We start from the raw sequence: 144,179 nt of genomic DNA, 5'->3' as shown, positions 1-144,179 counted from the left end.
CGGGGGGTGTAACAAACAATACATCAATGATAACAATAGAAAACGCTGGAAAAACTCAGCAGGTCAGGGCAGCATCCGTGGAGAGAGAAATAGAGTCAACGTTTCAGGTCGAAACCCTTCGTCAGAACTGGAAAAAAAGCAGGAAAAGGGATCGATTTTAAAGCAAGTGGGGGCTGGGAAAAGGGGGAGGGGATGAAAGAACAAAAGGGGAGGTCAGCGACAGGATAGAAAGCAGGAGAGATTGAGAGAGATTGAGAGATATTCAAGGAACAAAGGATGGCTCTAGATGGAGTGTGAATGGCGCTGGCAGAATGAAGGACAGCTGTCCTGTGGGAGGGAAGACAAAAGCCCAGGCGAAAGTGATGATGACGGACAAAAAAAACTAACCGGGTACGAGAACAACAACTATGTACACTCACACCCCTGTGTGGAGTCCGGCCTGGGTCCAGACCCACTGTTTGGGGCACTGGAGGTTACATCTTGGACACCGTCAACTTTGGAGAATCTTCTCAAGGCCCCCTGATCCCTTGGAATGGCGGCGGCTTCCTGTCCAGGGTAACCTGAGGTGATTAACCGCTGTTGGTTGCATTCAAATCATCAATACTCTCGCCTGGTCGCGATCTTAATTGGCAGAGTCTTGTTCCGTCAGCCCTGTAGGAGCGAGTCTGACATGAGGTTTTATACTGAGGCCTCTTCTCAGTTTGGTCCCCTGGAGGGTATCAAAAGCATGGTGTGTTTTTAGGTCTTCAGTCCCCTCCTATATTGATGGCCCCTAGTTCTGGTCTCCCCCACAAGTGGAAACATCTACGCTACGTCTACCCTATCGAACCCTTGCAGAATCCTAAAGCCTTTCTCAGCTCACCCCTTAGTCTTCTCGTTTTTTATATTGAGAAAAGCGCCCCAGTCAGTTCAATCTAAATGTTGGGCACTGAGGGTGTAAACCTGCACCCCTTCACCGTGATGCAATGCACTGGATGCTTTAGCTTTCAAATGACTACCCTTTCTCATCTCTCATTTTTCTCTCTTCTCCTCTCCTACCGCTCACCTGGGTGAAGTTAGCATGCTAAGTCATGGGGGGAGGGGAGGAATGTCCAACCTGCAAACCTCTCCGTCAGCGCTACAAGAAGGAGGAACACACACCCTGACCAGTTTTTCTCACATGTACCCAGTTTTTCTCTCACATGCACCCCCTAATGTCTCTTCTTTCACCCCCTCCCCCATTTCCCAGCCCCCAGACTGCCTTTTGTTTCATTTCCTGCCTTTTTTCCTCAGTTCTGACGAAGGGTTTCGACCCGAAACGTTGACTCTAATTTCTCTCCACAGATGTTGCCGGGCCTGCTGAGTTTTTCCAGTGTTTTATATTGTTATTACCCTTTTTTTTTACTCATTCAGCACCTCTGTTCTGTTGTCCAACTCTGTGGGACAGTCCTTGCTTGGTTCCACCCTTAACCTGTCCAAGAGTAGCCAGAGCATCTCTAACATTGACTTCTCGTTCCATCTCCAGAGTCCCCCAATGACCTAATGGTGGCTCCCCTCCTGATCTACATGATCAGCCATGGACATGGCATCAGATTCAACTGTATGCCGATGAGACCCAACCTTACCTCAGTCTCCACCACCTCTCTCGATCCCTCAGAGCAGGGGGAGCGGGACGAATCGGATCGCTCATTCAAAGAATGGCCTCCTTCTGTGTGGTATGATTCTATGAAGTCTCAAATACTTTCTGTAAGTTGCGGTTGGAGGTACTACAACTTCAAATTTATCTGGTCTGGTCTCCGTGGCTATTCTTACTGTGCCATGTGGTGATATTGTCTATCTTTGTTGTGGAGAAAGAGAGAGGGCTAGCAATTCATTCTAGCCCAGGAAGGGGAGGTATCATTAGAAAAGTTTGAGAATTAGCGCCAGGCGCTAATGCTTTAGACTGCACGCAAAATTCATTCTCACTGTTCAAAGAAATGATTGGAGCGCCAATTCAAGTCTTAAAGGCCTAGCTCACTGGCGTTACACTTGAAGGGCTTGAATGTCCAAGCCCCGTGGATGCGGGTTTGGAGGCAGGAGTGGTGGGAAAATTGCAGAATCGGGGGGGGGGGCAGGAACCCATCCCGCCCCCCAACCTGCCTCCGTGCCAATGTCCCAGGAGGCAGGTATCCGACCTGTGCTGGGAGCCGCCTCCCCGAGGCGGGAAGGGGATTAGTGACAGGCAGTTAACAGCCAGTTTTTTGCCTAATCCCTATTTTTAGCCCTGAAGTGTGGGCTTCCCGACGGCTCCGAACCATGCCAAGTTAGCGAGGCGGACCATCGGGCTGAAGGGGTCGGAGGGGTTGAGATGTCCGTTGTGCAGGTGAGTGATGGGTGCATGTGTGCAGAGGTAAGTGTAAAGTGTTTTAATAAGTTTTACTTACCTTTACTTTCTCCTGCAGGCTTCCTCCCTTCAGTTCTCGGGAGTCCCTCAGTTCACCGGCACAGAAAGCAGAATGGCCGCTGAAATGTCAAAAGCTGCAGCATTCTGCTTTCTGGCCTGGCGAGATCTCTAACTGAGTCTGAGTAGAAGGACTCAAGTTAGAAGACAGATTGTCAGTGTTTGACAGCTTCACAGAGCTGTCAAATGCTGATTTTTCATCTGTCAGAAGCTCTTGACAGATGAAATGTCAATCGCTGACATCACCAGTAACCAGGTGTCCCTTAATTGGCCTGCTGAGCCCGTTGGGCGGGCTTAATCAATTAAGGGAAGGTAGCGTGGGTTGGCCACAAGTCGATGGAGGCGGGACTACAACCCAAAAAGTGGGAGTGCCGCCTCCATCACGTCCCCATTGACAAAATCGAGCCCAAATAATGGACCAATATTGGGTGCAGCCTAATCGCAAGTCATCATTGCCACAGGCTTTTCCCAGTACTTAAAGGGGAGGTTCATTGATACTGCAGCACCTCATTCTCAGCAAGGAGAAGGAGCCGGGAGGACTGAAGCAGGTGTGCTCATGGCAGATCCACTTCCGTCGGGTGATTGAAAGCTTCAACAAATGCTACATACCACCATCTGTACCACAAGCTTCACACACTGCCCAAAGCACCAGACCCCCAGCGCTCACCCACCCACAATCTCTACCTACCAACACTCACACCCACATCTCACGCCTTGCACACAATGACAGCTATTCATCTATGGGAGGCACAAGGGTCATTAGTTATTAGAATGAATGTGATGTTTATGCATACATTTATTAATGGAGTTTGCAATATTTTGTGGTCTCTCTCATTTCACCTTTGTGCCCAGGAGGACGCTGTGATATGGCATGAGAAAGGGATGGTATGATGGGCATGTGGTGAGCAAAAGGGATCTGGGGTTTAAGTCATCCTGGTGTGAGGCTGGAGGTCTGTTTGGAGGAGGTGGCAGAGTTCTGTGACCACCAGCTTGGTGATACAGAGCCATCTAATACACTGCTCCTCGCTTAATTGAAGGTAGGAGAGGTGCTGTCGGAATACCCTCGGAGGGTAAGGCCTCTTGGTGAGAGCCCTGATGCCCCTCCTCATTCCTCTGCACACGTGTTCCCGTATTTCTCGCTCCCTCCACTGTAGATCCTGGAGGGCGAGGTGGTGTGTTAGTACAGCCCCCATTAATGTTGCCAGGTGTAGCAGTTTGAATCTTTGAACAATAAATGTAGCCACTTTGCACTTGCCAGAAGACTGCTGATACAAAGGAAGCTTGAAATTACTCATAGGAACTGTTCCACTGGCTAAAACTGACAACAAACCATTGAAAATAACCCACACTGACAGCTGGGAGTGATTAATGCTGATGCCTTTAAATAACGTCGGTGGAGCCAGCTTCCTGGAGCTGCAGGCCAGCTCTCCCTGTCACTGTCTGGTCGAGGCGGCAATGAATTTTCCAGATCGGGCGGCCAGTGAGCGCTGCACGCACTGACGTCACGATCTGCCTGGCGTTGAAGTCCCCGGCGGTACCTCGTAGCGGCGGCGCAACGAGGGGGGGGGGAGGGGGGTTCGGATTTGCCGTGCATCGCTGGATTCACCTCGTCCCGGCGTTACGGCATCAACGCCCCGTTACTGCCATCTGCTGGCGCCAAACGGGAGGCGCTAAGGTGCCAAATTTTTCCCCCAGCGTCGTTAGTGAGGCCTCAGAATTAAATCTTTTTTTTGACGGCAGCATAAAGCTTAATCTGGGGATCTGCCGCTGCAATTAACCGTAAAATGTCTTAATTGGGTAACCTGTGACGTAAGAAAACTCACTAAGCACTTGGTTGAGTATAAAACAAGGCTTTAATCAACTGTTTCATAACCATGAGATTCTAGTTACATCACTAGTTCCTGGTTACAAAAACGTCCTGGGCAAGCTGGTCCCACGCCCGAGTATTTATACTCCTTGGACGGCGCCACCAGCTGGCCGCCCAGTGTTATTTCATGAGTGATTTCTTCTTGAAAGATAAGATTCATGACAACCTGTAGAAGATTTTTTTTTTAATGTATAATGACCAAAGCACTGCACTAAACTCGCCTATGAACGTGCAGTTTCCTGGCATGGGGGTGAAGGGTTGTTAGGCGTTGCTATGTGATTTAAAGGCCTTTACAGCTAAATATGGCTGTGCTCAAAAAGGAAAAATCTCGAGCTTTAGTTTGGAAACTTCCATTTTTGAAGTGTTCCGAAAGATGTGATACAAGCAGACTGTATCGAAAGCCCATGTAAGGCGAGGGGACCGCACGTGGTTAATAGTGTCAGCTATTGAAATGGATCCAAAGATTAAAAGTCTACCATGTGTTGTTAACATTGCAAGATGGGAGATTGTCAGCCGTACAGAAAATGGCTGCCAAATGTTTTAATTTGGCATTGTTCAGTGATGGCCATGTGTGCATTAACCCGATGTTTTGCCATTAGATTTGCAATATAATCACTCGAGTTAAGCTTATCAATATCGGCCGATCCTTCATCATCGCTGGGTCAAAATCCTGGAACTCCCTCCCTAACAGCACTGTGGGAGCACCTTCACCACACGGACTGCAGCGGTTCAAGAAGGCGGCTCACCACCACCTTCTCAAGGGCAACTAGGGGATGGCTAATAAATGCCGGCCTTGCCAGCGACGCCCACATCCCATATAAGAATTTTTTAAAAGTCATGTTAAAGAAAAGGACGAAACACATGCATTTATATAGTGCGACCACCGCATGACCCAAAGCGCTTTACAGCCAATGAAGTACTTTTTTTTTTAAGTGTAGTCACTGTTGTAATGTAGGGAAACACGGCAGCCAATTTGCGCACAGCAAGCTCCCACAAACAGCAATATGATAATGACCAGATAATCTGTTTTTTAGTGATATTGATTGAGGGATAAATATTGGTCAGGACACCAGGGAGAACTCCCCTGCTCTTCTTCGAAATAGTGCCTTGGGATCTTTTACATCCACCTTGAGAGAGCAGACAGGGCCTCGGTTTAACATCTCATCCAAAAGACGGCACCTCTGACAGTGCAGCACTCCCTCAGTACTGTACTGGGTGTGTCAGCCTAGATTCTTGTGCTTAAGCCTCTGGAGTGGGACTATGAACCCACAACCTTCTGAGTCAGAGGCGAGGGTGCTACCCACTGAGCCACGGATGACACACAGGCAAGGTGTATTTTCTGAAATTTGGGGTTTTCCACACCATGCTTCATAAACCTGTTCATTGATTTTTTTTTGTTGTAAAAAAGAGGGGGAGGATTTCACTGAAGGAGACTTGAGTCATACGTTAAGCAGCGGAACCTAGTGCTGGAGCTCTGGGTTATGAAGAAAGACTGGAGAAACAATCTCTTCAGCCTTGAAAAGAGATGCCTGAGATCTGGTTGTGGCATGTGAGGTAGTAAATGATATGGAACAGGTTAATCCAGAAAAATACTTTAAATTAAATTGCAAGAGCAGGTCGAGGGGACAGAGATCCAAACTAGCAAAAGGCAAATTAAGGACTGATATTAGGTCTGATCAACACATGGAATGGATTCATGCATAGAGCAGTGCAAGTCAAGGCCCTGGAATCGTTTTAGAAATAATTGGTTGGTGACATGAATCAGTCATTCATGAAAGAAAGACTTAGGAATTAATACTGAGCGGCCTGCGGGTGGCGCTGTCCAGGGAGAGTATAAATACTCGGGCATGGGCCCAGCTTGCGCAGGACATTCTTAACAGGAACTAGTGAAGGACACAACTAGACCTCCATGTTGTAAAACAGTTGATTAAAGCTTAGACCAAGTGCCTAGTAGTTTTCTTACGTCAGTTGGCACAATGGGGGGGGGGCTGAAAGCGCCTTTTTGGTTGGATGAGTTAAAGGGGCTGAATTGGCTTCCTTATCCGTAACGATCTTATCCATGCAAACCGAAAGACTTACAGCGGAAGGTGGCAGTATTTCATTTTGGCATTTTTAGGGCGCAGTTATAGTGGCCCGTAATTCCCGATCGGAGGCTTCCTGTGCGTGTGGAGGCCTCCTATCGGGGTAAAAATCTACGCCCTTACCTGAGGGCTCCCGAGGTGTGGCCATTTCCGATCCTGGGCCTCTCCACGATGAAATGCGCAGAGGGCCCACGTATCCCAGGGGGCGCAGGAGGATCGCAAGCGTCCCTGGGATCACGTGGGCCATGGTCAGCCAATAGGAGAAGGGAATCCCCCTTCATACTTTTGACAGATAGACCCGTCAAAAGTATGAATGGGGATCACTGAAAAAAGACACTAAAACATTAAATAAATTTTTAAAAAACCATCAGGTTTTTAAAATGAGTTAAAATTACATTGAATTAAATATTTTAAACAAAAATTTAATTTTTTGAAAAAGGTAATTAAAGTTTTTTACGGAGCTAAAAATTAACTTACCTTTTTTTAAAAGTATTTTTAAATTATAAATGAGTGGAAAAAAAATTTCTTTTACTTTTTTAAACTCATGCAGGCCTTACGCCTGCTTTTACCAGGCGTAAGATTTCTAAGGGTTTTCTGCGGGCGGAGGTTCTGCAGAAAGCGGAACTCTCCGCCCGCAGAGGCCCTTCTCCAGGGCAGGCGTATGATCTGTCGAGAGGATTCTTGACATGCGCTGTGCATGCCTGAAACCAGCATTTCCGATGTCCCTACGGGTGGGTACACAGCACGTACACAACCCGTAGGGATCGGAAAATCTGGGCCAAGGTGTTTTTGCACCTCTGCTGGTGCTGACTCTGGATTAGGTCTCGGTCAGAATGAGGCATTGTGAAACCACAACCCACGCCGAGCCCCGTGGAGGCCGTGGGTTTTTTTCTGTACCTGAATTCTAAGTCACAGATTTGCTTACCTAAGGCATTTTCTTAAACGCTGTACCTTTCATGAAAATATCTCCCCAAATTGTGCAACCTGGTTCCTGAAACTCTATTTATATCTAGTTCTTCGATGCGATGCTGAGGGAGCGCTGCGCTGCCGGAGGTGCCGTCTTTTGGATGAGATGTTAAACCGGCAGGTGGACGTAAAAGATCCCATGGCCACTATGTCGAAGAAGAGCAAGGGGGGGGAGTTATCCTGGTTTAATTTAATGCCCAACCAACGTCACTAAAACAGATTATTTGGCCATGTATCTCGTTGCTGTTTGTGGGAGCTTGCTGTGCGCAAATTGGCTGCTGCATTTCCTACATTACAACAGCGACTACACTTCAAAAAGTGCTTCATTGGTTGCAAAACACTTCAGGACGTCCCGAGGCCATGAAAGGCGCTATAGAAATGCAAGTCGCTTTGCTTCTTTACCTGACAAGTTGAATATATTTTATGAGGGTGCTTTATGGAAATTTCAGATTGATGTCACGAAACTGTGAAGAGGATAGACAATTTAATGCTACTTTGGAACGAGCTGCTTGGGTCTGTTATACTTTGCCTATCTGTTTTTTTCATAAGCCACTTAATCTTCTTCTTAGGCAGTCCCTCGGAACCGAGGATGACTCGCTTCCACGTTAAAAATGAACTCGCAGGTGACTGATTAGTCCAATGTGGGACCTACAGTCTCTGTCACAGGTGGGGCAGATGGTGGTTGAAAGGGTGGGTGGGTGGGTTGCTTGGGTTGACGTGCGCTCCTTGCGCTGCCTGCGCTTGGCTTCCGCTTGCTCCCGGCGAAGAGACTCGAGGTGTTCGGCGCCTTCCCGGATGCTTCTCCTCCACTTTGTGCGGTCTTGGGCCAGGGATTCCCAGGTGTCGGTGGGGATGTTACACTTTTTCAAAGAGACTTTGAGGGTGTCCTTGAAGCGTTTCCTCTGCCCACCTGGGGCTCTCTTGCCGTGCCGGAGCTCCGAGTAGAGCTTGTTTTGGGAGTCTCGTATCAGGCATGCGGACAATGTGACCCGTCCATCGGAGCTGATTGAGCGTGGTCAGAGCTTCGATGCTGGGGATGTTGGCCTGAGCAAGAACACTGACGTTGGTGTGCCTATCCTGCCAGTGGATTTGCAGGATCTTGCGGAGGCAGCGTTGGTGGTACCTTTCCAGTGCTTTGAGGTGCCTGCTGTACATGGTCCATGTCTCTGAGGCATACAGCAGGGCGGGTATCACTGCTGCCCTGTAGACCATGAGATTAGTGCCGGGTTTGAGGTCCTGGTCTTCAAACACTCTCTTCCTCAGGCGACCGAAGGCTGCACTGGCACACTGAAGGTGGTGTTGGACTTCGTCGTCGACGTCTGCCCTTGTTGACAGTCGGCTCCCGAGGTATGGAAAGTGGTCCACGTTGCCCAAGGCCTCATCGTGGATTTTGATAATCGGGGGGGCAGCACTGTGTGGCGGGGGCAGGTTGGTAGAGGACCTTTGTCTTACGGATGTTTAGTGTAAGGCCCATGCTCTTGTATGCTTCGGTGAAGGTGTTTACGATGGTTTGGAGTTCGACCGTATACTGTGTGAATGACCACATATGTCTGAGTGCACTCCCGTCTTCGCCTGTTCTTCCTCAGGAGACTGAAGAAATTTGGAATGGCCCCCCAGATTCTCACCAACTTCTACCGGTGCACCATCGAGAGTATCCTGTCCGGCTGCATCACTACCTGGTATGGCAACTGCACCGCCATAGACCGCAAGGCTCTACAGATGGTGTTGAAAGCTGCACAACATACTATAGGGATTAAACTACCTGCTGTGCAGGATATCTACCCCGAGAGGTGCCAGGGGAAGGCCCTGAGAATCATCAAAGACGCGAGCCACCCCAGCCACAACCTCTTCGCCCTGCTCCCATCCGGTAAGAGATACCGAAGCATACGGTCTCGTACCATCAGGTTTCAAAACAGCTTCTACCCCCAGGCCATAAGACTCATGAACGAATAATTTATTATTATTTATTACTGTTGTTTTATTTATTATTACTGTATTTCTATTAGTATTTTTATCATTGCTATGCCATATTTATTCCAATGTTGGGAGGACTTGTAAAAATCAACATTTCATTGTGCAGTACACACGTCTGCTGCATACATGACAAATAAAATTGAATTTAATTGAACAGAGGAACAGGAGGAGGCCATTTACCTCATCAAGCCTGTTCCGACATACTGTTAGATCATGGCTGATCTGCACCTCAACTCCAACTCCCGGCCTCTGCGCTGTACCCCAACCTTACCCAACAAAAAAAATCTATCTACTTCAGGCTTGAAAATTTCAACTGACCCAGACAGCCACAGCCATTTGGGGGACAGAGTTCCAGATTTCCACTGCCCTTTGTGTGTCGAAGTGCTTCCTGATTTTGCACCTAAATGGATTAGCTCTAATTTTAAGATTATGCTCCCCTGTTCTGAATTCCCTCATCAGGGGAAATCATTTCTCTGTATCTATCCTATCGAATCCCTTCATCATTTTAAGTATCTCGATTGGATCGCCCCTCAACCTTCTAACCTCGAGGGAGCACAAACCAAGTCCATGCAACCGGTCCTCATAATTTAACCCTTTATGAGGACATTTAAGCCCCGGGGTATCATTCTGGTGAATCTGCGCTGCACCCACTCCAAGGCCAATATATCCTTCCTGAGGTGCGGGGCCCCGAGCCTAGTACAGGAAACTTTTTTTTATCCGGAACCAACGTGGTGCCGGTTCATCAAAAATTCCGGATAACCGAGCGCTATAGTAAGATACGGAGCTGAGAGCTCCATATAAAGCAACAAACCCTGTTGCTTAGCAACAAGTGCAGAACAATGGCCACAAGTTCCAAGCGTCTCTGTAGCTTAGCAACAGCTGCAGCCACACCCTTGCACAGCAACAGATGGAGGAAGGCAAGTAGAATATGAAGTAAAACTTACCTGAACCTACTCCTGAATTTTGCCGGTTAACCGAGATTTCCGGTTATTTCGGTGCCGGTAAATCGAAAGTTTCCTGTACTCCAGATGGGGGTCTGACCAAGGCACTGTGCAACTGAATCATCACTTCCCCCCCTTTGTAATTCAGCCCCCTTGAGAGAAAGGCCAACATTCCAATAGCCTTTTTGATTACCGCTGCTACACTCACTGTAGTGGTAAGGGGTTTTAGATGTCTGGACTGCTAAAGCTGTGGGTATTTCCTTGTCATCTGTTGTCAATTGCCGACTGTTAGAATGTCTATTTTTGATCTACTTGGACTCTGCACATACTGGGAAAATAACCCATGTTGTGCAGATCCCAAGCACTCCCTTGTGCTTGGTTCCATCATGCAATAGCTTCAGCTGTGGCGCAGTGGGTAGCGCACCCGCCTTTCAGTCAGAAGGTCGTGGGTTCAAGTCCCACTCCAGGGACTTGAGCACACAAAGCTAGGCCGACACTCCCAGCGCAGTGCTGAGGGAGCGCCGCACTGTCGGAGGTGCCGTCTTTCGGCTGAGACGTTAAACCGAGGCTCCGTCTGCCCTCTCGGGTGGACGTAAAAGATCCCACGGCACTATTTTGAAGAAGAGCAGGGGGAGTTGTCCCTGGTGTCCTGGTCAATATTTATCCCTCAATCAACATAACAAAAACAGATTTTCTGGCCATTTTCACATTGCCGTTTGTGGGAGCTTGCTGTGTGCAAATTGGCTGCTGCGTTTTCCACCATTACACCAGTGGCTACACTTCAAAAAGTACTTCATTGGCTGTAAAGCGCTTTGAGATATCCGGTGGTCGTGAAAGGCGCTATAGAAATGCAAGTCTTTCTTTTCTTTTCAATATACAAGTTGGTGAACTTTGGTCCATGTGACTTGCCTAATTATGGGTGCTGCATGTATATATACGCAAGGTAAGCTTTAGATCAAAATTTTCTTATGCCTTGGGACATAGAAAAATAGGAGCAGGAGTAGGCCATTCGGCCCTTCGAGCCTGCTCCGCCATTCAATATGATCATGGCTGATCCTCTATCTCAATACCATATTCCCGCTCTCTCCCCATACCCCTTGATGCCTTTTGTGTCTAGAAATCTATCTATCTCCTTCTTAAATATATTCAGTGACTTGGCTTCCACAGCCTTCTGTGGTAGAGAATTCCACAGGTTCACCACCCTCTGAGTGAAGAAATTTCTCCTCATCTCAGTCCTAAATGTCCTACCCCGTATCCTGAGACTGTGACCCCCTCGTTCTACACCCCACCCCCAGCCAGGGGAAACATCCTCCCTGCATCCAGTCTGTCGAGCCCGGTCAGAATTTTATACGTTTCAATGAGATCCCCTCTCATTCTTCTAAACTCTAGTGAATACAGGCCGAGTCGACCCAATCTCTCCTCATACGACAGTCCTGCCATCCCAGGTATCAGTCTGGTGAACCTTTGCTGCACTCCCTCTATGGCAAGTTTCTTTCTATATTAAAGGTGCTATGTGTATGTGATGTGCCTTCAATAACCACAAAACTAGAAGTTATAAACTTTAACAAGTTGGCTTTTAATCACTAAGATCAGAGCTAACATCTCAACACACTGACTGGCTCGCAGGAATGAGTCATAAAGATCCTGGGATCTTTATGTAAGAGAAGTCAGGGGTGGAGCCAAGAGCCAAGACCTGGAACATTCCAGGTTAGTCAGGAAAGAGGAAGTGAAACTATACACCGTGTGGAGGAGGGTAATATACATGAGTGCAAAATGAATACAGGCAAGCCAAACACATTTCATCACAGTATGTAACTTGTTCTTGGCACTGTATGAAGTATAATTCTGATGAGTGTCAAATGCGCTCTGGTGGTCCTTTGGGACTCTTCTGGGCACTTGTGAAGTGAAGCTTTGAGAATGCCCACACTCCTAAAACATAGGAAAGTGGGCCCTTCGAGCCTGTTCTGCCATTCAATGAGATCATGGCTGATCAGTGACCTAACTCCATATACCCACCTTTGCCCCAGAGACATGGACCATGTACAGCAGGCACCTCAAAGCACTGGAGAGGTACCACCAATCACTCATTCATGAAAGAAAGACTTATGAAATAATACTGAGCGGCCTACGGGTGGCGCTGTCCAGGGAGAGTATAAATACTCGGGCACGGGCCCAGCTTGCGCAGGACATTCTTAACAGGAACTAGTGAAGGACACAACTAGACCTCCATGTTGTAAAACAGTTGATTAAAGCTTTGTTTAACGCTTAGACCAAGTGCCTAGTAGTTTTCTTACGTCACTACCTCTCCGACTGAGCTTTTGGTCACCTGTCCTAACAGCTCCTTATGTGGCTTGGTGTCAAATTCTGTCTGATTAACACTCCTGTGAAGCGCCTTGGGAGGTTTTACTGCCTTAACGGCGCTATAGAAATGCAAGTTTGTTGTACAGGTAAACCACACACGTTAGCAGTGGTGTTATTGCAATCGATAGCCACTGGAAAGAGCTCCACATCAGCCTAAACCCAGGACTTTCTGACCCAGAGACAAGAGTCCTACCAATGAGCCAAGGCTGACACCCTTGGTTGGAAGCAAATTCACTCTGCCCACTCTGCCAGATCCTCAACAGTGTTGTGGGGAAAAAATTAAGAAAGACTTGCATTTATATAACGTCTTACAGCCAATGAAGTACTTTTTGAACTGTAGTCACTGTTGTAATGTAGGAAACGCGGCAGCCAATTTGCGCACAGCAAGCTCCCACAAACAGCAATGTGACAATGACCAGATAATCTATTTTTTTTTAGTGATGTTGATTGAGGGATAAATATTGGCCCAGGACACCGGGGATAACTCGCCCTGCTCTTCTTCGAAATAGTGGCTGTGGGATCTTTTACACCCACCTGAGAGGGCAGACGGGGCCTCGGTTTAACGTCTCATCCGAAAGACGGCACCTCCGACAGTGCAGCGCTCCCTCAGTACCGCACTGGGAGTGTCAGCCTAGATTTTTGTACTCAAGTCTCTGGAGTGGGACTTGAGCCCACAACCTGATGACTCAGAGGCGAGAGGCAGAAGGGGAGTCTAGTCAACAGTTATCTCCTCTAAGGGGAGAGGAAGAAGTGGACTGGAGTATCCAGTAGAAGAAAAGCTTGCATTTATATCATGCCTTTCCCATCCTCAGTAAATCCTAAATTGCTTCACAGCCAATGAATTACTTTTGGAATGCAGACACAGTTTTTTTTTTGTAGATAGCCAAGTGCGCATAGGAAAGCCCCACAAAAACAGCAACGAGATGAATAATCAGTTAATCTCTTTTGTTGGTGGTATTGGTGGAATGAATGTTGCCGGGGGAACTTCCTGCTATTCTTTGTGAAAAATACCATGGAATCTTTTACATCCACTTGCACAGGCAGGCGGGGCCTCGGTTGAATGTTTCAGCTGAGAAACAGCACCTCAGACAATGTTGCATTCCTTCGATACTGCAGAAGAGCCAGCCTAGATTTACGTGTTCAAGACCTGGACTGGGACTTGAATTTGTGACCTCAGTGTCAGCTGTGGCTTAGTGGGCAGCACTCTCTTTGCCTCTGAGTCAGAAGGTTGTGGGTTCACGTCCCACTCCAGGAACTTGAGCACATAAAGCTAGGCTGACACTCCAGTGAATTGCCGCACTGTCGGAGGTGCCGCCTTTCAGATGAGACGTTAAACCAAGGCCCCGTCTGCCCTCTCAGGTGGACGTAAAAGATCCCATGGCCACTATTTCGAAGAAGAGCAGGGGGAGTTATCCCCGGTGTCCTGGCCAATATTTATCCCTCAATCAACATCACTAAAACAGATGATCTGGTCATTATCACATTGCTGTTTGTGGGAGCTTGCTGTGCGCAAATTGGCTGCCGCGTTTCCCACATTACAACAGTGGTAATACTTCATTGGCTGTAAAGCGCTTTGAGACGTCCGGTGGTCGTGAAAGACGCTATAGAAATGCAAGTCTTTCTTACTTCTGACTCAGAGGTGACCACTGAGCTAAGCCGACACTTCTGAAACACTGGGGATGAATTTTCTCTGAGGCAGTAGCGCCAAGGAGGATGTCGGGAAAATCCAGTACGATTTGGACAGGTTGGGTGATTGGGCAGAAACATGGCAAATGCACTATAATGTGGATAAATGTGAGGTTATCCACTTTGGTGGCAAAAACAGGAAGGCAGATTATTATTTGAGTGGCAATAGATTGGGAGAAGGGAAAGTGCAAAGAGACCTGGGTGTCCTTGTGCACCAGTCGCTGAAGGTAAGCATGCAGGTGCAGCAGGCGGTTAAGAAGGCAAATGGTATGTTGGCCTTCGTAGCAAGAGGGTTCGAGTACAGGAACAAGGATGTCTTGCTACAGTTGTACAGGGCCTTGGTGAGACCGCACCTTGAGTATTGTGTGCAGTTTTGGTCACCATACCTGAGGAAGGACGTTCTTGCCATGGAGGGAGTGCAGCGAAGATTCACCAGGCTGATACCTGGGATGGCAGGAATGACGTATGAGGAGAGATTGTGTCGATTGGGCTTATACTCACTGGAGTTTAGAAGATTGAGAGGGGATCTCATCGAGACCTATAAAATTCTGTCAGGTCTGGACAGACTAGATGCAGGAAGGATGTTTCTGATGGCGGGGGAGTCCAGAACCAGGGGTCATAGTCTAAGGATAAGGGGTAAGCCATTTAGGACTGAAATGAGGAGGAATTTCTTCACCCAGAGAGTGGTGAACCTGTGGAATTCTCTGCCACAGAGGGCGGTGGAGGCCAGTTCATTAAATATATTCAAGAAAGAGTTGGATATGTTTCTTGAGGCTGAAGGGATCAAGGGATATGGGGAAAAGACGGGGACAGGGTACTGAGTTTGGATGATCAGCCATGATCACATTGAATGGCGGAGCAGGCTCGAAGGGCCGAATGGCCTACTCCTGCTCCTATCTTCTATGTTTCTATGTTTCTAAGACGGGTGATAGCGAATTGGCGCCCTGTGTTACACTCTATCCGATTACCCTTTCCATCGAAATCAATGACAAAGTAAAGTGGGTGGTTGATTCACTATTGCCCGTTTTGCGCTACCCCCACCCCCCGAGGAATGTCACCCCCACTTTTGTGAACCTCCAATTTGTGTCCAAGTGTCGTAATGCCTGAGGCCCAAGCAGTAGACAGCCCACCTTCTTTAACACAGGAGGTACAGTACACTGCCCGGGATGGTGGGAGAGCCTGGGCGGTGGGGAAGCTGAAGGCATTTATTAAAAAATAAATGGGGGCAGAAAAAGGTACTTCAGTGAACAGAGGAAAAGTGTGGCATTTTGCACCTGGATGTTATAAATCCTCATTGTGTCAGCCCGTGGCTCAGTGGGTAGCACACTTGCCTCTTGAGTCAGAAGGCTGTGGGTTCAAGTCCCACTCCAGGTATTTGAGCATAAAAATCTAGGCTGACACGCCCAGTGCAGTGCTGAGGGAGTGCAGCACAGTCAGAGGTGCCGTCTTTCTGATGAGACGTTAAACCGAGGCCCCGTCTGCTCTCTCGGGTGGATGTAAAAGATCCCGCGGCACTATTTCGAAGAAGAGCAGGGGCGTTCTCCCCGGTGTCCCGGGGCCAATATTTATCCCTCAGTCAACATAAAAGATTATCTGGTGATCATCAAATTGCTGTTTGTGGGAGCTTGCTGTGCGCAAATTGGCTGCCGCGTTTCCTACATTACAACAGTGACTACACTTCAAAAGTACTTCATTGGCTGGAAAGTACTTTGGGAGGTCCTGAGGTTGTGAAAGGCGCTATAGAAATGCAAGTCTTTCTGTTTTTTATCCTGGGACCTGGTGCCATAATCTGGGGTGCAACACTTGAATTGCACCGGCAGATTGAGTAGAGCCTCATTGTTTTTAATGCTGCTAGGAGCTTTACTAAATACTTTGGCATTTCAGAATTGCGGGGGCATGTATATGTGCAGACTTTTCATTTTTCCACCCACCTGTTTTCTTCCCCCATCTCTGCAGAGGACATGGGTTGGGACGGAGAGCCGGAGAAGGTTCTGACTCTCGTTGGGGTACAGCGTCACATTCAGTGGTGCCCTGTCGGTGCCTCATCCCATCGCCCATTTGTCCGGATAGTGAGAGGCGGGCAGCTATTCGCCAACGTAGGGCATCGCCGTTGAGCTCGATTTGTTCTTGTTTGGCCTTTTTGTCTTCCCTCCCACATGACAGCTGTCCTTCATTCTGCCAGCACAATTCACACTTCATCTAGAGCCATCCTTTGGCCCTTAACCTGTCCCATTACCATCTCGTCTCGCCTTGAATATCTCTTAATGTCTCTAATCTCTCCCGCTTTCTATCCTATCTCTGACCTTCCCTTTTGTTCTTTCATCCCCTCCCCCTTTTCCCAGCCCCTAAACTTGCTTTAAAATCTGCTCCATTTCCAGCTTTTTTCCAGTTCTGATGAAAGGTCTTCGACCCGAAACGTTAACTCTGTTTCTCTCTCCACGGATGTTGCCCTGGCCTGCTGAGTTTTGCCAGCGTTTTCTGTTGTTATTTCGGATTTCCAGCATCCGCAGTATTTTGCTATTGTAAAAACAGGAAATGCTGGACACATGCATTAACTCGGTTTCTCTGTCCACAGGTTCTGCCTGACCTGCTGAGTTTCCCAGCATTTCTGTCCTTATTTCAGGTTTCCAGCCGTTGCAGTATTTTGCTGTTGTTTTATTGTTCTCCCACTGTCCTAGCTAGCATTCCTCGCTCAACCAACACTAAAAAAAAACAGATTAACTGATCATTCATCTAATTTGCTGTTTGCGGGATCCTGCAGTGCACAAGTTGGCTGCCGTGTTTGCCTGTGCAGTGACTGCGCTTCGGGTGTAATTCATTGCTTGTGAAGCATACCGAGCATGCTATAAGGTGCTATACAAATGCAAATTCTTTCTCCTTTTCTCATCCGGAGCGTGCGCACGAACTTTCCAGCAGGGATTGCTGGATAGTAGGGACTTAGTGTGGTTTTCCCCTCGGTAGTCTTTCACCTCTCTGATCCTTTACGTCATCAGAAGAGAAATAATTAAAAAAACTGCTTTCCAAAACAAGAGCATCTGGATTAGTCACAAGTCAGGACACTCCAGCTCTCACACTGACTAGTGCTATATACATATAATAAAAAAAGTGTAGGTGATTGCTCAGGCTGACCACTGGGCGATGCTGTTCTGGGAAGCCAGGTGCGAGCAATTCACCTGCACTCAGCAAGAGAGCTGAGGTCAGGTGAGTGACAGAATTGCTGCTCCATCCAAGACCATCTAACTCAGGAGCCCAGAAACTGGGACCCTCTGGCCTTTTTGACTTTGTTTCATCACACGACACATTTATCCAGCGAGGCATTTGGGAGCTCAGTGCACTGACGCCTGGAATGACCCATGATGTGAAGGATCCCACGAGTCGTGGTGATTGGATGGAGTGACCTTTATGCAATGGCTGGGGGGGAAGCAGAAAAATGCTTTAGAATCTGATAACGCAGGGAGTCCCAGGAGAAATGGTAACATTTTAGAATTCCCCCTTCGGGCCGAATGGCCTTTCACAGTTGCCGCAGAATGACTGCCCTGGAGTAAAACATAGATCGTGGGTTTATATTACAACATTTCACTTTGGCAAATGAGTACTGTAAGTTGCAAAAATGTTTTATGCTTCCATTCATTTTCCTTTTGTTATATTTTAATTAAAAGTGTCTGACTTTTGCGGCACTAATGCTAGACCCACCACCTAAGGCAGGTTTAGTTTGCATTATTACCAGTGGTACAGATAATCTGTGGTGACACAATGAATGGTTGGACTTCAGGATAATTTTTTTAAAATGTTTTCCAATTTTGTCCCTTTTTCTCTCAACAACAACTTGCATTCATATAGTACCTTTTAATGTTTAAAAAAAAAATGTCCTAATAGGCGAAAGGAAAATGCACGCCATGCCAGGAAGGGATCGATTTGGAAGATTTCAGGACATCCCAAAGTGCTTTACAGCCAATAAAGTACTTTTGAAGTCTAGTCACTGATGTAATGTAGGAAACGCGGCCTAGGACACCGGGGAGAACTTCCCTGCTCTTCTTCGAAATAGTGGCCGTGCGATTTTTACAGCCACCTGAGAGAACCGACGGGGCCTCAGTTTAACTGTAATGATCAGTAACATGTCATTCTAGAATGGTACACTAGGTGGAGCTGTATGTTTAGTAGGGGGCTACCCAGAAGGCAGTAGTCAAGATGGATGTCTGTACACTAGTCCACATGGCTGAATAAATGACTAGCTCAAGCTAGCTGTTCATAATGAAAACGTCTATTTATTTATGAACATAACATAACGTCTCATTCGAAAGATGGCGCCTTCGACAGTGCAGCACTCCCTCAGCACCGCACTGGGAGTGTCAGCCTAGATTTTTGTGCTCAAGTGTCTGGAGTGGGACTTGAACTTTCTGACTGGGAGACGAGTGTGCTACCCACTGAGCCACGGCTGACACTTGACCAAAGAGGTGAGTACCGAGGAGGTTATTAAAGGGGAGAGAGAGGGAGAGGATTAGGGAGTGAGTTCCAAAGTGTAGGACCGAAGTGGCTGGAAGCGGGGAAGGCAGCAGTCCGGAGTGGAGCATTCTGGAGGGGACAGCAACAACTTACATGGAGCACTTCACGTAAGGAATGTCCCTAGGTGTGTAAGAGATTGGAGGACAATGAGCAGGAAGAGCCATGGAAAGCTAAGGAAGTTGGCCAAAAGCGCTGTTGAAGAGATAGACTTTAAGAAGGTGGCTGAATATAGTTAGCAATGGTTTATGAGGAGAGATTGGGTCGATTGGGCTTGTACTCGCTGGAGTTTAGAAGAATGAGAGGGGATCTCATTGAAACTTATAAAATTCTAGCAGGACTGGACAGACTAGATGCAGGAAGGATGTTCCCGATGGCGGGGGAGTCCAGAACCAGGGCTCACAGTCTAAGGATAAGGGGTAAGCCATTTAGGACAGAGATGAGGAGGAATTTCTTCACCCAGAGAGTGGTGAACCTGTGGAATTCTCTACCACAGAAGGCAGTAGAGGCCAATTCATTAAATATATTCAAGAAGGAGTTAGATATATTTCTTAAGGCTAAAGGGATCAAGGGGTATGGGGAGAAAGCAGGGACAGGGTACTGAATTTGGATGATCAGCCATGATCGCATTGAATGGTGGAGCAGGCTCGAGGGGCCGAATGGCCTACTCCTGCTCCTATCTTCTATGTTTCTATGTTTGGGAAGAGAGTTCCAGAGTGTAGAGGTGTTGGGACGAAGGGTCTGTTGCCAATGGTGGAGCAGAAAAGATGGGAGGGAGCTGCGTAGTAGACCAGAGGACACGGGCTGGGATGGAGAGCTGGAGGTGGTTGCAGAGGTAGAGTCAGGATAGGCTATGGGCGGGTGGGGAGAAAGGTTGGAAAGGAGAATGAGGATTTTAAAGTCACTGTGATGAGGAGACAATGGAAAATGAGAGATGTGTGGGATTTAATATGAGGCAGAATACAAATGACAGAAATCTGCAAGGGAGAGAGATTCTGTCGGATGGGGTTTGAGGGGCCGGCACGGGGGGAGTTGAGGAAATCAAGCCTTGAAGCGACAAAGGCATGTGTGAGAATTTCAAGGTGGAATAGGGCGGAGATCTTACAGAAGTGAGAGTGGGCACCAAAACTAGGGGCCATAAATATAAGACCGTCACTAATAAATCCAATAGGGAATTCAGGAGAAACCCCTTTACCCAGAGAGTGGTGAGAATGTGGAACTCGCTACCACAGGGAGTCGTTGAGGCGAATAGCATAGAAAACAGAAGATAGGAGCAGGAGTAGGCCATTCGGCCCCTCGAGCCTGCTCCGCCATTCAATGAGATCATGGCTGATCATCCAAATTCAGTACCCTGTCCCTGCCTTCTCCCCATATCCCTTGATCCCTTTAGCCTCAAGAAATATATCCAACTCCTTCTTGAATATATTTAATGAATTGGCCTCTACTGCCTTGTGTGGTAGAGAATTCCACATGTTCACCACTCTCTGGGTGAAGAAATTCCTCCTCATCTCAGTCCTAAATGGCTTACCCCTTATCCTTAGACTGTGACCCCTGGTTCTGGACTCCCCCGCCATCAGGAACATCCTTCCTGCATCTAGTCTGTCTAGTCCTGTTAGAATTTTCTAAGTTTCAATGAGATCCCCTCTCATTCTTCTAAGCTCTAACGAATATAAGCCCAATCGACCCAGTCTCTCTTCATACGTCATTCCTGCCATCCCAGGTATCAGTCTGGTGAATCTTCGCTGCACTCCCTCCATGGCAAGAACATCCTTCCTCAGATAAGGCAACCAAAACTGCACACAATACTCAAGGTGTGGTCTCACCAAGGCCCTGTACAACTGCAGCAAGACATCCTTGCTCCTGTACTCGAATCCTCTCGCTATGAAGGCCAACATACCATTTGCCTTCTTAACCACCTGCTGCACCTGCATGCTTACCTTCAGCGACTGGTGCACAAGGACACCCAGGTCTCATTGCACGTCCCCTTTTCCCAATCTATTGCCGTTCAGATAATAATCTGCCTTCCTGTTTTTACCACCAAAGTGGATAACCTCGCATTTATCCACATTATACTGCATTTGCCATGCATCTGCCCAATCGCCCAACCTGTCCAAATCATACTGGAGTTTCTCTGCATCCTCCTCACAGCACACACGCCCACCCAGCAGAGATGCATTTAAGGAATAGAAGGTTATGCTGATAGGTTGCGAGGAGGCTCGTGTGGAGCATAAACACCGGCGTGGTGCAGATGGGCCGAACGGCCTGTCTCAGTGCTGTACAGTCTATGAGAGTGGTGAACCTGTGGAATTCTCCACCACAGAAGGCAGTGGAGGCCAATTCATTAAATATATTCAAGAAGGAGTTGGATATATTTCTTAAGGCTAAAGGAATCAAGGGATATGGGGAGAAGGCAGGGACAAGGTACTGAATTTGGATGATCAGCCATGATTGCATTGAATGGCGGAGCAGGCTCGAGGGGCCGAATGGCCTACTCCTGCTCCTATCTTCTTCTATGACGGTGGACCAGATCCGGAGCGAGAAACTCGGCTCAGGATTGATGAGGGCATCAGGGTTGTCTGAGTGAGCTGCCTCATTCGGGGGGGGGGGGGGGGGCGGGGGCGGCGGTGGGGGGTGCAGGGCGGGGCAGGGGGAATTGACAACTGAAGCACAAAGTGAGGACAAAATGGGGCTCGGGTCCGATGCTGCTGCCCTCACAGTTGAAGGGACACGTGGGTCTGTTTCAAAAATATCATGTTCGTTCTTTCAACTCTGTGAGGAGGGGGGGAAGCGAGGGGTTAATTATTATATAAGAAAGACAAACACAGTCGTCTGACGTGATAGTGTTGTTAAATAGCTTCCATTGCTGAAAGAAAAATATTGTTTCTGTTGAAACAAATTCAAACTTGTAGGTTGGCACAAAATGCCTTGAGGATGAAAATTAGCCTATTTTTATGTTTGTGGTGCTATTTTACTCCTTTGTACAATCAATAAATCGTTACATCTGTTTGGCATTCTATCAATAAAGAACACATGTAGCAGATGGAGCCCAGCAGAGAGACTGTACCAGAAAATATTTATAAAATTCCGTCAAATAACAGACAGAAAGCAAACATCAAACATTTACATCCCATCAGTTAGAACATAATACTGTGAGCCAGTTGGTTTCAGTGCCTCTGACCTAAGGAGGGCAAATTCCCACCCCTGCCTGTTACCCTGTGGCCTATGCTGAGGACTGCATGTCTCAGCTGTGGCTCAGTGGGCAGCACCCTTGCTCTCTGAGTCAGAAGGTCGCGGGTTCAAGTCCTGTTCCAGGGACTCGAGCACAAAAATCCAGGCTGACACTCCCAGTGCCGTGCTGAGGGAGCGCTGCACTGTCGGGGGTGCCGTCTTTCGGATGAGACGTTAAACCGAGGCCCCGTCTGCTCTCTCGGGTGGACGTAAAAGATCCCACGGCATTATTTCGAAGAAGAGCAGGAGGGAGTATCCCTGGTGTCCTGGACCAATATTTATCCCTCAACCAACATAATAAAAAAACAGATTATCTGGTCATTATCACATTGCTGTTTGTGGGAGCTTGCTGTGCGCAAATTGGCTGCTGCGTTTCCCACATTACAACAGTGACTATACTTGGCGCCTTGGGACGTCCGGTGCTCGTGAAAGGCGCCATAGAAATGCAAGTCTTTTTTTTCTTTTTATGGGCAGTTGGGTTCAGACAGGATTGGGGTTGGCTGTGTTGCCCGCTGGCCGACTGCCCAACAACCTGCCGCCAGTCACTGCTAACGGATGGACAGCGGTCATTTTGGGACATGGCAGCGGAAAGCGCCGGGGTGCCCGTTGGAACGCTGAGAATGTAAGGACTGAAAAGCATAGCAAATTGGCAATTACAAAAAAACAAGACAGTGCAGCGTGTTTCAGTGAATGTGGTGTGCAGGTGAATGGGTGCGACACATTGTGCAGGGAGGCCCTGTCTTGGGTGATCTTCTTCTTAGGCAGTCCCTCGGAACCGAGGATGACTTGCTTCCGCACTAAAAATGAGTTCCCAGGTGACTGATGAGTCCGATGCGGGACCTACAGTCTCTGTCACAGGTGGGGCAGACGGTGGTCGAAGGGGCAGGTGGGTGGGGTGCTTGGGTTGATGTGTGCTCCTTCCGCTGTTTGCGCTTGGCTTCCGCTTGTTCCCGGCGAAGAGACTCGAGGTGTTCGGCGCCTTCCCGGATGCTTCTCCTCCACTTTGTGCGGTCTTGGGCCAGGGATTCCCAGGTGTCGGTGGGGATGTTACACTTTTTCAAGGAGGCTTTGAGGGTGTCCTTGAAGCGTTTCTTCTGCCCACCTGGGGCTCTCTTGCCGTGTCGGCATACTCTGAGGCCGAACTCCAAACCATCGTCGTGGGTGATAGGCTTGTGACCAATGTTCCCTTTAAGCTACGCGGCTGTGCGGCGGTCTGGAGCTCCTGCGCAGGCCGCCCGCCGGCTTTTCAATTACAATAACCGCGCACGCGCGCGAACATTTGAATAAGCCGCACACTTAAAGGGGCCGTGCACCTAAAAAAAAAAGACAGGGAACATTGCTTGTGACCGGTTGGAAAATCGCACTGATGGGAAAGTATGGAGCAGATTGGGGACCATTTGCATTTGTTGGGATACGGCCCTGAATTCCTTGTATTAGGATCGCGCGGGCGGCGGTTTTGATCGTGTTTCATTGGCGGCATGGGTGTCAGTGAGTAGCACTCTTGCCTCTTGAGTCAGAAGGTCGTGGGGCGGTAGTAGGGGGGAGATGTCGAAGGTTTAATCTGGGCCAGCTCCCAGTCTGAGCTGGGCTGGATCGTGAGGCGCTGGAACAGAGGCTGAGACGTCCCCCAGAAGGGGAAAGGAATAATTGCAGAGGGAAGTCGCGCCTGGGCAATGTCTGGAAGCTGGCGGCACGCTGGGAGCATTGGCAGCAGCTTAGGAGCAGGCTGCGCGCCTACCCCCTTGACTGTAGTTATCCAGGCCAAGAGCAACCACTGTTGCTCACCCCTTCAACCCTTGCAGCGAGACCGACCTACAGCACCTTTAAAATAGAAAGCCTGCAGGCTAGGGAAAGGGAGGAAACTGGAAGGGACATTGAGCAGCTCATCAAAGTGTTGTATTTCATATTCCTGATTCCAAGTCTTTGGAGATTTGCCCAAATATTTAACTGTTCCGTTTTTTTGTAATTCTCTCACATTATTTTCATGTTTATTTCCTTTTTGTCCGTCCCTGTCCTCCCTTCCTTTTTTTTTCCCATTGCAAATCATTACAGCACCCAGTAAAAGCAAACGCTCGAAGCCTTGGGCCTCCAGGCCTCATCTGGTTTACTTCTCATTTCTCTGACGGATATTCAGGGACAGTACTTGTGTATTGCATTTATCCATATGGAAATTCACTATGATTCAAATTACCTCCCGCGAGAGAGAGAGAAAAAAAATCCTGTCGAAAAGCATGAATGCGATTGTGTCTCTTCAAAGGTAGCTTCCTGATTTTAGTTCACACGTTGTTCTGGGAGGTGTGAGGGATCTCCTTCAGTGTACTGTACCTTTCTCATCAGCTCTGCGCTTGAACCCTCTCTCTTGGTAGCTTGTTCACACCTCATTCTTGGTTTCCTCAGTGCATTAAAATTCTGCTCATAGTTCCTGTGACGGCCTGGTGAGTTAAACCACGGCCTGGTGTGTTAGAAAAGGCACCTTTACACTACACAATGTGCAGCTGCGCAAATTGCCCTCTCCCCTCCCTATCTCTGTAAGCTCCCCCAGCCCGACAACTCTCCGAGATCTCTGTGTTCCTCCAACTCTCCCAGATCTCTGTGTTCCTCCAACCCTGGCCTCTTGCGCATCCCACACTCCCTTCGCCCCACCATTCAGCTAGTGAGGCCCTAAGCTCCGGAATTCCCCTTCCTAAACCTCTACGCCTCTCTACTCTCTTCCTTTCAAAGGAGCTCCTTAAAACCTACCTCTTTGCCCAAGCTCTTGGTCACCTGTCCTAACGTCTCCTGTAGCTCAGGGTCAAACTTTGATAACTCTCCTGTGAAGCGCCTTGGGATGTTTTACTACCTTAAAGGGGCTCTGCAAATGCAAGTTGTTGTTGTTAGCGACACCCCATAATAATAGAGAGGAGGAAAAAGCCCGGGTTCGAGGAACTAATAGACCCTGAAAACGCGGGTCTGTTAATCCGCTGACACGATAAGGAGCCGGTCTGAATTGTGTAAATGAGAGGAGCTAGTCCCATGGATTTGTTTTCTGTTCGTCACCGAAGTACAGGTGGAGCCCAGTGCAAGCACCGGGACCAGCTCCTGGCTCCAAGGGTAAGAGCGGAAGAACAGCACACGTTGCCCACTGTCAGGAAATATAACATCAGTGGGGACAGCTGTCGGATGCTACACTCTGCAGGTTTGCCCGTATTCAGGAGTCTAAAAAACACCGGCTTGCTTCCTTCCAGTGTCCCATCATTTGTCAGAATAAATGGATCCTCGCGTGCCGGACGTCAAACGGCAACGTCGCAGTCACCTCTAGGCCACTTATTGCATTCAAAGCCCGTGTAGAGGAGCCTGTTTGGAAATGGGAATTGGAACAGAGCTGCTTCCAAACAGGCCAAATTCGTGTGATGACCTCCGTGGCTTTAAGTTCTCTTTTTTTTTCTCTCCAGGAGTGGAGGTCACTGCCATCTCTTTAGGCAGTCCCTCGGAACCGAGGATGACTTGCTTCCACATTAGAAACGAGTTCGCAGGTGGCTGATGAGTCCAATGCGGGACCTACAGTCTCTGTCACAGGTGGGGCAGATGGTGGTTGAAGGGGCGGGTGTGTGTGGGGTGCTTGGGTTGACGTGCGCTCCTTGCGCTTGGCTTCCGCTTGCTCCCGGCGAAGAGACTGCCATAATGAATAAGGGAGTACCTATGGATCCTGTCTATATGGACTTCCAAAACGCATTTTATAAGGTTCCGCACAAGCGATTAATAGTAAAACTAAGAGTGCACGGAATTGGCGGTAACCTTGTGACATAATTGGGTGGGAGGTTGGAGACAGAGGGGGAAAAATTCAGTTGGTAGCGCCACCCGTTAACGCCTTAAGAGGGCGCTAAGTGGGGCGCAAACCAACTAGAGCCCGGGCGCGGCGATATCTGTGCCTCTCGCGAAATTGACCAGACATTTTGCGGCGGCGCTAAACACTACCGCCACGATCTCCTGCGCCCGCAGATCGTGACGTCAGTCGAGTGCGCAACGCCCCCGTAGTGCCCCGGACTGGAAATTGAGTGGCGCCCCCTGCCTTACCGCCTGCCGCTAGCAACGACAGGTTGAGGGGAGTGTTTTGCAGTCAGGAAGGGACTGGGGGAGCGCTATTTAACGGCGACCGCCTCGTGCCTTTTTTTGTTGGTGACATTTTTGCACCACGCATTCTGAGAGAGAGAGAGAGAGAGAGAGAGACTTCTGGAGAGATTCAACGCTGTGTGAAGGAGTTTTGGGTACTGAGCAGCACTTTGCAGGTTCATTTTGATTTGCCCTTCCTTGTGTCGATTTAGAAGAGACTGTGGGGGCTGCACTCTGAGCTCTTTCCCTGGGTCTCTCCATTGTTCTTTCCAGCAGATTTAATGTACAGGTCTCTCCAGGCCGAGACTCAAGGCTGCAATCAGCAGGATGTGGATGGAGACCAGGATAAACCCTCCCCTTTAAGATAAAAACAGAAAATACTGGAGAAACTCAGCAGGTCAGGCAGCATCTGTGAAGAGAGAAACAGAGTTAGCGTTTCAGGTCGATGACCATTCATCAGAACTCCCCTTTAAGAATTGGCCGGTGCCAGTGTGTCTGTGTTCCATTGCTGACTGACATCACATGAGCTTCGCCAGCACTGTGAGTTAGCGCCTCGCTCCTTGGCCTTTGCGCCTTAAGACAGATGTGAAGCGCCTGATTTAGCGCTCCAATCACCTCCAGGGACGATAAAAGCCAAGTTTGCAGTCGGAGGCGATAATTAGCGCCAGGCGCTAATCTTTGCGCCCGGCCGATAATTGCGCCCCAAATGGGGCGATACCGAATTACTCCCCCAGAGAGTAGGGATAAAGGGTCTGTTCTCTGCTGGGTGGGATGTGACAAGTGGCGTTCCCCAGAGCTATGTACTGTGGCCACCGCTTTACACCATATACATCAATAACTTCGTGAAGCAATAGAACCCATTGTATATCCCGGTTTGCAGCTGATACTAAGTTGGGAGGCACATTAAGTTGTGTGGATGTGAGGAGGAAGTTACAAAGGGACATGGACAGACTAAGTGAGTGGGCAGATGTGAGGAAGTGTGAGGTCACCACTTCGGATCTGCGAAAAAAAAGTTGGAATATGTTCTGAATGATAAGAGACGAGGTGGATTTCGATGTCCCTGGACACAAATCATTAACAGCTGTGCTCGCTGACCTACATTGGCTCCCGGTTAAGCATTGCCCCTTGTGTTCAAATCCCTCTGTGGCCTCGCCCCCCCCCCTCCCTATCTCTGTAATCTCCTCCAGCCCCACAACCCCCGAGTTATCGGCGCTCCTCCAATTCTGCCCTCTTGAGCATCGCTGACTATAATCGCTCCACCATTGGCGGCCGTGCCTACAGCCGCCGAGGCCTTAAACTCTGGAATTCCCTCCCGAAACCTCTCCGCCTCTCCACCTCTCTTTCCTCCTTTAAGACACTCCTTAAAACCTACCTCTGTGACCCAGCTTTTGGCCATCTGCCCTAATTTTTCCTTATGTGGCTCGGTGTCAAATTTTTTGTCATTTAACACTCCTGTGCAGCGCCTTGGGACATTTTACTACGTTAAAGGCGCTATATAAATACAAGTTGTTGTTGGTGGTGTACAGGTACAAAAAATGGAATGTTGGGCCTTTTTCTCAATGGGGTTTGAATACAAAAATTAGGAAATGATGCTTCAGTGTATAGGGCCGTGGTCAGATCCCATCTGGAGGTTTGGGCAGGAAGGAGATAATGGCCATGGAAGGGACACGATGCAGATTCACCAGAATGATACTGGGGCTTAATGGGTTAAATTATGAGGACGGGGTGCATAAACTTGGCTTATATTTCCTTGAGTTGAGAAGATTGAAGGGTGATCTCCATCAAGTATTTAAATGATTAAGAGATTCAACAGGGTAGATACAGTGAAGCTATTTCCTCTGGTGGGGGAATCCAGAGCAAGGGGGCATAATAAAATCAGAGCTAGGTCATTTTGGAGTGAAATCAGGAAGCAATTTTTCACACAAAGGGTAGTAGAAATCTGGAACTCTCTCCCCTTAAAGGTTGTGGATGCTGGCTCAATCTCAATTGAAATTTTCAAGACTGAGATTGCGAGATTTTTGTCGCAAAGATAATCAAAGAATATGGAGCAAAGGTGGGAAGAATGGAGTTGAGGCAACGATCAGCTACGACCTAATTGAATGATGGAACCGGCTCGAGGGGCTGAATGGCCTCCTCCTGGTTCCTATGCCTCTAAAGCTGGAAGTGTGCAGGCAAGGGCTGTTATTTTTGCAATGTGTGCTTAACCCAGTAAACCTAACAGAATGCAAATTTTTTCTCCTCTTAAACTAGTTTTTTTTTAAATTTCATGCAAATTATCGCCCTTATCAAAGAAGGTTGTTACTACTGGGGAACAGAACGCTTTGCAGTTCAGGCACCCAGAATCCGCTTCAAACAGACTGCGTTCAGTTATTGTACAACTAGATACAGAATAATGATCCCTCTACTAAGCTCCAACCTCTGAACAGCAGCTCATGCATCACAAGTACATTATCTTTTTTTTACTTTCCATACCAGCCAGGATGTGACCTCTGCTGTGCGAGATTGCCAGTTAGAAGTTTGTGCTCGAGCCAATGCTGCCTAGGATCTGGATTTAGACTAGTATTTAATAATGCATTGCATCGCAAATGCTCCAAAAAGCCTGTTCTGCTTTAACAAGAGAATACCTCTGATGACAAAAATTAGCAATCGGTGTATAGAAACATAGAAGATAGGAGCAGGACTATGGCCATTCGGCCCCTCGAGCCTGCTCCGCCATTGAATGCGATCATGACTGATCATCCAAACTCAGTACCCTGTCCCTGCTTTCTCCCCATATCCCTTGATCCCTTTAGCCTTAAGAAATATATCTAACTCCTTCTTGAATATATTTAATGAATTGGCCTCAACTGTCTTCTGTGGTAGAGAATTCCACAGGTTCACCACTCTCTGGGTGAAGAAATTCCTCCTCATCTCTGTCCTAAATGGCTTACCCCTTATCTTTAGACTGTGACCCCTGGTTCTGGACTCCCCCGTCATCGGGAACATCCTTCCTGCATCTAGTCTGTCTAGTCCTGTTAGAATTTTATAAGTTTCAATGAGATCCCCTCTCATTCTTCTAAACTCTAGCAAATATAAGCCTAATCGACCCAATCTCTCTTCATACGTCATTCCTGCCATTCCAGGTATCAGTCTGGTGAATCTTCGCTGCACTCCCTCCATGGCAAGAACATCCTTCCTCAGATAAGGCAACCAAAATTGCACACAATACTCAAGGTGTGGTCTCACCAAGGCCCTGTACAACTGCAGCAAGACATCCCTGCTCCTGTACTTGAATCCTCTCGCTATGAAGGCCAGCATACCATTTGCCTTCTTAACTGCCTGCTGCACCTGCATGCTTACCTTCAGCGACTGGTGCACAAGGACACCCAGGTCTCGTTGCACTTCCCCTTTTTCCCAATCTATTGCCACCAAAGTGGATAATCTCGCATTTTATCCACATTATACTGCATCTGCCATGCATCTGCCCAATCTCCCAATCTGTCCAAATCGCACTGGAGTTTCTCTGCATCCTCCTCACAGCACACACGCCCACCCAGCTTTGTGTCGAAAAAAATGAGCAATCGGCGTACTGGTCAAATAAATTGAACTGCATCTAGTGTCGGCACATGATTTGATAAACGTGTAGGCTGAGATCTTAGAAACTCAGTTTAAAGAATATTATTGATTGAATAACAACAGGATTTACCATATAACTTATCATATGGTCGATGCCCCACACTTTTGTAGTGTATGTACCCGTCTACCTTTAAGAGAACTATTGTATGTAACCGTCCACCTTTAAGAGAACTACTTTAGGTGTTGCACTACTTTGTTGGCTTCTGTATACTGTAATACCGACGGTGACCACACCGGTATATAAGTGCTGTGTCAGGATTTATTGGGCAGATTCGCCCTGACCTTCGAATAGTAAAGTCCTGTTTTAAGTTACTCTGGTAGTCTGTGTATTAATTAACTAAACAACCCACAGACTTTACAACTTTCAGTTCTCATTTGATGATCCAGGTGGATTAGACTGTCCCGGGGATTAGCTCGTGCATTCTGTTTCTCGTCAATCTTCTCCCCTCCAAATCCTAAAGGCTTTGACTTCTTGCTAGGGTAAGATTGCATGGACACGGGCTTGCCTCCAGCATCCTGCCTATTATGCGTGAGCCTTGACAGCCTTTGTTAGTAGGCAATTTGACCAGAGGCCAGGAGGCTAGCCCCAAAGCTGAGCCCAATCCTTCCCTCATGGGACATCCACTTTCTAGCAGAGGATCCCTGTGAGTTGATCACAATTGGAAACCGTGTCTGATTTTTGCTTTTGCCCTCTCTTGCCGAGGGGAGGTAAGGCCAATTGTAGCATCCACAATTTCTCCCCGCCAACCCCATAACCCATCTCAACCCTATTCCTGCTCCTATTTCTTATGTTCTTAACTCAGACCCTGAATTGGATCTGGCCGCGAATATGCAGTCTCCAGAGAATACAACCGCTACACCAGCAAAGACATGCCGATCCAGGCCGACTTGAACAACCTACCTCCAACCCGTCTCAAATCTAGAAGGCCATTTTGGACTGTCACTGAAGCCCTTCAGCGATCTTCCCTCCGCCTTGCTGACCGACGGCGAAATGCTTGGAAGAACTGCGACGTACAGAATGGATTCCTTACAGAGGACCCCCTACAGTGCAACCTGCAGGATCAAACCTTCCTCGCAAACAGTGGACAACCGTCAACCGCCTCAGAACCGGTCATGGTGGATGCCGCCCGCCTTCTCCATAGATGGAAGATTAAAGCATCCCCATCATACAACTGTGAAGCTCCTAATCAGACCCTGGAGCACATCATTGAGCACTGCCCTCAGAGGAAATTCACAGGCGGCCTTCATAGAAACATAGAAGATAGGAGCATGAGTAGGCCATTCGGCCCTTCGAGCCTGCCCCGCCATTCATTGAGATCATGGCTGATCATCCAAATTCAGTACCCTGTCCCTGCCTTCTCCCCATATCCCTTGATCCCTTTAGCCTTAAGAAATATATCTAACTCCTTCTTGAATATATTTAATGAATTGGCCTCAACTGCCTTCTGTGGTAGAGAATTCCACAGGTTCACCACTCTCTGGGTGAAGAAATTCCTCCTCATCTCTGTCCTAAATGGCTTACCCCTTATCCTTAGACTGTGACCCCTGGTTCTGGACTCCCCGGCCATTGGGAACATCCTTCCTGCATCTAGTCTGTCTAGTCCTGTTAGACTTTTATAAGTTTCAATGAGATCCCCTCTCATTCTTCTAAACTCCAGCGAATATAAGCCTAATCGACCCAATCTCTCCTCAAATGTCATTCCTGCCATCCCAGGTATCAGTCTGGTGAATCTTCGCTGCACTCCCTCCGTGGCAAGAACATCCTTCCTCAGATAAGGCGACCAAAACTGCACACAATACTCAAGGTGGCCAACAGTGGACAACCATCAACCGCCTCAGAGCCGGTCATGGTGGATGCTGTCCATCTTCTCCATAGATGGAAGATTAAAGCGTCCCCATCGTACGACTGTGGAGCTCCTAATCAGACCCTGGAGCACATCATTGAGCACTGCCCTCAGAGGAAATTCACAGGCCGCCTACAAGATGTCCACACTGTTACACCGGAAGCTTTGGCCTGGATATCTGACATTAGATATTTGTGAGAAGTCACACAACACCAGGTTATAGTCCAACAGCTTTATTTGAAATCACAAGCTTTCGGAGCGCAGCTGCTTCGTCAGGTGAAGACTTCCGAAAGCTTGTGATCTCAAATAAAGCTGTTGGACTATAACCTGGTGTTGTGTGACTTCTCACATTTGTCCACCCCAGTCCAACACCGGCATCTCCACATCATGACTTAGATATTGATATTTGATTTGCTTTGCTACAACCATACGAAAGAAGAATAATCTGGGACCTTTAGTTATGTAGTTCATAAGATAACTTTTTTTGGGGGGGGGGGGGGGGGGGGGAAATGTTCCACATTTACATTTCTTGTCTGGTAATGATTTACAATATCTAAGACTAGACTGCCCCAGACATAAGCATGACTGGCTCAGCCTGCAATAATAGACATTATTCATTCTCCTGCAGCTGGATGGGCGGGGACAGGAGGATGATGGACATCTCAGTCCGCCAATGGGAGAAGGGAAGGGCGGGCTGGAGGCTGATTGACGGGGCGGGTCGGAAGCGGATTGATTGACGGGGACGGCCGAGCAATCAGGAGCCGGCAGGGCATGGAGGGACAGCCAATGAGAGCGGGAGGGAGGCGGGAGCGCAGCAGCGGCTTGATTGACAGGGACCGCCGAGCAATCAGGAGCCGGCGGGGCGTGGAGGGGGAGAGCCAATGAGAGCGGGAGAGAGGCGGGATCGCGGTAGCGCGTTGATTGACAGGGCCTGCCAAGCAATCAGGAGCCGGCGGGGCGTGGAGGGACAGCCAATGAGAGCGGGAGAGAGGCGGGATCGCGGTAGCGCGTTGATTGACAGGGGCCGCCGAGCAATCAGGAGCCGGCGGGCGGCCGGGGCCGACCAATAGGGGGCTTGGAGGGAGGCGGGAGCGCGGCGCGTGGGGGGGCGGGGTATAAAAAGGGGCCGCTGAGTGCCGGCGTGCGGTCAGTTGTGAGCGAGTCGGCGGCGATGGCGGACGTGCGAGCGGAGCTGCCGCCGGCGGCCAAGCGGCTGTGTCTCGGCAACTGCGGGGCGACGACAGCGGCGGCGGCGGCCGTGGCGAGAGCGGCCCAGACAAAGCCGGGCCACGGCAGGTTCCACAAGCCCGACACCCTGCTGGACATCAGCGCCAAGAAGGTGGCGGAGAAATGGCCGTTCGAGCAGGTGAGAGGAAAAAAAAATAGAAATTAAAAAAATTGCCCCAGTAAACAAGGCTGAAAACAATAGGCAATAAAGCCCGAGCTGTCACTCTCTCCAGCAGCTCAGAAATCCATAACAAACACCCCCAGCTTTAACTTTTACATCAAAAATACTTCATTTTTTTGCTTTTTAATAGAGATTTTCCAATTTACAACAGTGCAGATCTGTCTCCAATTGTCTTTTTTTAACATATTTAGTCAAATTAAAGTCTTAATTGTTGTTATAATTGTTGTACAATCTTCCAACAAACACCCCAGCTTTAACTTTTTATCAATTGTTGGTTTCAATCATATTTTTTGCCTCATCTAATTTTTTTTTTTTTAATTTCCAATTTATAAGATGGTGCAAATCTTTCTCTAATTGTCATTTTAATTCAAATTAAAAGCCTTATTTGCTATTTAAATTGTTGTACAATCTTCCAACAAACACCTCTGCTTTAACTTTTTTATTAAATATTTCAGCTTTAACTTTTTATTAATTGTTGGCTTTGATCATATTTTTTGCCTCATCTAATTTCTTTTTTAATTTCCAATTTATAAGATAGTGCAGATCTTTCTCCAATTGTCATTTTTATTCAAATTAAAGCCTTATTTGCTGTTAAAATTGTTGTACAATCTTCCAACAAACACCTCAGCTTTAACTTTTTTATTAAATATTTTAGTTTCAATCATATTTTGCCTCTTTTCCCCACCCCCCAAATTTATAACTGGGTGCAGATGCTCTTTCTCCAGTTGTCTTTTTATTAATCAAATTGAAGGCTTTTATTTAGTAATGAAATTGTTTTTTGTGTAAAATGATTGATTTTTTATTATATATGATTTTATTTAAAAGGAAACCTGCTGTTGTCGAGGTACTTTCTCCCCCCACCTCCCCAACACGCAGCAAAGCTAAGATCCATTTTTAACTAAAAAAAAAATGAGGGAGAAGGGGATAAAGTGAAGGTTATAAACAGCAGAGGGAATTAGAAAGTCGCTCTCAATTGAAAGTTTGGGAATTAACTTGAATCCAGTGGGAGAGTGGAAGCTATTCCTGTGGAAAGGTTAAAAATCAGACTCGTAACTGGGACGAGGACGAACATTGCAGAATGGGGAAAGAAATTGAGTAAATTCAGGGAGGGGGGGGTTGAGTTTAAAGGGAACCCATATAGGGCTTGTTAAAGACTGTCTTGAAGCACAAGATGGTTAAAAACTGACTAACTGAATAACTTCTCCAGTTTATAAAAAAAAAATCAAGAATTAGGTTTTTTCCTACTTGTTTTGAACTTCATGTCAAAGAATGACACCCGCAATTGATTCTTGCAGTAGATGTCACTGCATTTTCTTGGTGTAATACCCCTTGTGTCTGCAGTTAATTTTAGCATCAATACTAGTGAGCGACTTTGTCATTTTCTTCCAGATTACATTCTTGGTTTTGTGGTTCAGCAGATAATGCAGTAATAGCTGCTTTTGTTTAAGTTATTTTGCAGTAAGTTAGTGCGGAAGAGTTCTGCTAACTGCTCCTAATTGGCGTAGGTTTTTTTTGACGCAAAGTTGACTTCATTTACACAATGCTCTTTCCAAACAATGGACGGTGTAACTTAAGAGAAAGGGAAGGGCTCTCTTCTGTACATGGGTATGGCTGTCATGAAACAGATAAAATATTCTAATTATTTGACACAGAATTGATCTTGTGCTTGCCAGTCTTGTACAAGGTTTTTTTACGAGAGTTGAGCATGTAACCAGTGAACCTTCCTTGAGTACATGTCTGTGTGTGTGTGTCTGTGTGTGTGTGTCTGTGTGTGTGTGTCTGTGTGTGTGTGTCTGTGTGTGTGTGTCTGTGTGTGTGTGTCTGTGTGTGTGTGTCTGTGTGTGTGTGTGTGTCTGTGTGTGTCTGTGTGTGTCTGTGTGTGTCTGTGTGTGTCTGTGTGTGTCTGTGTGTGTGTGTCTGTGTCTGTGTGTGTCTGTGTGTGTGTCTGTGTGTGTCTGTGTGTGTCTGTGTGTGTGTGTGTCTGTGTCTGTGTGTGTGTGTGTCTGTGTCTGTGTCTGTGTGTGTCTGTGTCTGTGTCTGTGTCTGTGTCTGTGTGTGTCTGTGTCTGTGTCTGTGTCTGTGTGTGTCTGTGTCTGTGTGTGTGTCTCTGTGTGTGTGTGTGTGTCTCTGTGTTCCCTGGGGAATAGTCACTCTGGAGAGAGAGTCCGAGTGCGCAAGTTGGTCAAGATAGTCATGATTCAGACTTGAGTTTGCCGCTTTAACCTCCTCGCCAGAGCCACTCGCAGAAGTTTGAGACCGTCTGTGCGATTAACATTTTTAAAAAAACTTGTGGGAAGAGAGAAAATAGAAATTGAGACCACGCGAATTGTTTTTTTATACCGAAACATAGTTCAGAGTCTTTCATTGTTGGTCGGGACCCAGGAATTGGCCAGCATCAGATCTGGTTTAAAATGGCTTGTTTGCACAATATATGGGTCATGAATGACCTCGGATTCCTGGTTGGGATGTCATCGTACACTTAATAAAACTCTAATTAAATTCACAATTCTGCCGTACCCAATTGTAATCGTAAAACCTTTAATCAGTCCAACTGGATTATATTGTGTACGCATTGCGATTTTAATTTGGCAGCTGACCTTCCAATCCAAGAAGGTTGATCTGTACAGCTTCTCGTCGGAAACTGATTTGTCTCGTGGGCTTGTAAGTTACTGGCTACTTCCATCCTTTTGTACTGTGCTAACAATTTTTTGCCCTGCTTTTTGTGTTACTTTTTTGGCCTCTGGTTTTTACATTTTGTGAAAAGTTCCGAACAGTCAATTCAATCAAGAGTTTGTGTTGATTTGTGCAGCCTGGTTATCCGAGTGGGTGTGGAAATTAAAAAATACCATCAGACATTCCCCTCCTCCTCTTCACCCCCCTCCCTCCCCGGACGTACCAATCCCACAGCCATGGACTGACGTAATTTTGTCTCAAGGCGATTGAAGCTGTAGCAACTAACAGAAAACCATAACAAAGCCTTTCCACTTCAAAGCAGAAATTTCCAATAAAAACAGCATGGTTTGTGGTTTCTTGTAGCGTTGCTATCGATATGCTATATGTAGAATAACGGATGCCAAGGAGGGAGTTTAAAAGCTGACTGTCGAAGGGTTCCTATAAATTCATAAGTAGCGCTTAAGTGATTGTCTGAACCCACCTATAGTCCCGAACCCCCCTTTTACTGTCTGTTATTTTACACGTTTAAAGATCACGATGAAAGACTTGACACTTGGATTTTGGTTAAGTGTAAGTGGCGTGAACTTTAAAAGTCCAGCGGTGATGTACAGTTGTTTTATTCATTAGGATCTTGGTAAGGCGTAAGGGTAGATCCGGGGAAAAGAAATGGGTACAACGTTCATTTGAACTGGAGGGATAAAAGACCAGCACAATTGGACTTCATCCTTCCAAATGGGTAGAATTTTGAGCTCCAATGCTGGGACCTAGTACTGATGGTAGTCAGGGTGGGGAGGCAATTTGAGGTGACAAATTGAGAATATTGCATGAGTGCACTGGCTTAAGTATAATGTTTCTTAGTGTATCATAGCATCGTAGAAAGTTACAGCACAGAAGGAGGCCATTCGGCCCACCGTGTCTGTGCTGGCCAGCAAAGAGCTATCCAGCCTAATCCTGCTTTCCAGCTCAGTCCGTAGCCCTGTAGGTTACGGCACTTCAGGGGCATATCCAAGTACTTTTTAAATGTGATGAGGATTTCTGCCTCTATCACCCTTTTGGGCAGTGAGTTCCAGACCCCCACCACCCTCTGGGTGAAAAAAGTTCTCCTCAACTCCCCTCTAACCCTTCTACCAATTACTTTAAATCTATGCCCCCCTGGTTATTGACCTACTAAGGGAAATAGGTCCTCCTTATCCACGCTTTCTCGGCCCCTCATAATTTTATACGCCTCAATCAAGTCTCCCCTCAGCCTCCCCTGTTCCAAAGAAAACAACCAAAATAGCTAGATATCTCCAGTCCTGGCAAGATCCTCGTAAATCTCCTCTGCGCCCTCTCTAGCGCAATCATATCTTTCCTGTAATGTGGTGACCAGAACTGTACGCAGTATTCTATTGGCATCACTCCACTACAAAAAGTCTGTCGCTGATGTTGTACAACCGCCCAATGCACTTGTATCAAATTCCTGAACTGAGGCCTTAATTTGCTTAGAATAAATGGGCTGACACTCCTTTTAAAGTGGTGGGGAGAGAAACTTCAATGAGTGCGCTAAGTGTTCGTAGGTTAACATCGACCTGATTTCCAGGTGCTAATGTTGGCGTTGGCAGATCTCGTTTTCCGATGGCTAATTTGAATTGTGGTGGAAATTCAGTTCTTTCACTATCCTGTGCTTTCTGGCAGCTATTTTAGATAGTAACCTAGTCGGCAGGTGACGTCCTCACTTCAGAGGGCATGTCGTTTAAAGAAATCTGTTTAAATACCTGAGGTTGCGTTTTATGCAGTGGAGGCTGTGCTTAAAAACTTGGGTATGAACTGCCAGCAAGTAATGAAGGGAGAAAGCTGCCGCTTCTACTGATGGTTTGGGTGGAGTCCACGATGGGATCAATTATACATCTGTGGAAAGGATGGACTCGATGGGCCAAATGGTATTTTCTAAATTACTTTGAATTAGTTGTTCTGTCGTGAGCGAGTTAGGACGGTGGTTTATACGAGCAAACAGTACAAGACCGACTACTGTGTTTGGTTGGGGGGGGGGGGGGGGGGATTGGATTGGGGAGGGGGTAGAGCGGCTGATAGTTAAAGACTAGTCGCTCTGTCTTTTTTTGAAGGGATTCCTGCAAAACTCTGCCCTGCTGCTGACACAGCCTGTACAAAATGAACAATCCGTTAGTGGCTTTCTATCATGACCCTAAAGGAAATCTTTACGGGATTTGTTGTCCTGTATATTGTGAGACTTTCATTGAAAGTTGGAAAATGGAAATTGCTTATTTCAACTTTGGAGACGTTCAGCTGCTTACTTCTGAAGGCCAGGCTACATTTTGTTCCCACGTTATTGTTTTAAGTTATGCCTCTTGAAACCGTTATTGTATTCTCTACCGACATGGTACTGTCGTGTTCAATTTTCCTTTTACTGTGCTTATTTTTAGGTCGAGGAGCGATTTTCTCGCATTCCAGAGCCAGTTCAGAGGAGGATTATCTTCTGGTCCTTTCCCAGAAACGAGCGGGAGATCTGCATGTACTCGTCACTCAGCTATCAGTGTCAGGAAGGGGAGAAGGATGGTGAAGTTCCCTTCAACAAAGGGCTAAGATTATTGGAAACTGGAGCCATAGATCGGGTACTGCAAGTAGGTGAGTACCTTCAGTAATCTGGAGGCGGTGATTGCCGAATGTGGATAATCTGAGGCCCATTAATACAGTTTCGATCAGTGTACATAGCATGCCATCATGTCGCATCTGATGAGGCGTCTGTTTGGTTAAGACCTTATCACTGAGATGGTCAGACACAATTTTCTTGCTTGCGCACCAGAAGTGCAGGATGGTAGAGGTGCCCTACAGGATGTTTGGATAAAGTGTTCTTTCCTCATGCAGTCTGCTTGTAGGAGGAATGATTTGGGTCTACTGAGACCTGTATCAGTAAAAAGCCACTTGATGGTATGTAACAAGAGGGTGGGGGAAAAAAATCTTTGCTTGAAATCACTGTGCCTATTGAAACTTTTTGTATTGCTGTTGGGTCGTGTCTGCTGTTCCTGAACTTGAGTTTGAAAAGCAGGCATCATTTGTAAGGGAGCAGTTAACAAGATCTAGACTGCTAACTTGGCAAGGAGTGAGTAGCCGTTAGCAGCATCTCTTGTTATGTAGTGGACTTCCTTTTACGATGCTAGTGTGGTCCCAAGACGGTGGAAATGCAGCTTTTTCCCACAATAGTGAAGTCATAATAAACTAATTTCAGATGGCTTGGGACATAACCTTCGATTTAAGAAAAAAACTTGAATGGGGCTTCATGTGATGAGTTAAGCTAAACACGCAGTACTGAGAGAATAGAATCCGAGATGTTTACGGCACAGAAGGAGGCCATTCGGCCCATCGTGTCCGTGCCGGCTGAAAAAGAGCTCTCCAGCCTAATCCCACTTTCCAGCTCAGTCCGTAGCCCTGTAGGTTACGGCACTTCAAGAGCATATCCAAGTACTTTTTAAATGTGATGAGGGTTTCTGCCTCTCCCACCCTTTCAGGCAGTGAGTTCCAGACCCCCACCACCCTCTGGGTGGAAAAAGTTCTCCTCAACTCCCCTCTAATCCTTTTACAATTACAGGAAACTTTGGTTTATCTGGAAGTTATATGTCTGGAATACTCGATCTAATGGCAAAAATCAGAGCCGTTTTCTATTTTTTTTTAGTTCTCGTTGCTTTTTCCCCCCCCCAGTCAAGCACTGCAAGGTCTGTAGCTAAAGCAACAGCTTCAGCTACAGATGCTTGCAGCTGACTGTTTTGAAGCTGTTGCTAAGCAAGTGTTTGTTGATTCACACGGAGCTTCTCAGTTCCGTATGTTTAAACATTAACTCTGGTATGTCCGGCACTTTTGATACGGCACCAGCTCGGTCCCGTCAGTGCCGGATATCAAAGTTTCCTGTACTTTAAATCTATGCCCCTGGTTATTGACCTCTGCTAGGTGAAATAGGTCCTTCCTATCCACTCTATCTAGGCCCCTCATCATTTTATTCACCTCCATTAAATCTCCCCTCTGCCTTGGTATACACCGATTTTAAGGTTTCAAGTTGGATTCTTTATTTCCCCCCCCCCCCCCCCCCCCCAATCCCCATCCCTGTTTTCTTGGTCATTAGCTGGGGCGTCAGTAGGGGCTGCAGCTTGCCTGTACTGTGTCAGCTGTGTCTCAGTGGGGAGCACTCTCTCTCTCTCTTGCCTCTGAGCCAGAAAGTTGTGGGTTCAAGTCCCACTCCAGAGACTTGAGCACAAAAGTTTAGGCTGACTCTCCCAGTGCAGTGCTGAGGGAGTGCTGCATTGTCAGAGGTGCCGCCTTTGGGATGAGACGTTAAACCGAGGTCTCGTCTGCTTTCTCAAGTGGACGTAAAAGATCCCATGGCACTATTTCTAAGAGCAGGGGCGTTATCCCCGGTGTCCTGGCCAATATTTATCCCTCAACCAAGAACTCTCTTTATAAAAATAAATAAATAAAAATAAAAATGATCCAGTCATTATCCCACTGCTGTTTGGGAGCTTGCTGTGTGCAAATTGGCTGTCGTATTTCCTACATTACAACAGTGACTACACTTCAAAAAGTAATTCACTGGTTGTAAAGTGCCTTGGGACGTCCGGTGGTCATGAACAGCGCTATAGAAGTGCAGGTCTGTCTGTCTGTCTTTCTTTCTGTCCCTTGCCTCAGGAGCTGGGGGGGGGGGGGGGGGTGGGCAGGGCAGTGGAAATCCGCCAGGGTTCCTGCTCCTGATTGCCGCTGTGACCCTGGGAGGTGCAGGGGTGGATGGGATGTTGAGCCTGGTTACAATTGCCTCCAAGGTCAAATAGTCTGAAAGCATTCCCCCGTTGGCACTCGATCAGGATGTGCCGATGCCTGCGGATCCATATCCCAGTTGAATTGGTGCCTTAAAGTGAGGAGAAGAATTCATCAAAGATTGCATGTGTTCCATCCCCCTCCATACTTTGTCCTTCTGCTTGAGTATTATAATGTCTGAGCTACATCTAGGAATTTGTGTAGCTCTTTATTGAGCTTTAGTTCCTCGTCTGACTTGTACGAAAATCACACTTTTATAGTGCTTGCATAATAGGCTAACCCTTTGCACAGTTCTGAAAGCTGATTAGACGATGAGTCAGTAATCCAGTTTCCCTTTGTGTGGTAACACTGCACCAATGACTTCTGTCTCTGTGTTGCGTTGTTGGCCTCTAGGCTTCCCTAAACTGATTTGTTTGGGGTGTGTAATTATGTATAATTCATATCAGAGGTCCCTGAGAAACCACTGGCAGGTGTCTGCTTCTCGATTTGTTTAACAGGCTTATTTTTTTGCACTTGCAAGGTCATTCTACTGAGTCAATCCAGCAACGCGCAAGAGAAAAAAATTTTTGTGGAAAAAAACGAACCAATGTTGCGTTTTGCAATAAAGGGGTGGGATGTACCCAAGGGCTTCAGCTAACGACCTTAAATCATATAAAAGTAGAATTTGAGCAGTTTGCAAAGCCTTCTGAGCACTAGTGACTGTTACAACCTTGCTGTGCAAGTCAGCTGTTTTTGTGAATTAATTTTGCCGTGTGTGTAGTTTGGCTTTGACTTTAAGGTGTCTGGATTCCCTTAAAAGAATGATGCGCTGTCGACTGCTCGTACCCTGCTCCTTGCTTGCTGGCCGAGTGGTCTCTCGCCTTTTTAACCCTTTTGTCTGAAGAAATGTATCGTGCAGTTCAGTTCCATTTTGGCTCCTTGGCCAAGCCACCATGCGTTGAGATGTTGGCTGGCTGCTTCTCAAAAAAAAAAAAAAAAAAAAACCAGCGACCACCTCGAGTTCGGTGTAGGAAGAGCTGCGTCTGATTATTCATTTTGTGACAGCCGCTCTCTGGCAGCGGTGCTTGGGTTTAAGAAGGAAAAGAAACTACAAATGCTGGAAATTGGAAATAAAATCAGAAATGGTTGGCAATGCTCTACAGGCTAGTCAGCATCTGAGAAGAGACAGGTTCATGTTTCAGATGTAGATCCTTCTGATCTTTACAGACCTGCAGTGATTTCTGACATTTTCTGAACACTGCTGATCAGTTCTATTTGTTCTCTTCAGTGGCTAGAAAATGAACATTGCAGCTGATTTCAGAATGGGCTGAGTTTTGTTTTTTTGCATTCATTCCCTCTAAAGCAATCTGTGGCTTTGGTGCTACTTCTGACTCCCAAACCCTGGCAGTCCAGCCTTTGGCAGACCCAGTCCTACTCCACGCACTTGCTTGCTGCTTTGTCCTGTGTGAATGCCGTGGGCCTGGAGGTTTTTGAAGGGCTGTTTCTGACCGCGATCACCTCGCTGGTGGATAAATCCAGTTGCGATTGGTTGGTATCGGAAAATACACATTAACGGGCACATGGATTTAAATGCTTTGGCCCCCAGAGGCTCCGTGCAGACAAGAGCATGGGCGCCCTGCTTGAAACCGGCTTCACTGGTGAATGAAGAGGAGGTTTGTTCTCTGGTATAACAACCTGTTAATTACTGTAACATTTGATACTGAACAATTTAAATCCAGCATTGCAGGTGTGCAGAGGTTTGCCAATTGTGGACAGGTCTAATTAATGTAGTTCAGGTGTTATTCCTGGAATTAATACAGGGTAACTGATATCTGCCAGTATGTTGTAACTGGATGAGTGGGAGAAAGCTTGTGAATGTTGTCTGTTATTTTTTCCCCCATAATCATTGAATTTTTCAGCACAGAAGGAGGCCATCGTGCTTCTGCTGGCTCTGTTATCCACAACGTCCCATTCCCCGATACCTCTAGGCTGACGCTCCCAGTGCAGTGCTCAGGGAGTGCTGCACTGTCAGAGGTGCCGTCTTTCAGATGAGACGTTAAACCGTGGCCCCGTCTGCTCTCAGGTGGACGTCAAAGATCCCACGGCCACTATTTTGAAGAAGAGCAGGGGAGTTCTCCCCGGTGTCCTGGGCCAAGGTTTATCCCTCAACCAACATCACTAAAACAGATTGTTTGGTCATTATCAGATTGTGGTTTGTGGGAGCTTGCTGTGCGCAAATTGGCTGCCGCATTTCCTATATTACAACAGTGACTACACTTCAAAAAGTATATCATTGGCTGTAAAGTGCTTTAGGACGTCCTGAGGTTGTGAAAGGCGCTATAGAAATGCAAGTTTTTTTCTCTTGGCTCTGATCGACTGGCAATGAGAAAGTGTGTGCCAGAAATGTACAGGTTGGCCAACCTCTCCAGGCCAATTGGCTCTCTTGGGAGCAGCTTGCTGATACACACGTGGTACGAGGGAGTTCCTGGGAAGGGAATGAATTGGAGGAGATGGTACCGAGGGCCTTGATTTCAACAGGGAGGAGGAATTGCATGTAGGATGATGTATCGGTGCATTGTGTGGGAGGGAACAGAATATCTCGATGCTGAGGTAATGGATGAAAAGGAACCATGTATTTTTGAAGCTTCAGTTTTCTTTTGTGCCAGAGAAACACAATACTGTGTCAAAAGCAAAATACCGCTGGAAATCTGCAAAATAAACTAACCATGCTGGAAACACTCAGGGTAGGGATAGAGATAGATTCAGGTCGATGACCTTTTCATCAGATTACTCTATGTATTGTAAAGCAAATGTTTCCCTTTTTGGGATTAGCTTCGTACGAGTGCTGATGAATTGTATTCAAGGTTTTGAGGGTTTGCTTCTTCACTACAATAACTTTTACAAAAAGATTTGGTGCAGAGGTACTAGCTCATTTTATTTATGATTAATTGTGTATCTCCTAGTTTCAGTAAAATAGCTGCTTGGCACCTTCAAGGCAGGATAGATGCCAGACAATTGCTTTAATGGTGTCTCTTCAGATGTCCAGTGAAGATCTGTGCATAATACTGCTTCATAGGCTATGTTCATGCAAGTGTGGGTGAAAGACAGGCCAGTTTGAAGGGATTGGTGCGTGAATTGTGTACTAACGAACAGAAATTGGCTGCGAACAGCTCATAGTGCTGCTGCAGCTGTTTTCAGTTCAGGCAGTGGGCCAAGCCAGAGAGGTAACTCTGCTTAACCCCACCTGGAGGTGCTGACTCGAGCCTGGACATTGTTTCACAGGTGCTGGCTGCCCTTCAGCGTTTTGTCTGAGTGATTGCTCTTGTGTGAGGCTGGAAAGCAAGTGATGGTATGTTAGTCGAGTCTGGAAGCTGGAGCCAGGTCCGGTCCTGTACTCTGTGCTCACATGCACATGTTTCAACAGGTCACTGGACAGAAAACTAGAACCGAGATCTTGGCTGACTGCGACAATCACCCCCCCCCCCCCACCCAACTCGCTTCCATGGCTCGGGCATGAATTGCAGCATCTAACACTAGCCTGACAGTGACTAGTTAACTTAGTGCACACTAGGAGTCTAACTGGGGTTCTTACTGGTCTGTGGCCTGAGGTGTTATGCATTGCCAATTTCCCCCTGTTCCTGCCTTGAGTGACCTCTGCACTGTGCTCCACTTTAGCTTTTAGTTAGGTGCCAGTCACATTGAGCCCTGCAGTGTAATTCAGAGACCCAGGTTGCTGAAGTGTCTCTGTGGGAACATGTGTACGCAGACCAGCTTGGGCTCCCCATTCTGGAGAGGTTGTAAAGTCATACGTAGTATGTACACATATACATTCACCAGGGTGATGCCAGGAATGGGGGCGGGGAGACATGGGTGATCCTGGAACTGTTAGCACTGGAGTAGAGGAGGCCAGAATAACATCGAGGGGTTTTAACAGTGAATAGGGATAAACCTTTTCCTTGCATCAGTGACGTTAGGAGAAAATTATTTCTGCTGAGTTATTGGAACACGGACTGCTTTGTCGGTGGTTGAAGCAGAGGGCTTTGCATCTTTTGAGGGGAAAAGTGAATAAATATTTGAAGCAGAGGAGAATGCTGGGCTATGGGAACAGGAGCATGGTGTTGGGGATTGCTACAGTAAAGAGCTGGAACAGACGACCTTTGTGGTTCTGCAGTTGACAGCACATTGGTCGACCTATATTTCTATGGTTCTGTGATGTGTGTTTCCATGAAAATCAGTACACTTATACTATGCAGTGCACGTTCTGTCTCGCTGTTTCTGATTGCTGGAGTCCACAGTACTTGAATTGACTTATCCTGGCAGTACAATTGTAGCCCACGCAAAATTGGATCTTCAAGTCTGCGGTCAGTATAAAGGAGCCGGATATAGCCATGCCAGCTGGATCTAGCAATGTGCATGCTAGCTAGCTAACGGGTGCTGGTTTTCCAGAATCTGAATTAAAACGAGACCAGCGTAAAAGCCTTGTGCACACCGAACCATCGGGGAAAAACTTACTGTTTATTATCCAGTAAGTTAAAGTAATCTTCACTCCTAACACAAACCAAACCTCTTGTATGGTTTAGGACCAGGAGTAGAGCATTCAGCTTGTTCCGCCATTCAGTTAGACCATGGCTGATCTGTACTGCAACGCCATTTGTCCACCTTGTATCCCTTGAAACCCTTGCCCAACAAAAATATGCTGATTTCAGTCTTAAGTTTCAGTTGACCCACAGCCTTTTAGGTGAGTGAGTTCCAGATTTCCACCACCCTTTCCTGATTTCACTCCTAAATGGCCCAGCTCTAATTTTAAAATGATGCCCTGTCCTGAATTACTCCACCAGAGGAACTAGTTTCTCTGTATCTACCCTATTGATCCTGTTATAATTTTAAACACCTCAATTTAGATCACTCCTCGACCTTCTAAACTCAAGGGAATACAGGTCAAGTTTATGCAATGCTTGTTCCCTAATTTAAGCCTTTAAGCCCTGGTATCATTCCAGCGAATCTGCCTTGTTACCCCCCCCCCCCCCCACCCCCAACCAAGGCCGAGATCTGTTGAGGTGCAGTGCACCAAAACTGAACACAGTACTCCGATGGGATCCGAACAAGACTCTGTACAATAACATCCTCCCCTTTGTATTCCAGCCCCCCCTTTGTGGGGTGGAAGTGAAGGAGTTTTAGTTCTTGTAGATCCATTTTTCTTCTGTGTAAGCTCAAGAGCTTATATTTAAATAGCACATCCTCAGGATATGCCAAAGTGTTCCACAGCCAATGAATGACTTGAATTGTGCAGTCACTTATGTAGGCAAACGTAGCAGCTAATTTACATGGTATTTATAGCACAGAAACCGGCCCAAAGGGTCCGTGCTGGTGTTTGCGCTCCGCACCAACCTCCCACCCCTCTTCATCTCACCCCATCAGCATATCCCTCTATTCCCTTCTCCCTCATGTGCTTATCTAGCTTCCCCTTAAATACATCTATACTATTTGCCTCAACCACTCCCTGTGGTAGCGAGTTCCACATTCTCACCACTCTCTGGGTAAAGAAGTTTCTTCGGAATTCCCTATTGGATTTATTAGTGACTATCTTTTATTTATAGCCTCTAGTTCTGGTCTCCCCACAAGTGGAAACCTCTTTGTCTTCACTATCAAACCTTTTCATAATCTTAAAGACCTCTATCGGGTCACCCCTCAGTCTCTTTTCTAGAGCAAAGAGCCCCAGCCTGTTCTCTATTTCCTGATGGGTATAATCCCTCAGTTTCTTGTATCGTCATTGTAAATCCCTTTTGCACCTTCTCCAGTGTCTCTATCCTTTTTATAATACGGGGACCAGAACTGTGCCCAGTGTGTAGTCTAACCAAGGTTCTATACAAGTTTAACATGACGTCTCTGCTTTTCAATTCTATCCCTCTAGAAATGAACCTCCGTGCTTTGTTTTCTATTTTTATGACTTTATTCACCTGTGCCGCTACTTTTAGTGATTTGTCTACCTATACTGCCAGGATCCCAGACCCGGAGGTGATGGGAACACTGAGCTTCAGTCACTCGCCTTCAGCTGTTAATTTCCCACCGCCAGGTAGATGTAATCTCTCTGCTCCTCATTGGATGCTACGGGATACAACTCTTGCAAAATCTGCGAGTGAACAGCAATTTAGATGAATGTTTTGGTGGTGGTTGAGGGATGGGGTCTTTTACGGGTGCCCGAGATGGCAGCTGAGTCCTTTAGTTTATGGTACCTCTGACAGTGCAGTGTTCCCTCAGCACTGCAGTGCCAGCCTAGATCTTGTGCTCGAGTACCCGAGTGGAGCTTGAACCATTGCGAACTAGACCAAGCTGATATTGAAGTTGTAAATGCTCACCCAGTCCTGCAGAGTACCTGGCACTTAATTGGTCTGATGCCTGTGAGGAGCAGAAATAGTGCGTTTGTGTTTGAAACTTGACAACTGTTGATATCAGTCTGCAATTAGGACTTTAGATGTAACTTTACATTAAAAAAAAAAAGCATCAATCCCCTTTTTTATTACAAGTTGCACAATTTTTTCAAGCAGTTTTAGCTGTCAGGCAGTTCCTTTTTAGCTGGGGTTTATTGCCACAATTTTAATTACGATTGTTCATTGAATAAAACAACTTGCATTTATATAGCCCCTTTAACGTAGAAAGATATCCCCTCTAATTTCTTTTGGTGCCGCACAGGCCATTCAAAATACCGTGCATGATACCTGGGATGGCAGGGATGACTTATGAGGAGAGATTGGGTCGATTGTGCTTATACTTGCTGGAGTTTAGAAGAATGAGGGGATCTCATTGAAACTTATAAAATTCTAACAGGACTGGACAGACTAGATGCAGGAAGGATGTTCCTGATGGCGGGGGAGTCCAGCACCAGGGGTCACAGCCTAAGGATAAGGGGTAAGCCATTTAGGACCGAGATGAGGAGGAATTTCTTCACCCAGAGAGTGGTGAACCTGTGGAATTCTCTACCACAGACAGTTGAGGCCAATTCATTAAATATATTCAGGAAGGAGTTAGATATATTTCTTAGGGCTCAAGGGATATGGGGAGAAGGCAGGGACAGGGTACTGAATTTGGAAGATCAGCCATGATATTGAATGGCGGAGCAGGCTCGAGGGGCCGAATGGCCGACTCCTGCTCCTATCTTCTGTTTCTATGTGCAGTTTTTACATTGAAAATCCTGCTGCGTGGGATCCCTGGAGTGCTGTGCGGCCACGTGGCTTAAAGGGAGCGTTGGTCCCAATGCACTTTAGCGGTGTAATTCCAAGCCAAAGAAGGGGATATTGGGAGTGGTGACCGAAAAGCTTGGTCGAAGAGGTGGGTTTTAAAGGAGATGAGGGAAGTGGAGAGGTTTACCGAACGTATTTATGGAGTGTAGGCCTTCTCATGAGGGGTCTGGATAGAGAGAGAGTTCCCATTGGCAGAAGGGTCGAGAACCAGAGGAGACAGATTGGCAAGAGAACCAAAGGCGCCATGAGGAAAAACTTTTTTATGCAGCGAGTGGTTAGGATCTGGAATGCACTGCCTGAAAGGGAGGTGGAGGCAGACTCCATTGTGGCTTTCAAAAGGGAATTGGATAAACCTGAAGGGGAAAAAAATGTGCAGGGCTACGGGGAAAGGGCGGGGGTGTGGGACTGGCTGAAGTGCTCTTGCAGAGAGCCGGCACGGGCTCGACGGGCCGAATGGCCTCCTTCTGTGCTGTAATCATTCTATGATTCGATGACGACTGGAGGCACGGTCGTCAGTGGGAAGTGGTGTGGGGGTGGTGCAGTGTGTGCTTCAGAGGCCAAAGTCAGGAAAGCACAGTTCTGGGAAGGAGGGAGTTGTAGCGCAGGAAGAGGTTGAGCTCGAGAGAAAGATTTGTCCAGGAAACAGCGCAATTACTCATGGCTCCTGCAGTTCCTGTTTGCTAAAAATGGAATGTCCAATCAGCAATTGGCACAGGAAAAGTGCAATCACACTAGTAAATGTTTTATTTTTATACATATAAAGAAACCATGGGTGGGAAATGGGACGTTTCCAAGATGCTAAATGCTGCATTTCACTGGTTTAAATTGTTTTAATTGCCTTCATTCTTTAGGCTGCTGTGTATTGGCTAAATAACATGCTTTGTCCTAGGATTGCGAGCAGCTTTTTTTTTCTCACGAAAGGTTTTGGATCTGTTTTCCACTACAACTTCAAAGCTATTTCCCCCCCCCCTTTCTAAAGAGCTAAAGGAAGTGACCATTGGGCTTGGGGACAGCACAGTCGGGGATGTTAATGCAGCCTTGAACCAAAGCTGTGTTTGAACGAACATTTTAAGCTTTTGTTCCAAGTGTCTTGCCGTAATCCCTGGCTGTGATTGATCACTTCACTCTTCGAGACTGATAATTTCACATGTCTTGTAGATCAAAAAGTAGTGGTTTGCACATGTGAAGTTTAAGACAATGGTCTCCTGTGGGATTCAGCCAAAGGATGTGTTTGGGCTCCAGTGGGAGCTGGATTCCTGGAGGGAGGGGGAAATCGGAATCTAGAACCAATAGAAGTGAAGTCCAGGTGTGTTTTGCTCCCAAGTTAGGAACTATCATAACTCGCTCCTGCCTTTCGTGCTCAGAGTAATAATTCTTTCACACCTGTGAAGGTGCTGTTATTCATTGCCATGCAATCTTAACAACTTGTGTTTATATAGTGCCTTTAATGTAGTAAAACGTCCCAAGGTGCTGCACAGGAGTATTTTAAGACAAAAAAATTTGACACCGATCCACAAGGATAAATTAGGGCAGGTGACCAAAGGTTTGGTCAGAGGTAGGTTTTAAGGAACGTCTTCTAAAGGAGGAAAGAGGTAGCGAGGCCGAGGTTTAGGCAGGGAATTCCAGAGCTTAGGGCCGAGGCAACAGAAGGCACGGCCACCAATGGTTGAGCGATTATTATCAGGGATGCTCAAGAGGGCAGAATTAGAGGAGCGCAGATATCTCAGGGGGGTTTGTGGGGCTGGAGGAGGTTAGAGATAGGGAGGGGGCGAGGCCATGGAGGGATTTGAAAACGAGGATGAGAATTTTGAAATCGAGGCGCTGCTTAACCGGGAGCCATTGTAGGTCAGTGAGCACAGGGTGTGATTGGGCGAACGGGACTTGGTGCGAGTTAGGTCACGGGCAGCCGAGTTTTGGATGACCTCGAGTTTACGTAGGGTGGAATGTGGGACGCCAGCCAGGAGTGCGTTGGAATAATAAAGTCTAGAGGCAACAAAGGCATGGAGCACAAGCTATACCTCACTACTATGTTATTTGCTGCGTTCTTCTGTAACTTTCCAGTTTTGTCCCCTCGCTCTTGTACCTGCTCGTGAAGGTGGCGACCAGCGCAGGGTACAGTTCCACTGGTGCTTGAACCCGACATCTCTCGCTTTGGTACTCTGTTGCTGCCAATGTTGGAGATTCTTGAGAAATTCCGCCTTGTTTTAAATACCTCTGGCAGAAGAGCAGTAAAACAAATGTAGTAATGTGACGACTAATGTAATGACCTTGCAGATCTCCTGGGCTCACTGAGCAAATCCCAGCTTGAAAAAAAAAATGGACGCGTGCTCCCAAGCCATAACCGGAAGTGTGTACGCATGCATCAGTCCGAGCAGAATTTGTTGCAGAAATCCAGTGATCAAAAGGGGGCACAACCAATATTCCCTCTACTTTAGTGCTACTTTGACTCTGCTCTTTCGGCGCTCCATTGGAACTTCTTACCCAATGCTGGGTACCTCTCTTTTTGAGCGAGCCTAGACTGCAAGCATTGTCGTGCTAGTAAAGGTGTTGATCAGCATTTTTTATTAAGTACTGTTTTACGTTGTGTTTAGCATCATTCTGTTCTTGTGAGCCCCGGAGACTGGTTGCTGTAGTGCAGGGGTCCTTTTATGGTTGGGGAGCCTTGCATGGTTGAAAAATCTAATGGCGTCAGTTGTGGTGGGACCTTCGCGGAGGTTTGGACCCTTCCAAACGACAGTCGAACTCCCCACTATTAATGCATCTCCAAAGGAAAGCCTCTACATGGAGGGGTCTATGTACTCCACTCTGTTTAATGTAGTTTTCATGGACCAATTTGCTGCAATATCAACAGGGGGCGGGGGGGGTGCTTTCACCTTTCAGGCACAACAAGCCTCCCAGATTTAAGTGAGATGGTGTCTTGTTAAACTGAGTCTGAGAGCTGAGGAAAGTTGCTGGGAGTCCTATTGTGCTGCAGGCTAGTTTTAACTTTCTGATGACTGGCTGTTTGTGGCCTATACCTGCCCTGTTACGAAGCAAGATGACGACTTAAGGCGAGCCCCTCAGTACTTTAAAAAAAAAAAGGCTGTTCCAAATTTAGACCGAGATCAATCTTGTATTTCCTGTTGTATCGTGGGACACGCAACGGAGGAGGAACAGACCCTAGAAAATCTAACTCTGCCAGATGTGGAGTGACCTTCAGACGTTTGGACTCTGCCAAACTGTACAGTCAAACTCCCTACTATTAATGTACTCTCAAAAGGAACGCCTGTCCCTATGCTTTGGGCGTGATTTGTTTTCTTTCTGAATGACTTTCGCTCCTTATTTCGGCTGCATTTGTTCTGCCTTTTTGACTTCCTCCTTTTTAAGATGCTCCTTAAAACCTTTGACCAAGCTTTTGGTCATCTGCCCTACCTTCGTACGTGGCTAGGTGTGAAATTTTGTTTGGTAACACTCCTGTGAAGCGCCTTGGGACGTCTTACTATGTTCAAGGCGCTGTATGAATAAGTTATTTTCCGTCTGTCACACGTGGAAAAGACTTGGCGCAGAAAGCCGGATGGTTGTGTACAACGTTCCCGCTAAGCTGCACGGTCTGGAGGTCCAGCGCTGGCGGCTCACAGGAGGAAACCACGCATGCACGAAAATTTGAATAGCCCGCGCAGCCCGTTAAAGGGGCTGTGCACAGGGGAGACTTAGAGGGAACATTGGTCGTGTGCCCCCTTTTGATCACCGGATTTCTGCAGCAAATTCTGCTCGGACTGATGCATGCGTACGCACTTCCGGTTATGGCTTGGGAGCAAGCGTCCATTTTTTTTTCCTAGCTGGGATTTGCTCGGTGAGCCCAGGAGATCTGCAAGTCATTACATTTGTCGTCACATTAGTACATTTGTTTTACTGGGATGTTGATCCTATTACATAGCTAGAAAGATGCAGATAGGTGCTTTCGCTTAGGTAGCTAACGCTGCCCTTTTATAAGTTAATAGACATATACCCATGGACCCTTTTCTTATCTTCAGGGGTCTCTCCCTCCCTCCCCTTCTCGCCCCTCCACTCTTTCTCTCTTTTCCCCCCCCCTCTCTTTCCCTCCCTCCCTCCCCCCTCTTTCCCCCCCCCCCCCACAAAAACCCCTCCGGTTTGGAAAAGTGCTACGCTGCACTGATAGCTGTGATTTATACCCTTGCCCAACAAAACTCATTCATCTTGGTCTTAAAAATTTCAATTGTCCCAGCACCCTCAGCCTATCCAGCAGCCTTTTGGAGGAGGGGGATCCTGATTTCCATCGCCTTTTGTGTGAAAAGTGCTTCCTGATTTCATTCCCGAGTGGCCTAGCTCTAATTTTATGATTACGCCCTCCTGCTCTGGGTTTCTTCACCAGAGCCAATAGTTTCTCTGTCTACCCTATCATTTTAAGACCTCGATCAGATCACGTTCAGTCTTCTAAACTGAAGGGAATACAAACCAAGTTTATGCTATCTGTCCTTGTAATTTAACTCTTGAAGCCCTGGTATCATTCTGACAGATCTGTGCTATAAACCTTCTCAGCCAGTCTATCTTTTCTGTGGTTTGATGCATCAAAACTGAATGCAGTACTCTCGATGCGGTCTGACCAAGGCTCTACAGCTGAAGAGTCACTTCCTCACTTTTGAGTTCCAACCCCCTGGAGATGAAGGCCAACGTTCCGTTAGCCTTTTTGATTGCTTTTTGTACCCATGCACCAGCTTTGAGGTTTGTGTATGTGGAAACTTAAACCCTTTTGCTTTTCCACAGCTTCTAGTTTCTCCCCATAATGAAAATAGTCTGGTTTGTTTGCTTGTCCGATCCAAAATGCTTACACTGCCCTACATTGGACTCCATCTGCCCATTCATTTAATCTGTCTATGTCCCTTTGCAACCTCCTGCTTCCATCTACACAACTTGCTGTACTTCCTAACAGTGTTACTTGCAGGCTTGGATATCCAACTCTCTCTTCCTTCATCCAAGCCAGCAGTATATATGGTGAAAAGCTGAGGGCCCAGTATAGCTCCCAGGGGCAAAACCATTGTCGTGGCCCGCCACTCAGAACAAACCCTTTATCCTTACCCTGTCTCCTACCCATGTCACAAGATTACCTCCAATTCCATGTGCTCTCACCTTTGCTCATAATCTCTTGTGTAGAAACCAGATCCTTACTGAAAGTCCATATAGATAACATCCACAGACACTCCCTTACCCACCATGCCAGTAACCACCCCCAAAAAACAATTTGATGAGCTCTCCTTGCTGACTCTCATCAGCTAATACTTGTCCAAGTTCTCGGTCACTGTCTTACGGATTCCTGTAACTTCCTCACAATGTCTAAACTGCAGGATAAGTTATGTGGTTCCTCCCTCCTTTATAATGGAGTGACATTTGCAGTTTTCTTATACTTGCTCCCATGGTCCCTGTGGGCTTTTAGCAAAGGTCATTTAAGGTTGGGAGCAGGAACCTTTCTCTCTCTTTCTCCCCGCCCCCCCCCCCGGTCCTCAGCTCTGTTGTAGAACTGTAATACCCACCCCACTGATCATCTGAGGTCGACTAACTTGGCATTGACCAGGCATTGAACTAGTCTCCTGTGTGATTCAGTGCATTGGGATGTACCTCTACCTTTGGAAGCCAAAACCTGATCTCTTTAACTTCTGAACAATCTGTTCTTTGCAGTAACTTTAATTTCACTGTATTTAATGGGTAAGCAATGCTTCAATTTTAAAATTCTCATCCCAACCAATGCCTTGCCCCTCCCTATCTCTCTAACCTCCTCCAGCCCTACAACCCCCCCGAGATATCTGCGCTCTTCCCAATCCTGGCCTCTTGAGCATCCCCAATATTAATCGCTCCACCGTTGACGGCCGTGCCTTCAGCTAATGAGGCCCCAGGCTCTGGAATTCCCTCCCTAAAACTCTCCGTCTCTCTACCTCTCCTACTTCAAGACACTTCTTAAAACCTACCTCTTTGACCCCTGCCCTATTATGTGACTTGGTGTCAAGTTTTATGTGAAGCGCCTTGGGATGTTTTAATATGTTAAAGGCGCTGTATAAATGCAAGATGTTGTTTTATATCTTATTCATGGAGGAAGAATTGGTTAAATATCATGCACTGGACAGTTTCCCACTCTTTGATGCCATAGCAACTTGAACATACTCACGACTGACTTGTTTGATCAGTATTTCTCAACCTATAAGCTTGTTCTGAGTGGGTTTAATGATGGTGGCTTATTTTACTAAATTTTACCCCAGGGAATATTTTGCAGCTGGGGCATGAATAGTTCAGGAAGTTTCGGTCTTTTTGCAGGTTTCTGTGACCCCTCCCCTCTGACTCACCCCTTCACTAGTGAGTTACTGGTGAGCTATGCGACTGGGGAAATAGCAATGAGTTAGATTAGAGCCTGCCATTGTTCCACTGGCTTTGAACTAAGCAAATCACACAGCTGCAGATCCTCTGGCAAGGAACTGAATTTCATGTCATGTACACTACTGAGTAACCTACACGGTTTCCTCTTGCCGTTTAGATATATGCCTTCCCTCCTGTGCTTCTTCCACTTGCCCCCTCCCCTAACTAATTTACTGTCTCTTTAGAGGAACAGAATCAGGGGAGTATGTTTATAATCAATAGTGTTGTACAGTGTCAGCTGTGGCTCAGTGGGTCGCGCCCACGCCTCAGAAGGTTGTGGGTTCAAGTCCCACTCCAGAGACTTGAGCACACAAATCTAGGCTGACCCTCCCAGTGCAGTGCTGAGGGAGTGCCGCACTGTTGGAGGTGCTGTCTTTCGGATGAGACGTTAAACTGAGGCCCTGTCAGCGCTCTCTGGTGGATGTAAAAGATCCTATGAAAACTATTTTGAAGAGCAGGGTGTCACCAGATTCCTGGGCCAATATTTATCCCTCCATCAACATCACTAAAACAGATTATCTGGTCATTATCACATTGCTGTTTGTGGGAGCTTGCTGTGCGTGTTTCCTACATTACAACAGCGACTCCACTTCAAAAAGTACTTCATTGGCTGTAAAGTGCTTTTGGATGTCCAGTGGCTGTGAAAGGTGCTATAGAAATGCAAGTCTCTTCTTCCCCCCCCCCCCCCCCCCCCCCCCCAGTACAGAACCTATTTGGAGCAGAGTGCCTGGTATAAAATCTACTTGGACTAGAGGAAATGATGTTTAAATGTCACTATCAGACTAGTGAGTTGTGAATTTCATACCGCACCGTTCTGATCGATTTAAGTGGGGCAGACTGAGATTGGAGTTAACTTTTGATATTCTGACAACTGACCAGCGATTTCCCCCGCCTCCACTAATGTGTCTGAATAAGGCGGGCTGTTACTATGACACGCTGACGTCTGGAGAACGGGATTTCAAATGCCCTGTTATCTTATGTGCCACACAATGCTAAACCTGTAATGTAATTTTTTTCTGAAATCAGTAACTTGGTTTCTGTTGTGCGATGCTTTAAATGAGATGATGGTGTCTAAAATCATGAAGGGTTTAGGATAGAGTAAATAAAGAGAAACTGTTTCCAATGGCCGAAGGGTCGATAACTAGAGGGCACAGATTTAAGGTGATTGGCAAACATGAAACTTTTTTATGCAACGAGTGGCTCGGATTTGGAACGCGCTGCCTGATCGGGCGGTGGATACAGATTCAATAGTCGCCTTCAAAAGGGAATTAGATAAATACTTGAAGGAGAAACCATTGCAGGGATGTGGGGAAGAGCGGAGGAGTGGGACTAACTGGATTGCTCTTCGAAAGAGCTGGTGCAGACTCGATGGGCCGAATGGCCTCCTGCTGTGCTGTACTGTTCTATATGCCCTGCTTTAGAACTGCAAGTACAACTGCTGCTGGTTTAGTGCTGATGTTAAATTTGATGTGCGAAGTGTGAACTATACTGGTCAGGCTGGGGAAGGCCATTACTGAAGCAGTTGGGTTTTTACAATGGTCTGGCAGCTTGCAAGTCACTATTTCCTCCTAAGTTGCTATCCCACAAATGACCAGATTACCACATTTCTTGAATTCTGTTTCACATCTTCCTGTGTTGGGAGTTTGTACTCGTGACTTCTGAATTGCTAGTTCTGTGGCATAACCACTAAAGGCTGCAGACTGGTACAGGTACTTGTATTTTTTTTTTTAATGAGGTGCACCTCAGTTTGTAAATGCCCCGGTCAAGAGGGATTGCATAATATCAACATGCTTGCTGCAGTGGTCGTTTGCATTATACTGCATGTAGTCTTGCATGCTGTAAATGTTTAGGACCTTGCATTAAAAAAAAAGCCAGACTTTGTACCAAAGGAATTGGCTATTCTAGCGGCAGGTAAGCTAACTGTACTGAGGGGTCTGCTAGTGAACCAAACTCTGAAGGCCCCAGGGCTCAGTCTGGGAACTGTGCGACGTAACCAACTCTCTGGGGTGTCATTGGGGCATGGCAGTTGGCCTGACTCTTGGGGAAGGGGACACCAGTATTGTGCCCTGCTCCTGAGGATTAACATCTGTTGATTCATGTTGGTGGTGAGCCTAGGATCAGACTGGGCTCTGAAGCTCCTACTGACTGACCAACCCATTGACGTTGTCTGGTCTCGTGAGTCATTAGTTCTGGGGCCCACAAAGGCCATTCCTATTTGCGCATACCTGTTGGTTTGTCCTGTTTTACTTGAGAACCTGGAGGTTTGCAAAGGGCTGTTCTTGGTGTTGCCTCGTTGGTAAATAAATCAAGCTCTGTTTGACTGAGCAGCTTAAGGCGCGTGCGAATTTATAGGGGCATTGATTTACATTTTATGTGCCTGATGTGGCTCTCATGGTATGCACCTGAATTGCTCGTGAAGACAGAAATGCTTGGGCACTCCTGGTCTCTGGGTGGAGTGCTGACAGCTTCCATCGTGTTTTGGCTATATTGTCGCATGGATCACTGCCTTCAGGAGAACAGGGGTAAGGGGGAGAACAGTGAGGAGGATAGGTTTGATCTGTGTATTTTGCAGTCGAGTACCAAATCATGTACAGCATCTGAATCCTTGGCTGTAACTGCAGACTTCAAAAAATGTCAAACAAAAGAAAACTCTCTCGTGCAAATGACTCTCGTATAAATTGGATATCTTGTCATTGGGTTCTGAGCTTTGTGAAACGAGAGTGTTGTGTAGCAGGAATGGTTGCATTCTTGTAACTTACTGTAGTAGAGGACAGGATTCTGGAGCAAATATTTGGCATTGGGTATTGAAAAGGAGAGCTTGATGTCCTTGTTGAAAATCAAGTAACAAACCTGCATTTTGAAAGACCATAAATACATTTGAATTGGATTCTCTGCTTTCTTGAGTTCTAACAATTGCAAATGTTAAATATGGTTTTTAACAAAAGTAATTAAAAAGGATCCTAAATGCAGAGTTTTCAGTTGGTTGGTTCCAACAATGACCTCTTGCACATATGCTGCTGCCCCCCAAAACCTCCCTTCGTCCCCTTCATTGACAGCCTTGCCTTCAATTGCTCAGGCTCTAAGCTCTGGCATTCCCTGCCTAGACCTCTCTACCTTTCTCCTCAAAACCTACCTCTTATCTTTCAATTACCTCCTAATATCTCCATTTTTGCCTTGAGTATTCTCCTGGTGACGCACCTTTTTTCTATGATAAAGGTACTAGATAAATGCATGTTGTTGCCATTATAAAGCTGCTTTGGTAAATGTGCTCAAAAAGGAGATTACAACATTAATTAAAATTAGCAATTTATTATACAAGAGAATTGATTGAGGAATACCTAAGGCTATAATGCAGTTTTGGAGTTTGGATGAAATTCATCCTCCTCTCCTCAGCTCAGCCATGGGCCTGTGCATGATGATTACTACTTTTCTGCGATGCCTTTGGTATCGTTCAAATTGCAAATCGGAGTTGTAAGAACTGCCTTCAGGATAGGGGAGAAAATCGCAAGAGATGGCATTAACCCTTTCATCTGTGTAGTCTTGTACAGCACTGAACAGAATGCTTTGAGAGTACGGTATAAAGTCGTGCATTGTAATTGGTATCGCATTGCATTATCCCTTTGTGCAGCTGGGCATTTCGTGTGCGTGGAATTCTAGGAACGAGGAACACAGTAGAGTTGTGATGAATAGTAACTTATTGAAATAGCCTGAGCACCTTGCTTTGGTGCAATAGTTGATCTATTAACAAGCTAAATATCCTACTCCCAGAATGAATTCTCTAAGGTTAGGGTTCTTGTGACCAAGGTTCCCTCAATTTTTTTTGGGGTGCACAGCCCCTTTAAGGGGCTGTGGCCCATTCACAGTTTCATGTGCGAAATGTAACATTGGAAAAGCCGGTCCCGGGCTGCATAGGACTGGCAGAGAGCTGCTGCATGGCTGCGCAGCTTAGAGGGAACTACTTATGTGCTTGTGTTGCATTGGAGTGCTGAGATGCAACAATATTGGGAGAATTCAGCAAAGCATGGTGATTGGTTGGCATGTTTCCCCGCTATGTTTATCTGAATTGGGGGGAGGGGGGGGGTAAAAATCCCCAGCTGTACTATCCAGATTTTTAACTTGGGTTATGTTTGCTAAGAGCATGTAGAACTGGTGGTTACAAGTTGGTTATTGCTGTCGGTATCGCATGGAGAGCATCATATAACAATCATGCAGCAACATTAAAGCGTGTTGGCTCACTGCATTTTTTTTCTCGCACACCGCCACGGACAGGGGAGAGGTGTTTCTGTGCCGGGCGAGGCATTTGGCAAGGTCAGCTGTCGCCAACTGCTCGCGCGCTCTCTCTCTCCGTATTAAGCATCTCATCACAGAGGAGGTTCCAGAGATTAATTTCAGTGAAACTATTGGACCGAACCCCATGCTGTCCTCCAGTGTACAATAGGAGTCAACCCTTCAGGGGTTGAAGAGAAATTTGAACAAGTTCCGATGTTTAAAGTGGCTGGTTATGTGCTTTACGGACAATTTTGTTTCTCTTCTGCAGTGAAATGGCTGAATTTTCCTGATTAGGGAATGGAAAGCTGTAATACACGGTTGTGCACTTGGTGAATCATTTCAAGGAACAATTTGAGGTTTCGGATATTTATATTGGCCCAGAAATTAGGTTCGGGGGCTTGCCGCGTGTGCAAGCCCCCGATGTGCACTCACCCGGCGCGCCGACAGCTGAAGCCTGGGCCTGTTTGGAATTCCTGTCACTGGCCCGGTTCAGCTGTCGGCGCGCTGTGCTTACCTGATCCAGCGGCGTAGTTAGTTCGATGTGCCGGCTGGGATCAGGTGAGCACTGGGCAGCCAATCAGGGGAGGGAAAAGTTCATTCATGAGTTTGATAGTAAGAACTGTCAAACTCATGAAAACTACGGGCACCCAAAACACAAACTTTAAATAAAATTTTAAAAAACATCCCACTAATTAAATGAACTATAAATAACTTTAATAAACTATTTTAAACAATTAATCAAATTTTTTAAGAAATCGGTTTAAAAATACACTTACCTTACTGTAAAGTCCTTAAACAATAAAGCTGTGGAAAAAATGTTAATTTTAAATAATAGACCACTTACCTTAAAGAATCAAGTCCTTACGTCTCCTTTTTACATTTCTAAAAAGTTCAGGCCCTTACACACGGGCAAACTGTCAAAAAGAAGGAAGTTCAACGCGTGTGAGCAGAGTCCTGCGTGCACGCGTTGGACCTCTGAACCCGTTGGAGGAAATGCCGGTTTCCCGTGCATGCTGAAATCCGGCACTTCCAACGGGCCCACGTGTTGGGACCGGAATTACTGGGCCATTGAATAGCACCCCATCCCCCCCAATTTTTTTTTTACAATTGACATGCTTCAACCCACTTTCCTGATGAATTATGCCCTAACAGTGACTCATCATGTAGTGTGGCTGCCTGTGCTTTGAATTCACTTGTTCTATACTTCAAGATTGCTTGAGGTTGGTGACGGTTGTGAACAGACACGTGCAAGATTGCGCCACTCCAAATTGCAATTTTCCTCATTGCATTTGACTGCACACCTTATCCGCTGTCATGAAGCCATTAACTGGCCAGCGATGCCAAAGGACCACTGTTGGTCCACATAGGTGGTCAGGTCCGCCCACCCTCTGGCACAAGAAAATGGCAGCCCCCCCCCCCCCCCCCCTTTGCGAGTGAAGTAGCAGTGGTGCAAGTGTAAGGTCCTCCTACTATTGGGCTTGATTTTTGTTTAATATTCCGGTTACAATGACGCAAGTTTGGTGACGGTCCAGTTCCTCGTCGCTTCCTCAACTCCTCTCCCCATAAATGTTCTCACTCTGTAGTGGAGACTGCTGCTTGCAGCCCAAGGTTGCGTGGAACCCGGAGCCGTGTTCATTTAGCACCCCCGTGTAAACTGAGCAGTGGGATTTGGCTGTTTGTTTAGCTGGGTTTGCTGTGGATGAAGGTTTTAATTGTTTATCGAGAGCTGTGTGGGGCTGGTGGTCCAGTTTGTTCTATAATTGCCTGACTGCTTTGACGGCAAATGTTTGGAATTGGCCCAGATAAGCTTTATTTACTGTGAAACTGTTCGCAACCTTTTTTTTTTGAAAGTCGCAGCTCCTTAGTCATTTTTGTAAATTGGATTAGTTTATTTTTAAAGTTGGTGAATTAAATAACATAATCTCATCTCCCTGCTTCCCTCAAAGTAAAATTTATGAACTCCCGTCTTCTTTTGGCACACTGCATGTAGATGTAAACTAGCTGCTGCTGTCTCCGATGTGTAGGTGGCACTTGTGAAGCTTGTTTGGGTGGTCCAAACTTGTCGGGAGCCCAGGGATTTCGAGCAAGACATAAAATCCGCCGTGGATTGCACCTTCGTGCCTGCTATCCAAATATAGGCCGGGGAGGAGAGAGATGTGAAGTACGCTGGTGGATTGTTAAAATCCAATTTTCTGGTACTACTTAACGAGGCAGGGCAAGTTGCCTGAATGGATCTTGCTTCCGACTGACATCTTTTTTTTAACCAAGTGGGAGAGGGAAGAGGAGGTGTGACCTTCAGGAGAGGAATGAAATGCTGATAGTTGCTACTAAGGATAGCATGGGACAGATTGAGCCAGAGCTGAAAACCGAATTTGAAAGAGAGAACTGAAGCTTTTCATGGCCCTGACTGGGTTTAAACATCCACTATTGTCAAACTGAACTTGCCCTGACACCCGTCCCTAATTTTCCCTGAGCTGCTTCCGCAGTCCAGAGCCAATGACTGACTGATGCAAAGCCTGGAGGCCCTCTAATCCTCCATCTCAAATACTGATTAAGTATTGTTCAAATATTGCTTTGTCTTTACCCGGATCCTGCTCTCTCTCTCTCTCTCTCTCTCTCTCTCTCTCTCTCTCTCTCTCCCCCTCCCTCTCTCTCTCTCTCTCTCTCTCTCTCTCCACAAAGCAGCGGCTTTGAAGCTTCTAATGCTCGTTTTCTGAGATGAAAAATGAACACCCAGGGGCTTGTTTGCAATCCTTAACGCAAGGGAATATCGGCAGCTTGAGGAGCTAGTTGTTCTAATCTGGTAATTTTTTAACGACAAGTTTTACAGCTTGCTAAAATAAAGAGGTGCAATTTCGTGTTTCTGTATCGGAGATGCAGGGAGCCGAACACCTTCCCCCTTCTCGCCTTCCATTCCCAACCCCTTGCCCTCAAATATCACACTCTGGTGGGCAGCTGTATTTGGCACAAGATTGATTTGTTAGAAATGTCTGTTTCTCACCATTTAATCTGAAGGCACTGATTTCATTTGGGTGAATTGAGCTCCTTCTGCATTTTGCCCAAGCAGCCTTTGTGTGTGAACTTACAGGCACTTTTCGCATTGTCTGTACATAATGCCGGCAGGAACTGACTGCGACCAATACAAACTGAGGCACGCTCCATGCCTCCCACTGTTTAGATCAGAATTTTCCTGGGTCCCAGGCAATGTTCCCTGTAATTAATTATTTTTTGTGCCGCGCGGCCCATTCAACTTTCCGCGCGTGCGTGTTTTTCCTGCTCAAACGCGGGCGAGCCGGCTGCGCGGAGCGTAACGGGGTCATTGGGCCTCGACTGGCGCGTGAACAATGCTGATGCTGCTTCCTCCAGGCTCTCCAAGTGGAGTCCAACCAGCCCCAACATAACTGGTTAGTGAGTGTGGTGCTTGGGTTCAGGGGTCCCTGGACATTGCAGTCATGGTGCCCAAGCAGCAATTGCCTTTAGCCTATTCCATAGGAAGCATCACAGCTAAGCTTGATACCCACACGTGGACACTTTCCAGTCCGAGTTCCTGGATAGAAATCGAGATACTTGGTTGACTTTTTATTATCTTTCTTTCCCTCCCCCTGACCTCCACTACCTTAGGTGAGATTGGGGATTAAACCTGGTACCTTTTGTATTATGTATGGGTGCAGTACTGTTTTGGTGCATGATCAAAGGTGCTCACGTGGCTTTGGTGGGCTTGTGTAGTCTTGACCATAAGTTATGTACATGATTAATGGATCCCTCAATCATTACTATAGGATTTAGTGCATTTTAGAGCTGCCTGTAGGTAGGATTTAGTAATGAAAGCTCCGCGAACCTCCACTTGTGCAGTAAATTCCTACTATACCACGAGTGCAAACCAGAGGCCCAAGATCAAGGGTTGCTTGTGCATTGAGACTTGGGGCCCTTGTACATTTGATGGGCCTATTATTTTGAGTGCTCATTCTAGCTTCAGAACTCTCCCAGTGTACAATGGCAAGTGTTTGATATTCAAAGCCCTATGAAATCTGGTCCCTTGGGTTCATGCAAGCTCTATGCCTGTTGGCCCAGCTATGTTTTGCCAGTCGGAGAGTTCCAAGTCTGACTTCCACAGTGATGCGGCAAAGCTGTAGCCTCAATTTCCCCCCCCCCCCCCCCCCCCCCAAACATGGGCCCTTTTAAATTTGCTGTGCCGTATCTCTTCCAGTGGAACTGCCCGTGAGCGACTTGCGCGGGGCCTCGCGATCGGTGCGCAGCTTAGGGGGAACATTGGCGGTCGTGTTTTCTGAACGAAGCTGAATTAAGTAGTGGCTTATCACCTTTGGCTGTTCCAAAGCACCTCGGAAGCCAATAAGTTACTTTCTTAAATTGCAGTCGCTGTTCTGAGCGAGCATTGACAGCAGATGAATGTTTGACGGGTAATCTTGGTTTTTGGTGATGTTGGTTGAAGGAAGAATGTTGGCCGGGTCAATAGGAGAACTCTCTGTTCCTCTTGAATAGTGTCCTGGAATCTTTATGTCCACTAGAACTGGCACACAGGACCTCTGTTTAGCGTCTCCTCTGATAAACAGCGACTCTTGCGACCTCTTAATGTTGCATTCTATAAATGCTGGCCATGGCAATATCGGCGTGGTTTTTGGCAGTACCTCAACCATGTTTAAATCATTCACCTTGTCCTGTTCTAATTCATTGTTTCCTTGGAGTCAAAATTATGGCACTACTTTTCTGAAAGCGCCACATTCTCCTGCAATCGATACACTTCTAAAACCCGAGCATTGTCTTATTTACCTCTCTTTTGCCTCCTGATCGGTTAACCTTTTGTCCTGAATTATGGGCCCTGATCAATGTTCCTTTTTAAGCTTCGCAACGATCCGCAGGTCCCATGCAGCCGGCTTAACGGTGTTCCAAGGACAAACACCGTGCATGCGCGGTAATCTGAGTGGGCCCCGCGTCCCCTTAAAGGGGTCGCGCACCCAAAAACAATTTGCGTGAACATTGGCCCTGACCCTTGTTTCTCAATTTTAAAAAGGGGATTTGCGATTGCGCTGTCCTAGATGTTTAAAGCGCGCTTTGCTTTCTGAGGTACAGCATGTCTGCTTTCCCGCAGAACCGTTCCGGAGTTTGCCGTCATTCAGTCATATCCGTACAACTGAATTTCCTGCAAGGTTTGAAGGCAAGAATGGAATTAAACTATAGCAGTGTCTTTCTTGCAAAAAAAAAAAAAAAACCCCTGCCTGTCTAAATGCCACAAAGCAAGTTTAATGATGTGTAATGTAAAAGGAGATTTGCAATCGCTTCACTGTTTTTGGGCCTTGGTACATCAAATTGTTGGAACTGCAGCGCATTCCTGAATTACATAGCTGTTTTTAGTCAATTTTCAGGGCCTTTATTCTCCCTATTATATTGAACATAATTCTACGATTCATCAATCTCTCCTTTCCTGCATGAGAGCACCCAGTGTCTCTTCACCCCTGCGGAATCCATGGGAGAGTCACTGGTCTCGAACAATTACCGCAATATCGTGGTAAGATCCATTTTTACCAAGTTCCTTAAACACGGTGCAATGCTTCGTCCAGCTATGGAAATACATCTTTAGGAGCAACTCTGATACTATCTGGGACTTGGGGCTATGTAAAAAAATAAATGGAAAGTGTGAAATTCAGACCTTTCTTCCTCCCTAACCCCTCAAAGTCTAGGTATGGACTCTGTCTGCTGTCTTTCCTCTTTAACACAGGATTGCAGACATCAAACAGTAACTTGTAGTGTTTTTAATGAAAAAACATCGCAGTATTTTTTATCAACGGTCCCTCTCCCATCCAGTAGAATGTGCCATGTCGCTTGAGTTTGCCATTAAAATTTTTCCTTTCTCTCTCTTCCCTCCGCCCCCCCGCCAAACACACAATCCATTGTTCAGATCTTGAAGTGTCTTAACAACTAATTAAAACTGTTAATGAAATGCAGTATTCAAATCGCATTCAAGTGGCAAGTACATTTGATAGTGAAATTTTTCATTTGGAAGTGAAAATACTATCCTGTCAGTCTGTCAGCGAAAGTGTTATCAGTTTTAACATTCTGGCGCACTGCGGAACCCAACCTGCTCTTTTGCAATGTGTCACTGCAACAATATGAATGTGATCAATTATAATGCTGAATTCAGTTTATTTAAAAAAAAAAAAAAAAAAAAAATTATTAATGAAAATGTAAACAGGCAATCTTGTCCCACCGAGCAGTGTTGTCATTTTTAAAAGTGCACATCTAATTAAAGCCAGGTCTTGGGCGAGTGTCCCGAGTGCGCACCTCGTCTGCATTTACACCTTGTGTGCAGGCAGTATTGCAGCCAGTTTTACTGTAAAGCAGTTGCGACGCGAGTCTCTGCATCCTGTTCACGTGCAGATTGGTTGTGGCCTTTTGGCCAGTGCATATGCATGAGAGCACATTACGATGCGACCACAGGTAACCGCTGCTCTTGGCCTTGAAGACTAGCACCATGCCAGTATTTATATATAAAAACTCTGTTTAGCTTTTGCCGCTGGCTACACGAGACTTGCACGTTGGCAGTTGGAGTAGGATCAACTCAAAAACCAGCTCTGTCTCCTTTTCAATAGACGAAGTGTGTTTTGATTCAATACCTTCAGTTCCTACATCCTCCCCCAAATTATTTTTATGCACGTGCGAAGCGTGACCCGATATCCTCTTCCATCCGTTAAATACGAATCTTTAACCCTCTTCTGCAAAAATGTCAGGAGTTCTAATTTTGAACGACCTTGGAGTCAGTGTTGGGGATTTATTCAGTGAGTGGCTGAGCAATAAACCCAAGTAAATGCCATTTTCCATTTCCAGGTGGTACTGAGCCGGCTGATGTCAGATGATCGGGATATGATACCTGGTTGCCGGGGTTCCGGGTTTGAGACTATCTGATGGATATCCAACAATTCCTGTTTAGCATTTTATACAGCGTCTTTCATGACCTCAGGTTGTTCCAAAGCGCTTTACAGCCAATGAAGTACTTTTGAAGTGTAGTCACTGTTGTAATGTAGGAAATGCAGCAGCCAATTTGCACACAGCAAGGTCCCACAAACTGCAATGTGATAATGACCAGATAATCTGCTTTAGATGTTGGTTGAAGGGTATATATTGGCCAGGACTACCCTGCTCTTCTAAATAGTGCCCTCGGATCTTTTAAGTCCGCCTGAGAGGGGCAGACAAGACCTCGGTTTAATGTCTCTGAAAGATGGCACCTCCGACAGTGCCGCACTCCCTCAGCATTAGATTTTGCTCATGTCTCGAATGGGATTTGAACCCACAACCTTCTGACTCCAAGGCACTGAGTAAGGGCAGACCACCCAAAGGTGGAAGGAAAGCTTGAAGAGATGAAGAAAAGGGGCAAAAACTGCAGTTGCTGGATATACACAGCAGGCTAGTTAATACGTGACAGACCGGTTAATGCTTCAGGTGGGATTTGTCTAGTTTATAAGCTAAGCTATACTTTATATTGGTCTGGTGCTGCCTGCTCCTTGTGTTGTGCAGCCCAGAGTTATAGAAAGATATACTGCATTTACCTGAGGCTAGTTTAAAAAAAACAAAACTGGGTCTTCCCAGCTGGCTGAGCGATCTGTGCGTAGGGACCAACACCACTAGTCATTTAAGAGACTTGAGTTACTTCCTTTTTGAAAAAAGGAAGAGAATTATACACAACTGCTGCATTGATGAGTGGTAGATGTTAACTCCCGAGGTTTTTTTTTCTGTCTCCATTTCCCCACCACCATTACGGCCCAACCTGAGCTGCATTTCGGGCTGCTCCTCCTGCACTATTGGAGGGGAAACTGGTTTTCCAAACCTAGCGATTGGCTCTTTACTGCAGCATCTGCATTGTGTAGGGATGAGCTCCAGTTCACACTCGTGTCTGTTGCGCTGCTTGTAATTATAGAGCAAAGTGCCCCAGTTTTTGATTTCAAATAAAACTGAATTACCCTGAGAATGTTGCCTCGATCTGAAAGAAAGACTGACTTGCATTTCTATAGCGCCCTTCACGACCACTGGATGCCCCAAAGCCCTTTTACGGCCAATGAAGTACTTTTTGAAGTGTAGTCACTGTTATGTCTGAAATGCGGCAGCCAATTTGCGCACAGCAAGCTCCCACACAGATCAAATGACCAGATAATCTGTTTGTGATGATTGAGTGATCAATATTGGCCCAGGACACTGGGGAAGAAATCCCCTGCCCTTTGAAATAATGCCACGGGATCTTTGACATCCACCTGAGGGTAGACGACCCCTCCAACAGTGCAGCACTCCCTCCGTACTGGCGCTGGGCATGTCGGCCTAGATTTGTGTGCTCTTCTCTGGAGTGGGACTTGAACCCACAACCTAATCTGAATTCGGTTCAATCTGACTTGAAGGATCTAGAAAATAAACCAAAAATGGTTATGTGGTGGATTAAAACTGAGTGTAAATAGACAAGGTTTTTACATTGGGTTTCCAGTTCCTATACAGTTTTGAATGTCTCCATCAGCTGTACCTATAGTTTGGGCTGCTAACTGTTGAATTATACCTCGTACCTGTACTTGAGAGCAGCAAGGCTGCATTGAGTGCTTGTTTTCAATTTTATTTTTACAACTTTACTTCAGTTTCTGAAGTTTTTCTTTAACACTTTCCCACCCCACTCCCCTCAAATACACTTCAATACTTGGTTAAAATTTACTGTTCTTCCCGGACATTTTTGTTAACCTTGGGGTGAACTGTTATTTTTAACACGTGAATGTGTTGCTTGGAGCTTTAATTTCTGAGAACACAGCTACTATAGTGAGTGTTACAGAACGTGTGCTGCAGCAGTGAATATTTAGAGACTGGTAACAAACCAGATAGCCCAGAATAGTGCAGTAACTGCTTCAGCACAGCATCGGGCCTTGGAGCATTCGTGCGGCAGGAGCTGGTTTGATGGCTGTCACGCTTGAGCTATTGCACACCAATACGCACTTGAGGCCCAGAAGAATGGGATTAAGCCAGCTACTACAATGGAGAATGCACTTGGCTCTTTTTAAAGATGGGGCTATCAAAGGAGACTGATTGCACTTCACGCAGCTTTGTCGGGCGCTGTGGAGTCTTTGCCCTGGCTTTGCATATGTGCAGCTCGGGTTGGGTGTTTTTGTGGCAGACAATGGGAGCACAGTACCGTCGCATGCTCGTGTGAAGGATAATGTTTCGCAGCATGTGTTCATTTTTAGCTGGAGGTGCGATTCAGATGGAGATGCGCGCGCGGATGAGGTTTCAATTTGAGGCCCCCGTGTTCTTCTCCACTGTTGTGATAACTGTATTAATGCGTAGCCATATGGAGAGCCAAATTAGCATTTTGGAAGGTCATCAGCTGATACCTCGGTTTCCTGTTCTGAACAGGCAGCAGATGAGCTGCTGTAGCCAATTGAAAAGGAGGAAATTAAAGCCAGCCAGATGGAGAGATGGGAGCTTTCTCTATCTCTCCAACCCCCCCCCCCCCCCCCCAACACACACGCGCAAACACCCCCCACCCCTGAGCAAAACCAGGCTGTATTTGAGAAAATCTACTAACTTTGCTGACCAGTTGTGGCTGAAGGTGTTTTTTTTTTGTAAGAGACAATCGCAGCATTATTGATCTAGATGTGCATGATTTAAATGTCATAGCCCGAGCAGCAAAACAGTGATAACATCCCAGGCTGCTTACATCTCCAAGTCCAAGGGCTATTTATATATATTTTTTAAATGGACTTCCCAGTGTTACTGTTTGTAATTGATGTTCTGTCAGTGCGGAGAGCATTCAGAGTGAATTTTGAAGGTCAGTGTTGTGCTTGACCATCGAGTGTGGATGTTCGTACCTGCTGAATTCCCACAATAGCAAAGGAAATGAGGCATCTCTCCCTCCTCCCTATGTAGTTTAGGATTGGCAGAGGTTCTGAGCTAGCTGCAGCCTTCCCTTGCGGGGAAGGAATGGGGTTCGTGGATCTGAAGGAGGACAATGGATTTTTTTAGACAACGAGGTGGGAGTATCTTTCATTTACTTTAACAACTGCACTGTGCTACTGAGTCAAAGACTAGAAGGGGCCCAAGTGCAGTTTAGCTTTTCTGTGCTGCATGTGCCCATTTTCAACAGGAGCAATAGTGATGGTGCTGAAAGAGGCCTCATTGCTCCTGTGCTACAGCAAATCCACCCTTGTTCTGACTCCCGGTCGCTATCCAGTAGCTCCTGCTGAAAGGCTTGTGCGCGCGCGCAGTTATCTGGTGAGGGCAGAATTCGCGGTGACCGTGATGGCCCCCTCGGTTGAACAGACCGCCTTCCTATCCGGCTTAAATGTGAGTGAATGGCCCGTTGGTGAGTTAGTGACCGCCACTCATGGAGCCTGACATGAACATGAGTTGACGCCTTCTGGGGGAGGGATGCTCTTAAAAACAGGCTTGGAAATGTGCTTTGTGGCTTTCAAGAAAATTGTATTGCTTCTACCTTCAGTGATCCACTGCCAACCCTTTGAGATGGCAAGTGAGTGAGTGTGTAACTGAAGGTAACGAAAGAAGTGTTCTCTTGGTGTTTGCTTTTTGTATTCCAATAACAGTATGTTGGGAAAGTTTCTCCAGCTCTGGTTGAGCATTTGTTCTTTTACTGCCTTGGCATCGAGCAGATTATGAAAGAGCTGCAGATCTTTTTAAGTTGGAAAAATAAAAACAGTTTCAAAAGAAGTGGCGTGCTGTATTAATTTGCGCTTGGGAGCGAAGGAAACCAGTCCTGGAGCTGGAGGCAGACGTCCTAATTTTATAGGACGTGCTCAAGAGCCATTTCACAGCTGACTGAACCTCGGATAATGCAGGTGATCAGAGCAGCCATTTTGCGCACGGGAATACCCCATTGGCCTCATGAAAGCATTGGCCCATACTGTGGGGTATGGTTCCACAGATGATGGCAGTCTTCCGATAATAGCCCTTCATGAGCAAGCCTGTGAAGATTTTTGGGTGGCTATTTGGCAATGTAAGGCATCACTTTTTTTTTTTTTTGTTTCCCCTCCCCGGGACCTCAATCCAAGGTCAGTTGTAGCGTATCTGCTAAGATCAGCCAACTCATGACAGACCAGCGAGTGACCTTTCTGATTTAAAAAAAAAAAAATGTTACTGGGAGTTTTTTGCTAGCTGACAGTTTGTTGCTAGACAGAGTATCTGGCCGTGCAGTGGTTTTACTGTGCTGTATATGCCAGTTAAAGAATGACCTGTTATTGGAAATTGAAGAAAACACTAACCCAGTCATGGATTTAATTGAAATGTGATGCGCCACTTGTTTGCACCCATTAACTGACTCTAAGAGAAAATCCTTTCTGCCTCACCTGCGTGATGACTGCAACAGACAGAATCATTTATGATTTCCCCTTCCCCTCCCCCCACCCAAAAGGAAACACCCACTTCTTGTCACCTTGTATGAAGTAGTGAAGGTTTAAAGGGCCATGTTGTCCTACACATTGAGCTCGCTTGTCTCGCGTCCCTTTGTGTTGTGCACTAGCCCTCCATGTCCCAGAGCTTCAATCCACAGGCAGAATGGCATGCCTGCCTATATTGGGAAGCTGACCCAGTGGCCCTCCCACCAGCCTTGCCAGTCATGAACAGTCACGTTAAAATCTCGCCCCTCCCCGCCAAACATTCTCCACTCCTGAGCGTGCATTGCAAGCTGCAAAGATCATCGTATCTCAGTAGTTACAGCAGAGCTATTTAAAAAAAAAAGCCAGTATCTCAATGAGCTCTGGCACAGGCTCGCAGTGCATATCTCCTAGGCTAACGTTTCTCAAGGTAAAACAGGAGTTTTTATATGGAGGAAATGAACAAGAAATGCTGCACTTGGTGTGTTCCTGAATACATAATGAAATTCAAACTTATTTTTATGATATCCAGATGTAGTAATAACCCCATGTCCATCTAAATTTGGTGCCGCAAAATTTAATAAGTATTCTCATTTGTACCAGGGTGGGTGTTGGCCATCCTTGCGACAGGACATTCCCTTTCCCTCTCCTGTGTCTGTCTCTCCTTGTCCCTGAATTCAACTCGTAGAAAGAATCCAACATTAAAAGACAGATGTGCAATATCTGATCTGTTTTTGTGAGGGCTTCCTTCCTTTTTTTTTCCCCCAGTAGGAAACGTGCTTTATCTTTGTCGTCGTCTTTGTCCCTCCTTTTACATTCGGTCCATTTCAGGTTTGCGCCTGCCAGGAGTAACCGTCCTGTGCGATATTGCGAGCCCTGTATTAATATAATCAGTGTCTTTACAGTGTCTCTCTCTACTTTCCCTCACTGCGCAGACAGCCGAAGAATTTTCAGTTTACTATGACCGGAACTGTTGTCATGGCTTCACCCTTAATTTCGGGTGCCTGTCTGTGTTGTACTGTTTCTTTCTTTATTGTCCCTTTTTAAAAAAATGGAGGGTGGCTGAAAAAGTGTCATTGCACCCTTCTGTCAGCATTATAAAGTTTCAAAGTAATTTGATTGATTAAGCTAGCAGCACACGCTGAGGCGTTGAGCTCCAGTAAATCCCGACAAAGAAATCCCAACTCTGGTAGAGAAATGCTTCCCTCCGGAGAGGAAAGGATGTCATTTCATATGGCTCGCAACAGTGACATGCCTTTTTGTTCTAAAGGCTGTTATGGCTCCTTGGGGAGCAATTTGGATTTTTTTGGACTCCTTGGAGAACACTACTGCGTGCAAGGACATGCAGCGGGGACGTGCTAACTAATCCAGTCCTTCACAACGCTGCAGTCTTCTTCACTCCTTGTGTTTCTATTGATGATTGTATGATGCTGTGCTATTCAGGCAGCTTGGTGAACTCCACTGGCCAGCAATAGTAAACTTAGCGACTAGTGTGGTTAATGGCCTTTGATTAACGGATTAAGTTAATATTTTCTCTTTTTTTCGCCATGTAATAAATTGACATTTTTGTTTGACTACTTACACCATGCAAAGGTGTATTTTTTAATTTTATTTTGGCAGATCGTGTCAAGTAAGTGGTATTGCCCTCCAATTAAGTAAAACAATTGGTGCCCAGTGAGAATCGGCTGGTAAGGACCCAGGTTTGTTTGATTGGCCGATCTATGTGCTGAGTTAGCCGGTGTCAGGTGTACTACAGTTGGTCTGAGCTGGGGGTGGGCAATGTCTTCCCCCCCCCCCCCCCCCCCCCACTTTTTTTTAGGTGCACAGCCCATTCAAATTTCCACGCATGCAGTTATTCCATTGTGAAGCTGCTGAGTGGCCTGCGTGGAGCCTCCAGTCCTCTACGTGGCCCCTCAGCTTAACGGGGACGTTGGAGGAGGAAGGAAGGGAGGGGGAAAAAAGAGTTGTCTGTGGTTCCTGTTCTTAATGGTACACTGACCACTGCTGGAGTGAGAGCGTTGACTTGGTTGTAATCACAGAATCACAGAAACCCCAGAGTGCAGATAGAGGCCATTTCGGCCCATCGAGCCTGCACCGACACATATCCCACCCTATCCCTGTAACCCCACGTATTTAATCCCCCTAACACTAAGGGTCAATTTATCATAGTCAATCAACCTAACCTACACATCTTTGGACTGTGGGAGGAAACCGGAGCACCCGGAGGAAGCCCACGCAAACACGGGGAGAATGTGCAAACTCCACACAGACAGTCACCCGAGGCCGGATTCAAACCCGGGTCCCTGGCGCTGTGAGGCAACAGTGCTAACCACTATGCCACCGTGCTGCCTCAGAGTTGAATAACCTCCCACCACTTGCTGATGAATGACCAGTTACTGAGGTAATTTGGTACCTATAAACCTATCGGAACACCAGTTGGTGCCTTCAGGAGAGGCAAGTTGGGATGGGTGGGGAGATCCTTGCTGGCATGTCTACAGGCTCACTTACATTGGTCTTGTGTCCTGCTAACGTACAAGGCATCTCTGGAATTCCGTGGGCATCGGAGAGCCACCTTTCTTTGGTTGGTCTTGAGCTGCTGCTTTGTCATCACTTCAATTTCAGACATGTAGAGGGAGTTTTATTGCCTCCCACTAATGAATCAATGGTTTCCAGCTACTGATGTGCAGTAGCAGCTACAAAAGGGCACACAACACATCACATCCAGTACTGCTGGAGTGCTGGGGTCTCCCAAGGACAGTCACATGCAGCCAGTTGGAAACCAAATGTCAAACGGTTGATATCTAGTCCACAACTTGCATTTATATAGCACTATCATAGTAAAAAGTCCCCAAGGTGCTTCACAGGAGCGTTGTCCACGCCACGTGAGAGATTGAGACAGGTGACCAAAGAGGTGGGTTTTAAGGTGCTTCTTAAAGGAGGAGAGGCAGAGTGGTTTAGGGAGGGAATTCAAGAGCTTGCGGGGGGGGGCCTCAGCATCTGAAGGCACGGCAGCCAATGGCGGAGGAATGAAAATTGAGGGTGTGCAAGAGGCCAAGGCTGGCTGCTGGGAAGAGCTGTTCAGTGTCTTTTCACAGCTGGTCTTTGCGAGTTGTGCTATCTCCAGGCACCAGTATTACACGATCCTGGGGGCGGGGGCACGAGCACAGTTCTCCAGCAATATGAAAGCCCTTTTATTATATTTGTGTCTCTGATTTTTTTTTGGTAATCTGGTATCCATAAGCTGCCTCCTGACATTTGCTATTAAAGCTGGTTTCTGTAGACCTGCGGTGAACATGTAGACTCAAGTCAAACTGTTTCAGGATCACTTATGTGAAATAGCAAGGGAAGTGAGCCAGTGCATTCCACAGGCGGCTTGTGGACTTGCTGGATTCTGGCTGAATGATGGCAGTGTCAGGAGAGGGTTGCTCATCCATCTCTGTCCAGTGACTGATTTTGGTTTGTAGAAGGTACATGATCCCCAGACTTCAGACCATTGGATATTTCCAGAATGTACACTCCTGGCCAAAAAAGTCAGTAAAAGCTCATGATTTCACAGAATCACAGAAACCCCACAGTGCAGATAGAGGCCATTTCGGCCCATCGAGCCTGCACCGACACATATCCCACCCGATCCCCGTAACCCCTACACCAACACATATCCCACCCTATCCCTGTAACCCCACATATTTAATCCCCCTAACACTAAGGGTCAATTTATCATAGCCAATCAACTTAACCCGCACATCTTTGGACTGTGGGAGGAAACCGGAGCACCCGGAGAAAACCCACGCAAACACGGGGAGAATGTGCAAACTCCACACACAGTCACCTGAGGCCGGATTCGAACCCGGGTCCCTGGCGCTGTGAGGCAACAGTGCTAACCACTATGCCATTATAAGCTTTTTGAAAGCTTTGTACATTACTCTTTGCAGTACAGGTATTTACTTCATAGCTCTTCTACTAGGCCTCTGTGTAATCGTGCTAATGCATACATGGTGACAGCATGAAGCATTGTGGTTGCTGCAGGCCGCTTTCTCGCCTTCCCTCGCTCGCCATACAGAGCAGAAAATCACATGCAATTTGTTTAATTAGTAGACCCTGAGACTGCTTTTTAAATATATATATATATTTTGCAAAGACTCCCCAATTTTAATTTGCTTTTAATGTTGTGTTGGGGAGCTCTACAAGAATTTTCTCCTGCCAAGGCACAGCATCCTGATCTCCTCCTGCATGCCCCCTCCTCCACCCAGTTGAGCCAGAGCCACTGTTCTTGACGGATGAATCGAGGTTCTGTTGTACTATGGCTGTTCTCAAAAGCTGTATGTTTGAGGAACTACGCCTTTGGAGAAAGAAATGTACATGGAAAAGGCCAAAATCTGTGAAGGAAACTTGCAGTGCATCAAATCTTTATATGTAATGGTCGATATATTATTGACCCTTTTTATAGTCAGTCATTTGGTCATCTAACAATCGCTTGGAACTGTCCTTTCTAACAGTCTACTCTTCAAAGCTGCTCAGTTCAAGTTTATGAATTTCTTTGAGCACTGAAATTCCCAGTTTGCTATTTTTTTGTTAAATCAAATTTTTAGCGCATAAACCTACTTTGAATTGTTCGAGGTAGACCATAATGCTGCTTGTTTCATTTGCTTTGCCTCGTTCAACTCACTTGGAAAAGCACAGTGGTGATTTTCCAAATTCCATGGTAAGCCTTGGCTGAGTGGTAGCACCTTTTGCCTCTTGAGCCCAAAGGTCAAGGGTTCAAGCCCCACTCCAGCGAGTTGAGCACGTAACCTATCTAGGCTGACACTTCAGTGCAGGACTGAGGGAGTGCTGCACTGTTGGAGGTGCTGTCGTTTAGAAGAGATGGTAAACTGAGGCCCCCTCGGGTGGATGTAAAGGATCTCCAGGCACTAGAAGAGGAGCGGGGGAGTTCTCTCTCTATCTTGGCTAACATTAATCTCGGCAGATTATCATTGGCTCCCGGTTAAGCAGCACCTCGATTTTCAAAATTCTCATCCTTGTTTTCAAATCCATCGATGGCCCTCGCCCCTCCCTATCTCTGCAATCTCCTTCAGCCCCACAACAACCCCCCCCCCCCGAGATATCTGCAGTCCCCTCATTCTGCCCTCTTGAGCATCCCTGATTATAATCGCTCAACCATTGGTGGCCGTGCCTTCTATTGCCCAGGCCCTAAGCTCTGGAACTCCCTGCCTAAACCTCTCCGCCTCGCTACCTCTCGCTCTTCCTTTAAGACGCTCCTTAAAACCTAAAACCTAACTCTTTGACCAAGCTTTTGGTCACCTGCCCTAATTTCTCCTTTGTGGCTCGGTGACAAATTTTTTGTCTTTAAAATACTCCTGTGCAGCACCTTGGGATGTTTTACCAAGTTAAAGGTGCTATATGAATACAAGTAGTTGTTGTCATATCACATTGTTTGTGGGACCTTGCTGTGCATAATTGGATTCCTGAATTTGCTTAGATTGCAACAGTGACAACAAAAGTACTTTGACTGTAAAGCGCTTATGGGGATGTCTTGAAGTCAGGAAAGATGCTATATAAATGCATGTTTGTCTGCTATGGGAACCGCTTACAAATATTGACACTTCATGCCCTGCCTTCTGAAAGATGGTGAAAGCCACCTAAAGGAGAGCGGTTCTTGTCGGTACGTACCAACAGAAATAATGTTCCAGACAGTCAAATCGAGAAATCTGATCTCTATGCCATAAATCTGAACTTGCAGACCCAGTTTGAACACCTTGAATGAGAAGGAAGACGTGGTGTGAGTAAAGTGGAAATAGATTCCGCTGGGTTGCAAAGGAAACTTTGACAAAAGGTTACAAAGGGCATTGTCGGAAGGAGCGAGGGAATGGATAGAATGAATTTCAATGCTGCAATCAGCAGGTATTTTATGTGCGATGTATAGGAGATGACGGAGTGCTTGCTATCTGCGGTGCGCATGGAATGCAATCACTGTGCACTTTATAAGTAGCCGCGAATGCAAACTTTACCGTTAATGGTGTAAAATTAGCTGACTGCATCGAAGTGCAGAATTCACAGTAAAGCACCAGTTATATGAAATTCTTTGGCTGATTGAGGCATAACAGTTGTTGGCAAGGTGTTAACCATTGGTGCATTGCATTCATTTGAATTTCCATAGTAATTAAAGCTCGTTATTACAGACTACCGTGCAAAGTAACAGGAGTTTTGACCTTTTCTCAAATTGATTAGAACTGACACCAAGGACCATATTGTAACTAGTTTTTACAAACTTGTTTGCTCTTTAGTTTAACTGTACAGAGAAAATAGTCAGTTTTGAGTGTTTTCCTACTCTACAGGAAGTGAATCTTGCATTGAACTGTAATGCGTGCCTCTGAATTTGTATGTAGGTAAGGTTGCACACGTTTATCCATAATTCAGTACACTGGCAACTACTGAGGGGGATAGAATACTGCATTGTACCTTTTTTTTATTTTTGGCCTTTAGACAGAACTGAGACAGCTGATTGATGGCTCCCCGGGGAGCGTGTAACTCCTGCCTCACCCTCCACTGCAACTCGGTAGACGTCCAGTAAACTAAGGACCAGTGTCATCTGTCTGCCATCGATTCATTTATTAAAACTAATTAAGGAAAAATGAGCTTCCAGCAGAGCCTGGGGGCAGGCTCGTTCCTCCTGGGGAATTAGGATGATGGAGGTGTGATGTGGTACCGTGGGCTACACAGCTGAGAGCATCAATTACCTTCTCAACAAGGGAGGCATTTGTGAAAATGGCTTTTTTTCTTTTCCTCGTTCTCCTGGAACAAGTTATTGGTGTGGAGTCGTCTTGAAGGGGGCAGCGGTTCCGTCGCTGCAAAGTGGTTAAATTTTTATGTTCGTTAGCAATGTCTGCAGATGGTGCTGCATTTTACCGCTGCTCTTTGATGCCACCCAGCTCTGCCGTGATTACGGGAGCCCGGAGTGTGCACGGCGATATGTCGACAATGTTTTGCCATGTTTTGGAGAAATAAGTAAACGTCTAAAAATAGCGCTGTACTAGAGGATTTGTTGTGTCGCTTAGACACTTTTTTTTGTCTTTCAAAGCCCAAATATTGCAGTAAGGTTCATCTAATTCAGTACGTCGGCTTTTATGACCTTGGAACCATTCCAGAGGCTTTTCGCTTGCATGAATATGCCCAACTTGAGAATGAGTTGAGCATTGCTTGCGGTTGTGCTTCTCAACTGTATATCTGGGAGTCGGTTCAAATTAAGCTGCAGCAAACCCACCTCCCTTTTTTTTCTTGCAATTTCTATTTTTAATCCAAGTTGGCTGCTAAACCGAGCTTCGTTTACATGGCAGAATTTTTAAAATCCCAGTGTGTCCCGCGCCTGTAATTTACTTGCAATTCCCTGCTGGCTGGCTTTAGCATTTACAGTACTCCCAAGCTTGCAGCATTAATGTGGTCGGGGAGTGACTTGAGGTAACACGGTGGCTTTGCTGCTACAGATGTATCCGAGTTCAAAATATCCACTTCTAAAGAAATGGAGACTTGTGAACGGTTCACAATGTAGCTCGACTGCCATGTGCAAATCATTTGAAATGCTGGATTCACAGGAAGTGGCATCTAAATCGGAAAGCCTTTTCAGTAATCCATTCCACTTTTTTATATTCTATTTCAGGGTGGGAGATTTTGCATTGTTGGCTTTGAGCATTTTTAGGCCAAGTTAGCACAGTCAGACAGGGTAAAACTGTTGTAGCACTGCCCCAACGGTCTGAGCATTTACCACGGCGGCATTGTGATTCTTCCAATTTTGCACTTTGGCTGTACAGGAAACTGTGCTATCCGGCACCCACGGGACCGAGCTGCTGCCGTTGCCTCAAAACTGCCGTACTCTCCAGAGTTAATGTTGAGAGATACGGAGATTCTTATCTCCGTATTTGACAACAAACACTGTTGCTCAGCAACAGCTTCTAAACATGGGTGTGGCCTGCAAGCTCTGTAGCTGAAGCTGTTGCTATAGCTACAGACCTTGCACAGCTTGACTGTTCAAACAAAGCAAAAAAAAAAACAATCAAAAACGGCTGCTGGTTTTTGCCGGTGGCTCCAGATTGCCGGATAGCTCGCCTCCGGATAGCACAAAGTTTCCTGTTTTTTTAGGACATACCGTGGAAAATTGCACGCGCCTGCTGCTTTTTGTAGATTAAGAGCGGGCTGTTCTATTTGATGGGTTGAGCTTTATTGAAGTGTTTTTAATTCGGATTCCAGGAGGCCAGTATCCGTGAGGCTCCCCCAAACTTCCGATACTAGTGTCGGCTTCTCTTAGCTTGGCGGCAGAGTCTTCAACCCTGTTGTTGGAATAGCAACACCTGCCGTGGGACCCTGCTCACGGGTGCTGCTCTCCGAAAATCTGAATGAAAACAAAACGGCTATAAAAGTGTCAAGATGGTGCCCAAATTGCGGGCACTTTTGTGCTGTGTTCTTGTGAGGTTGCTCCAAATTCTTTCCTGTCCAAGCCAGGAAAGAAAGGGAGACTTTGTCTCGTTGGGTTGGGCTGAATCCAAACCTAAACCTCATTTCGTCTCTTGGTGCTTGGCAGGCTGTTTGACCACAGGTGGGGCCAGGGGGACATCGCAGTCCAGCCAAGATCCTGTCCTTGTATCCTATTTGCATGTGCTGGATGGCAATCTGGAGCCTTGGTTCCCCCCCCCCCCCCCCCGGGGCGCTGCAGCCAACTCCAATGTCCCAGTTGCTTCCCTAATTGAGCAGCTAACTGGGGTTTAAACCTGGAACTTTCAGTTCTGTATGGCCTACTGCTGTTGAGTGCTGCCTTTACTTCCAGACACTGGAAAGTGGAACTCAGCAAATGCTTAATGAATGCAGGAAGGATGTTCCTGATGGCTGGCGAGTCCAGAACCAGGGGTCACAGTCTGAAGATAAGGGTTAAGCCATTTAGGACTGATGAGGAGGAATTTCTTCACCCAGAGAGTGGTGAACCTGTGGAATTCTCTACCACAGAAGGCAGTAGAGGCCAATTCATTAAATATATTCAAGGAGGAGTTAGATATATGTCTTCAGGCTAAAAGGATCAAGGGATATGGGGAGAAAGCAGGGACAGGGTATTGAATTTGGATGATCAGCCATGATCTCATTGAATGGCGGAGCAGGCTCGAGGGGCCGAATGGCCTACTCCTGCTCCCATCTTCTGTTTCTATGAATCTTAAGTTTTCAAAAGGGCAGTGTTGATTTGAAGAGTATTTTAAATGTTTTTTTTTTTTAACGCAGGATTTCATTTGAGTGGCACTGTGACGGAACTAGCCAGCCAGGGTGAACCTGAGAAAACCTACAAAGTTGCCATCAGCTTTGACCGCTGCAAAATTACCTCGGTGACGTGTGGCTGCGGCAACAAGGACATCTTTTACTGCGGCCACGTCGTGGCCCTCTCCCTGTACCGGATCCGGAAAGCTCAGCAGGTGGAGCTGCGCCTCCCGATCTCCGAAACGTTGTCGCAGATGAACCGGGACCAGCTGCAGAAGTTCGTCCAGTACCTCATCACCGCCCACCATACGGAGGTGCTTCCGACCGCGCAGAAACTGGCCGACGAAATTCTGTCGTCGTGCTCTGAAATTAACCAAGTGCACGGTAAGGAGCAGGGTGCAGTCTGCGTCCGCTGTGGCTGGTTTGTACAATCTGTCGGTTCACTCGATCAGTGCTATTGTGTTGAAATACTTTCAAGACTTGCATTCTGTACGCGATCTTTGTATGAATGCTAATGTATACAGCTGCAGGTAGCACTGAACTGAGGTAAAACTCTTGATTTTTATACACATTGCATTTCACAGTACAGGAAACTCTCGATTTACCGGCACCTAAATAACCGGAAATCTGTTAACCGGTAAAATTCAGGAGTAGGTTCAGGTAAGTTTTACTTCATATTAGTGGCCGTTCCTGGATCTGTGGCTGTAATCAAGGTTCCTGCACTTGTTGCTAAGCAACAGGGACGCTTGGTCTGTGGCCGGGGTTCCTGCACTTGTTGCTAAGCAACAGGGAAGCCTGGATTTGTTGTTGTGTACAGAGCTCGCGTACCTTTTAAACTATACCTCTCTGTAATCCAGATTTTTTGATAAACCGGCACCACTCCGGTCCTGTCGGTGCCGGATAAGAGTTTCCTGTAAACCGAATTGGAGCATTTTCATGCAGTAGTTTCTTGCTATTTGTTCTTGGTTTCACTTGTGTTTTTTTGAACCAATCTATGCACTCTTCAGGGTGAGGCTTTTAGTGTTGGGGAGTCGAACACTTTGATGTTTTTTTCATTTTGCATCCTCATTTCAGTGGGATCAGGTGCATCATAGGTAAGGTGCAGAAAGAGCTCCTTGTACTCTGCTTTGAACTCTGAAGAGGACCCCAATTGCACATATGCTGCCTATTTTCTTTCCACACTGGCCCTCTGTTGGCCTGATATTGCAGGTGTTTGATGTGGGTACCCTGCCCATGAGCTGGGTTGAGGCTGCCCAGAATCACTCTAGGATTCTTAGCCAGCAGCGATGAAGCACTCATCCCTATCGGGGCTGGGATTTTACTCATCGTCCCAATATTTACATCTCCGTCCTCCATTTAGTATTCTCGTGCAACTCTGAACTGCATGATTACTTCAGGTTGCACAAGTTTTTTTTTGTAATTTTTATTTCCAGGTCTGCCACAACTTCGGTGTGTCTGTCTGCATGTGGTTTGTGGAACTGAATGCACCTGGAATTGCAGTGTATAGTTGCATTTAAGGGGAAGCTGGACTGGTACGTGGGGGAGATGGGTACAGAAAGATATGCTGATGAGGTGAGATGAAGTAGGGTAGGAGGAGGCTCATGTGGAGCATAAACACCGGCACAGACCAGTTGGGCCGAATGACCTGTGTGCTGTAACAACTTGCATTTATATAGCGCCTTTAACGTAGTAAAATGTCCCAAGGCTCTTCGCAGAAGCATTCTCAAACAAAATTTGACACTGAGCCACATTAAGGACATATTGGGACAAATGACCAAAAGCTTGGTCCAAGCTTGGTTTTAAAGAGCATCTTTAAAGGAGGACAGAGGCCGGGGTGGTTTAGGGAGTGAATTCCAGAGCTTGGGGCCCAGGCAGCTGAAGGCACGGCCGCCAATGGTGGAGCGATGAAAATCAGGGATATGCACAAGGTCAGAATTGGAGGAGTGCAGCATTCTCCGAGTTGTGGGACTGGAGGAGGTTAGAGATAGGGAGGGGTGAGGCCATGGAGGGATTTGAACACCAGGATGAGAATTTTAAAATGGAGGCATTGCCAGACCGGGAACCTATGTAGGTCAGTGAGCCCTGGGGTGATGGGTGAACGGGACTTGGTGTGAGTTAGGACACGGGCAACAGATTTTTGGATGAGCTCAAGTCTCTGGAGGGTGGAAAATGGGAGACCAGCCAGGAGTGTGTCGGAATAGTCAAGTCTAGAGGAAACAAAGGTATGGATAAGGGTTTCAGCAGCAGATGGGCTGAGGCAGGGGCGGTGTTGGACGATGTTACGGAGGTGGAAGTAGGCGGTCTTGGTGATGGAGCGGATATGTGGTCAGAAGCTCATCTGGTCAGATATGACCTCAAGGTTGCAAACGGCCTGGTTCAGCCTCGGACAGCTGTCGGGGAGGGCTGGAGTCAGAGGCTGGTGAAGGGAGTTTGTGGTGGGGACCAAAGACGATGGCTTCAGTCTTCCCGATTTAATTAGTTGAGTTCTATGTATGCACGATTAATGAAATTAGATTTTAGAGTTGCATTTCTAAAAGTGCCGTATGTTGAAAGTCAGAAAGCACTTTGTGTTGAATTATTTTTGCAATGTAGTGACTGCGTAGGTAAATGTGCCAGCCATATGGAGCAGTAAGATCTCGCAGATGGCAGTGAGATGATTGACCACTTATTTGTTTTGTGGTGTTGGTTAAGGGAGGAATGTTGGGAAAACCTACCTGCTCCTTTGAGTCTTCCCATGGGATTTTTAACACCTACCGAGATAAGCAGTTGGGGACCAGTTTAATCTCATGCGGAGGATGGCACCTCTGACTCAGCATTCTCAGTACTGAGTCGGCCTAGATTTTTTATTTATATATAATGGATATATATGGCCTTTTACATGAATCTAATTCAGCAAAGCAGTCTGCTCCATATAAACTCTGCTCCAAGGATAGCATTCCACCAGTAAACCACTTCCCCATTCGTTCCCTGCTCTAAGTGGTCTAATTATCTCCGTGATGTTTATTACACACTACAGTGAGACTTCACGGGAGGAAGAGGACATTTAAAAATTCTCATTAAATTTGTGTAAAATATCATCTTTTCGCAAATAAGACTGAGATCTGCAAGCTGCTGCTGACAGGAATGCAAATGGGATGTTTTCTTGGCCAAGCTGCGAGTGGTATATTGATCAGAATGTACTGTTTTTAGAATGGCTAAGTTGTCCTTGGGGCAGGCTCTGGGCAATAACATGTCGCGCTGATGAATTCTGTGTCTTAGCCAGCTGAAAGGATGGACATTACCGAGTCTGTTCAGGTAGATCGTTCTAGTACAGCCTTGCAAGGCTTTTGCAGTTCAGTGCGTCCTGCTGCCAAAGGGACACGATTTGCAGTGTACTTGTGGCGTATTTTTTTTTTGGAATGGGAATGGCTGGTGATTTCATTCTCTAATTGCAAAGGACAATAATTGTGATTTAAGATGAGTCGAACAAACCATAAACAGTCCTTTCGTGTTTTTTTTTCTCTGTTGCCAATCCATTCCCATATTGCTTCAGTCCTGTTGGGTGTTGAAAGTGCTAAATGTTGCACTGAAGGCACTGTATGAAACAGATGGTGAGTGAGTGCAGGGTAGATACAGTATTTTTTACACAGGGGAGTGGGGGTGGGGGGAATCGGGAAGGAGGAAGGTCAGATGACTCCATTATATACCATACAACATGGTTTTTGGCAATGTTTCTTCTTTCTCTCTCTCTCTGCCATCTGTTTGGATGCTGCTTCAAACAAAACTATAGCAGGCAGCTTACTTTTTACAGTAATGTGATGTCTGACTTGTATTTTCCCCACCCAATGTACCCACTCACTTGTGTATGATTCCGTGCACCAGTGGTACCTCCCCCGTGTGACTGTTCCTCATGTATAGGTCTGTAGAGTGCCGGCAGATTCTTCATCCCCAGTGGTTGTAATTATTGAACCTGATTGTTGATCAGAATGTACTGTTTAGAATGGCTGGCTAAGTTCTTACTACAGTTGTACAGGGCCTTGGTGAGACCACTCCTGGAGTACTCTGTGCAGTTTTGGTCTCCTTACCTAAGAGAGGATATACTTGCCATAGAGGGAGTGCAGCGAAGGTTCACCAGACTGATTCCTGGGATGGCAGGACTGTCGTGTGAGGAGCGATTGGGTCGACTAGGCCTTTATTCACTAGAATTTAGAAGAATGAGAGGGGATCTCATTGAAACGTATAAAATTCTGACCGGGATAGACAGACTGGATGCAGGGAGGATGTTTCCCCTGGCTTTGCGGGGGGTGTCTAGAACGAGGGGTCACAGTCTCAGGATACGGGGTAGGACAATTAGGACTGATGAGGAGAAATTTCTTCACTCAGGGTGGTGAGCCTGTGGAATTCTCTACCACAGAAGGCTGTGGAGGCCAAGTCACTGAATATATTTAAGGAGATAGATTTCTAGACACAAAAGGCACCAAGGGCTATGGGGAGAGAGCAGGAATATGGTATTGAGATAGAGGATCAGCCATGATATTGAATGGCCCACTCCTGCTATTTTTCTATGTTATCGGACATCCCTATATGCACACTTCCCCAGCAAGGATCAGTGGATGGTGATTTGGGAGCAAGAACCATGGTTTTGTATTTCTCTTTGCCCCCCCCCCCCCCCCCCCCCCCCGCCCTTCAATTCTAGGGCGCTGTGACCTATTGCAGTGTCCCAACTCCTGCCCTGTTTTCAGTCCGTCATTTCCGTTTCTTGATTGATTATTGATGGAGGGGATGTGTGGCTGACTGTTTAGGGTCCATGTTCGCTTTTAATCTGGTGTATAGATTGGGATTCAACTACATTTTAAAAATATCGGTCTATTTTTGATGTGAACTGAACCCAGCCCTTCATTCTAAATATAAAATGCGGCTGGAAGTCGCGAAAGACTTGTAGGAAACCCCACACAGCACTGGATGCAGAAGTGAGGCAGAAAAGCTAATCGTACTAAAACTTTCTGAATATTTAATATACAAATACGCATTTAACACTAATCTTTACGCAAATTTTTAAACTGTGCCTTAATTTATGCAAAGTTTTCCCACATCCCAATTGTGTTCTTCTTGCACCCTGCATTTACTTGCAATGGGTATGGAGCCTACATTAGCCACTTTATTGCAGAGCTGGTGTTGCAATAGGTTATCCATTTACATTCCAGCCTGCAGCTGGATATAGCAGCTCCTGGATAAGGGGCTGAAATAGCCATGATGTATTTGCCTTGTTAATATCGCTGAGGCTAGGCTCTGACCTTTCTACATATGGAGCCTGGCCATACAATCGCCTCACACTCGGGTCAGCTTTATACCGCAGTACCTCCTGAATTGGTGATGAGCGGTGTGTTACACTGCCTTAGACTCTGCCCAGTCCAATTGCCTGAATCTGCATAGCTCATGTTTGTGTTCCAGTGGAGGCATAAAGCAGGTTTACAGCCAGTTTGGTTTGAAGTCAGTAATTGGTACGGTCCAGCTTTAGCAGTCTCGTTTGTCTTTGGCGCTGTTTGTGTACAGGAAACTTTCTGGTATCCAGCACTGACGGGACCGAGTTGGTGCCATTAGATCAAAACTGCCGTATAAACCAGCGCTAATGTTAAAACATGGAGCTTTTCAGGTCCGTGTGAATCAACAAACCCTGTTGCTTAGCAACAGCTTCAAAACAGTCGGCTGCAGCTGCAAGCGTCTCTAGCTGAAGCTGTTGCTTAGCTACAGACCTTGCAGAGCCTGACTGGGGGGGGGGAAAAAAAAGCAACGAGCAGTAAAAATACTTGTAGAAAACGGCTCCTGAATTTTGCTGGTAGATAGAGCTTTCTGGACTTTTAACCTCCGGTTAAACGAAAGTTTCCTGTATTATGGGATTCCACTTGGTTTTTGTAGAGGCTAAGCTGCACTTGTTTTAATAAAAAATAAAAATAATTCTTTCCACACTGCATTACAGGTGCTCCTGACCCCACAGCAGGTGCAAGTATAGACGATGAGAACTGCTGGCATCTCGATGAAGAGCAGGTACAGGAGCAGGTGAAAGTGCTGCTGTCTATCAGTGGGTACTATGGAGCGAGCAAGCAACTACACTCCATGTTTGCCAAGGTAAGTACCCACAGAGAGAACTTGGCAAACTAAAATCCTATAATTGTACAGGGTTATGATCTGTGTTGCTTCTGTGATACACAAGGTTCTTTATCGCCAGCCTTCCCCAAGCATTTCTGAAAGCGATATCCTTGTAAGCTTTTTGTTTCTTGGTGGATTAATTTCCCCCCCTCCCCAACACTTTCAACAGACATCCATTGTGTCTGAGCCTGTGATATCACCTCATGTCATTTGTCATTCCCGACAAGTCTCCTCGCTTGGGCAGTTTTTCTCCTGACCTCACACTGACCATTTTTCAGTAATGGATGTTGTTAGGGGCTGGGGAGGGGCTGAAAGGAGTGGGGAGAGATGGGGGTATTTTGTGTTTGTCTGGAATATAAATGGCCACAACATTTGTGACTTGTCGTATACTTGTCCCAGCATCAAATTTTGCATTGCAAGCATTAAAAAGAAACCCAACACAACGTTCTCTTATGAAGGTGGTGACTTGTGCTGTGGTACATTCCCACCTGCACAGACTACCCTCTGGCAGCTTCAATGTGACCACTTTGCATCACTGCCAATAGACAGTGAATGACGGGCTATCCGCCTGATCCCATCCTTGCTGATCATCCACATACACTCCATTAGGAATTGCTGGGAGCTGGACTCTGCTCTCAAACTCTTCCTAGCCTTCATTGCTGAGGCTAATTGTAATGGCCCTACTCGGTTGATGAGACCATCTAATCTAACAAACCAGAAAAGGGTCCCTAGTTGAATCTCTGGTTGGTCAAGTGCCACACTGGCCAGCTAAAGGTGCTGCAAGCATGCATGTGTAATTCATCCCCCCCCCCCCCCCACTCCCATGGCGATCTATTATTTTAAAACCAAATGGTTAATTGCTTGTAATACAGGAAACTTTGCGATATCCGGCACCGAGCTGCTGCCGTTCTATCAAAACTTCCGGATAGACCAGCGTTCATGTTGAAGGATACGGAGGTTTTCATCTCCGTATCTGACCACAAACACTGTTGCTTAGCAACAGCTTGTAAACACTCAGCCCGTACCTTGGAAGCATCTCTGAAGCTGTTGCTAAGCTACAGAGACGCTTTCCAGAGCCTGACTGTTTTTATAAAAAAAAAAAAAAAAATGCTAGAAGGAAAAAAGCCTAACCAAAACGGCGGCTGATTTCTGCCAGTAGATCGAGGTTTCCGGACATACAACCTCCGGATAAACCAAAGTTTCCTGTGACAGGAAATGCCCAGCAGGCCAGGCAGCATCCGTGGAGAGAGAAACAGTTAATGTTTCAGGTCTGGGACCCTTTGTCAGAAGGGTCCCAGACCTGAAACGTTAACTCTGTTTCTCTCTCCACAGATGCTGCCTGGCCTGCTGAGTATTTCCAGCATTTTCTGTTTCAGATTTCCATTATCCGCAGTATTTTGCTATCGGGTTAATTGCCTGTGTTCATTACGGTTTATAGTGGGGACTTTTGTAATCTAGCTGTTCAATTTGCATGGCTTCAACAATGCCTTTCCTTGCTCGACAGGTGCGGGAGATGCTCAGGATGCGCGACTCCAATGGGGCTCGTATGTTGACACTAATGACGGAGCAGTTTATGGAAGACCCCCGGCTCTCGCTGTGGAGACAACAGGGGACGGGAATGACCGACAAATGCCGAGAGCTGTGGGACGAGTTAGGTAACGGCTGCAGTTTGTACCTTGTATTAAACATACGCGCAGTTTCTTTTGACAGCTCATTGTGGTTATCTACCAGAGTTGGCCCTTTTTAGGGTGGCTTCATTTTATTTTTACTTGAACATTTTTGCTGGTGCATTTTTGCTCTTGGAGAATGCCCGAGACTGAATTATTTTTTTTTATTAGCTTGACAGGTGCTGTAATGGAATTATTTTAGGGTCTTTATGTTCTTGTATTTTTTTAAATTTAGGCAGTCATTTAGCAAAGTTTTTACTTTTTCAATGAGAGTGTTTCTTTTTGGTTTAGCCTGCTCAGTATGTTGGCTGAACAAGCACGCACTCCCAAATAGAGAGAAGCGCTAGAAATATTCAGCTCCAGCAGCATCTGTGGAGAGAGTTAATGGGAATTTTAACCTGGGTGAGCATGTGGGATTTTTGGGGGGGGGGGTTTAAATGGGAAAAAGTTCCAAGCGCGTCAGGAAGCCGGCTCCAACCCGCCGACTTCCGGGTTTTAGTGAGGCAAAACAAGGGGGCGGCCAACCTGCTCCCAGGAGGCGGGTTGGCATTTTAAATGTTAACGAGGCCGGAAACCTCTGATTTTAACCTGCTTTGCAGGTTTTACTGTTGGCGGCCCGACCGGAAGCCAAGTCTGTCAGTCAGGTTGACTTGCGGGCGGGGCATCTGTCTGGGCCTGGAGTTGAAACTCCGCAGCATGCAAGGAAACCCAGACCTTCCCGGTCTCCGGTCTGACACACTGCCCCAGTAAATATCCAGGTTAATGTTTCAAGTTGATGACCTTTTGTCAGACTAACTCTTACTAGATCAACTTTGGGCTCCCATTAATATTTTTTGCATCAAAAAAAATATTCATAAAATATAATTTGCAAGTCAGTGGAAAATTATTTGTATACTGGCCAAGATGAAACATAGAAACATAGAAGATAGGAGCAGGAGGAGGCCATTTGGCCCCTCGAGCCTGCTCCGCCATTCAATGAGATCATGGCTGATCATCCAAATTCAGTACCCTGTCCCTGCCTTCTCCCCATATCCCTTGATCCCTTTAGCCTCGAAATATATCTAACTCCTTCTTGAATATATTTAATGAATTGACCTCCACTGCCTTCTGTGGTAGAGAATTCCACAGGTTCACCACTCTCTGGGTGAAGAAATTCTTCCTCATCTCTGTCCTAAATGGCTTACCCCTTATCCTTAGACTGTGACCCCTGGTTCTGGACTCCCCCGCCATCGGGAACATCCTTCCTGCGTCTAGTCCTGTTAGAATTTTATAAGTTTCAATGAGATCCCCTCTCATTCTTCTAAACTCCAGTGAGTATAAGCCTAATCTCTCTCTCCATACATCATTCCTGCCACCCCAGGTATCAGCCTGGTGCGTACATTTTATATTGCACCTTTTGCATCCCACAGTGCGTCATAGCCAATGAATGTCTACTGAAGTGTAGGGCATTGCGAGAACTCCCTGCTTCTCAAGTGCCATGGGATTTTCGGGTTCTCCCTGAATAGACAAACAATATTGGCTTAATAATAGAGGGCATGTCTGACAATGCAGCATTCTCTCACCACAGCACTGAAGTGTCTGCCTAGATTGTGCTCGGGTCTTGGAGTGGGATTTGATCCCACAACTTTCTCACCGTTGCAAGAATTTTCCCAACCGAGTCAAACTTACAATTATATGCAATAGTTCTTGCATCTGGTTAGGGTGATGCCTATCATCTTGCATTAAAATATGTACCCAGGGCTATGGTTAAAGGCAATGTCTAATTTATTAATCTTGTGCAACTAAATGCACAGTTCTAATGGGAAAGCATCCAATATTTAAAAAGCACAACACAGCACCCTTCATTCATGTTCCACATTTATGGGCCATATGGGGTAAATAGTGGTGTTCTTTTACAAGTTGATGAGATCAATAATTATAAGGAAGGTTTTACCCAGAGGATGTTTAGAATGTGGAGCCATAACTATTGAAGCAGTGTCTATAATTTCTTTTAGAAGAGCATTAATTGCTTGAAAAAGAGGAACATAAAAGGGAATGGAGATAAAACCTCGGTGTAGACATGCTGGGCCAAATGGCCTGTTTTTCTTTGCTGCAACCTTTGGTGTTTCATGGAATCATACAGCACAGGAGGAGGCCATTCGGCCCATTGTGCCTGTGCCGGCTTTGAAAGAGCTCTCCAATTAGTCCCACTCACCTCTCCCTATATCAATTCCCTTTTGAAAGTTATTGTTGAATCTGCTTCCACCGCTCACACTCCGGCAGATCATAACAGCTGGCTGCGTAAAAACATCTCTCCTCCGGTTCTTTTGTCAATTACCTTAAATTTGTGTCCCCTGGTTAATATTTAAATATACACACACCGTTCCCTTTTGAAAGTTACTATCCTCCCTATGTACTCTATCAAAGCACATCATGATCTTGCACGCCTCTATTAAATCTCCCCTTAACCACCTCTGCTCTAGGAGATTGACGCACGGAAAGATGTTCCCAGTATTGGCGTAAAGCACTAGGCCTAGTTTGTGTCCACATTAAACTCCCTCTGCATTGCACCAATAACGTGGCCTAATTCCAACCTCGCAAAAGAGCATTTGCTGTACCAGTGTGAGATTTCCCACTTGCAACAGCAGCATCCTTGTCTTTTTGGATCGAGGCTCATCGAGTGCCAGTCTGTGCCAAACCATGGGGAGCTTTATGCTGCCCACCCACCTTTTACAAAGTCCAAAGTTAAAAGCTGCTTGGTTCTCACTACTTCATGTAGGACACCCCGCAGGGCCAAGTTCTTCTCGGGTGACAACACATTTCTCGGAGGCTTGCATAAATATACAGACGACTCTGTTTTTTGGAGAGCAGCATTCACTTTGCCAGCCTCGCTTTTATATTCCGACTGGGAATGCTGATCTTTCTAGTCCCACTGTGTGCATGCAAGGCCAGCTCCCTGCGTTTATGCAGTTTGAAACTGGCTCGCTCGTCTTTCCTGCAATACCATAGACCTAGGTCTGATGGTCCGCCATGCCATTATTCCCTAGACCCTGGGCTTGTTTACACTATGGGGTGCAGCCACCAGAGGAAGACCCCCCCCCCCCCCCCCCAAACGCCCCATGCCTACAGTCGTTGATACACCTATAAGTGTAACAGTGTCCCTTTGGTCACTGGTAGTTATTTCGGTGGGAGGGAAGCTGAAACATTTCTGGCCTTAATCTGCTGCCAGTAATATGAAACCCTAAAATACAGTTTGGGCTTTCTGCCTCCTTTAGGTGTTAATCTGGCAACACTTGGAGCGCTCCATATATCGAACATGCAATTGGTTTCACATAAGTGAAACCAAACATCTTGTTCCTGATTTCCTGTACTGCTGATTTCCCTCCCCCGGCTAAACATTTGTATTTTTTTAGACATCCATCGCCGGATCTGGCTGGTCCCCACTTCAAGCACTATCTGGCCTCACTGTCCTCTGTTGAAACTGGCTGCTACTCCAGGATCGTGCTGGAGAGCAAAGATAACTCCCAGCTTTTCTCTACTACCAACCGTTTCCTTTAAACCCCTCTTGCCTGTCCCCTCCACTCTCTCTTTCAACAAATGAGGAGCTTACGGACTTTTGTCTGATTGAGACCATCGGCTCCGCTGTCTGTTGCTTCCCCCTCCCTAGCACTGAACCCATGTCTTCCTCTTGTTTCTCTCCCAGCTCCACTTATGCCCCTCAGGTGATGGACCTCATTCCCACTGAACTGCTGACCCCCTCAACTTTCCTTCCAGGCCCTCATGCTAGCTAGCTTGTAAATGGCTCCTTCTCCAGGCACTATTGCCCCCTTTTTCCAAAACTGCTACCAACCGTCCCTTCTCAGTAAAACCCACCTTCGACCTTTCTGTTCTTGCAGACTACTGCCCCATCTCCAACCTTCCTTTCCTCTCAAATGCTTGTGTTGTGACCTCTCCAATACATGCCCATGTTTGAATCCATCCAAACATGTTGCTGCCCTTGCCACAGCAGTGAAATGGCCCTAATCAAAGTCACAAACTGCATCCTCTGGCTATCCCTGTGATGGATTATCCCTCCTCTGCTTCTCCACAGCCTGGTACCTCTCCTCTGTTGTCCAGCTCAGTGGAACTGCCCTCGCTCGGTTCCACTCTTTTTCCTATCCAATCTGAGTCCGTGCCTGTCCCATTCGATCCTGAGCTGAGCTTCCAATCCTATATCCTTTCTATCCCAAAGACCTCTGTACTGCCACCTCTAATATCCTCCTGCCTCTGCCTACCTGCTGCTGAAACCCTCGCCCATGCCTGCGTCACCTTTAGTCTGTACTACTCTACTTTTTTCAGTCCATGGCCTGCAAGTCAAAACTTGGAAAAGCTTAACTTACAAGGTTTTTTTTTTAAAGAAACCTTTTAGAAAAGCCCAGTTGCCAAGCTTGAAATGGCCGATTACAGATTCAGCAGGCACCTGGCAAAAGGAGCTGATCTACAGTTCAACTTGGTCTGCATACGTAATCAAAGCTGCCAAGGGTGTTTTGAATATTGGACTGTGTCCACTGGTCCGTGAGATCAGACCAGTCACACACTCGCTCTCACTGGGACACCTGTGAAACTGACTCGTCCACATCTAGTCTGTTCTGAGCTCTGTTAAGTTTACCGGTGTGCTGACGGTTTCACTGTCGAGGCCGCTGCCACCGAGATTAAAAAAGAAAAAAATGGAATGCTGGAAATCCAGCAGAAAATGCAGTTCTGTTGGAGGTTCTTATTTAAGGTGGTATCTCTCAGCTGATTTGACCTGTGCATTTTCTGCTGCTGCAATGGAGGCTTTAAACGTTTGAATCATACGAATTAAGATGAACACACGGGGACTGCCCTGACGGCTCAGCTGGTTTAAAGCAGCGAGGCCCACCTCCCGTGGCCCAGTGAGGCCCTGGCCTCCCGATCCCTGTCCTGAATGAGCTGATCTGAACTGGAGCCTGTATTGCAACTATTCTCCGATGTTTTCCCAACCCCCCAAACATCAGGAACATTCGGCCCAGGTTCTCACCGCTGATTGCTGTCTGGTGATCCATGTGTGCAGAGGTCTGATGCAAAATTGATCCGGCTTGGACATGATGCCTGTTGTAGTCAAATAGCCAGACACATTGGAACTGTATTCCAACCAGGAGTCGATGCACTAAGGGAGGGGGCGGGTCATGTGTTAATTGAGGTGGGTTTATCGTAAATAAATCTTGGTTTTTTTAAGCCACCTGGCATTATTTTTGTTTTGCATTTATAAGTAGTCCTACAGAAACCTAGCAAAATACAGGAAACTTTGTGCTATCCGGCACCGACTGGACCGAGCTGTTGCCGTCCCATCAAAACTGTCGGACAAACCAGTGCTAATGTTGAAACATAGAGATTTTGAGCTCCGTATCTGGCAACAAACCCTGTTGCTTGCAGCTTCTAAACAGCCGGCCATACCTTGCAAGCGTCTCTAGCTTAGCAACAGCTTCAGCGAGACCTTGCAGAGCCTGACTGGTTGGAAGAAAAAAAAAAGCAACAAAAAGAAAAAGAACCTAACGAAACGGCTCCTGATTTTTGCCGGTGGCGCGAGCATTCCGGACAGTTAACCTCTGGATAAACCAAAGTTTCCTGTAAGTTTTTCCTTCCCAACTCTCTTCCTATTCAATTTCTATCTGTATATTGCTAGGCTGCTTATAATTTAATTTTTAGCTTGTGCAAAAAGTTCCATCAAACTTCAATTTAACTTGGATATTTTTATTCCCTTTTTTTGGCCATTGAAGCAAGTTTTGTTCCCTTTTTTTCCCCCCTGTCCGCAGTTTGTTTGAGTGTCTCCTGGCACAGTTGTGTGTTGTCTGGAGCGAGGTGGGTGGAGGGGGTATGAGCCAGGCACGAGGTGCTACGTCGCTAGTCCATTCTGACCTGTGTTTTCAACACTGCTCCCGTCTTCTCCACGCCCCGTGTGGGAATGCTTGGCCTCCGCTTGCCAACTCCCCCCGCCAGCACAGGAGATTGGGAAGCGAGACTTATTTTTACTGCCTGTCTATCGATTTCATTACTTCAATTTCTCAGCTCTGGGATGTGCACATTCTTGGTATCCAAGGTGTTGTTTTCAAAACTGCAGCCAGTTTGAATTCCTTTTCACCTGGCACATTTTGTGCTTTACATACCTGTCCGGTGAATATTTCTCCCCACTTTCCATTTTGCTCAAATTAGGCATCCACTGTATATCTATCTCCATGTCTCCAGTGGCCCAATCAGGACAGGGTAATCCTTTTCTATGATGGATGAAGCTGATAAAGCTAATTAGTTTAAAAAAAAATAGAACGTGTGCGCACAGGCTCTCCCACTGATAAATTTATCTGCTTCTGTAAATGTGTGCTGATGCCGCACCTTAGTACCATTTCACGTGCTTTCCATGTTAAGGGTACAAGCATTTTGCAATTAACAATGGAATGCAGCATTGCATGAAAAGGAAGACTTGATTAGAAAGGAAAACAGAAGAATGAAGTACTTGTAGTATAGTCACTGTTGTAATGTGGCAGCCAATTTGCACACCAAGTCCCACAAACCGCAGTAAGAGAATGGCCAGAATCAATTTTTTATTTTTTGTTATTAGTTGACGGGCATTGGCCAGCACACTGGGGAAAACTCCTCTTCGAAATAGTGCCGTGGGATCTTTTATGTCCACCTGAGGGCAGACGCTCCGTTTAAAGTCTCCTCAAAGACGGTACCTCCGACAGTCTGAGCTGGAGTGTCAACCAAGATTCTGTAATCAAGTTGGTCCACAATACAGTCCTGTGACACTTCATTGTTGTACAAATGACTTGGGTGTCTGTCTGTAAGGTGAAGAATGAGACTGATATCCCGTGTGCTTCATGTAGCTGCCTATGAAGCTTAGTTTAAATTAGATTCTCTAGATGGTACATTTTTATGAAGCCACTGTTCATTCGCTCATTTTACGATTGTTCTAGATGTATATTCCCATGCGTAGCTTTATGGAATTGCTCCGCACCCTGCCTGTATTGTGCTTGCAGGAGGGACGTATAGTCGCGTCAAGGCTACTTGCACTAGTTGATGTGGAGGCTGAGGCAGCTCGTTTGGCTTTGGGGGTTCATTGAATTTGAGCGATGGGACGGAGCCCTGAATTCTGGCGGTTGTTGGGATTCGATGCCTCGTTGCTAATGAATGGGTTGCTCTGCTGAAGGGGCAGTTTGTCTTGAGTGGCAATCCAAGACTAAGCCTGATAATTCCCCTCTGAAAGCCTGTACTGTTGGCAACGTATTGGTATGTTTCCCCTTGTGAGGGTTGGCCGGGGAAATTTGGGCAACCTTGCAGGAAGCAACTGAGTAAAGCTTTTGTGAAATAGAACAGAAATTGCTGGCAACACTCAGCCGGTCAGGCAGCATCTCCGGTGTGAGGGAGAAACCACGTTAACGTTTCACGTCTCATGACTTTTCATCAGAACTGGAAGATGTTAGAGATGAAATCTAGCTTTGGTTTATATCAACAATCTGAGTTGATGCAGACACACAGCCAGCTTAAAATTGGCACGGCTTCAGCTCTCTGGCAACTTTTATATAGTCGAAACCATGGTTTTCTCGACCAATTCAATCTTTAAATGCCACTGCAGAGGGAGTGCTGGTGACTCAGTTTTATGACTGTAATACAATAAAATGTATGGCTGAAGTTATTCTCCAATGGCTGCGGCTATCATGTCCGTGCAGAATCCTGTTAAATGAGTCGTGATGGTGGAAAGAGAAAGGTGACGAAATATACCAGTCATGCAGCAAGTATTAACCATGTTCTCAGGTTTTTGCACCGATGGGATGGCAGATCGAGCAACTAAGAGCTGGTCCTTTCATTACCCTTTCAAAGTGCATGTCATGTGAAAGTGTATTTGTGGTTTGTGATTGCCAGCCCAGTTGTTGCTTTGAAATTTCTTTTTGATGTCAAAAACAGCTGAGAAAAGCAGCCGGTTAAGTTTCAGGAGGCCACAGACTTCCCCCCGAGGCAGCACGCTGCACCCACCCTATTGTTTACACAGCAACACCAAAGTGGTTCAGGTTTATTTTGGTCACGTTTTTTGTTTTAATCACCAGTTTCTCCCTCCCTCAGGTGCTCTCTGGGTGTGTGTAGTACTGAACCCTCATTGTAAGCAGGAGGAGAAAGCTGGCTGGCTCGAGCTACTCAGGAAGTGGAACAACATGGATGTCTGCCCACAAGAAGATGGTAACTACGGCAATCATGTCAACGAAACTCCTAGTATCACTGCTGGTATACAACACAACTCAAATCGAAACCAAGGTATTTAGCCGGCTGTTCTGTTGGAACTTTCCAAAAACACACATTGCCATAACGTGTATGTTTGTCTCGGTTTCCTATCCACCCTTGTACAGGTCTTGCAACAATGTTAATGGAAAAACTGATGTGTGTGTGGTTTGTTTCAGTATTATGAGTGACAAATGGTTTCAAACTTGCCCCCTCTCCCTTTTTTGTTTCTCCATCACTTGTCCAAACAAAGGTCTTTGCAGGCAATGTTCCCTGTAAGCTGCACTTTGTTCTGCGCAACCTGTTTCTCTTAATGTGCGGTCCCTATTTAAATTTCTGTGCGGGGGCAGTATTTGCAATGTAAAAGCCGGTGAGCGGCCCGCGCGGAACCGTTCAGATTACTGTGTGGCCGCGCACAGGCCCTTCGGCGGGAGCATTGCTTGCAGGGTGTTGTCAAGAGATTTGTGATGACGTGTTCCCGTCTCCAACCCATTTAGTTACGGCCATGTTGAGATTCCACAGATGATCACTGCCTCAGCATCTCACCCCAGTGGCCATTCCTGGTGTTTGTGGTCTTATTTGACCGAGGGGGCATTTTCGGCTGCGCTGGATAGCCACACGTGCTTTCCAGGAAGGGGTTGATTGATGACAATTAGGAAGAAGAACCCTCTTGCCCATCGCTCCCTTCTGCCCTCCCCCCCCCTCCCTCCACCCCAAAGCCTGGCACACCTGAGCAGTATTTGCTCCCATCTGGATTAGCTAGTTAATAAGTGTTATTTTCATGCTAGTTAGAGATGATACATCACCTTCTGGAGACCTGTCTTTTGAAGGAACATGGGAACAGGAGGAGGTTATTTAGCCTCTCTGGCCTGTTCTGCCATTCAATGAGATCATGTCTAATCTGTGACCTAACTCCATATACCCGCCTTTGCCCCATACCCCTTAATACCTATAGTTAACTAAAATCTCACTCAGAAATGACCCAGCATCATCTGTTTATGGAAGAGTTCCAAACTTCTACCACCCTTTGCGTGTAGTGAAAAAGCAATGACCTGGACTGAGAGACTCTCACTGCGGCAGTGTCCCTTGCCTTTTTGTTTATCCCAGCGCTCTATACTATTTATATTTTAAATAAAGTACTGATTGGGCTGCCAGAGTGCTCGAACCTAGCTGGTCATTTGAGGTGTTCCCAAGTGTGTCTCGATGCGCAGCTGGTCTTCCTCTCTGCTTGGCACCTTTTTTGGTGGCAGAAACTGGAGATCTGGAGTCTTGACATGAACCCACCAATTTGGAACTTCCATCAGGCACCACGCCCCAGCCCTCATTGACCTCCTCATTATCGAGGAGCTAGTGTGCTTCACACTCGCCAGATGGTTCACTGCCAGGCATTCGATTATCAGTTAAGCTACTGGGGTGCATTCGTAATCCATTGAATTGCAAGTCTGAACACATGAAGCTGATGAGTCAAATGTTGTGGCTACTTCTAAAGTATGGCATGGAGTTTTGGACCTGCTAACTATATCTGCATTAGCAAGAGATTGGAAGTGTGATCCAGAACAATTCTCGGCCTTGGGCGGCTACATTTATGAAAAGACTCGCTTGACAACTTGTATTAACTGAATAGACCTGAGTGAGGGGTGACATGAAAATGAAAGATACAGATTTGTTCATGGGATGTGGTCATCAGCATTTACTGCCCACCCTTAATTGCCTTTTGAGAAGGTGGTGGTGAGCTGCTGCCTTGAACTGCTGCAGCGTGGTGAAGGTACTCCTATGGTGCTGTGTTGAGGAGTTCCAGGATTTTTGACCCAGCGGTGATGAAGGAACGGCGATCTATTTCCAAGTCAGGATGGGGTGTAACTTGGAGGTGGCGGTGTTCACATGCGCCTGCTGCTCTTGTCCTTCTAAAGTGGTGGAGGTCGTGGGCTTGGGAGGTGCTGCCGAAGAAGCCTTGGCGAGTTGCTGCAGTGCATCTTGTAGATGGTACACACTGCAGCCACGGTGCGCCGGTGGTGGTGGGAGTGAATGTTTAAGGTGGTGGATGGGTAGATGAGGTTTAAGCAAAAAAAATTCAACTTGGGGCAGTGAACATGGAGTACCAAATTCACAAGCCTTTCAAGCATGATTTCCCTGTAAAATAGTGCAGCTGTGGAGGAGGCTTCCAGAGAAGGTGGTTGATTTGGGGTAAGCTGACCCTTTTGAAAGGGAATTGGATCTGTTGAGAACTGGGATTGAGGATTATTGACTTGGAGGCAGTAGGGGAAAGAACTACCTGCCACTTCAAAGTAGGGGTTCAACAGGTTACAGGGGGGTGGTGGGAGGGGTTAACTGGCCCTTGCTCTGATCTTTAGTCACCTCATGGTTGTACAGGAATTTATTCAGTATGTTTGGGACCGACGGTCAGGTAGTCTTTTCCCCATGATTTCTTTGAAGCTTGTTTTGTAAAGAACTTTTGGGGCTGGGGATAATGTCATTGCACTTTACATCGGAACGTGCATAGCGCCCGAAAAAGACTCTGAAAAATTTGTTCAAGGGTGGGCTCGGTGTTTAAATATGATCTGTAGTTCACAAAAATATTTGAACTTTGCTACTACTTGCACTTTCTCATGGTTATAGTTTTCAGGCTTCAAAGTAACTTGAGTCAATGGCAGTAGATGGTCGAGATTGCTAAATACAGTAAAAATGCAGTTAGTTCTGCTCTGTCGAAACCTACTTGATTGATGCTGTGGAACTGCTTCCAGAGAAGGTGGTTTTGTGAGATGTCTGCACTGCTGATAATCCAGATATGCTACCCTCCCACCTTGACTGGAGCACTGGAAATACAACATGTCAAGGGCAGGTCTGTACAAGCCAGCTCACCTGAGAACTGCACGGCTGGCATGCGGAGAGCTCGGCTTGCGATGGTCGCAGCAAGGCTGGAGCCCCTGTGCCCCAGCAGCAGCCATTGTCCGATGGCTAGGGCCAGCTTGCAGGGATAGGGAGGGAGCCTGCCTTACGGAGTGGAAGAGTGGCATTGTGCTGAACACTGCAGCAGTTAAGCGACACAGGGTAAGTTTTATAGTTGCATTTGTGAGATTCACACCGGGGAGTGGCAAGGCACAGGTTGGCACCGACCAAGTCCCACATGATAAATTTGTCATCTCGAGCATTCCATTTAGGAACGACGTGTTCCTGGTTGGAGGGAAAGAAATTCGGTGACTAACTGAAGATTGTTGCGGGGTATCAGTCCGTCGTTGTGTATATTAAAGACCGAGATCGATAGATTTTTGGATACTAAGGGGACCAAGGAGATGTGGATAGCGGGTGGAGTTGAGGTAGAAGATCAGCCATGATCTTATTGAATGACGGAGCAGGCTCGAAGGGCTGAATGGCCGACTCCTGCTCCTATTTCTTGTGTTCTCTCCATACTCTGTGTACCTTGCCCAAGTGTTCACTCTTCCAGTGTGTGCCTCGGCGCTGAGCACAAGGTTATTTTAATTCTGAGGGTGAGCATTCATAGAATCATAGAAAAATTACGACACAGAAGGCGGCCCATCATGTCCGTGCCGGTCGGAAAAGAGCTACCCAGCCTAATCCCACTTTCCAGCTCTTGGTCCGTAGCCCTGTAGGTTACAGCACTACAAGTGCATATCCGAGTACTTTTTAAATGCGATGAGTGTTTCTGCCTCTGGGTGACTTTTTTTCCTCATCTCCCCTCTAATCCTTCTACCCATTACTTTAAATCTATGCCCCCTGGTTATTGACCACTCTAAGGGAAATAGGTCCTTCCTGTCCATTCTATCTAGGCCCCTCATAATTTTATACACCTCAATCAAGTCTCTCCTCAGCCTCCTCTGTTCCAAGGAAAACAACCCCAGCCCACCTAATCTTTCCTCATAGCTAAAATTTTCTAGTCCTGGCAACATCCTCGTAAATCTCCTCTGCACCCTCTCCAGTGCAATCACATCCTTCCTGTAATGTGGTGACCAGAACTGCTCGCAGTACTCAAGCTGTGGCCTAATCAGTGTTGTATACAGTTCTAGCATAACTTCCCTGCTTTTATATTCTATGCCTTGGCTAATAAAGGAAAGCATTCCGTATGCCTTTTTAATAACTTTATCGACATGTCCTGCTACTTTTAAGGAACTGTGGACATACACTCCAAGGTCCCTCTGTTTCTCCACGCTTCTCCGTATTCTCCCATTAATTGTGTATTCCTTTGCCTTGTTGCCCCTCCCCAAATGCATTACCGCAGACTTTTCTGGATTGAATTCCATTTGGCACTTTTCTGCCCAACTGACCAGTTCATTGTTGCCCTGAGAACTGCTGCAGTCGCTGTGGTGATGTCATTTGGTTTTTGACTGACTAGCACCAACAGTTGGAGTGCGAACATGTTCTGGACCAGCATCTCCCCACAAGGAATCACTGGATAGTTATCAGAAGTAGGAACCCTTGGGCTACTGTTTTTTAAAGCCCTTCCAGGTCCCAGGGACACTGAGGACGATTGTAGCAGCCCAACCATTGCCCCATCGGAGATTGGCTGACTCTGAACAGACGTGGGATCGAAGCAGAGATATTTAAGGGGAAGCTAGATATGTACACGAGGGAGAAAATGAATAGAAGGATATGCTGGCGGTCTGAGATGAAGTAAGGTTGGGAGGAGGCTTGTGCGGAGCGTAAGAACATAACATTAAAGAGGAGCAGGAGTAGGCCATTCGGCCCTTCGAGCCTGCTCTGCCATTCAAGATGATCATCTACATCAACTGCAGCATCCTGCTCTATCCCCATCACTTCCCACTAAGCTGCGTGGCCACAGTCATCCGCAATGTCCTGCGCAGGCCGCTCGCCGGCTTTCACATTGTAGGTACCGCGCAGGCGCAAAACTTTGAATGGGCCGCGCATTGGGGGAGGCAAGCCGCGCAGGGGGCAGTGTGGCTCAAGGGGGACATTAGCCGTCTCCTTTGATTCCCATCGTGCCCAAAAATCAATCTGTCTTGAATGTACTCCACGACTGTGTCCACAGCCCTCTAAGGTAGAGAATTCCAAAGATTCTCCACCCTTTGACAAAATTTCTCTTCATCTCAGCCCTAAAACACCGGCACAGACCAGTTGGGCTGAATGGCCTATTTCTGTGCTGTAAAATTTGATAATTCTGGACACTGTGGGGCTTAGTGCTGCATTGGGTGGGCCTCCTGGGGAGAGGGCGAGGTGAAGAGAGACCAAGTGAAGTTTTATTTTGTAAATAAAATCGCAGTTTGAATTTGCATAAACGTAGACCAAATTTGAAATGGTAGATCTCCAAGAGCCCATTATTGTGTTGTCGATGGAGTTGATTGCAGTTGCCCCGTGTGCGTGTGGTTGTATTGAGTGATTGCGAGATAACGCACTAAATAACGAACAGTGAAAGAAATACTTTTTCATTTGCAGCAGTTTCACGGAGAACCGTTTTCGTGCGTGCAATAGAAGCCTGCAGTCTGGACTGGAAAGACTGCCACCTTCGCAAGATCATCAGCAGCGACAACTATACGAACCAGTGGAGAGATGGAGATCGGTCATTGTTCGATTCCCAGGGGCGGCCTCTTTGGCTCGGTGGGTGAAAGATTGTTGCGGGATATCAGTCTCTAGAATTGCTCTTCCTTCATCCCCCCCCCCCAGTGGCACGGTAACATTGTGTCGAGGGCTACTTGGACTTTGCGATATCAGAATTGTACCAGGAAGGATAATCCGCATCCATACCTGCACTTCACTCAGTAAATGGGGTCAAATAACTAGCATTTATTTCACACTGCTAACCAATTTCAAGAATACTGCTAATGAGTTGTCTTACCATGCTAAAGGAGTTAATTTCCCAGGAGAATGCCTGTTGTCCTTAAAAAAAAAAAAAAAAAAAAAAAAAAAAATGGTGTTCCTGGTAACTTGTGTATCACACAGCAGCTTCGTGAAACTTGATTCATTAACTGCTTTTTTTGTGCTCTTGGAAGCGACTGTCTCTCTCTCTCTCTCTCTCTCTCCTGCAAATATCTACCAGACTGTCAGAATTGGTAGTTAACCCTTAAGCAAAATAAGACATCTGTGACTGCACGCAGATCTTGAGTACTTGTTATTCATGTTGACAGCCTTAGTGCACGTTGTAAGCAACTGAATCATATTCGACACTCAAGACACCCTTTTTTTAATATATATATACACTGAGGCAAAAGTGTAGAGCACTTGCAGCTAAAGTTAAACATGTAGTTTGCCAAAAGAAATCACTGAATTTAATGTAAAGTTATTGGTGCGTGTGTTTTTTGTTTCCGTGCTACTTTACTCTCTTTCCCCCCCCCGACCACAATGGTCACATGGTCAGTGCTGTCACTGCTGATGTCTCTTGCTCGCTTGCCAGGGAATACATATTAACAGCCCGGTGAAGACTCCCTGCCCGCCCCCACCACGGAGTGGTGCCTGCCCACTACAGCTCACGTCCTCTGTGTCCAAAGCTGAATTTAGCAGAGTGCAGGAGGGAGGGAGGGAGGAAGGGGTTTAACCTGCCTTCCACTCACACTCTGGTGCGTGCGGTGCTTCCCCTGAGTCAGGTAGTCGTTGCACTTATTTTTAATACATATTTGGGTCCTGTTTACACAAGCACGACTAGAACAGACGCTTTGGCTATGGCGGACATTCCAGATCCCAGCTGTACTCTGTATCCGGAAGCAAGTGACTGTGGGAAGCTTCCATTACTTTACTGAAACTTCTTTGATTTACTTTTTCATGTCAAATGCTGCAGCTTCTCTTGCTTTTCTGTTCCCCCCCCCCCAACCACTGTATAAATGTACTCTGAAATGTAACTAGCAATTTGGCTTTTCACAGAATCACAGAAACCCCACAGTGCAGATAGAGGCCATTTCGGCCCATCGAGCCTGCACCGACACATATCCCACCCGATCCCCGCGTATTTAATCCCCCTAAGACTAAGGGTCAATTTATCATAGCCAATCATCCTAACCCGCACATCTTTGGACTGTGGGAGGAAACCGGAGCACCCGGAGGAAACCCACGCAAACACGGGGAGAATGTGCAAACTCCACAGTCACCCGAGGCCAGATCCGAACCCAGGTCCCTGGCGCTGTGAGGCAACAGTGCTAACCACTATGCCACTGTGCTGCCACTTTTGTAGAAGTAAATTTAAAATTTAAGCAGGCAATATCTAATCAATATTTTTTTTTGAAATAAAGATTGATTTTATTTCCACTGCTGAAAATCTCTCAATTTTCTAGAGCATGTACCAACTGCTTGTGCCCGAGTGGATGCATTGAGATCGCACGGGTACCCCAGGGAAGCTCTGCGTTTGGCTGTTGCAATTGTCAATACCCTCCGATTGCAGAAAAGGCGTCAGTTGGAAACGTACAAACAGCAGAAGAAAGGTAAGGGCCGTAAGCTGCTTGGGGAGGGGGTGGGCTGTGGGCTCCCGACAGTGGCCAAAAATCTCTCCACGTCTCGTGGGCAGCTGAGCAATTGTCGTGTAGATTTTCTTTTGGGTTTTGATCGTGGTGACTTTTTAAACCCAGCGCCAACTTACATAGTGGGAAGGTTTTCTAGTTTCTCAATTGGCAGTTCATTAAGCCCATGTGTACCAAGTTCCTCTGTGTCTTAAGTCGTCTTTATTTTCCTTGGAAGGAAAATTTGGGGGGGGGGGGGGGGGGGGGGAGAATTTAATTTTTGTAAAGCTGTTCATTTTATACAATACTTTGGGATGTTTGAGAGATGCGATATGGTGCTTTTGTCAATAGAAGTTTTAAGGCTAAAGGGATATGTGGAGAAATCTGGGACAGGGTACTGAATTTGGATGATCTCATTAAATGGCGGAGCAGGCTCGAGGGGCCGAATGGCCTACTCCTGCTCCTATCTTCTATGTTTTCTCTTTTTAAAAACCCATCAGGGAGTTGGCGTTCTATGGAAGAGGTTTGATGTAGTATGCCTTTCATAGAATCTTAGAAATTAACGGCTCAGAAGGGGGCCATTCGGCCCATTTGTCCCCGTGCCGGCCGACAAAGCTCTCCAGCCTAATCCCCCTTTCCAGCTCTTGGTCCGTAGCCCTGTAGGTTACAGAACTTCAAGCGCATATCCAAGTACTTTTTAAATGTGATGAGGGTTTCTGTCTCACCCTTTCAGGCAGTGAGTTCCAGACCCCCACCACCCTCTGGGTGAAAAATTGCTCCTCATAGAAACATAGAAGATAGGAGCAGGAGTAGGCCATTCGGCCCCTCGAGCCTGCTCCGCCATTCAATGAGATCATGGCTGATCATCCAAATTCAGTACCCTGTCCCTGCTTTCTCCCCATATCCCTTGATCCCTTTAGCCTTAAGAAATATATCCAACTCCTTCTTGAATATATTTAATGAACTGGCCTCCACTGCCCTCTGTGGCAGAGAATTCCACAGGTTCACCACTCTCTGGGTGAAGAAATTCCTCCTCATTTCAGTCCTAAATGGCTTACCCCTTATCCTTAGACTATGACCCCTGGTTCTGGACTCCCTGGCCATCAGAAACATCCTTCCTGCATTTAGTCTGTCCAGGCCTGACAGAATTTTATAGGTTTCGATGAGATCCCCTCTCAATCTTCTAAACTCCAGTGAGTATAAGCCCAATCGACACACTCTCTCCTCATACGTCATTCAACTCCCCTCTACTCCTTTTACCAATTATTTTAAATCTATGCCCCCTGGTTATTGACCTCTCTGTTAAGGGAAATAGGTCCTTCCTGTCCACTCTATCTAGGCCCCTCATCATTTTGTACACCTGTATTTAACAAGCATCAGAGACTCTGGTCTCAAGAGGCCGCATGGCAAGAATAAGGATGTATTTTAACACCTCCCTTATTTTTCCAGAGTTGTTACAAAAAGGTGCAACGACCATTGCAAATCAGGAAGGTTGGGTCGGGCATCCTCTGGATCCTATTGGCTGTTTGTGCAGAACCTTGCTTGAAGCGTGTAAAATGGAGGACGAGAGCTCCGTGTTGTTCACTGGTAAATGCTGCAATCTTTTCTTTTCCTGGAATCTGATTAAAGTCGTGGCTTCGGTTCCTAGCCTGTGCAGTGACCTCTATAGCCAAGGCAGCAGTTGAGTTGTTACAATTGGCCCCGACTCTGGGGTGGTGGAGGGTGCCTGGGTGAGAAAACTGATGTTCCTACTGGCGATGGACCTTGGGCATGGCCACCCCTGGGTCTGGCTGTGGTGACCTCCACAGTCAAACAGCCAGCCAGCTGGTAATCCTCCAGGCTTCTACATGGGAGGTTGACCACTTAGTTGAGGTCCCAGGAAGCCTGCTGGCTACTGGATCAAATTATACCCAGTAAGAGAGATGGAGGGGGCAGTTGCCCCCAAAATAAATGTTGCTCTTAAAGAAAATAGCTTTTGCAACTCCTGCCAGCGTAACATTTTTATTAAGGCTGTCAAAGACCTACAGAATGAAAGATGGGTGGCAGTGTGTCACAGATCAAAATGGGATAGTGAAGTTTTAAGATTGTCCTCGTCTTCTTTTGGTCTACACTACAATGACAGCCGAGCTATCCGTGCTGTGCTGTCATGTCAACTGGCGTCTCTGGCTGGACTTTAGTGAGCCCAAAAGCCAAACTAAAGTGGCACTCGCCCCAGTATGTAAACGATAAAATCTAATGAATGGTAACTGCACAGAACCTCATTCCAGTGAGTGTTGGACTGCTTTATTGGGGTGTTTGTTGGGGGCAGGGGGCGTGGCGGTCCATATGGTTACTACTGCAGCAAGTATACCAGACATTTTACAACAGTGGTGCCTTTTGGGAACGATCCAGTATAATCCAATCCTGATTACTCTTCCAGTAACCATTCCATTCACTGAAAAGGAATTTAGCATTGTTGGTAACCATTTCCTGCTGCTCAGTTTTGTGTGCGTGTACCTATTAATTTGTAATGGAAATGGTAGCTTTTTTTCTTACTGTGTAATTTATGATAAAGTAGCCAAAGTCTTGTAACACAGCTATGTTTCCCTGACCTTCTCCTCCTCCCCCCACCCCCCAATCTTTATATTGTACAGGGAAAAACTGCTTGTAGCAGCAGCTGATTAGAATTCATTTAACAGGAGGCAATGCAGTGGGTGTAAGCGAAGTATTGATTGTCAATGGGGAGCTGACCTGTACTCTGGACATATTTCTTCTTCAAGCCAGCTCAGCCAACATGATGTCATTGATGCTAACACTGTGCGTTAAATTTTCGGTTGGGAAAGCCCAACACAGCCTCTGTGTGAACTCAGTTGATGCTCTGTAATACTTAGAATCGAAGTGTTAAATCATTAAACTTGTCTCGAGCAATGAATCATTCTCTGGGCCACTGATTAATGGTGACTGAATGAGTTGGTGTGTGTTTTTTTTTGCACCGTGGGATTCCGTAATTCTAGCCAAGGTCAGGAATTCCATCCATTTTTCTGTGAAAACCACAAACCCTTGGCCTTAATCACCTTGACTTATCAATGTGTTCTTGTGTATGCATCTCTTTTTTTGCTTTCCCTGTCTGACAACATACCATCTTGATTTTTTAAAAACTTTCCACCTGTAAATAGATGAGCTAATTGGATGTTTTCGTTATTTTCAGATTCAATAACTGATATTCGGAAGCCCGTCTATCAGCACTTTGCCGTTCCTGGCAGCAGCAACACCGGAGAGTCCTACTATGCCCTTGCCCTGGAGGTGGCACTAATAGGATTAGGGCAGCAGAGGTTAATGCCAGAAGGGCTCTATGCTCAGGACAAAGTCTGTCGGAATGAAGAGCAGCTTATATCGATGCTGTCGCAAATGGAATTTGACGAGCGGCTGGTTCAGGTTTTGCGTAAACAAGCAGTCTTGTTACTGGAAGGTAAAAATGCTTTATTGTTTAATTAAAAAAAAAAAAAAATTACAAAATAAATGCATTTGATAGTGCTCTCTCTCTCTGCTGTTTTCTGAAGGTTTTGAATCTTTTGCTAAAGTAGTTTTGAGTGCTCGCTCGCTAGCCTGTTCTGCATGTTACGCGCCCAGGCAGTGTGAGCAGGCTATTTGACTGCTGGCGGGTTGGGAATGAGGCCCCAGCCAAGCCTGGTCCTGCTGCTCGATGCATGTACGCACCTGGATTTTTAAAGTGCCGGGCCCGTGCATGGTGACTGAAGATTAGGAACCCTGGCCCCTCTCTCCCCCTCATCAACCTAGAGGTCCTGAGGCTACTATTACTGCAGTGGCTGAGGGTAAACTCGGACACAGGTTGAAACGGGGGGGAACCGTTCTGCTCTGTCGACGGTGAGCTGTGCGTTGCCCGAAACAGCCGAACTGCAGGCAGCGTTCCCGCTAAGCTGCACGGCGGTCTGGAGCCCGCCCCCCGTGCAGGACGCTGACCGGCTTTTTCAATGGAAATAACCACGCTCACACGTGCGAAAAATTGAATGGGCCGCACAGCCAGTTCAAGGACCCGCGCACCCAAAAATAAATCGGTGAACATTGGCTGCAAGTATTACTAGTTTAAAAAAAAATCTGTAATAATTGGTTTGTAAAAAAAGTCCCCGTCTCATTTGCCTACAATTGGCTTGGTTTTTGTGACCTAAAAGCCGTAACAATCGCTATTGGCAGGGGACGATCGGGGAGGAATCTCAGATTCCTTTTCCTCCCTTGAGGTTTTTATCTGTTTGCCTCTCCCGGGTGGTTGGTGGGGGTGCTGGGAATCGGGCATCATGACTGACCGAGCAGCCAAGCCTTGCCTGTCCCATCATCTGTTTGTAAACGTTCAAAATTGAGCTTGGCCTTTGACTTTTTTTTTTTCCTCTTGTGTCTTCTGCTGTGGCCGTCATTGACATTCGCGTGGCTAGAAACGGAACCATATTTTCTTAACCTGGATCAGTTCTTCAATGCTGAACGGAAACGTCAGCTGAAGAATGAACTCTCCCCCTATTGGAAAGTAATGTCTCGTCCTCATCTGATCAAATTTATTATTTTTTTTCGTACCTCTTCAGTCGCAAAGCATTGTGAAAATAACTAATTTCAGGAACCATTGCACAGGAGGTGTTTGATTTTTTTTCCAGAATCCTCCTTTAACTATAAATCTAGTTCAAACTTTGAGAAGCTTGTGCATTTTGATGACAGTCCAGCGCCAGTAACTTGTGTTTTTTTTTCACACCGCGGTGTGAGCTGGAGATTTAGACCGCGGCAGTATTGCGCCACCAACTCAATGGAGGATTACAACGTGGGTCAATGTTGGAGGCGAAATGGTGCCTCTGATTGGTCTCTGAAGATTTCCATTGTGCAACAAAAAACCCACTAAAGAGTTAACCTTTACTTGCTAACCACACTGACATTCGTGCAGAAAGTGTGGTTGTTCGGCGAGATAAAGGTTAAACTACAGTTTGAACACACACTCCTCCTGTTTTCATGACGTGACCCAATTTATTTAGATTACTTGGGATTAATGTCTGTTTGCTAGACGTAAATGTAATCTTGGTCTGACCTCTACCCTCTCTTTGTGTCTGTGTGGTACAGTGTGCTCACTACAGGCTGCTTTATGTTTTCTGTTAAGTTCTCCAGTGACAGAGAAACCCAATATGGTAACTGGTGTCTGTGTGCTGCTGCATTGCAGGAGTTATGAGGCAGGGCCAGTGTTGGTACAGGTTCTGCTGTTTGGTCAATTGGCGGGGGGGGGGGGGGGGGGGGAAAACACCTTATTGCCAAATAAGTGAAAATGTTCCCATGGGGGACACTGTAAATGGAGATCTATACCAAACATCTAAACTGACCTACTGAAGTTCTCTGGCTAGATCTGAGGTAGTTAGCAGGAAGTTTCCTCCTCTTCAAAGGTGTCTGACTATAGCAGTTACTGGGCACTCGGTCCTATTAGTGGCCAACAGTTCATTGTCATTAGGCACAGACGAGCCAGATTATTCTCCTCCTTCTGTCTCTTCCCCCCCCCCCCCCCAAAAAACCCCGGAGATGTTGACTGACTAACCCCTCATTCTGTAGCTGGCAGGCAGCCCTCTAGTGCTCAGTCTAAACGGCCAGTCTTTCTACGTGAGCCCAGTCTACAAGCTGTTTGACTATGGAGGCTATTGGATGAGACATAGAAACAGGAGTAGGCCATTCGGCCCTTCGAGCCTGCTCTGCCATTCAACGAGATCATGGCTGATCATCCAAACCCTAGCACCCGGTCCCTACACCGACAGCCATCCCACGCAAGCCCTATCCCCGTAACCCCACGTATTTAATCCCCCCATAACACTAAGGGCCAATTTTTTTATCATGGCCAATCAACCTAACCCACACATCTTTGGACTGTGGGAGGAAACCGGAGCACCCGGAGAAAACCCACGCAAACACGGGGAGAATGTGTGGAGTTTGCACAGTCACCCGAGGCCGGATTTGAACCCGGGTCCCTGGCGCTGAGAGGCAACAGTGCTAACCACTATGCCACCGTGCCTGTCCTCGTTTGGCATCAACATGCATGTCCTGACCGGGGGTCATCGGATAGCTTCGAGGAGTGGAAGCTTTTTGGCTTACTTCCCTCCCCAACCCATGAATGCCGAGGCTAATTATGCCCCATTACTGCTCTTGATCAAACTCGCAGGGCCCAGAGATTGAATCTGGGCCTGCCTTGATGTGCAGCAAGTTATTAGGAAAGCACACAGACATGTTAAAATCTGCCTATTCCAAGAATCCTACTCTTCAGAGAAAATGGACACTAAAAAATGGCATTTGTTTCTTCAGGAGGTCCATTCAGTGGTCTTGGAGAGGTAGTCCACAGGGAAAGTGTTCCCATGCACACTTTTGCAAGATACCTATTCAAAGCTCTCCTGCTCCACGACACTGACCTGGCTTACAAGGTTTCTTTGAGAGCAATGAGGTAGGTGAAATATTTGATGATCACTTTTTAAACTAGTTACACATGCAATAACTGTTGTCCGCTAGCGTGTCGTTTTATTTCGCCTTCCGAAAGCAAGCTTAAAGCCAAGCAAAGAATCTCTGGAAAACGACATATTACAAAGGCTTCAACCTAGAAGCTGGTCCCGATTCATAGTGTGTACTTGATGAATGTATATGGAGGTGGAAAGAGCAATGCAGTGTGGGTTTTCTGTATTACATGAGGGCAATGAATATTGCAGGTGGGGGAATTTGATCAAAATTCTTGCCGTACAGCTGGCACTATCTGATCCCACTGGTGCTGCTGAATTTAAAATGAAAACTAGGTCTCAATGCATTAGATTACCCCATTGCAAGAGTGTGCTGTTTTTTTGTGAACAAGAGCAGGAAATAGTGTACATTGCCAGTGAGTCACCTCTGATGCAGGCAGCATTGCGCACTCTCTCTCGCCCTCTTTTTGGGTGTTCTGACGGCTGCAGTTTTCGAGCTGACATTTCCAAGACCAGCGCGTGGCATGCTTTAAAGGGGGGGTGGCCCCCCCCCCCCAAAAAACGTGACCCAGTTTGACATCCCTCACGGTGAGCCTGTGCCGTCGCGTCAAAAGAATGTGGGCTGGAAGCTGGCCGCCGATGAGAGGAAAACTTCTCTAATGGGACGTCACTCTTCCGCTTCTTGCCTTTTGCGTGGGTTCCCTCACTCGGCTGCTTGAGCAAGTTCAGTAGCTCTGTGACTTAACGGTACTAACCACAGACCCAGCTAAGGAGTCCAAGAGGCTTCCCTCTAAACCACACCTTTTTCCAGAGCTACCCAAAGTATATTTTGCTTCCACTGATTCGCCATTACACTTTCCAGATGACACAAAATGGTACACATCACAGAAACAAGACATACAGCACAGAAACAGGCCATTTGTCCCAACCAGTCCATACCGGCGTTTATGCTCCTCCTCCCATCCTTGCTCATCTAACTCTATTGGCACAACCCTCTATTCCCTTCTCCCTCATGCTTATCTAGCTTCCCCTTAAACACACCTATACTTTTTTTTTATTCGTTCATGGACTGTGGGCGTCGCATTTATTGCCTGACCCTAATTGCCCTTGAGAAGCTAGTGGTGAGCCGCCGCCTTGAACTGTTGCAGCCCGTCTTTGTAGCGGATTGGTACAACCGAGTGGCTTGCTGGTTAAAGAAGTTTCTTCTGAATTCCCCATTTGATTTCTTGGTGACTCTTGTGTATTGATGGCATCTAGATTTGTTCTTCCCCACAAGTTGGAACATTCTCTGTACCCACTCTACCAAAACCTTTCATAATTTTAAAGACCTCTGTTAAGTCACCCCTCAGCCTTCTCTTTTCAAAGAGACCCCCAGCCTGTTCCTTTTAATGATGGGTATAACCTCGCAGTTCTGGTATCATCCTTGTAAATCGCTTTTGTGCACTCTCTCCAGGGCTTCTATACCCTTTTTTTATAATATGGCGACCAGAACTGTACACGGTACCCCAAGGTTTCTGTGTTTGTAAGTGCTCTTGATGAGATGGCGGTGACTGCCAGCTTAACTACCTGTTGCTTTAAAATGAAGGGAGAAAGGAGAGGAGAATAGCAACAACAAAAAAAACACTTAAACATGATACACATTCTGGGCAAACTATTGGCAGTATGAAAAATTGTGCTTGTGTTACTGCAGTTTGAGATTCATTCACAACTTGAACCCACAACCTTTTGACTGAGTGCTACCACGAAGCCACGGCTGACTCTCTCCTCCTGAGTCGGAAGGTTGTGAGTTCATGCCCCCCTCCAGAGCCTTGAGCACGGAATCTAGCCTGACGCGACAATTCAGTACTGTGGGAGCGCGGCACTGTCGGAGGCGCCGTCTTTCAGTTGAGACGTTAAATCGAGGCCCCGTCCGCTCTCTGGTGGACCTAAAAATCCCATGGTGCTATTCGAAGAAGAAGAAAGCAGTTCTTCCCAGTGTCCTGGCTGATATTTATCTCTCAGCCAACATCACTAACGGATTATCTGGCCCTTTATCTCTGCTGTTTGTGGGACCTTGCTGTGCACAAATTGGCTGCCACGTTTCCCACATTACAAAAGTAACTCCACTTCAAAAGTACTTCATTGGCTGTAAAGCGCTTTGGAACGTCCTGAGGTCGTGCAAGGCGCTATAGAAATGCAAGTCTTTAAGACTATAATGGAACAAAGGTCTTTGGTTAAGTTGCTCCATGTTTGAAATTATTCCAGGGCACCAGTGGTTGGGTTACAGTTGACTTCTGTGCTCTTAGGCTTGAGGATGGGAAGAGAATTGGAAAATGAGTTCCTGCTCTAGATTGCTAGCCAGTGACCACTGCCGTGTGCTGATTGGGATTAATTGAGGTCCCTCATGGTCCAATAGTGCTCTGTCTTAAGGGGCAAACTGCTGCTTGACGAAGAGACAATACTAGTGGACCTGCGTGCCTCCGCGTGAGTCTGGCTGAGTGGTGGGCGCGGCGAGGAGAAAGAAGAGATGGGAAGGGGTGCAAAATTTGAGAATTTGAAAAATTCCTCTTTTCCCTACCATTGGAGACTGAGGAGTGCCAGGTGTTCCTGGGTCTCTGCCCGCTCAGAGCTCCTATGACATGGGTGGTGATCGAGTGCAATCCTTGCAGAGAGGGGAATAAAGCTCCCTGGATTATCATTGTTCTAATCGGGGCGGGAGGATGTGGGGCTGCCTCTGAGGAATTGCAGGTGTTCAATCTCTCCGGCACAGTGCACTCTGGCTCCACTGCATACGTACGTGACGGATGGTGGGCTATTAAACACTGCACGTTGTTAAATAGAAAGCGAGTAGGGATCAAACTGGCGCAGTAGGCCATTCAGCCCCTCAAGCTTGTTTCACTGTTCAGCTAGATCATGGCTGATCTGTACCTCAATTCCATTTATCTGCCTTTGCTCCATATCCCTTGATACCCTTGCCCAACACAAAATAATCGATTTTAGGTTTTGAAAATTTAAATTGACCCCTAGCACCCACAGTGGTGTGGGGAAGTGAGTTCTAGATTTTTACTACCCTTTGTGTAAAGTGCTTCCTAACTTTGCTCCTAAATGGCCTAGCTTATAATTTTCTGTCATGTTCAGTTAGAAACCATTGGTTGGACCTTGAATCTTGTGTTCAGAATGATTGCCCCCTTGGCTGACTTGCTTGTTTTTCTCCTTCCAGACTGCCGGTGCTGGAATCGATGGCGCCAGCTGGTGACGGCTCTCACCCGCACCTCGTAGCGTTGGTGGATCCAAGCCGCTACCCACGTTGGTTCATCCTCGGGCACCTTGAAACTCAGCAGTGTGAGCTGGCATCCACCATGTTAACGGCTGCAAAAGGTACACGTGGCACCGATCGTGTTGAAGCGCAGTCATACGTGGGCAACTTACTTAGGATATCGAGCACAGAAACAGGCCATTCGGTCCAACCAGTCCATGTTGGTGTTAATGTTCCACTTGAGCCTCGCACCCAACTTTCCTCCTCTAACTCTATCGGCATAACCCTCTATTCCCTTCTCCCTCATATGCTTATTTAATCGCCCCTTAAATGCATCTATTATTCGCTTCAACCACTGCCTGTGGTAGAGTGTTCCGCATTCTCGCCACTCTCTGGGTAAAAAGTCGCTTCTAAATTCCTTATTTGATTTCTTGGCAACTGTCTTGCATTGATTACCTCTAGTTTTGCTCTTCCCCCACAAGTGGAAACCCTCTCTGCATCTGCTCTATCAAAACCTTTCATAATTTTAATCTATTAGGCCTTTTCTTTTCAAGAGAAAAGAGACCCAGCCTGTTCATTTCCTGATGGCTATAACTTACTGGTTTCCCCCCCCGCCCCCCCCCCCACCCCCTGTTTTTTTGGATGCTACTGTTGAGTGACGTGCTGGGAGAGGATAGCAAAGTTATTGTAACTGCAGTAAAAATTGTGTACCAACAGGGAGTTCAACTACAGATAGTGAAATCTGTTGTATGCAGTATGATTAGGGGAGATGGAAAAAAAACAAACTGCAAAAGCTGGGAATCTGTAGCAAAAGCTTTGAAATGACTGGAAACTGTAGCTGGCGAGTCAACATCCGAAAGAGGAAAGCTTTTCGTCCAACATTTCCGATGTAGAGACCGACCAGAAATGTTAGCCAGGTGTTGGATGCTGACTGATTTGTGCATTTTTAGTGGGGTTTTTTTTTTGGAAGAATGGGGATAGTTTTAAAGTCGGTTCCTACTGTGAAGCTTTTTGCAAAACTTTGGCATGCTCCTTCCAAACTGGGCCAACTCGTTCCACAAACGAACTTCCCTTCCTGCAAATGAATTCCGACAAGGCACCAAGGTCCCCCAGCGTTTGTTTGAATTTAAGCTGCTGGCTGTAGCAGGAATGCAGTTCTTGCTGCCAGAACTGTTGCTCTTGACGTTAGCTGTTGGCGTCTATTTGCAATGGAGCCATTTTGGGCCCCAGAAGCTTGTGGGTGAATCCAGTGCTGCTTTTGTCCTAAATAACAGAAAACACTGGAAAAACTCAGCAGGCCAGGCAACATCCGTGGAGAGAGAAACAGTCAACGTTTCAGGTCGAAACCCTTCGTCAGAACTGAGGGAAAAAAAGGCAGGAATTGAAAGAGATTAAAAGGCAGTTTGGGGGCTGGGAAATGGGGGAGGGGATGAAAGAACAAAAGGGAAGGTCGGGGAGAGGTGAAGAGACATTAAGAGATATTCAAGGCGAGACGAGATGGTAATAGGACAGGTAAAGAGACAAAGGATGGCTCTAGATGAAGTGTGAAATGCGCTGGCAGAGTGAGAGACAGCTGCCGTGTGGGAGAGAGAAAAAGGGAAAGGCACAAACCAAAGGTGTGGATAAAAAATATATAAAAATAACAGGGGCCGAGGTTATGATCTGAAATTGTTGAACTCGATATTGAGTTGCTTTCGCTTTTATTGTCCTGTCTGAGTGGCTCGGAAAATGGTCACAGCGCCATCAACCGGCACCTGGGTATTACTGCACAGAAATCATTCCGTGTGGGGAAAAAAATAATGTGGAGGGCCTTTTGCATCTGAAATGATGTAATTTAATTCCACGGTGTCACTAAGTACGTACAGGAAAGTTAACTCATACTTTTGCTAGTATTGCAGTTTAACAAAAAAACAACACAAGCTTAAAGTAATACAAGGCCAAATTTAATGGTTCTTCTGAATGGACCAGTAGTGTGTGCTTTTTCCAACTCATTTGATTTTTGAGCAACTGAACTGCATTTTGAGATTATGTACAAAAGCCAAGCTAACAAATTTAATGTAATTGCTGATATAATTTAACATTACCTGCAGCTATAATGAACTAAATGTAATAGCTGAACTAAATGTAATAGCTAAACTAAAAGCAAGAGAGACTTGTATTTCTGTAGCGCCTTTCACGACCTCTGGACATCCCAAAGTGCTTTACAGCCAATGAAGTAGTTTAAGAGTGGCCACTGTTGGAAATGCAGCAGACAATTTGCGCACAGCAAGCTCTCAAACAGCACTGTGATAATGATCAGATAATCTCTTTTTTGGTAATGTTGGTTGAGGGATAAATATTGACCAGGACACCAGGGATGAACTCCCCTGCTCCTCTTCGAAATAGTGCCGTGGGATCTTTTACGTCCACCTGAGAGGACAGGCGGGGCCTGTGTTTAACGTCTCATCCGAAAGACGGCACCTCTGACACTGCAGCGCTCCCTCAGCGCTGCACTGGGCGTGTCCGTCTAGATTGTTGTGCTCAAGTCTCTGGAGTGGGACTTGAACCCACAACCTTTTGTCTTGGAGGTGGGAGTGCTGCCCACTGAGCCACAGCTAAAAATAGATTGCACAATCTAGTTCTGTAACCCTGGTAGCAACGCAAGCGTTTGTAGAAATTCATTTCAGACTCAAGGTTCTGCAATCCTCTTCCTAATGTATCAATTCCTCTTCCCAAAGTTTCCCAATGAAGCATTCTACCTCAACACTGCTTTACTGGACTTGCTTTCACAACGCACTTACTGAAATTCAGGGTTTCCTGCCAAACGTCAGCATGTGATGTGTTCTGCTTCCACTTCAGTTTCTGCCACTTTCATATTCTCTTTTTTGAATCTCTGTATATAAAATAGGAAATGAGTTGCAGTTTAAAAGAAAAGACATTTTCAAGTCTGTTACGGAGTTGTTTAATCCTGCAGCGTTGTCTGGAATATCCTCAGTTTTTAGCTCCGAGGCAAATTGGGGGTGGGTACAGCATTATATGTTAAATCGTTTCTGGGGAAAGCGAGCCCTTTTTTTTTTTAACTACCATCTTCTTGCACCTTGCACTTTATTTGCATTCGCGAGGGCAGGTGGAACGCTGTTCCAGTACTGTCCCAAATGCCACTCAAACTATCTCCCTTCAAGATACAGGAGATGGACCAACAGTTGACTCTTTCTCCCGATGGGGAAATATCTCTATAGATCGATAGTGTGGCTATGAGCAACGCTCCCTTTAAGCTGCGCAGCACACTGGAGGTCCCGCGCAGCCGGCTCACCGGCTTTTAAAGGGATAAACCGTGCACGTGCGGAATTTCACGCCGCAAGTTAAAGGAGCTGCGCGGGCCAAAAGATAATTCGAGCGGACATTGGCCGAGTCAGTGTTCCTTCATGTTGTGATGTATGCACTGTGCTTCTATCATTCTAGAATATTGTAGCACAGATGTAGGCCATTCAGCCCATCGCACCTCTGCTGGTTCACTGAGTCCCGTTCCCTTCACTCCCACCCATTTTGTTTCTACTTTTATTTATCTACTTATAAACTAAAGGGTACAATCCTAAAGGAGGTGCATGAACAGAGATCTGGGGGTATATGTGCACAAATCGTTGAAAGTGGCAGGGCAGGTAGAGAAAGTGGTTAAAAAAGCTTACAGGATCCTGGGCTGCATAAACGCTGGTCCGGCTTCAATTGGAGTATTGTGTCCAATTCTGGGCACCGCACTTTAGGAAGGATGTGAAGACCTTAGAAAGGGTGCAGAAAAGATTTGCAAGAATTATTTCACGGATGAGGGACTTCAGTTACGTGGATTGACTGGAGAAGCTGGGGTTGTTCTTGGGGCAGAGGGGATCTGATAGAGGTATTCAAAATCATGAGGGGACTTAAACTAGATAGCGAGAAACTGTTCCCATTGGTGGAAGGGTCGAGAACCAGAGGACACAGAATTAAGGTGATTGGCAAAAGAACCAAAGGCGACATGAGGAAAAACTTTTTTACTCGGCGAGTGGTTAGGATCTGGAATGCACTGCCGGAAAGAGAGGTGGAGGCAGATTCAATCATGGCTTTCAAAAGGGAGTTGGATAAGTACCTGAAGGAAAAAAATTTGCAGGGTTACAGGGAAAGGGTGGGGGAGTGGGACTAGCTGAAGTGCTCTTGCAGAGAGCCGGGGATGGGCCGAATGGCCGCCTCCTGTGCGGTAACCATTCTATGATAAGCCATTATGGATTCTACTTCCACTGCGGTTTCTAGTAGGGAATTCCTTGTGGTGGTCATGCATTTAAAAAAAAAAAAAAAAAAAAAAAAAATTCTAATCTCCCTCTTTTGGCGATCTTAATCGGATATTTTTCCTGATTTATCTTGAGAAAACCCTTCTTGTTTGAATACCTTACCAGTTTTGCCTCTTAGGCAGGGCGTTAAAACTTTGGTCCTAATAAGCCACTTTCCATGGTTCCAATCGGGTCATTATATAAAAACAAAAAATATTATACCCAGAACATGGAGCTCGGGGTGATTAATGGACTGCAGGCTGCAGTTCGGGCACCCTGCTGCTCTTTAAGTATTCCTTCTGTCTGCTGGTTTGATCAATCACTTAACACGTCCTCTTGTTGCAGGAGACCCCAAGTGGTTGCGAGTGGTGTTGGAATCCATTCAACAGAACATTCATTCTCCATCGCTCATATACAAGCTAGCACAGGATGCTTGCAAAACAGCTACTCCTCCCAACTGTGCCCCTGACATTACACTCCTCAATGTATCTCTGGAGCTAGGACTACAGGTGGGTCTACTTTACTATTGTGTCTAATGGTGTCTGTGACAGTTCACGGTAAATTCAGCATCTTTTGCATCGAAACATAGAAGATAGGAGCAGGAGTAGGCCATTCGGCCCTTAGAGCCTGCTCTGCCATTCAATGAGATCATGGCTGATCATCCAAATTCAGTACCCTGTCCCTGCCTTCTCCCCATATCCCTTGATCCCTTTAGCCTTAAGAAATATATCCAACTCTTTTTTTTGAATATATTTAATGAACTGGCCTCCACTGCCCTCTGTGGCAGAGAATTCCACAGGTTCACCACTCTCTGGGTGAAGAAATTCCTCCTCATTTCAGTCCTAAATGGCTTACCCCTTATCCTTAGACTATGACCCCTGGTTCTGGACTCCCCGGCCATCATAAACATTCTTCCTGCATCTAGTCTGTCCAGGCCTGACAGAATTTTATAGGTTTCGATGAGATCCCCTCTCAATCTTCTAAACTCCAGTGAGTATAAGCCCAATCGACACAACCTCTGCTCATATGTCATTCCTGCCATCCCAGGTATCAGCCTGGTGAATCTTCGCTGCACTCCTTCCATGGCAAGAACGTCCTTCCTCAGGTAAGGCGACCAAAACTGCACACACTACTCAAGGTGTGGTCTCACCAAGGCCTTGTACAACTGTAGCAAGACATCCTGTTCCTGTACTCGAACCCTCTTGCTACGAAGGCCAACATACCATTTGCCTTCTTAACCACCTGCTGCACCTGCATGCTTACCTTCAGCGACTGGTGCACAAGGACACCCAGGTCTCGTTGCACTTCCCCTTCTCCCAATCTATTGCCATTCAGATAATAATCTGCCTTCCTGTTTTTGCCACCAAAGTGGATAACCTCACATTTATCCACATTATAGTGCATTTGCCATGTTTCTGCCCAATCACCCAACCTGTCCAAATCGTACATTTGGGTGTCTTTTTTTATCCTTCCCCTTTTTAATTCTGCGGCAGGACCTCATGCAGAGTGTAGAATTTTAGTATTTTACACGCCAGTTCCCACCATCCTAACGGCGACTTGCATTTATAAAGCGCCTTTTTAAAGTCGTGAAATGCCCCCGGGCACTTCACGGGAACGTTGAATCAAACAAAATTTGACACTAAGCTACATGAGATATTGGGACAAGTGACCAAAAGCAGTTTGGTCAGAGGTGTGGGTTTTAAGCAGCGTCTTCAAGTTGGAGAAGTTTACGAAGGGATGGCAGGAATGAGGTATGAGGAGAGATTGGGTCGATTGGGCTTATACTCGCTGGAGTTTAGAAGAATGAGAGGGTATCTCATTGAAACTTATAAAATTCTGACAGGACTGGACAGACTAGATGCAGGAAGGATGTTCCCGATGGCCGGGGAGTCCAGAACCAGGGGTCACAGTCTAAGGATAAGGGGTAAGCCATTTAGGACAGCGATGAGGAGGAATTTCTTCACCCAGAGAGTGGTGAACCTGTGGAATTCTCTATCACAGACGGTTGAGGCCAATTCATTAAATATATTCAAGGAGTTAGATATATTTCTTAAGGCTAAGGGGATCAAGGGGTAAGGGGAGAAAGCAGGGGCAGGGTACTGAATTTGGATGATCAGCCATGATCTCATTGAATGGTGGAGCAGGCTCGAGGGGCCGAATGGCCTACTCCTATTTTCTATGAATTCCAGAGCTTGAGGCCTAGGCAGCTGAGGGCACAGCCGCCAATGGCGGAGCGATGAAAATTGGGGATGCTCTCGAGGCCAGAATTGGTGGAGTGCAGATTTCTCGGCGGGGTGGGGGGCCTTGTAGGGCTAGAGGAGTTGAGATAGGGAAGGGGTGGGTGAGGCCATGGAAGGATTTGAAAACGAGGCTGAGAATTTTAAAACCCTGGTATTGCTGGACCGGGAGCGAATGTAGGTCAGCGAGCACAGGGATGAACAGGACTTTGGGCTAAGGGTAGCAGAGTTTTGGATGAGCTCAAGTTCACGGAGGGTGCAAGGTGAGAGGCCAGCCTGGAGCGTGTTGGAACAGTCGAGTCTAGAGGTAACAAAGGCGTAGGTGAGTTTAGACTGTAATCTAACCTGCAGCAATATGCCATACTTTCGCTGTGAAGGATTTTGCTCAATACGGGAAACTTTGTTATATCTGGCACCGATGGGATCGAGCTGTTGCTGATCTATCAAAACTGCCGGACATACAAAGTTAATGTTGAAGCATACGGAGGTTTTCATCTCTGTATCTGACAACAAACACTGTTGCTTAGCAACAGTTTCTGAAGAGTTGGCTGCAGCTGCAAGTGTCTCTAGCTGAAGCTGTTGCTATAGCTACAGACCTTGCAGTGCCTGACTGGGGGGGGAAAAAAAAGAATGAGAACTAAAAGCTTAACGGCTCCTGATTTTTGCCGTTAGATCGAGTATTCTGGACATACAACCTCCGGATAAACCAAAGTTTCCTGTATATGAGGCTATGAAAGCAGCAAAGGCTTTTAATTTGAAGCTGAGACTGGTGCTGCAGGTCGGTGTCCTGTGGCTGGCCGCCAGCACTTGCCCACGGTTACCATCCCGCTCTAACCCTGTCGCCTCGAGAGTTTCTGAAACCGTGCTTGCAGCACCAGCTTTAAACTTGTTGCACAAACGAGAGTTGCTTCATGTGTGGTGGCCAATTTCCAAACTTCAACTTGTGACCTCTTGTGTGGTTTCTAAGTTGAGAATCGTCCACCCATAGTGTAGGACACCACCAAGGTGAAAAGAGTTGGAAAGCAATCTGAAACAAATTAAGAAATAATGGCTGTGTGGGTTTTAAACCTGTAGTTTGTCTGGGAGTGGTGGAGGGAGATCTTGTGCTGTAGTTCAGATTACGTGCAAAGAAATAACTTCTATTAAAACCTGATCGCCTCTCCTCTCATGCACATTGCTAGATATTGTAAGCATTTTATTCCCTTTACTGGGACATATCCATGCCCCACACCCTTTCCGAAGTGAAGTTGGAGAAATAACTTTGTGTAGCAGTTTGCTTGGGGATTGCTTGAGCTATCGGTGTTGACTTGTTTATTGTGCAGTTTGTATGCTGTGCTCTCTCCACCCCTGGATTTTTAGGGTGGGGTGGGGTTTAGTGTACAGCCTCTGTTCAGCTATTACTGCAGCTGGTACAGCTGAAAGTCAGAACTCCTCATGGGAGGTGAACCTGCGTCTCACTTGTGTATCGGAGCAGGCAGGCACCATCATGCTGTCCTCTATCTAATGAGGATTTTCAGGCCATGGTTGCACCAAGGACCATAGTCAATGTGCATGGCATTTCGACAGACTGGCGTCGTTTGAAGAAATTGAATGAAGCCCTTTGCAATTCTGCTTTTGAGATCTGCTTTTAAGTTTACATTATCAGAACTCTCATTAGTGCATCTGTGTTGTAGCTTGACTGTTGGATGTGCTTCCTACCTGCAGGTGATGAGAATGACTCTGTCCACGATGAACTGGCGGCGTCGCGAGATGGTTCGTTGGTTGGTGAGCTGTGCTACAGAAGTTGGTAAGTTGCAAGTGTGTACGCAGAACGTGCTTTTAACCCAATCCTGGAAGCACCCTCACTGGGATGCAATTCTGTGGCCAGCGCTTGTTTTCCAGTACTTTGCTCAAATGGCCACTCACGTGACCTTGGTGCTTATGGTCGTACTGTGCAACTAATGAGTGCTTCACGTTTGAGCCTGTTTCTGTCATGCCTGGCATCCGTGCATGTGCACATCCAGCACCAGTCTGGAGCAGGGGGCCTTGGCGCGCGCTCTCTGCTCTAATCAAGGGATGCTGTAATGAATTGTAACGGAGGTCAGCCAAATCTAGCCTGGAGCCTTCTCGTTTTGCCTCAGACAGATGCTACCTCTGAACCAGTGTTAGTTGTTTTTGAAGGAAATGCTTATGAGGAGATGCCTAGTTTGGCTGTCCATTCGATGGCCTCCTGAGAGGAGAAATGAGCTGCCTCCCGCAACAGATCTCAGTGGGCAGGTTGGTGTGATGTGTTCCATGGTCACAGTCACACTTCGGGTCGTCCCTCACCTTCCACTGGCGGAGCAGGTGGCTGCATCGTCCGCGCCCTGTGCGGACTCGGTTGAGTGCTGTCCACTGACTTCGAGGGAGGTCGAAGCCAGGGACCTCTGCTGTGGGTCAGCGATGAGTTGGTTCTTTATGTTGCATGCGCCCCACGATTCCCTCCATCTGGATAGTGGGTCGATACCAGTTGCAGGCATATTGGCTGCTGTTCCCCAGAACGGCGCTGTTGGCTGCGGCTCAGTGGGCAGCACTCTCGCCCTCGCGTCAGAGAGCTGTGGGTTCAAGTCCCACTCCAGATTCTTCAACACCTAATCCAGGCTGACACTCCCAGTGCACTACTGAGGGAGTGCTGCACTGTCTGAGGTGCTGTGTTTCAGATGGAAATTTTAAACCAAGGCCCCGTCTGCCCTCTTGGGTGGGCGTAAAAGATACAGCACTATTCGAAGAGCTGGGGTGTCCTGGCCAACGGTTATCCCTCGACCAACCTCAAAAACAGATGATCTGGTCATTTATTTAATTGCTGTTTGTGGGACCTTGCTGTGTGCAAAATTAGCTGCTGCGATTCCTACATGACAACAGTGGACTCCACTTGGCAACTACTTCATTGGCTGTAAAGCATGTTGGGATATCCTGAGGTTGTGAAAGGCGCTATAGAAATGCAAGTAGTGGAGCCGACTTGTATTTCAGCAGAAAACCCTCCAAATAACGTTAAGAAATCTGCCTCTTGTATCTTTCAGGTGTTTGTGCCTTGATGAATATAATGCAGAATTGGTATTCCCTCTTCACTCCAACTGAAGCGACCACAATAGTAGCTGCCACGGTAACGTCGCACGCCACCATTTTGCGCCTGAATCTGGACTACACCCAACGCGAGGAGCTGGACAGTTGTGCCCGGACGCTTGCACTCCAGTGTACAATGAAGGACCCTCAGAACTGCGCACTGTCGGCCCTGACGCTGTGCGAAAAGAACCACGTAGCCTTTGAAACCGCGTACCAGATCGTCCTGGACTCGGCCTCCACGGGGATGAGCTACTCGCACTTGTTCACCATCGCTCGGTACATGGAGCACCGGGGCTTCCCGATCCGGGCCTACAAAATGGCCAGCCTCGCCCTGTCCCACCTCCACGTCGCCTACAACCAGGACACCCACCCGGCCATCACCGACGTCCTGTGGGCCTGCTCCCTCAGCCACTCGCTGGGGAAGAGCGAGCTGGCGGCCATCGTCCCGCTGGTCATCAAGAGCGTGCAGTGCGCCCCCGTGCTGTCGGACATCCTGAGGCGGTGGACCATGTCCGCCCCTGGCCTGGCGGGCGTCCCCGGCCGGAGGAATTCCGGGAAGCTCATGTCGACGGAGAAGGCCCCCCTCTGCCAGCTGCTCAACGCCACCATCGACGCCTACATCAGCACCACGCACTCGCGGCTGACGCACATCAGCCCCCGTCACTATGGCGAGTTCATCGAATTCCTCGGCAAAGCCCGTGAGACATTCCTGATGGCTCAGGACGGGCACATACAGTTTACACAGTTCATAGACAACCTCAAACAGACTTACAAGGGCAAGAAAAAGCTCATGATGCTGGTTCGAGAACGCTTTGGCTGAAATTCAGGATTTCGCTTGTCCCAAGTCTTCCTATGTCGCAGCGAAGTCCTTTCTATTTTAAAAGCGAGAAAGAGGCGCCGACCTACCAAGTCATTCCACACGCTCGCAGTATTGACGCAACCTCCAGATAGAAACTATTAGCCGACCTCCAGGAGGTTGGCCCCGTGGGGTTTTTTATTGGTCTGCGAACCCGCCGTGGGTGGAGCTTTTAATAATGCCCTCCGCCCTCGGGGATTTTGCCAGGGGCGGAAAGGTGCTGCTGCTGCTGAGAATCCGGGAGCGCCCGTGTTTCGGTTGGGGGGGTCGGACTGGGATGCGAATGCTAAACTTGCAAGGCTCAGGGCCTCCAGTCATTTCACGGACCTGAGTGTTAGTTGTATGCTTTGTTGCAGTTACTTTGTGAAGCGATTGTATGCTGATAGAAGGTGTTCTATTGCAGTACCTGTTTAGAGGTGGTATACCTGTAATATTTTAGTTTGGGGCTGGGTGAGGGGCGGGGGGGGCGCTGTTAAATCCATGAACTTTGTGTGTATTCTCCTTTTGGATGCCTGACGGTTAAATGATTTAAAATGGAGTACTTCAACCTATCCTTCCACCAGAAGGTCTAGAGTGGTGGACTGTCATTCGGAAGAGTCTTATGTGAATCTGTGCTTTGGTGGGATGTTTATATAGAGGTCCTACGTGAAATGAGTTTGGTCAGTCCCCCATTCTCTTCCCTTTATCCCCCCACCCCTCCTTTCATGGGCCACGACAGCAAAACAACTCACATTTTAGCACCGATTGACGCGGAATTGATCACAGCCACCCTCGGGAGAGTGTAGCCGTGGCTGGTGCTGGGACACCGGGGTGGGGTGGGGGGGAGGTGTGGCACAATTGCACCCAGTTTGGTTCAGCCGAAGGGGTGCTCTGCCGAAGTTGTGGTGTGCCAGAGCCGGGCAGGGAGCTTAGTTTGGAGTCTCTCGCTCTATCCTGCACGTGTCTGACCTGAGAATGTGATGCTGACACTCGCTGCCAAAAATGGAGCTGTTCCATTCCCAAGCACTGCAACTTCCTCCCCTCAGACTTCACTCAATTATCAGAATTTTTTCACAATCCAACCCATTTTGGATGTTGCTTGAATGTGTGTATATATATATCCCCCTCCATAAGGTTGGGGACTGTGGCTGGGTTATCTTTATGGGATCACCATTAAGCAAACCTCCTTTCCTGCCCCCCCCCCCCCCTTTTCTTAACCACCATTTTCCCCATAGAGGCCATTTGAGGTTCATGGTACATCTCAAACCCCTAAAGCGTGATCTGTAATTGCAGCGGTCCCCATCACAAATCAAAAGGCTATTCACGTACCAGACTATATTGCAGGTCTGTGGAGTACTAACCATTATTTTGTTTTCCCCCCCGCCCCTGTTTAAGGTGCTTAAGGATTCTGTTTATTATTTTTTGCAGTATAACGCCCCTGTAAAACACTTCAGAAAATGTGCAGAGCAGTCTAAAATGTAAAAAAAAAATGATGCTGTAGATTTTAGTTTCTCAACGATCCTGTCGCGAGGAATGCCGTCTCTGAAACGCTGTGTGGTAGTTAGAATGCATGTGGGAAGTACCTTGCTAGTCTGTCTTGCAGGGCAATATGTGCAGGGAATCAAATTCCCTTTGTGGTATTCTCAAACCCCCACCCACACTCACCCCCCCCCGGGCTTAAACCCTGCTGAACCGCACGGCGACAGCGACCAAATAAAAACCCCAGGCGACCTGGAGACTCCAGCGGATTACCACAAGTTACCGACTATACCAAAATCTCCTCTGACATATACCTCCTTCCGACGCTCTTGCGCTCTCTTTGTGTGTGTGTGTGTCTCTCTCTCTCCTCTCTCTCTCTCTTGCCAACAAACTCCTGCCAAACTTGAATTTAGAGGGAAAAAAAAAAGATTAAAAAAGACAATAAGCCATTCTGATCAGGCGTGTGGTTTTTGGTAAACCTGTGTGCTGTGACTGAGCCCATTCTCAGGGAAGAAGGAGGAAACGTTTTTTGTAAATAGTATTTTATTTGTCAAATTAATATGAAAAAAAAAGTTTAAAAGAACCTTTTAATTTATGGACTATGTGTAATACAGTACTTGAATTTCTTTGGTGGGCAAGCAGAGTGTCATCCTTAATTTTTTTTTTTGATGTATTGCACAGCTGTACGGACAAACTTAAACAGCTGCTGGTCAGTTTAATTGCTCTTGATTTTTGTACAGTGTATCCTCAATTTTTTGTTAAATATTTATTGAAGTTTGTAAATGGTTTCACTGTTGAGAAATAGACCTATTAAGATGATGAATTGCTGTGTGTGTGTTTTTTTTTGTTCATGCCCATCTCCTACATTGAAATGCGTGTTATGAATCGCTTTCTACAGGAAACTTTCGATTTACCGGCAGCTAAAATAACTAGAAATCTCAGTTAACCGGCAAAATTCAGGAGTAGGTTCAAGTAACTTTTATTACTTGCCTTCCTCCATTTGTTGCTGTGCAAGGGTGTGGCTGCAGCTGTTGCTAAGCTACAGAGACGCTTGGAACTTCTGGCCATTGTTCTGAAGCCAACAGGGTTTGTTGCTTTATACGGAGCTCTCAGCTCCGTATCTTTTACTATAGCGTTCGGTTATCCGGAATTTTTGATGAACCGGCACCACGTTGGTCCCGTCCGTGCCGGATTTAAAAAAAAGTTTCCTGTACATTGGGGAGACCAAACGCAGATTGGGCAACCGCTTTGCGGAACACCTCCGTTCAGTCCGCAAGCACGATCCCGAGCTTCCGGTCACCTGTCACTTTTTAAAAATTCTCCGCTCCACTCCCACCACTCTGTCCTCCGCCTCCTCCACGATTCCAGTGAGGCTTGAGGAACAGCACCTTGTCTTTCGATCAGACACTTTACAGCCTTCCGGTCTCAACATTGAGTTCAACAATTTCAGACCATAACCTCTGCCCCCATTTTTTCAGACAGCTGTTGTTGATTCTGCTATTCCCATTTACACCTCCTCTAAACCCATCTTTTTTGTTTCTTTACTTGCCCCCGTTACCATCTCCTTTTGCCTCGCACCAGCGTCCCTTTTGTCTTTTAATCTCTCCTGCCTTCCACCCTATCACAGACCGCCCCTTTTGTTCTTTCCTCCCCCCCCCCCCCCTTTTCCTGCCTCTGTACTTGCATAAAACCATCTTTTTCCAGTTCTGATGTGAAATGTTAACACTGTTTCTCTCTCCACAGATGCTGCCTGACCTGCTGAGTATTTCCAGCATTTTCTGTTTAAATATTTTTTTTCCATCTGTGTCCATTTACCACAAGATAGTTGAAGAGGGCCTGTCGGCCCATCTTGACTCTTCTATCCCCCAAATCATGGCATCCAACTGCTAAATGATTCCAGGTTTTCATTTCCACTATACTTTCAACAACAACTTGTATTTATATAGCACCTTTTTTAAAGTAGTAAAACATCCCAAGGCGCTTCACAGAAACATTATAAAAGAAAATTTGACAGAGCCACAAGGAGAAATTAGGGCAGGTGACCAAAAGCTTCGTCAAAGAGGGAGGTTTTAAGGAGCGTCTTAAAGGAGGAGAGAGAGAGGCGGAGAAGTTTAGGGAGGGAATTCCAGAGCTTAGGGCCCAGGCAGTTGAAGGCACGGCCGCCAATAGTGGAGCGATTTATAATCGGGGATGCTCGAGGCCAGAATAAGAGCGCAGAGATCTGAGGGTTGTGGAACTGGAGGAGGTTACAGAGATGGGGAGGGTCGAGGCCATGGAGGGATTTGAAAACCAGGATGAGAATGTTTTAAATCGAGGCGTTGCTTAACCGGGAACCAATGTAGGTCAGCGAGCACAGGGGGTGATGGCTGAACGGGACTTGGTGCGAGTTAGGGCACAGGCAGCCGAATTTTGGATGACATGTTTACGTAAGGTAGAATGTGGGAGGCCAGCCAGGAGTGCGTTGGAATAGTCAAGTTTAGAGGCAACACAGGCATGGATGAGTCCATTGTCTTGCACGCACTGAAGCACGTTACTGATTGTTTCTCTGACGACCTGTTTTGTCCTACTCATTTAACTCTGAAGAAGCAATTGGATCTACCTCCATACTGTTTACTAGTCACTATATTAAAAAAAAAAGTAAGGCTGGAGTCCCAAACTCTGTGTACTGATATTAGGGATTAGCCTTGCGCCCCTCACTGAACCATTTTCAGGGCTTCAGTGTCTCGTCTCCACTCATCGAGAAATGTGGGTGAAGTTCAGTAGGAGCGAAGGCGGTGAGGTGAATCAAAATACAATGAGGCAGTGTATAGGTTGGTGAAGTTGGAGCAACAGATATTAAACTCGAGCAGTGAGCATAGCACGAGTGAGAAGCGCTGACTGGTTTTTGGATGGGCACTCGACGATGAGTAGAGCATCACGTCTATCAGTGAATGAGGCCAAATTTGATACCTGGCGTGTTTTAGACTGAGGCTTCTTGCAAGCAGATTTAAACAGTAGGGGGAAGGAAAACCAGAAATGCATTCCCTTTTAGGATGCTTAATGTGGAGAATGACCAATCCTGATCAGTGGCATTGCTTGCCGTCTGCAGAAGGCTCCGCAGCTCACCGTGACCTCTACTGAAAGCAGGAAAATCTAGGCTTAAACTCTCTGCCACTTGCCTCTGACTTTTTTGTCCCTATTCTTTACTTTGGTGTCAGCTGTGTCTCCGCACTCTCTCTCGCCTCTGAGTCAGAAGGTCGTGGGTTCAAGTCCCCACTCGAGACGTGAGCACAAAAATCTAGGCTGACTCTCCCAGTGCAGTGCTGAGGGAGTGCTGCACTGTCTGAGGTGCTGCCTTTTGAATGGGATGTTCAACCTCTCGGGAGGATGTACAAGACCCCACTATTTCAAAGAGGAGCAAGGGCGTTCACCCCGGTGTCCTGGCCAATATTAATAAATGCAAGTCTTTCTGGGTTGCGGCTGACTGCATGTTGGGACTTGGTGCAAAGCTTTTTGTGAAGTCTGCCCTGGTCATCTCCAATGTATTAACCATTCCATAGGCACCTGCCAACCTCTATTATCTCATTCAATCTTGTCGGCCAAAACAGGGAATGTTAGCAGCTATGTGGACACCAAGCCCACTCCTGCTCTCATTCAGTGTCCATAGACCCCCACTTTCCCCAAGAGTCATTATTTCTCCAGACCCCTCTTTTAGTGCGGCGAGTGAGGTTTCTCTGCGCCACCCCACATGCAGAATAGCGGGTGAACTGTGCTAAATCTTAATCGTCTGAGCTAGGACTCTGGGAATGAACGGAATTGGCATTTCAAACGGAAGAATTGCTAAGAACTGGAGAAGGTTTCGAGTTGCAAAAGTGCCATGCCTGTGTTTGGAGGGAAGGGTCCCAGAACTTGCTGAATCCCCTGCTATTCACTTGTGCACAACACTGGGCTGGGCTCTGGCTTCCACAGAGCATGTTCGATGTGGAGTTCTTGCATGCTACTCTGCTGCCCCCTTGTGGCAATAATCAGGTATAGCATGAATGGGCTCTACTCCCTTTGCTTTTTGTGGTATATATCAATGATTTTAGACTTCAAATCAAAATCAAATCAACTTTTATTGTCATTGTTAGTGCACAAGTGCAGTATAACGAAATGTAGGCTTGCAGCTCCCGAGAGTGTACATTTGGATTAAGACATTTAAACATTCAACATACATTTGGCTTGTAATACATTAACATAACCATAATAAAGTGCATTGGCAGATGTGCAGGCTTTAGAGTTTATTTGTGGAGTTCAGTAGGATGACAGCCCTGGGAAAGAAGCTGTTCCTAAATCTGGTCGTACGGGTGCGAATGCATCTGTAGCGTCTCCCAGATGGCAGGAGGGCGAACAGACTGGTCTTTGATGATGGTCCGTGACCTCCGTAAACAGCGTTTCTGGTATATGTGCTCTATGGTCGGTAGCCGGGTGCCGGTAATGCATTGGGCAGTTTTGACTACCCGCTGCAGGGCTTTCCGGTCATAGTAGCTACAGCTGCCATACCATACTGTGATACAGTTCGTCAGGATGCTCTCTATTGTGCAGCGGTAAAAGTTAGAGAGGATCAGGGGTGACAGGTTACATCCCTTCAGCCTCCTTAGGAAATATAGGCGCTGCTGGGCCTTCTTCACCAGAGAGGAGGTGTTGAGGGACCAGGAGAGGTCTTCTGTGATGTGGACTCCGAGGAACTTAAAGCTGTCCACCCTTTCCACCACAGCCCCATTGATGTGGATGGGGGTGTGACTTCCGCCTTTAGACTTCCGGAAGGGGCATGATGCAGGGGGCATGATTAAGAAGTTTGCAGATAATACAAATATTGGCCGGGGTTGTTTTCTTTGGAACAGAGGAGGCGGAGGGGAGATTTAATTGAGGTGTATAAAATGATGAGGGGCTGGGATAGAGTGGATAGGAAGGACCTATCCAGCAGAGGGGTCAATAACCAGGGGGCATAGATTTAAAGTAATGGGTGGAAGGATTAGAGGGGAGTTGAGGAGAAATGTTTTCACCCAGAGGGTGGTGGGGGTCTGGAACTCACTGCCTGAAAGGGTGGTAGAGGCAGAAACCCTCACCGCATTTAAAAAGTACTTGGATATGTACTTGAAGTGCCGTAAACTACAAGGCTCTGGACCAAGTGCTGGAAAGTGGGATTAGGCTGGAGAGCTCTCAGCCGGCACAGACATGATGGCCCGAATGGCCTCCTGTGCCATAAATTTCTATGAATGCAATGTGAGGTTAAATCTCCAGTTTCTATTCTGGCAAGTTCGGTATATTCCTAATTGCCTTGAGCTTGATTCAACCGAGTGGCTCGTTCTCACTTAAGAGGGGCAGTTAAGAGTCAACCACATTGCTGTGGGTCTGGAGTCACCCATCGGCCAGACCGGGTAAGGGCGGCAGATTTCCTTCCCTAAAGGACATTAATGAACCGGTTGTTTTTATGACTATGCAGTAGCTTCATGGTCATTTTTTACTGATACCAGCTTTCTATTTCCAGATTTTGTTAAGACTGACCTCAAACTGTCATGGCGGAACTCGAGCTGCAGTTAGAGATTGCGAAGTGTTGTTAGAATAAAGGGGTGGTTAGCGTAGATAGCTCTAGTTGAATAAGGATGGGCCCAATCGGAGGTACTGCCCTTCGGATGAAACATTAAATTGAGGCCCTCATCGGCTTCTAATGGCTCATGTGGATGTTCACAATCTTCCCCCCCCCCGGCCCACTGAAGATTTCTGGTATAAATAGTTGGCGCACTGGCCAACTTTTCTCCCTCAACTAATCACCGATCGTTCATCTCATTGCTGTTTGTGGGATCTTGAAGTAGACTAAATGGTTGCTTTGTTTTATCACATAAGCCACTGCGCATCAACTAAGATTTGTTGTACGGGGCTTTGAGAGGTTACAACAACTTGCATTTGTATAGTGCCTTTAATGTAGAGAGAAATGTCCCAACTCCCAAGGTGCTTTGCAGAAGTGCAATTGGACAAAAATGGCTGCCACAACAAAGGGAGGGGTGACTGAAAGCTTGGCCAAAGAGGGAGGTCTTGGAGAGAGGGGGGCAACCGAGAGATTCGAGGAGGGAATTCCAGAGTGTTGGGCCGAGATGGCCTCCAAAGGTGGGACAAAGGGAGTTGAGGAATGCACAAGAGGCCAGAGTTGGAAGAGCGCAGAGTTCTTGGAGGATTGTAGAGCTTGAGTGTTTATAGCAATAGGGAAGAAGCGAGGCCATGGAGGGATTTAAACACCAGGATGAGAATTTTAAATGAAACCTGGAGCCAAAGCAAGTTGGTGAACAGAGGGGTGATGAGTGACCGGGACTTGGTGCAGGATAGGATACAGGCAGCAGAGGTTTGGATGTGTTCCAGTTTATGGATGGTGGAGTATGGAACGCTGGCTTGGAGAACATTGGAGTGGTCGTAACTGCAGGTTGACAAAGGCATGGATAAGGGCTTTAGCAGCAGATGGGTTGAGGCGGAGATGGGCAATGTTCAGAGGTGGGAGTAGGTGGTCCTTGTGATGCAGAGGATATGAGGTCAAATAGGATGGCAGGATTGTGAATAGTCTGGTTCAAGCTGAGACGGTGGCTGGGAAGAGGGATGGAATACGCTGGCTTCGATCTTCCTCGATTTTAACTGGAGCAGATTGTGGCTGATGCAGCGTTGGATATCAGGTGATCAGTCTGACAACACGGGCAGTGGAGGGACGGAGAGAGGGGATGGAGAGGTAGAAGAAGCAGACGCTATGTCTTTGGATGAGGTCGCCAAGGGGCAACATGTAGATGAGGAAAAGGAGGGATCTAAAGGATAGATCCTTGGGAGTCTCCAGCGGTAATGGTGTGGGGGCAGGGAGAGAAACCTTTTGCTTTAGATCCTCAGGCCCCATTTGGACGGTTTGAGAGTGGAACCTCGCCAAGGCAGTCTCTCAGCTGGACAATGGAGATGTGTTGCAGGAGGATGATCTGATCAATAGTGTCAAAAGGTTGAGGAATATGAGGAGCTACCACAGTCACTGGATATTATTTGTGACTGATTAGGGCTGTATCAGTACTGAACCGATTCAAACACAGAGTTGCGGGAAAGATGGTCGGGGTTTTAGAAGACTAGATGTAATGCGGTACTATATAAATGTTAATCTTTCCCCTTTGGATACTGACATTTCCAATAATTTTGTGATTAATGAAATTGGAAAAAACTGGCAATGGCACAATATTTTGTGACTGGTTCATCTGAGGGGATCAATCGAGCCAAACCTGGACAACTTGGTAACCTGTCAGACAGATGACTTCTGGTTCTTAAATTGGTTTTGGATCAGTGGTAGCACTTTATCCTGAGTCTGAAGTTCATGGATTCAAGTTCCACTCCTGAACTTAGGCACATAATCTAGACTGGGCAATCTTGTCCAATGCTGTGGGAGTGCTGCAGTGCCAGAGGTGATGACCTTTGGCTGAGACGTTAAAGCAGAGATCTCGCCTGCCTGCTCAGATGTAAAACCATGGGGCTTCTTCTTAGGCAGTCCCTCAGAACCAAGGATGATTTGCTTCCACACTAAAAATGAGTTCTCAATCAAATCAACTTTTATTGTCATTGTTAGTGCACAAGTGCAGTACAACGAAATGTAGGCTTGCGGCTCCCGAGTGTACATTTAGATTAAGACATTTAAACATTCAACATACATTTGGCTTGTAATACATTAACATAAACATAACCATAATAAAGTGCATTGGCAGGTGTGCAGGCTTTAGAATTTATTTGTGGAGTTCAGTAGGATGACAGCCCTGGGAAAGAAGCTGTTCCTAAGTCTGGTCGTACGAGTGCGAATGCATCTGTAGCGTCTCCCAGATGGCAGGAGGGCGAACAGACTGTGGCTGGGGTGGGTAGGGTCTTTGATGATGGACCGTGACCTCCGTAAACAGCGTTTCTGGTATATGTGCTCTATGGTCGGTAGCCGGGTGCCGGTAATGCGTTGGGCAGTTTTGACTACCCGCTGCAGGGCTGATGAGTCCAATGTGGGACCTACAGTCTCTGTCACAGGTGGGGCAGACGGTGGTTGAAGGGGCGGGTGGGTGGAGTGCTTGGGTTGACGTGCGCTTGGCTTCCGCTTGTTCCCGGCGAAGAGACTCGAGGTGTTCGGTGCCTTCCTGGATGCCTCTCCACTTTGTGCGGTCTTGGGCCAGGGATTCCCAGCTGTCGGTGGGGATGTTGCACTTTTTCAAGGAGGCTTTGAGGGTGTCCTTGAAGTGTTTCCTCTGCCCACCTGGGGCGCTCTCGCCGTGCCGGAGCTCTGAGTAAAGCGCTTGTTTGGGAGTCTCGTATCGGGCATGCAGATGGTGACCCGTCCATCGGAGCTGATCGAGCGTGGTCAGAGCTTCGATGCTGGGGATGTTGGCCTGAGCGAGAACACTTGACATTGGTGCGCCTATCCTGCCAATGGATTTGCAGGATCTTGCAGAGGCAGCGTTGGTGGTACCTCTCCAGTGCTTTGAGGTGCCTGCTGTACATGGTCCATGTCTCTGAGGCATACAGCAGGGCGGGTATCACGGCTGCTCTGTAGACCATGAGCTTAGTGCCGGGTTTGAGGTCCTGGTCTTGAAACACTCTCTTCCTCAGGCGACCGAAGGCTCCACTGGCACACTGAAGGCGTTGTTGGACTTTGTCATCGACATTTGCCCTTGTTGACAGGCTCCCGAAGTATGGAAAGTGGTCCACATTAGTGGTACCTCTCCAGTGCTCCTGCCCCCGCCACACAGTACTGCCCCACGATTATCAAAATCCACGACAAAGCCTTGGACAGCGTGGACCACTTTCCATACCTCAGGTGCTTCTTGGAGGCAGAGCGGGGAGTAGTCGCGGTGTCCTGGCCAACACTCGTCCATCACCAAAGCGGGTTGAGTAATCCGTATTGTGTGATGTTGCTGTGCATCAGATAGCTGCTGGGTTATTCGATTTTAAAAATAAGTGACTATCCTTCAGAAAGGAATTTGTTGGCTGTGAGGTGCGTCTGGATATTGCTTAGGGGTACCCGGAGATGTGAAGGATGCCATTCAAATACAAGTTGTTGTTGTTCTAGGTGGTACAAACCTGGAAGTTTCTGTTGAGAGAGTGCAGGAAAATGATACCCAGAATATAGTAAGTTGCACAACTGAGAGAATGTGGAACTCGCTACCACAGGGAGTGGTTGAGGCGAATAGTATAGATACATTTAAGGGGAGTATATGATGAAAGGAATCGAGGGTTACGCTGATAGTTAGATGAGGAAAGACAGGAGGAGGCTCGAGTGGAGCATAAACACCGACATGGACTGGTTGGGCCGAATGGCCTGTTTCTGTGCCGTATATCCTATGTAATCCATCTAATTCAGCAAAACAGGATGAGGGAGTGCTCTCAAATCTGTGGTTAGTTTACAGCACAGGACACCATTGTGTCCTGCATTACGTTGCCAGGAGGCTAGGTTGTCCTCGCTGTTCACCTCTGGGTAAGGTCCCAATGCAATCCATGCTGTTGAACAGAGTGAAATGGCAGGGGAGGGGTGGTGAGCTTCTGATTCCTTACTAGGTAGAGGGGTCATAATTGGGCTGGAACATCCTGGGCAGAATATGTGCAGCTGAGGAAGGTCCACCTGATGACTTCATTACCTGTATCTGCGCCGGGAATGATTCTAGATTCTTGGCTTACCCTACCTGGAAGTCTATTCAAAGGACTGATCATTCTGCAGATGTGCTTCCTGACATCAGTCATGAACTTGCCTTCTACCAGTTTGTGTCTATTTCTCCTTGTCCTGCAGCCATATATCAATTCAAGTTAGTACTACATTGTATTTACAGCACAAACAGGCCATTCGCCCCAACGGGTCCATGCTGGTGTTTATCCTCCCACCCCTCTTCTAACCTTATCGCCATATTGCCTTCTCCCTCATGTTTATCTCGCATCCCCTTAAATGAATCGATGCTATTTGCCTCGACCACTCCCTGCGGTAGCTGTGGTTAACATTTTCCGTTCCATTAGTTTATAAATCTCTCTCTAAGGTTTCTTCACACTCCTATTTCCTTTCAAGGCTCAACTGTAAAGTTTTATCATCGTTCCTCCGCACTCAGCCCTCCAGTACTAGGGCTAAGCACCTTCTCTGCACTGTTTCCAGGGCTTTGTGAGTTCCATTATGCCTTGGTGAAAGACCATCTGACCCGAGCACTTTAACAGTTGGGTACAGATTGGCAATACAGCTCAACATCCCGTTAGCTTTATTAATCGCTTAATCTATTTCTGTTTCTTCCCTCCAACACCCGTCACACGAGGGCGTCTCCCATTGCTTTCCTCTGGTATTGGCCGTCTTTCAATTGGTAGCGCACTCTCCTCTGAGTCAGAAGGTTGTGAGTTCAAGTCCCACTCCAGAGACTTGAGCACAAAAATCTAGGCTGACACTCCCAGTGCGGCGCTGACGAGCGCCACGCTATCGGAGGTGCCGTCTTTCAGATGAGCCGTTAAACGAGGTGGACGTAAAAGGTCCCACGCCACGATTTTGAAGAAGAGCAGGAGCATTCTCCCGTGTCCTGGGGCCAATATTTATCCCTCAACCAACACCTAAAAACAGGTTATCTGGTCATTATCACATTGCTGTTTGTGGGAGCTTGCTGAGCGTAAATTGTCTGCTGTGCTTCCCACGTTACAACAGTGACTACACTTCAAAAAAAATACTTTATTGGCTGTGCAGCACTTTGAGACATCCTGAGATTGTGAAAGGTATAAATGCAAGTCGTTATTTCTTTCCAACATACATATTATGTTGTTTAATCTGCTGCCACTTGTTGTGTTGTTCTATCCACTTGCAAATACAGATTCTTGGTTACCCCCACCTAGTTTAGTGTTATCTGCAAATTTGAACAAATTGCATTGCATTTCTGTATACAGGTCGCTCAATCTCCAAGTGCACCCTTTTTTTCCCCCAAGAATGGCACGGTTGGTGTTTTGGAACCAGACCGCCTGCCCCTCAAAGGACTGAAGCAAACTGAACAGCGGGAGGGAGTGGGGGAGACAAATGATGAAGTTGCGTAGCCAACCAGTTTGAAGATCTATTGGGCATCGGTGTCCGCTGTGGCTCAGTGGGCAGCACATTCACCTGAGTCAGAAGGTTGTGGGCTCAAGTCCCCACTCCAGAGACTCGAGCGTGTAAATCCAGGTTGACGTTCCAGTGCAGTGCTGAGGGAGTGCCGCACTGTCGGAGGTGCTGTTTTTCCGATGAGACGTTAAACTGAGGCCCCCGTCTGCTCTCTCGGGTGGACGTAAAAGATCCCGCGGCCACTATTTCGAAGAGGAGGAGCAGGGGAGTTATCCCCAGTGTCCTGACCAATATTTATCCCTCAATCAGCATCACTAAGAAAACAGATGATCTGGCCATTATCACATTGCTGTTTGTGGGAGCTTGCTGTGTGCAAAGTAGCTGCCGCGTTTCCCTACATTACAACAGTGACTCCACTTCAAAAAGTACATCATTGGCTGTAAAGTGCTTTGGGACACCTCGTGAAAGGCGCTATAGAAATGCAAGTCTGTGTCTTTCTATGGGATTGTCTGGGTACTTTCATTGTGCTAATGCCTGTAGGCTGCTGAAGCACAGCTCTCGTACAGCAGCTGCAGGGAAAGTGTGAAACTGCAGCCTCTCGCCAGCAATGTTCGATTGAAGCTGTGCACTCGTTGAAGCGTTTCCTCTGCCCACGTGGGGCTCTCTTGCCGTGCCGGAGCTCCGAGTAGAGCGCTTGTTTTGGGAGTCTTCTATCAGGCATGCAGACAATGTGACCCGTCCATCGGAGCTGATCGAGCGTGGTCAAAGCTTCGATGTTGGCCTGAGCAAGAACACTGCCGTTGGTGCGTCTATCCTGCCAATGGATTTGCAGGATCTTGCGGAGGCCGTGTTGGTGGTACTGCTCCAGTGCTTTGAGGTGCCTGCTGTAGATGGTCCATGTCTCTGAGGCATACAGGAGGGCGGGTATCGCTACTGCTCTGTAGACCATGAGCTTAGTGCTGAATTTGAGGCCCTGGCCTTGAAACACACTCTTCCTCAGGTGACCGAAGGCTGCACTGGCACACTGAAGGCGGTGTTGGACTTCATCATCGACGTCTGCCCTTGTTGACAGTGGGCTCCCGAGGTATGGAAAGTGGTCCACGTTGTCCAAGGCCTTGTCATGGATTTTGATAATCGGGGGGCAGTACTGTGTGGCAGGGGCAGGTTGGTGGAGGACCTTTGTCCTCTATATGTAACAGTCAAATTGCGGACGGGTTTAACTGTGTCATATTGTGTCGATATAAATGACCCTTGCGGAGGGGTTTGTATTTTAGGGTTGTTAGCCTGATATAAATCATAGGGATTTATACTGGAGAAGTAAGTGTATGTGTGTGTGATAGATAAACGAACGAATCAAAAGTTAAGCCAAAACCCTGGGCCGTGTGTATTTTGTTCTTGCACACAGTTCTTGGACGTCAGGATTTATAACGGGGGACCGGTATCGGAGAAAACCCCTTACAGACCAGTTGGGCTGAATGGCCTGTTTCTGTGATGTACGTTCTATGCCATTCAATGTGCAATCTTCTCCAGTCATCTGATTCTAGTCTCCTGTGCATTCCCCCTCCTCTCTCCACTCGACCGTCAATGGAAAAAGACTTCACCCACCTCGGCCCTACACTGTGGCATTCCCATCCCCCCCCCCCCCCCCCCCAAAGCCCCTTTGTGTTACTACTTCCGTTAGCCCCGCCACGCTCCCATTTAAAAGCTTTACTGAAACACATCTCTTCGACCAAGACTTCAGTCATTCAGCTTTAAGTTCCTCGGAGTCCACATCACGGAAGACCTCTCCTGGTCCCTCAACACCACCTCTCTGGTGAAGAAGACCCAGCAGCGCCTATATTTCTTGAGGAGGCTGAAGGGATGTAATCTGTCACCCCCGATCCTCTCTAACTTCTACCGCTGCACTATAGAGAGCATCCTGACAAACTGTATCACGGTATGGTACGGCAGCTGTAGCTCCCATGACCGGAAAGCCCTGCAGCGGGTAGTCAAAACTGCCCAACGCATTACCGGCACCCGGCTACCGACCATAGAACATATATATCAGAAACGCTGCCTACGGAGGGCACGGTCCATCATCAAAGACCCTACCCACCCCAGCCACAGTCTGTTCGCCCTCCTACCATCTGGAAGACGCTACAGATGCATTCGCACCCGTACGACCAGATTTAGGAACAGCTTTCCCAGGGCTGTCATCCTACTGAACTCCACAAATAAACACTAAAGCCTGCACATCTGCCGATGCACTTTATTATGGTCATATTTATGCTAATATATATGTACAAATGTATGTTGAAATGTTTAAGTGTCCTAATCCAAATTGTACACTCTCGGGAGCTGCAAGCCTACATTTCGTTGTACTGTACTTGTGCACTAACAATGACAAAAGTTGATTTGATTTGATTTGATTCCTCCTAACCCTTCTGCCAAGGCTAGGCCCCTGCACCTCCTGTACGAAACCTTGGGATACTTGCCCAGGGTAAAAGCACTGTATAAGTTTACGTTTGGGTGACTGATGCCATCTTTCAGAAGTTAGGGCAAGGGGGTCCTCAGGATGTGTCGATATTTGCAGAGGGTTTGCTGGGAGTATGCCAACCTTTCTGAGGGCCCTTCGCAGACACTAGTTTGAAAACCCACTGATGCTGCTGTACAGGAACTGAGGACAACAGGGGCTTCAAACTATCATAAGAACATAAGAAATAGGAGCAGGAATAGGCCACTCAGCCCTCGAGCCTGCTCCGCCACTCAATAAGATCATGGCTGATCTTGGGCTCAAAGCCACTTCCCCGCCCGCTCCCCATAACCCTTCACTCCCTTATCTTGCAAAAATCTGTCTATTTCCACCTTAAATGTATTTAATGACCCAGCCTCCACGGCTCTCTGGGGCAGAGAATTCCACAGATTTACGACCCTGAGAAGAAATTCCTCCTCATCTCAGTTCTGAAAGGGCGACCCTTTATTCTGAAACTATGCCCCGAGTTTCTAGATTTTCCCAGGAAGGGAAGCATCTACCTTGAAGAGCCCCCTCAGTATCTTATATGTTTCAATAAGATCACCTCTCATTCTTCTAAATTCCAATGCGTATAGGCCCAACCTTTCCTCATAAGTCAACCCCCTCATCTCTGGAATTAACCGAGTGAATTGTCTCTGAACTGCCTCCAATGAATGAAAGCTGCCACTAGAGGGTGCTGGAATCAAGGAAGTAACTTTTTAACCAGAATCTCCTTGGTTGCTTGGCCCTTGCTTTGAATAAGTCAAGCCAGAGAACTCATATAGTTCCAGCTTCCCGCTGTAGGACAGCGATCTCGCTTCTTGAAGTTAAATGTTAAGATTGTAAGACATGTTCCATAGCCTCCATCTGTGGCTCTATAGATGAGCACTTGAAACGCCATAGCATACAAGGCTATGGACCAAGTGCTGGAAAATGGGATTAGAATAGACAGGGCTCGATGGCCATAGAAACATAGAAGATAGGAGCAGGAGCAGGCCATTCGGCCCCTCGAGCTTGCTCCGCCATTCAATGAGATCATGGCTGATCATCCAAATTCAGTACCCTGTCCCTGCTTTCTCCCCATATCCCTTTAGCCTTAAATATATCTAACTCCTTCTTGAATATATTTAATGAATTGGCCTCAACTGCCTTCTGTGGTAGAGAATTCCACAGGTTCACCACTCTCTGGGTGAAGAAATTCTTCCTCATCTCTGTCCTAAATGGCTTACCCCTTATCGGCGTGGACACGATGGGCCGAAGGGCCTCTTTCTGTGCTGTATAACTCTGACTCCCTGGGCTTTCTGTTTCACATCCACTCTGTGTAAAGTTAAATCGGAATGGGTTGATCACATTTTCCCTGTTCTGAGCTTGATTCAATGGCACCCCCCTTAGAATTTCTGGTCGTGATGCATAAAATGAGAGCATAATGGCATTGTTGATCTGATGAAGGGTCACTTTCGAAATTTGAGCTGATCTTCTTACAGCTGCCTTGTGTCTCTGGCACTTTTTTGTTGTTAGCCGTGACTCAGTGGGCAGCGCTCTCGCCCTGCTGGGCCAGTAAGGGGCAGGTTCAAGCCCCACTCCAGAGACTTGAGCACCTAATCCGGGATGTGATGCTCCCGGTGCGGTACTTGAGGGAGTGCTGCACTGTCGGAGGTGCCGTCTTTCGAAAGCGACGTTAAACCGAGGCCCTGTCTGCTCTCTCGGGTCCCGCGGCCACTATTTCAAAGAAGAGCAGGGGGAGGTCTCCCCGGTGTCCTGGGGCCAATGTTTATCCCTCAATCAACATCACAAAAAAAAATCAGATTATCTGGTCATCATCACATTGCTGTTTGTGGGATCTTGCTGTGCGCAAATTGGCTGCCGCGTTTCCTACATTACAACAGTGGCTACGCTTCAAAAAGTACTTCATTGGCCGTAAAGTGCTTTGGGCCGGCCTGAGGTTGTGAAAGGAGAGATGTGAATAAAAGTTTTCTTTTAAGTTCCCCAAGCAAATAAATGGGCTGAATGAAGAGCGAATCTTTTTTTGATGGTGTTGGTTGAGTAAGGAGTGATGACGAGGGCGTCGGAAGAACTCGCTGCTCTTTTGCTTTTCATGAACGGTGACTCGGGATGTCTAACGTCTGCGGGGAGGAAAGAAACACGGAAGCGAAAGAGTGCAGTTTGTGGGGAAAGTCCCCAAGTGCTGAAGTCTCCCCTCTGGGGCTCTAAAGAGGCGCGAGGGAGCAGCCTGGGCCCCCCCCACCTCACTCTTCCATTTCCCTCCCTCCCCACGGCGAGACTGGGAATCGCCAACGTGCGAGGGAATGCTTGCCCAGACCCTGATCCTGGCTGCACACCCATGTAGCTCCGTCGAAACCCGGCCTCCTCCAGAGAGCAGCGGAAGCAGAGGGTATAAAGTAGGGAGGTTATGCTTCAGTTATACAGGGCATTGGTGAGACCACATCGGGAGTACTGTGTACAGTATTGGTCTCCTTATTTAAGGAAGGATGTAAATGTGTTGGAAGCAGTTCAGAGAAGGTTTACTAGACTAATACCTGGAATGGGTGGGTTGTCTTATGAGGAAAGGTTGGACAGGCTAGGCTTGTATCCGCTGGAGTTTAGAAGAGTAAGAGGTGACTTGATTGAAACACAAGATCCTGAGGGGTCTGGACAGGGGGGATGTGGAGAGGATGTTTCCTCTTGTGGGAGAATCTAGAACTAGGGGTCACTGTTTAAAAATAAGGGGTCGCCCACTTAAGACAGAGATGAGGAGAAATTTTTTCTCAGAGGGTCGTGAGTCTTTGGAACTCTCTTCCTCAAAGGGCGGTGGAAGCAGAGTCTTTGAATATTTTTAAGGCAGAGGCAGATAGATTCTTGATAAGCAAGGGGGGGTGAAAGGTTATCGGGGGGTAGGCGGGAATGTGGAGTAATCGGATCAGCCGTGATCTTATTGAATGGCGGAGCAGGCTCGAGGGGCCGAGTGACCTACTCCTGCTCCTAGTTCGTATGTTCGTAAACATCACAGCCGCCACACGGTCCCTCGAGCGAAGGCGGGGGAGATCACAATGAGAAAAATGTGTTTTTCAAATAACATGACGTCTTTAAATATCGTTCTTTTGATCACGGAGGGGGGAAAAAAAGGGAGTTTGCAGCTGTCTAAACAGTGCTTCAGATAAGCCAGCACAAATAGAGGAGTCGTTTCAGAGTAAAGGCAGGGGGGAGGTTCTCGTTCCCTGATTGATGTAGTCCCAAATCCTCTCCTTGTATGTTCTCCCTCCCCACCCCCACCACCTACAGTAAAGTCACTATTTTATTAAAAACCCTTGTTTTGTTGTAAATGCACACTGCTGAGATCTATCCAGCACCCTGTCCAAATGATGCCAGCCTTGGTGTGATTCTAGACCGTGAGCGAGGGACATTGAAGCCTCAGTGGATGCCCACCCAGTATCTGGAGCAGCCGCCAGGGCGTGACCATGAGGAGCAGGTGTCTTGTTTTGCACACTTTGTACAAAAATAATAAATTGCAGGACAACGGAGTACAGGAGACTTTGGTTTATCCGGAGGTTGTATGTCCGGAAACCTCGATCTACCGGCAGAAATCAGGAGCCGTTTTGTTAGTTTTTTTTTTCAACAGTCGGGCTCCGGAAAGTCTCTCTGAAGCTGTTGCTAAGCTACAGAGACGCTTCCAAGGTACGGGCCGACTGTTTAGAAGCTGTTGCTAAGCAACAGTGTTTGTTGTCAGATACGGAGATGAAAACCTCCGTATCCTTCAACATTAGCGCTGGAGTGTCCGGCAGTTTTGATAGATCGGCAGCAGCTCGGTCCCGTCGGTGCCGGATATCACAAAGTTTCCTGTATTACAGTTTAAACTTTTATGAAGCATCAGGTCTGTGATCTTGAACATACAGTATGTGGACAAGATGGAGTTAGGACCCCTTACAGATGCCTGCAGGCCAATGACAACTCAGCATGTGATCACATGTGAATATAATAGGTATTCCTCACAGATGCCTGCGGGCCAATGATAATTCAATATGCAAATGTTACAGCAGGAGTCCGGTCTGATTCTTCTCAGCACTCTTCCTCCTCCCCTCCCCACCCACACTTCCCACCCAAGCTGAGGTGAGTCAAGAGCCCCCCCCCCCCAGATCCTGTCCCCAGTTGAGGTCCACTAACTCAGCACAGACCAGGGATCAGATCTGAAACTTACCCGCTCCATTCGGCTGCTTATCTCCCTCGGGCACACCGTAACCTCGCCACTCCCTCTTTATCTATACTGCACATTACCCAATAGGATTCTGAAACCTATTAATCTATTTTGACATCTCAGCCGTAGAGTCAAGAAAAATCTCTGGAATTCCCTTGGGAATACGCCCAAGGCTCCAGTGTTCTGGGTAAATATTGTCCAGGCCGATCTGGGCTTGCTGCTGTTCAACTATTTGTGGGTTTCAGTGGATTGCGCTCAGTCTGGTGCAGGAGGTAGTTGCCCTCGCACGGATGTAGCAGTCAGGGCCGCCTAGCTCTCGCACGCACAGCAAGCTCCCACAAACAGCGATGTGATAATGACCAGATTATCTGTTTTTGTGATGTTGATTGAGGGATAAATATTGGCCCCAGGACACCGGGGAGAACTCCCCTACTGCTCGTCGAAATATTGTCATGGGATCATTTACGTCTGCCTGCAAGGGCAGACGGGGCCTCGGTTTAACGTCTCATCTGAAAGACGGCACCTCCGACAGTGCAGCACTCCCTCAGCACTGCACTGGGGAGTGTCAGCCTGGATTTTTGTGCTCAAGTCATTATCACATTGCTGTTTGTGGGAGCTTGCTGTGTGCAAATTGGCTGCTGTGTTTTCTACACTCGTGCAGTGAGGGGTGTTCTCTGCACATGTCTGGAATGGTGCAGGATGGCTTCTGCGTGCTGTCTCGTCCCTGGCGTCTGAATACCGATGATAGCTTTAGCCTGGAGAGCTGTTTTTAGTATGTTAATAAGACAGGTGCTGTAAGTAAACTCGCCATGATACTTAGCAACTACAACAGAGATGAAAGAGGCTGTATCGTTAGCTGGCTTACCTACAAGGCCCGAGATGATGACAGGTATCAGCCATGTTGATTGATTTGGTTTGTCTTGTGGTTTCAATCTTGTCTCCTGATGAAGAAGTCTGACTTTCATGTAGGTTATAGTTCCACTATTGGTTGCTCAGTGCCAGTTGTGGCTCAGTGGGCAGCACCCTTGCCTCTGAGTCATTGAAGGTTGTGGGTTCAAGTCTCACTCCAGAGACTTGAGCACAAAAATCTAGGCTGACACTCTGAGGGAGTGCTGCACTGTCGGAGGTGCCGTCTTTCAGATGAGATGTTAAACCGAGGCCCCATCTGCTCTCTCAGGTGGATGTAAAAGATCCCATGGCCACTATTTTGAAGCCGAGTAGGGAAGTTCTCCCCGGTGTCCTATATTCAAGAAGGAGTTGGATATATTTCTTAAGGCTAAAGGGATATGGGGAGAAAGCAGGGACAGGGTACTGAATTTGGATGATCAGCCATGATCTCATTAAATGGCGGAGCAGGCTCGAGGGGCCGAATGGCCTACTCCTGCTCCTATCTTCTATGTTTTTATGTCCTGGCCAATATTTATCCCTCAACCAACATCACTAAAACAGATTATCTGGTCATTATCACATTGCTGTTTGTGGGAGCTTGCTGTGCGCAAATTGGCTGATGCGTTTCCCACATTACAACAGTGACTACACTTCAAAAAGTACTTCATTGGCTGTAAAGCGCTTGGGGACGTCTGGTGGTCGTGAAAGGCGCTATAGAAATACAAGTCTTTTCTATTTTTCACACCCTCTGGTACCTCACTGAACAGATCATTCTTCTGTGAATGTAGACAGCCAGTGTTAGCAGGCAAATCCAGTCTTGTACCCGTTCGATGGCCACCCAGCTGCACCTTTCCAGCAAGATTCTGTTGATTGTGCTCTCCTCCTCCCGAGGGTTGCCAACTCTAGTCGGCCGTGTACCTGGAGGTCTCGTCACATGACCTCCCGCCGCGAACCGCCCCGCCCCCTCACACACTCCCGCCATTGGTCCATCCTCCGGGCGCACCGCCTTCCCACGGCCAATTGGAACGGAAACAGACTCTTTGTTACCCAATTGGATTCATCTTGACCGTTGGTGAAACAGCCATTTCCCCCCCATCTCCGACATTTATATAACTCGTAAATGAAAATGTAAAAAAAAAACACAATTTTGTTCAGCGTCGCTGTGATTTTTTTTCCCGGATTTTTGCTCACGGTAGTTTCCTTGAGATTAATCTGCAATTTCTGGAGACTCCAGGAGGGGTTGGCGACTTTAACCCTCCCCCAAACCCTTGGGGACTCCTGAGGCCAATTGTAACAACCATTACGATAGCAAAATACTGCGGATGCTGGAAATCCGAAATAACAACAGAAAACGCTGGAAAAACTCAGCAGGCCAGGCAACATCTGTGGAGAGAGAAATAGAGTCAACGTTTCAGGTCGAAGACCTTTTGCCTGGCCTGCTGAGTTTTTCCAGCGTTTTCTGTTATTTTGTAACAACCATTGTACGGCCTTGATTGAGATCACACCAGGGATCGAACCTGTGGCCTTCTAGTACTGGATGCCTTGAGTACTAGAGCTCAAGGAGGGGTACCTTCATCCAGTAGGCTAT

General features: G+C 46.9%; 1 protein-coding gene across 1 annotated transcript; it reads left to right on the top strand.

Moving 5' to 3' along the window:
- The first annotated feature begins 32,727 nt into the window (after positions 1-32,727).
- Positions 32,728-124,787, top strand: LOC147097670 (zinc finger SWIM domain-containing protein 5-like). The gene is made up of 15 exons (XM_085971667.1): positions 32,728-32,937; positions 38,073-38,274; positions 78,962-79,318; positions 84,891-85,039; positions 86,565-86,715; positions 94,819-95,007; positions 100,378-100,539; positions 102,204-102,350; positions 103,815-103,952; positions 105,553-105,813; positions 108,678-108,813; positions 112,020-112,177; positions 116,678-116,841; positions 120,274-120,355; positions 121,608-124,787. Exons 1-15 carry the CDS (start codon positions 32,743-32,745, stop codon positions 122,468-122,470), a joined length of 3,354 nt encoding a protein of 1,117 aa, XP_085827793.1. The 5' UTR covers positions 32,728-32,742; the 3' UTR covers positions 122,471-124,787.
- Positions 124,788-144,179: the final 19,392 nt, after the last annotated feature.

Source organism: Somniosus microcephalus, chromosome 31, assembly GCF_052327205.1.
Source record: "Somniosus microcephalus isolate GS21.2 chromosome 31, FLI_Smic_1.0, whole genome shotgun sequence".
In the NCBI taxonomy this organism is placed as follows: Eukaryota; Metazoa; Chordata; class Chondrichthyes; order Squaliformes; family Somniosidae; genus Somniosus; species Somniosus microcephalus.
The sequence above is the reverse complement of the archived record's forward strand: the minus strand, read 5'-3'. Positions and strand labels throughout refer to the sequence as shown.

Coding starts and splice junctions, on each gene's coding strand:
- LOC147097670 (XM_085971667.1), top strand. CDS start 32,743: ATGGCGGACGTGCGAGCGGAGCTGCCGCCGGCGGCCAAGCGGCTGTGT. Junction 79,319..84,890: donor TGAAATTAACCAAGTGCACG/GTAAGGAGCAGG, acceptor ACTGCATTACAG/GTGCTCCTGACCCCACAGCA. Junction 116,842..120,273: donor CTCTGGAGCTAGGACTACAG/GTGGGTCTACTT, acceptor TCCTACCTGCAG/GTGATGAGAATGACTCTGTC.